This window comes from Staurois parvus, unplaced genomic scaffold (genome assembly GCF_062004578.1).
Source record: "Staurois parvus isolate SC_StPar_1 unplaced genomic scaffold, SC_StPar_1.0 ptg000892l, whole genome shotgun sequence".
Taxonomy (NCBI): domain Eukaryota; kingdom Metazoa; phylum Chordata; class Amphibia; order Anura; family Ranidae; genus Staurois; species Staurois parvus.
This window is the reverse complement of record NW_028318688.1, coordinates 242208-386386: the sequence shown is the minus strand read 5'-3', so window position 1 is coordinate 386386 and position 144179 is coordinate 242208. Positions and strand designations below refer to the sequence as shown.

General features: G+C 44.8%; 4 protein-coding genes across 6 annotated transcripts in view; 3 read left to right on the top strand and 1 right to left on the bottom strand.

Annotated features, from left to right (window-relative positions):
• VCP (valosin containing protein) overlaps nucleotides 1-7611 on the top strand; it is an 80723-nt gene extending 73112 nt beyond the window's left edge. Inside the window, exons 15-17 of the mRNA XM_089656159.1 lie at nucleotides 496-651; nucleotides 3224-3378; nucleotides 6931-7611. Coding sequence (XP_089512285.1) covers nucleotides 496-651; nucleotides 3224-3378; nucleotides 6931-7033 — 414 coding nt within the window. The 3' untranslated portion in view covers nucleotides 7034-7611. The remainder of the gene's footprint in view (nucleotides 1-495; nucleotides 652-3223; nucleotides 3379-6930) is intronic.
• A 33387-nt stretch (nucleotides 7612-40998) lies between these two features.
• PIGO (phosphatidylinositol glycan anchor biosynthesis class O) lies at nucleotides 40999-113614 on the top strand. 2 transcript variants are annotated; one of them, XM_089656157.1, is made up of 11 exons: nucleotides 40999-41079; nucleotides 53118-53611; nucleotides 65309-65452; nucleotides 69410-69533; nucleotides 78291-78450; nucleotides 79956-80135; nucleotides 94936-96514; nucleotides 99623-99826; nucleotides 100460-100665; nucleotides 107712-107782; nucleotides 112981-113614. In XM_089656157.1, the coding sequence occupies exons 2-11, from the start codon at nucleotides 53119-53121 to the stop codon at nucleotides 113108-113110; spliced, it is 3291 nt and encodes a 1096-aa protein (XP_089512283.1). In that variant the 5' UTR covers nucleotides 40999-41079; nucleotide 53118; the 3' UTR covers nucleotides 113111-113614. The 2 variants fall into 2 exon arrangements, with proteins under 2 accessions (XP_089512283.1, XP_089512284.1); XM_089656158.1 differs by lacking the exons at nucleotides 107712-107782; nucleotides 112981-113614 and having other exon boundaries at nucleotides 100456-100633.
• Nucleotides 53734-56400, bottom strand: LOC149442393 (uncharacterized). The gene is made up of 2 exons (XM_089656162.1): nucleotides 55507-56400; nucleotides 53734-53772 (listed from the first exon to the last, which is right to left on the bottom strand). Exons 1-2 carry the CDS (start codon nucleotides 56398-56400, stop codon nucleotides 53734-53736), a joined length of 933 nt encoding a protein of 310 aa, XP_089512288.1.
• Nucleotides 113615-122762: 9148 nt separating the features above from the next.
• Nucleotides 122763-141125, top strand: LOC149442391 (mitochondrial amidoxime-reducing component 1-like). Of its 2 annotated transcripts, none has more exons than XM_089656156.1 (2): nucleotides 122763-122821; nucleotides 135062-141125. In XM_089656156.1, exon 2 carries the CDS (start codon nucleotides 135110-135112, stop codon nucleotides 136127-136129), a length of 1020 nt encoding a protein of 339 aa, XP_089512282.1. In that variant the 5' UTR covers nucleotides 122763-122821; nucleotides 135062-135109; the 3' UTR covers nucleotides 136130-141125. The 2 variants fall into 2 exon arrangements, with proteins under 2 accessions (XP_089512282.1, XP_089512281.1); XM_089656155.1 differs by lacking the exon at nucleotides 122763-122821 and adding an exon at nucleotides 128835-129066.
• Nucleotides 141126-144179: the final 3054 nt, after the last annotated feature.

Sequence of the window (144179 nt, the reverse complement as noted above, 5' to 3'; positions counted from 1 at the left end):
AGAGCTTGAGCGATTCTGCAAAGAAGAATGGGCAGAAATGTCCCTCTCTAGATGTGCAAAGAGACATCCCCAAAAAGACTTGCAGCTGGAATTGCATGGAAAGGGGTCCTACAAAGTATTGACTCCGGGGGGCCGAATACAAATGCCGTCACACTTTTTTCAACATTTTTTTTTCAAATCTGTGAAAACCATTTCTCATTTTCCTTCCACTTCACAATTATGTGCCCCTTTGTGTTGGTCTATCACATCCAATCCCAATAAAATACATTGATGTTTTTGATTGTAACATGACAACATGTGGAAAATCTCAAGGGGTATGAATACTTTTTCAGGCACTGTATATTCTGAATTGTAAAGGGAGAGAAGTGAAATGAACAATAGCCGGTCAACATTGGCCCTTAAAAATGTAAAACTTATTTATGTTCGGAATGTTATTTTTGTTCTTGGTAACACTCAGTGATTGTAGAGATCATCATTTGTGTGTTTATTTTCCAGGATGTGGACCTGGACTTCCTGGCCAAGATGACCAATGGTTTCTCTGGTGCTGACTTGACTGAGATCTGTCAGCGGGCCTGCAAACTGGCAATTCGTGAATCCATCGAGAATGAGATCAGGAGAGAGCGGGAGAGACAGACAAACCCTTCAGCCATGGTATGTAGTAGTTGCCATGCTCGGCAGTGCAGAAGTACATGACTCCCCATTAGCTACAGTTGGGCCTCTATAGCAAGCTGACCATTTGTCTACAATCACCGAGAGGCTTCCACTACGAATACAGAATCAGTGGCATGGGGTGTACTTTCAAGTTTGAACACCCCAGTTGTTAGTGTACATGGCACCTGGTGAAAAGGCTTCGTAGGCCTTGGTTTTGTTTGTCCTACCAGGTCTGATTAGTCTTTCCCAAATGTGCACTGCTCCCTATCTATCTTGTTTTGGGCAGGGCGGTAATAGTGACTGATTGGGAGATTTAAAATCCCTGTTATCGGTTCCTCATGAGTTTTCAGAAGCCAAAATGTCTATAGATTTGTTTTCTTATCTTGACGCCAACGTAACACAAATATGCGGTCTCACAGAACTGGGCTTTTTTCCGTGGGGCCGCATATTTGCGTACCTGTCCTGCTGGGAGCGCGCCACACAGCGTGCTCCCAGTACAAAGACCACAGTGTCACTGAGAGCACCTGGTCCCGTTCTAACGATCGGGACCTGGGAATCCAGATTCCGGGTCACATGAACGCTGTGATAGCCTCTGATTGGCTGTCACAGTGATCAGTCACTGTGCAGCCCGGCCCTCTTTTTTTTTTTTTTTTTTTCTCTCTATGAATGGAGGAGAGCTGCATTGTATCTCTCTAACTCCTGGCATAGAGGGGGGAAAAAATGTTTGTAATAAAAAAAAAAAAGAAAAAATACCTAGATCAAGGTTTGATCTAGTTCAGTGCCGGGGTAAGTATTTGGGTCAAAGTCAAAAGGTCAGGGTCAAAGGTCAGGATTTAAAAAAAAAATTTGGTGCCAGTGTGTTTTAGGTAAAAAAAAAACAAAATGTGGACTCTTGTTTCTGGGCGGTACTACGGGTACAAACAACAAATAAAATACACATATATGGTATCGCTGCAATCGTCAAGAGCTGGAAAATGTATTTTGGGTTGTTTTTGGTGCTAGGATATGGTAATAACAAGAAACACACAGCTAAATGTAAAAAGATTATTTTTTTTTTTACTATTTTGGGACAGTTTTCCTTTAATAAAAAAAAAAATCAAGAGATAGAGAGAACCATTACCATTTACCACCAAATTTTGTCCTGAAAAAAACCGTATAATTCACCTGGATGTACAAAGTAGTTGTGATGATATGTACGGATTTACTAACACATGTCAACTCTGCAAAATTGTGCTTAGGCATTTAGATTTGTTTTACCCTTAGGCATGAAGGGGTTAAAGGAGAAATTCACCGTTGGTAAGACAGATGGAGAGCAGACCAAGACATGAGATTGCGCTCGATTTTGCTCTGCCAGCTGTAATGTACAAGTGATCTGTGTGGCCACCCTGTTACATTTATAGCAAGATCTGTGCTTGAAAAGCTGCTGTGAAGGTCAAGGGGGACATTGAGGATTTAATAGACCCCAATGTCTCCATGAAGTGTACCTGGCATACACCCAATAACATGGGGCTTGTTAACACACTTGTGATGGCAACAAAGTTAAATAAATATTTTAAAGTTTAAAAAAGAAAATTAGCCGTAACTCCTGTTGCCCTGCACCCCCCCCAATGCAGACGCAACCACAGGGTGCACACTTGTATGGAAACTGCGATTTCACCACACATGTAAGGCATCGCCAAGAATGACCGAGAGTAATTCAGAGTTAATTGATCAGCTGTAAAGGATTTTTCATTCTGTAGTCCCATGTTAGGGATTGGGAAGGCTAATTACTCAGCTCTGAATTTCTGACATGATGGGTATTTTTTTTTGCTCTTGGCAAACAGATGCAACACAACTCTTTTCAGTGGCGTATTTTACCATTCCAACAAAGAGCAAATAAAAGGGGAGTGAGATGGGGTATACATACAGGTTAACTGAGTAGGATGGTTAGCAATCTTGTGTAGAGCCATCTGTTTGCTATATATATATATATATATATATATATATATATATATATATATATATATATATATATATATATAAATTTATATATATTTAAAATAAATAAAAAGTGTGTATGTATGTGTGTGTATATATATATATATATATCTCACACACACTTTTTATTTATTTATTTTAAATATATAAAAAAAAAAATATATATATATTTATCAGTAGCACCACTGCAGTGATTATCTGGAGAAGACTTTTTCTACACAGAGGAACCCTTGAAGTAACTTTCCAGTCTCAGAGAAGCCCTTCTAACACTGATTATATAAATACAACTCATGATACATTTAGTGTGAAGGTTGGTGGGAAGAATGCTCCTCACACTTAAGTGGTTATTGGGGGATAATTACCCCCCTAGTGATGACTAAAAAGATTATTATTATACAGGATTTATATAGCGCCAACAGTTTGCTCAGCACTTTACAATATAAAAAGATCAGTGATGTCAGTGGAAATGTTTCTGGGAGGCAGAAATTGCTCAACCCTAGGAAACCATGGAATCTGGTATAGTCTGTAGTGTTTTTCTTTTTTTTTTTCCCCATTCTGGCAATTATTTATTTATTTTTTTGGTCCTCTAATACAGGAAGTGGAAGAGGATGATCCTGTACCTGAAATCCGCCGGGATCACTTTGAGGAAGCTATGCGCTTTGCTCGCCGTTCCGTCAGCGACAACGACATCAGAAAATACGAAATGTTTGCACAGACTTTGCAGCAGAGCCGCGGCTTTGGCAGTTTCAGGTATGTCAGTGAGTTGGAGCTGGAGTGATTTTGTCATTGCCACTCTGCAGACATGTGGAGGGTTAGTAGCGTACCGATTTAACATGCTCATTGGTGTATATAATTTGCCTAATGCTCTTCTAAAAGTGCTGTGCAGCAGCTACTCTCTAAATGCCATGGGCAGATCCTACATCGGATTGGACAGCAGAGACTTGAACTAGAAATCTTCAGCACTTTATTAGCAAGGATTAGCTTGTAAACATGCAGGAGGTAGTCATTAACTCCTTCCTGCTGACCACATGCATATATGTGGCCTTTTGGCGGGTGGCCTTAAGACTGAGAGGCTGTATATGTGTACCCTAAAAAAAAAAAAACAGAATTGTGCAGAGCATGCATTGTGCGTACTCCCAGCACAATTCCTGGCGGCTTATGGAAATCTCTTGATCTCTGCGTGTGATCCGGTGCTTTCCAATCACGTGACCCTCAGTCAACAGTGGTCACATGGTCACAAACCCTACCCCACTGCCCAGCATTTATAAACCCCTTAAAGGGCCAAGAGGTGCTGGCGCCAAGGGGGTTAAAACATTGAAGAGATATCCAGAGTGCTAAGGTCAGTTATCTTTTGATTCAGTTTGATTATCCACTTGCTGTCCACCCTGTAGCAGATTTACTGCTACAGGGCAGACGTTCTGTGTAAAATCACGTATATAAACTTAATTTCGCACTTCTTCAATGGGGGGGGGGCACGCATACTGCTGGAGCAACCAATGGAAGCGCACTGGAACCTGTTGATTGCTGTGGAGACTGACAGAACACAGCTCTGCCATGTAAACAAGGAAGAGCTCAGTTATGTCAATGGCAATCTGCTAGATTTTATTCAGGGAATAAAATCTAGCAGATTGTGTTTAGTAAAAACAGCACAGTATACACACAAAAACACTGGTTAGGCACACAACCCTTTGATCGCCCTGGATTTTTATCCCCTTCCCAGGCAGTGTCAGTAATAATTGTCCTTGTATAGTTTTAGCACTCATCACTGTATTAGTGTCACTGGTTCCCACAAAGTGCCAGTGTCAGACTGTCCACCGCAATATTGCAGTCCCGCTATAAGATATGATTGCCGCCATTACTAGTATACAAAAAATAAATAAGTGTGTATATATACACCGCCATTTGTAGACACTATAACTTGCGCAAACCAATCAATATACGCTTATTTGGATTTTTTACCAATAATGTCACAGAATATGATTTATCGATATGATTTTTTTTTAGTCAAACATTTTATTAGATAGATTTTCTAGCAGAAAATGTGTGTATATGTATATACATATATGTGTGTGTGTATATGTATATACATATATATATGTGTGTGTGTATATATATATATATATATATATATATATATATATATATATATATATATATTTATTTTTTTTTTTTTAAGAAAAATAAATATTTGTATATTTGAAAAAAAAAATGTGTATATTCTATACATCTCTATTAAAAAATTATATAGATACATTTTTTTTTATTTTAGATTTTTTTTTTTTTTTCCTAAATGTTTTTTTTATTTTATAGTGCAAAAAATTAAAAACCAGAGGTGATTAAATTCCACTAAAAGGGAGCTTTATTTTTAGGGGGGAAAAAAAATGACATTTCATTCATGTGCATGCATTGTATGACCACGCAATTGTCAGTTAAAGTAACACAGCGCCGTATGGCCTGGTCAGGAGGGGGGGGGGGGGAGGGGTAAGTCTTCGGAGGTCAAGTGGTTATACAAAGATTTGAATCCAACCTCCTACTGTAACCATAATAAGTAATGGCCGACAGAATGTCTAGTGAAGTCATGACACACCCAGATCTAATTTCACCTGATGATGGTTCCCTTCGTATTTGGTTTTCAATAGTGAAATCTCCCTTTCAGTATCTGGCCAGTCACATGATGTTGGTTCTAGTACTCCGATGGTTGGGAATGTTCTGAATGCTGCAGGGACCCACATCAAGTAGTGGAGAGCTGCCCTCTGCTGCATTTTCCTTTAGGTCCAGGGCAGCATTATGGTTTGTTTCCACAGGGGGGTGTCTTTGGCCTCGTTAGAAGAAGGTTGAATGGCACTGGGCATTTTTCATCCCAGAAGAGAACTGGCACTAGACTGCAGATCACTGAGTCTTCCTCCGAGGATCTGCTCTGGAGATGGTGTAGCAGCTGATATGTGTTTTTTGTTTTGGGTTTTATTTTTTTGTAAGCTGTAGTTGTACTTTAACAACTTCAAGTCCAGACACTTTCACCCCCTTCCTGTCCAGGCCAGTTTTCAGCGCTATCACACTTTGACAATTGCGCGGTCATGCAACACTGTACCCATATGAAATTTTTAGCATTTTTTTGAGACAGATAAAACTTTATTTTGGTGGTATTTATTCACCACTGGGATTTTTATTTTTTTGCTATGTAAATGAAAAAGTTCAAACATTTTGAAAAAAAAAGTGTTTTTCTTATAAAATTTTGCAAATATTCTTTCTGCATAAATCTTAACCAAAATGTATTCAGCTATCTTTAGTAAAAAAAAAAATTACCCAAATTAGTTTATAACCAAAAATTATAATTTTTCAAAAAAAGTTTTACATTTTTAATTTATTTTATTATACAGTTTTTTTTCTATTTTTTTTAACATACTGTCACCCTATCAGTACAGTGACACTATTAGTTTTTTGGGGGGGGGGGGGTGGTGATGGAAGATTTTTTTTTTTTTTTTTCACCCATTGCTTTTACACCCACAAAGGCTGTAAAAGCAATCATTTCTCCTTCTCTCTGGCTGCATTCTTGCAACCATTGAGAAATACTGTGTGAGCTGTGATTGGTCACAGCTTGTCACATGGTACAAGGCTGTTGTGAATAGCCCTGTACCATGTGATCTCTGGGATCATTCACAGATTTAGCAGGTAAGCTCCCAGGATCAGGCCCTCCTATCCCTCTTGTATTGCTGTATTGTCTTCTGTTATACTGTTAATTGTAAAGCGCTGAGCAGACTGTTGGCGCTATATAAATCCTGTTTAATAATAATAATTTCACAAGTAGTATTATTATACATGATTTATATGGTGCCAACAGTTTGCTCAGCACTTTACAATATAACGGGAGACAATACAGCAACAATACAGTTCAATACAAGAGAGATAGGAGGGCCCTGATCCTGGGAGCTTACAATCTAGGAGAAGTAAGCAATAATGTCAGGAAGTGACATCTTGCTTACTACTATTCATGTGATCTTTGATTGGCCAATCAGTGATCACATGATCGGAACCTCACACAGAGGCCCCGTACAGCGATTGGTGTTCGGACATAGCGGGCACCAGATTGTGGTGCCGCACGCTCCCAGTTACCACGCAGAGGCAGTGAATGCGGAGGCCGTTTATAAACGGTCACCCATTCCTGCACTGCTCCCATCCGGCCGTTTATGTACATGGGCCGGACGGGAAGTGGTTAATTCAGGTTTATTGGAAGTCAGCAGGTCTAGGTTTTCTTTCCTAGTACATTGATGTTTTGTAAATGCGGTGCAATGTTCTCTCTTCCAGATTCCCCTCTGGAGGGCAGGGAGGATCCGGTCCAAGTCAAGGAGCTGGAGGCGGTGCTGGGGGAAACCACTTTGCTGAAGAAGAAGACGATCTGTACGGCTAGATGGACCCCTTCCCCCCAATGCCGTCCCAACTGTACAGCAAAGAAATTCCTAGTTGAATGGACACTCTGTTTTCATTACTCAGAACGGAATAGCTGCGCACCCCACTCCTGCTTTTTTTGTTTTTGAGAAGAGGGGTGCCAGGTCTCTGGATACAGGCTCAACTTCTGTCACTGCTCAGAAAGGAACCTTTCATTAGAATCCACACAGTGAATTATTTGCTGTAACACATAAAACCTTAAATATCGGCAATGCAGGTGGCTTTCTGCCCCCAGAGCTGTGCATACACTAAGCTGTCTCCAGGTTTGCCTCCTTAATGCTCCGGCCTGTGAAGGAGTGGACAGGGCCGCAGGATAGGCTCCCAACCAGGATGCACAACACTGCAGGCAGAATGCTGCTTACTGGGCTGTCTGGGTTATAGAATTTCCTTTATATATACTGCATCACTGTGTTTTATAGCAAAGAATCCATGGTGTGAATCTGATGAAAGATTCACTTTAATTATTGATGTTATTGAATTTAAGAAAAAAAATAAAACGCAGGTTGACGTCTAACGTGAATAAACTGACTGTTCACTGATTCTGATGGTTCTCCTTTATTTCTGTATTCTGGCTTTAAAAGTGACAAATATGTTGTCTGGCAACTGTGCAGGTATCTGCTGTGTAAAATCTTTACATTCTTTTCATAGACGTTTAACATTAAAGGGACATGTTTTGTAAGGAACCTGAAATGAATTTGTGACTTTAGGGGTAGTCATTGCTATTGCCTATATCTTGGAGATTTCATTCACTTCATACAAGTTTATGGGGATACAAAACCTGCTTGAAGCAGGTCAGAAGGTGGTCATCTGCAAGTTAAATGTACCTGTCACTGAACTTTTGACTGCTCTCAGAAGCATCTCAAACTGATGATGTAAGAGGAACCGGGCTATGGGACCTTTACTGTATGGGAGTTGGGCTACGGGACTGTGACGGGCCATCTGGGTAGACACAGATGCAACATCTCCTGCACTCAGGGACCCAGATCAGTAGAGGACCGATGGACCAATAATACTAGTGTTCTGTCTCTCCAATCTGAGCATTGAAAGTGTGATCTCTGTAACTTAGTTGTGATGAGATAGCGATAACTCCAATCTTAGTTGAATATCACAGGCAGTGACTCGATCGGATGACACCTTGTAGATCTTGTGAAGTTTATTCCATAAACAGAGAATCTTACAACAATGAACATCTGATAGGTCAAAAGATCATAATGTGACCTGCTTCATGACATGAGGCTAGAAGCTGCAATGCATTTCTGGGTAAAGGGGTGGGCTATCTACACAGGAAGAACTAAACCAAAGGAAAGGGAGGAGCAGAGACAAAATACAGAGAATACTTAAATGCATATGACAGTCATATGAAACATGACAACTAGAGTGTATGGAAGTTTGTCCAAGACCGATCAAAGGCTGTGCAGCTCCAACACGAAGTTGGAGAAGCTCGATACAAACTGTAGTAGAGAACAAGAACAGAGCGCACCAAGCTTCCACATTACCTCTGTAAACAATTATTTGATTTAGGAGATATACTCACAAAAGTAGTAATAAAACAGACATATAATCTAAAAGCAAATCCTACAATAAGGAGACACGTGCGAATCCCATCAGAAGGGGAGACTCTGAGTGACACTGACATGTTTTGAAGGGGGGGTCCTTTCTTCATCAGAGCTCTGAGACTCTCCCCTTCTGATAGGATTCGCACGTGTCTTATCGTAGGATTCGCTTTTGGATTATACATGCCTGTTTTATTACTACTTTTGTGAGTTTATCTCCTAAATCGGGTGGGCAACTGTGGCCCTCCAGCTGTTGTTGAACTACAAGTCTCTTCATGCCTCTGCCTTTGGGAGTCATGCTTGTAACTGTCAGTTTTGCAGTACCTCATGGGACTTGTAGTTCTACAACAGCTGGAGGGCCACAGTTGCCCACTCCTGTCCTAAATCAATAAATCAGCTGTTTACTGAGGTAATGTGCAAGGTTGGTGTGTTCTTTTTTTTCTACTACACTCCGCCTGGGTGCTTCCATCAGACAATTGCTTCCTCGCCGCTGGGACACAGGACCAAGGTATTATAGTTGTGCATTGCATCCAAAAACTTGACTATATTAGCTTAGATGCAACTGGAACTCTTTATTGAACAAAAATTAAAAGGTTTTTATACACTTGGGGCAGTCCCCACATGAGCAATAATAACAAACATTACACATCGGGATAAACATCCCACATTGATAACAGCTTGATCACGTTATCCTAAACAGTGCAAACGGTAAACAGTAATATCATCAGTACATCTAATGAATAGCTAGCAGTGATCTAATTAAACAGTTGGCTTATCAACAGCCAAGAACCCAGGCCAGCCTGGAGCCCACCCCAGACAGCTGGGCACCTCCAACCCTGCATACAGAAAGTACATTACACTTGCTGTCTTCAAGTTGACTGGCCCCCACCTGTGCAATCTGTCCACCATCCGAAAAAACTCATACAATATTCTAACCATCTAAGAAAGTGGAATTAATTTATCTTCATAGATTTCTAGAGGAAGATTGTTGATAAAGATTTCTGTCCCAAGTGGAGGAGCTTCTCCAACCCAGTCTGCAGGGAGGTCCCATATTTCCTCTGACCATTCACCTGTACAAGATTAATATTACACCTTTCCATCCACTCCGGAAGGAAAGCTTTATTGTCTTTATGCAGAGAATGAATCCAGGCCTCGCTCTCAGCAGTCCACCACGTTATTGTCCATCATTCGAAAATGATCTCCCTACGACCATGGTTTCAGATGCTGAACGGAGCTCTTTTCCATGCTCTGACTGGGAGAAGATGACCAAATCCCTGGTCTTCTCCATGGGCTATAATCATTGGGGAGAAGGCTACCCCCTAGTCCTCTCCAAAAGCCCCTGTCCTAGTTGGGTCTGTCACAGGGACCTTTTCTGTGTGGGGAAGGGGGTCAAGCTTTGGGATCTTGGCTGTATACGGAGTGGGACCTTGGAACCTTTGCCGTATGGGGTGTTGGTTTGTGGGATCTTTGCTTTATGAGGTGTCGGACTTTGGGATGTTTGCTTTGAGATGTCGGGCAGTAAAATAACTGAGGGTTATACAGCTACCTACAGGAACAATGGACTCTAGGTACATGGGAAAAGTGAAGGTCATCCTTCTTGAAGCTATAGCCCCTCCCACCTTGCACAATTTTGCTTAGTATCCTTAGGAGAATGGATGTCTGTCCTTTTGTTCTTTATGGTAGATGAAGATCCATGATAAGTGGCTAATAGAGGTCTTTGGCTGTTTTGGGGAATGTTTATTTTTGGTTGTGTTTTTCTGTTTCATTACTGGGTCTGTACTGCTTTCTGGTGGCTGGGCACTGTTTCTAACCAAACCATCATTTGGATTTTCCATTGGATTCTCCTTCAGCCGGGACCTTGATGGTGCAGCACCAACAGGAGTGTAGGCTTTCTCTTTACCACAGCTTCTCCTATTGCCATGCAAGACTCAGCCAGTGCCTACAGCGGCTTAACTCCTTTGCAAAACTACATTTTGGACATCCTCTACTCTCAGAAGCATCTCAAACTGATGATGTAAGAGGAACTTGGCTATGGGACCTTTACTATATGGAATATGAGGCATACACTGTCAGGGCTACTGTGTTCTCCCTACAGTCACGGTGGTCACTCGGCTCTCTTCTATATTTCCTCTGGTGCATTTCAAGCTCAGATGATCATAAAAACACTGCTCAAAAAAATTAAAGGAAGACTTTGTAATCAGAGTCTAGCATCAAACCTCCTGGGATATTGATCTGGTCAGTTAAGTAGCAGAGGGGGGTGGTAATCAGTTTCAGCTGCTTTGGTGTTAATGAAACTGCACTAGATGTGCAACAATGAGATGACCCCCAAAACAGGAATGGTTTTACAGGTGGAGGCCACTGACATTTTTTCCTTGCTCATCGTTTCTGACTGTTTTAAATTAATTTTGCATTTGGATAGGGTCAGTGTCACTACTGGTAGCATGAGGCGATGCAGTGCCTTGAAAAAGTCTTCCTCCCCCTTGAAATCTTCCACATGTTGTCATGTTACAACCAAAAACGTCAATGTATTTTATTGGGATTTGTTGTGATAGACCAACACAAAGTGGCACATAATTGTGAAGTGGAAGGAAAAAGAGAAATGGGTTTCAAAATTTCTTTACAAATCTGTGAAAAGTGTGCCGGAATTTGTATTTCACCCCCCCCCCCCCCCCCGGAGTCAATACTTTGTAGGACCCCCTTTTCCTGCAATTCCAGCTACAAGTGTTTTTGGGGATGTCTCCCAGCTTTGCACATCTAGAGAGGGACATTTCTGCCCATTCTTCTTTGCAGAATCACTCAAGCTCTGTCAGATTGGATGGAGAGCGTCTGGGAACAGCAATTTTCAGGTCTGGCCACAGATTCTCCATTGGATTTCGGTCTGGACTGTGACCATTGTAGCTCTGGCTGGATGTTTCAGGTCGTTGTCCTGCTGGAAGCTGAACCTCCGCCCGGTCTGAAGTATTTTTCAGACACTAACAGGTTTTCTTCTAAGATTGCCCTGTATTTGGCTCCATCTATCTTCTCATCAACTCTTACCAGCTTCCCTGTCCCTGCTGAAGAAAAGCATTCCCACAACATGATGCTGCCACCATCATGTTTCACAGTGGGGATGGTGTGGTCAGGGTGATGTGCAGTGTTAGTTTTCCGCCACACATAGCGTTTTGCTTTTAGGTCAAAAAGTTCAATTTTGGTCTCATCTGACCAGAGCCCCTTCTTCCACATGCTTGCTGTGTCCCCCACAGGGCTTCTCACAAACTGCACTTCTTATGGGTTTCTTCCAACAATGGCTTTCTTCTTGCCACTCTTCCATAAAGGCCAGATTTGTGGAGTGCACGACTAATAGTTGTCCTGTGGACAGATTCTCCCACCTGGGCTGTGATCTCTGCAGCTCCTCCAGAGTTGCCATGGACCTCTTGGCTGCTTCTCTGATGAATGCTCTCCTTGCTGGCCTGTCAGTTTAGGTGGACGGCCATGTCTTGGTAGGTTTGCAGTTGTGCCGTACTTTCCATTTTCAGATTGTGGATTGAACAGTGCTCCCTGAGATATTCAAAGCTTGGGATATTTTTTTTTTTTTTTTTTTTTTTTTTTTTTTTTAAACCTAACCCTGCTTTAAACTTCTCCACAATTTTTATCCCTGACCTGTCTGGTGTGTTTCTTGGCCTTCATGATGCTATTTGTTCACTAATGTTCTCTAACAAACCTCTGAAGAACAGCTGGATTTATACTGAGATCCGGGGGTGGACTGACCAATCATGGGGATCATGGGGCCCCTGTGTCCTTGCCCAAACAAAAAAGCCTATGAAAAAGGTACCAGGGGCATCTCATGGGTCCCCCTACTGACCCCGGGCCCTCAGGCAGTGCCCGAGTTTCCAAATGGTCAGTCTGCCCCTGCTGAGATCACATGACTCACAGGTGGACTCTATTTACTAATTAGGTGACTTCTGAAGTCAATTGGTTCCAGTAGATTTTAGTTAGGGGAATTGGTGTAAAGGGGGCTGAATACAAATGCACGCCACACTTTTTAGATATTTATTTGTAAATGTTGAAAACCATTTATTTTCTTTCCATTTCACAATTGTGTGCCACTATGTGTTGGTCTATCACATAAAATCCCAATAAAATACATTTTGTTTTTGGTTGTAACAGCACAAAATGTGGAAAATTTCAAGGGGTATGAACACTTTTTCAAGGAACTGTACCTGGACCCTACAGAGGTTGCACAGGCAGTCCAACTCCTCCAGGATGGCACATAAATAGGTATCATTGCCAGAAGCTTTCTCGCAGTACAGTCTCAAGAGCATGGATGAGATTCCAGGAGACAGGCAGTTCCTCTAGGAGAGCTGGACAGGGCCGTAGAAGGTCCTTAACCCATCAGCAGGACCGGTATCTGCTCCTTGGTGCAAGGAGGAACAGGATGAGCACTGGAGATGAAATTCTTGGACCCATTGTCATCCCTACGCTGGTGCATTGTGTCCTGGGTTCCTCCTGGTGCACGACAATGCCTGGCCTCGTGGCAAGAGTATGCAGGCAGTTCCTGGAGGATGAAAGAATTGATACCATTGAATGGCCCCCATGCTTGCCTGACCTAAATCCAATAGAACACCTCTGGGATGTCATGTTTCGGTCCATCTGATGCTGCCAGGTTGTACCTCAGACTGTCCAGGAGTCCAGATCTGGAAGGAAATCCCCCAGAACACCATCTGTGGTCTCATTAGGAGCCTCCCCCAACGTTGTCAGGCATGCATACAAGCACGTGGGGGCCATACAAACCACTGAGGATCATTTTGAGTTTCTGCAATGACATTTCAACAAAATGGACTCGCCTGCTGCATCATTTTTTCACTTTGATTTTCGGGGTGTCTTTGAATTCAGTCCTCTGTAGGTCGATCATCTTCATTTCCCTCAAACGGTGGGACATCCTTACCTTCCTAACACAAAACCCCGTCCATATCAGTATAGATATCCAGCATGACATTTGTCCCCATTGAGATCTGATGGGTTTTCAAAGGGTTCCTTTTTTTTTTTTTTTGAGCAGCAAGTAGCTTTTGTTCCTTACAGGGGCATTAGCAATTCTAATTTAGCAACATGTCTGGCATTAAACAGAAGGGACATTATACCTAATGCAGATGATGTCCCACCAGCTAAGGGCTAAGATTCTACTGTGAGATACTAATCTTTCAGGTAAAGACTGTGCCTGCTGCATATCCCAGTCACCTCCACTTGTGACATCATCTACAGCTGACGTCTTTCAGCGCTCATTCCTTCTTCCTTCCTAACAGAGGCGTGACTGATAGCTCCCCCAGCAGCATCTTGACACTTAGGTGCCCAATATTTCTGAACTTATTTGGCAGGGCTTGACAAATCCAAGGCGCCAAGTTGCCATGGCAACTAGAAATTGCATCCCGGCACTTGGGCTTTTGTCCGCTGTCAGGCACCGGAATGCCGCTTTACCAATCCAGGGATTTGAAATCTCACGGCTTAATCTCTTATCTGTACCTCTCGGCGTACGGACAAGAGGCATTCCAATTAGTCAACACCATCACATCGATGATCAATCAGAATCCATCTAGCCCAACCTGTTGGTGCTGAGAGGATCGAAAGCCACGGGGATTCCAGATCCCCGGACTGGTGAAGCTTTGTCCCGGTGGGGATTTCGGGACACTGGCACAGCGGGAGTGGGGGAATGTGGAGTGGATCCATTGTAAGGTCACCTTACATTTTTCTGTGTCATCCTGGCCTGCCCACATATCCTTTCTTCCTTTCTTTCCTCGCAGTTCCAGGTGCTGGGCATCTGATTTAAAAAAAATGAAAACTGGCTCCTAACTTTTTTAGCTGGCTCCTAGATTCAAAGCAAATTTGTCAAGCCCTGCTTTAAGGATCCTCCAGAGGATTTCATGTTAGGCATGGGGTCCCTTTCTTCCCTAGAGGAGCAGATTCTTTCAAATGATATTTAGTCAGTTGTCTCACCTAAACAGAAGGAGATGTTTCCTTTCTATTAAAGGCTTCACATTCCACTTTATAATTCAGTTTCCATCATTCCTTCCTCTGTCTGTCTGGGCTCTGTTCTTGTATGTTCCACCAAGGTGTTTCCTCTCTATTTCCTACTCAACGTATGGGTGTCTCACATTAACAAAGCTTTGACCAATCCCTTTGAAGGCTTTCCTTGACTTACTGACAAATTGGAAGCCAATTCTCAATCCATCCTGTAAACCCATTTCCCAAACTTTGGCTGATTAGTCAAAATCCCTAAGTTGGGATCTGGCGGTTGCTAGTGTCACTCAACGTATTGCTTGCATTGACCAGATGACTGTTGCATTGAACCTGATGTGGAATGCGCTGCTTGATGTTAGCCGAGTTACGTCTGTTATGGGTAACTCTTCCGTTCTGATCTGCAGGGCGCTTTGGCTCAAGTGCTGGTTGGCAAGGCAACAGTGTAAGACGGTCTAGTTACGCTTACCCATTATTGGAGATCGTCTTTTCAGTTCAAGTTTTCTCAATCTCAGGGCTTCTAAGCGTCCATGGAAATTTAAGGCACCCAAGCCTGCTGACGAATCTACCACCCAAAGGTCCCCCCCCACCACCACCAGTTCCATCATAGCTGGGCAGAATCCTGATGGTATTTGTGGGGATCAGGGAAGCCTGCGATGGTGACGCTTGGCTGCAGATGGTATCAAAGGGTTACAAAATCTTTTCACCTTTGTCAACTGCCTTGATTCTTCTCTTTGCATCTTCCTGTGTCTCAGCAACATCAGCCAGTTCACCATGTGGGGGGGAGGAGATGTATTGGGGGCCCTAGAGCTGCAGGTGTTATAGCAGAGACTCAACAAATTGTGTATCTGTTTACTCAGCGCAGGCTATTCTTCTGTATTATGCAAAAACAATTGGGTAATATATTAAATTTGCGTGCTATAATTAATGTTGGTGTATTATATACTGATAGTTTACGCTTGATAAACCAGTGTGCAAACGTGACAAAAACATTGGAGCTACCACCATTTTTTTTATTCTCAAGAGTCTCTGCTTTCAAATATAATATTTTGTTTGGGGGGTTTTAATTAAGCTTCAGGCCTAAAATGATCGTAATACAATACAGGGACAGGACTGGTAGTCATAGACATGGGTTTTATGCCACTACCTTCACAAGCAGTGCTGAGAATGGCCCCAGTTTATAACCCCATTCACTCCTTGCGAGTTTCCTTAGCTGAAGACTTCTATTCCTAAGAACGTTTCTAAATCATCCTTTAATTTTTCATCACTACTTTCAATTGGCACTCCTATCCAACTGCTTATTGCCTGAGGGCTCAGTGGCAGTTTCTGGATCGGTCACCCTTGATGTGCATCTGGAGAACTGTACTTGGACCCTGCAGCAGTGGGGCGGCCTGTAATGTTTGCTTCAGGCAGTGGATCTAGCGTTCGGTACTCACCTTAGAATGTGATGCAACAAGTGTGGTGCTATCTACATCCAGGACCATGGTCCATTCCTATGGCATGCAGACCCTGAAGACTCCTTTTGGGACAATGCCCACTGTGATGGTTGAAGTCTGGTTCACTCCAGGAACCTGCAGCATGGAGAAAGTAAGACGGGGTTTCCCCTGTATTTATGACAGTCCTGTTTTTAAATGTGGCGCATCATTCACTTTAGTGTGTTATCCCCCTCTGTATCAGTCTCTAATACATTGGCGGGAAGTAATGTTTTTACAATGTGTACCTCTTAATATTTGGTGGGTTTTTATCACTCAGCATTGCTGCTTGGGTGGTGGCGTGCCTTTCGCCTGCTGAGAATGCAAGAAGCATGTCGACTGACCCCCTGACTTGTCTGCTTTTCCAGAGACACAGCTACAGGATATCGGTCAGCACCTGGGTTGTAGTGGTTGCTTTCTCAGGCAATCAACTATCCTCTCCGCTTCCTAGTCCGCATTCACTTCTTGAGTACTCTACGGGGGTCCCATCACTTAGCAATGGTGGAGATAAGGTGCAGAGGCCACTTGTGCTAGGCAGTATGATTTTCAGGCACTGTATGGGCACCCCGAGAACACTGATCCTCATACTGACATAATAACCCCCCTGGCGGTATTCCCGAGTGTAGCTCGGGGTAAAGTTTCAGCACCACAAGTGGTAACCCCAAGCTACACTCGGGAATACACTGCAGCATTGCTCCAGAATCTCTTCTTCTCTTACCTTGTCCTGCGCTCCCGCCATGTTCCCTCCTGCAGTGTCCCCAGCAATGTCCTCCGGCCGATGCCGGCATCTGTCTTCTGGGTTCCGTTCCCTGCGACGTCGGGACATATGGGGGATGGAACCGGCGGGAAATTTAAAAATGTCAAAAAGTGACATTCACTAAATACACTAAAATCACATAGTATAACATTCCTGTATCAACCCATTTCACATACATTTTGTCCCGAGTGCTTTGTCCGGCGCCCTGCCTGCATGTTTACTGTTCTTTCTGCCTGGAAACTGAGAAACGTCCATGGCGTCCAAAAAGCGTCCCTTTAGGTCAGACGCGGTTTTAGACCGGCTAGAGAACAGCGATAGTAAATCAGAACCACTTGCAGAATTGAGTGATAATGATTGGTGGGGGAAATTCCTCATCAGACACTGAAAACGATTCTGCGACTGAGCTCAGCGATGTGCGAACTTGGCGCTCTATTTCACATTTCAGTGTTTTTGGTTTGATTATATTATTTAATTAAATATATTTATTATATTATAATTTATGATTTCGTGTTTCAAGGTTTATCATCCCCGGGATGTTTACTAGACTCTTGTTCGGACAGATTTCAGTGAGTTATTCCTAAAAATTACAGGCCTACAATAAAAAAAAACCCAACATATTTCCATGCAAAAAAATGTACAGATTTGAGCACAGAAATACTGACATAATCAGACCGCTAGGGAGGCTACACCAGAATTTAGTGATCTTCAAAAAATTCCTACTAATATAAGCGAGCATATCTCACTATGTTTTTGGGACTTTCTAGTGACGTTGGACCCATCAACATGATCTTCAGCCTCGGTGATGCCAAAGAATGTCCCAAATATCAGTATATCATGCAAAGTGTCCTCATATGTCTGCAGGGCCTTTCTTTTCTCACCCATGTCAAGTCTAAGCAGAGAAACCTGTCTCTGAAGATTTTTTTTTTTTTTTTTTTATCTGGGGAATGGCATACCTAGTGGTAGTTGGTCACATTCAATTGGTTTGAATTGGATTTCTGTAATACTGAAGACAGGGCGGCACAATGGCTTAGTGGTCAGCACATCTGCCGTGCAGTAAATGGGTCATGGGTTCAATTCCCAACCATGGCATCTCCTGCATGGAGTTTGCATGTTCTCCCTGTGCTTGTGTGGGTTTCCTCTGGGTACTCTGGTTTCCTCCAACACTCCAAAGACATGCTGATAGGTTAATTGGCTCCTGTATAAATTGTCCTAGTTCATCCCTGGCCATGTGGGATCTCCTGCATGGTCGGGTTGGGGAAAGACCTGGCAACCTACCCTGTAAAATAATTGCTAAGAGAATTCATGGAAAAAGTCACTTACAAGTGATGGTCCATGCAATGGCCAAGGGTCGGATACCACTGAATGGATAGATAGAATGCTAAAGACATTTTGCTGCCGAACAGCTTCTTCAGGTCTTAATGACTGTCAGGAACACATCCCAGCATTTAGATCCACACGGATAACTCATCCACCTTCTGATTGACTTGGAATATTTCAAGGAAGCAGTTGATTGTCCAAGACCAGTATGGAAGGTGTGAAAGTTTGTGAAACCATCTCATTCGATTTCCATAATCCAATCCCACGGGCCGTGACGATTTGGCCGTGTGTTATTAGTTCAGGTTACATGGTTGAAGGTGGGAATTGTTAAAACAGTATTTGGGTGGAAATATGGTGTTGGAGTCCCCTGTCCAATCAACATCTGCCTTAACACATTTCCGGCTCATATACATCAGTGGTGTGCATTACCGCACTCATTTACAGGCTGCGGTTGTGTTGACCTCATCAAAATGAGAGCTGGCAGGCTCTAACGCTGATCCCGGTAGCTTTGATACTTTCCATCTCAGGCCGTGAACATAGCATAGGCTTCATACTGGCTCATATATTGCTGATGCCAGAAATAGTCCCGGCAGCTAACGTTTCCAGTAAGAGGTCATCAACTGTAGTTTTTGTATTTCTCATCATAGGCTTCAGCAAATCTGTCAGCCAATTCGAAAACTAAAAGCCTCGAGATCACGTTACTCACGGTGCCTTCCATTAACCCAGTGGTTCTCAACCTTCCTAATGCCGCAACCCTTTAATACAGTTCCTCATGTTGTGGTGACCCCCATCCATAATAATTCAGGAAGTGTCATTTTACCTCCAATACGGCTGCTTTCAACACAGTAGCTGCTCTTTTTACACGTGTGTGACTGGTCCACATAAGTACATTATTGCACCAACCCTGTTACATACACCTGTATTTGTATTTGGTGTATGTGATGGGGTTGGCGCGATGATATCATCACACCAGGTACTCGTATGTGGGCGTATCTGCATGTGGGTGGACCCGCCTGGAGACGAATAGAGGAGCGGAGGAGCTGAAAAAATATGTGTTTTCCGATGGTCTTAGGCAACCCCTGTGAAAGGGTCATTCGACCCCCAGGTTGAGAACCACTACATTAACCTACAGTGTGCCTCTCTGATTCAGGTTTACTTTACTGCAGGCTAAACCTTGAATCTATACTTTGCCCGACTGTCCTACGCATGTCTAGGTATTAGTGCTCATGCTCACGTTCTTACAGCAGCTGTTTTTGGCTTTTGACCTTTTTTTTCTACAGCCAGTAAACCCCCCAGCATGTTCTCCTATGTGTCCATCCCCGGCATGTTCTCCTATGTGTCCATCCCCGGCATGTTATCCTATGTGTCCATCCCCGGCATGTTCTCCTATGTGTCCATCCCCGGCATGTTCTCCTATGTGTCCATCCCCGGCATGTTCTCCTATGTGTCCATCCCCGGCATGTTCTCCTATGTGTCCATCCCCGGCATGTTCTCCTATGTGTCCATCCCCGGCATGTTCTCCTATGTGTCCATCCCCGGCATGTTCTCCTATGTGTCCATCCCCGGCATGTTCTCCTATGTGTCCATCCCCGGCATGTTATACTATGTGTCCATCCCCGGCATGTTCTCCTATGTGTCCATCCCCGGCATGTTCTCCTATGTGTCCATCCCCGGCATGTTATACTATGTGTCCATCCCCGGCATGTTCTCCTATGTGTCCATCCTCGGCATGTTCTCCTATGTGTCCATCCCCGGCATGTTCTCCTATGTGTCCATCCCCGGCATGTTCTCCTATGTGTCCATCCCCGGCATGTTCTCCTATGTGTCCATCCCCGGCATGTTCTCCTATGTGTCCATCCCCGGCATGTTATCCTATGTGTCCATCCCCGGTATGTTCTCCTATGTGTCCATCCCCGGCATGTTCTACTATGTATCCGTACACACAGAGACTGCAATCAACATATTTTTGGCTGGAAGAAAAACCCAGAACTAGTAGGTTTCTAGAGGAGTTTTTTATTTTCCAATGGTTAAAAACAAGACTTAATACTAATAACCACATGCAGGGGCGGACGGACAACTCATGGGGCCCACGGACAATAGGGGATCATGGGGCCCCTGTGTCCTCGCCCACACTCAAACCACACCCAAAAAAGCCTATGAAAGGTACCAGGGGCATCTCATGGGGCCCCCTACTGACCCCCGGCCCTCAGGCAGTGCCAGAGTACCTGAATGGTCAGTCCGCCCCTGACCACATGATAAGCCTGAAAGAAGCATTAACCACTTCCCATCCGGCCCATGTATATAAACGGCGGGGCGGTGGCAGTGCAGGGGCAGGTTGTCGTTCATAAACGGCGCTGACCATTTTGGACTGTGTGCACGTTGTACAGGACCTCTATGCGAGGTCCCGATCATATGATCACGGATTGGCCAATCAGTGATCACATGAATAGTAGTAAGCAAGATGTTACTTCCTGACATCATTGCTTAATACTAGTGAAATCTGTGAATGATCACTGAGATCACATGGTACAGGGCTATTCACAACAGCCTTGTACCATGTGACAAGCTGTGATCAATCACAGCTCTCACAGTAGTTCTCAATGGCTGCAAGAATGCAGCCAGAGAGGAGAAATTATTGCTTTTACAGCCTTTATGGGTGTAAAAGCAATCGGTGTAAAAAAAAAATCTTCATCACCCCCCACAAGTAGTACAGTATCACAATGGTGACCCTGTACTGCTAGGGTGACAGTATGTTAAACAAATAAATAATATAAAAAATAAATAAATAAAAATGTAAAAAATTTTTTTGAAAAAGTATAATTTTTGGTTATACACTAATTTAGGTTATTTCTTTTTACTAAAAAGATAACTGAATAAATTTTGGCCAAGATTTATGATGAAATATTATTTATTTGCAAAATTTTATAAGAAAAATACTTTTCAAATTTTTTGGACTTTTTCATTTATATAGCAAAAAAAATAAAATTCCCAGTGGTGAATAAATACCACCAAAATAAAGCTCTATCTGTCTCACAAAAATGCTAAAAAATTCATATGGGTGCGGTGTTGCATGACTGCGCAATTGTCATTCAAAGTGTGACAGCGCTGAAAGCTGAAAATTGGCCTGGGCAGGAAAATTGCTAATACAAAAATGCTAAAACCCACTGAAAAACTTGCGTTTTTAACGTGACTTTACACAGATGTGTGATGGTGGAAGCGGCTTATTAAAAAAGTCAAGTCCTGTGTAACAAAATGAAAGGTAATGGCAAGCAGGAACCTTGTAGATGATGAAGGGGTTCAGTACTTATAGATAGAATTGTGTGAGCTGCCATTGCAGACTTTTTTTTTTTTTTAGGTGCAGGCTCCTGGGCACTTGATCCTTGCAAGCACACAAACGTTCCTTTAAATATATTCCTCAATGGCCACAAACAACTGCATGCACCAAATGCCTCTGCAAACTCAGATATTACCTAATGAAAGTAACACATGTACTGTGCTGCACAGAACCTGAGCCATGGGTGGGATTCAACAAGTACTCCTATAACAGGAGGGGGCAGATACAAGACCAGTCACCCTACAAACTGAATGTATTCTCTCTTGAGAAGAGGAGATTAAGGGAGGATATGATCTCCATGTATAATACATAAGGGGGGGGGGATATGATCGCCATGTATAATACATAAGGGGGGGATATGATCTCCATGTATAATACAAAAGGGGGGATATGATCTCCATGTATAATACATAAGGGGGGGATATGATCTCCATGTATAATACATAAGGGGGGGATATGATCTCCATGTATAATACATAAGGGGGGGGATATGATCGCCATGTATAATACATAAGGGGGGGATATGATCTCCATGTATAATACATAAGGGGGGGATATGATCACCATGTATAATACATAAGGGGGGATATGATCTCCATGTATAATACATAAGGGGGGGATATGATCTCCATGTATAATACATAAGGGGGGATATGATCTCCATGTATAATACATAAGGGGGGATATGATCTCCATGTATAATACATAAGGGGGGATATGATCTCCATGTATAATACATAAGGGGGGGGGATATGATCTGCATGTATAATACATAAGGGGGATATGATCTCCATGTATAATACATAAAGGGGGAAATGATCTCCATGTATAATACATAAGGGGGGATATGATCACCATGTATAATACATAAGGGGGAATATGATCTCCATGTATAATACATAAGGGGGGGATATGATCTCCATGTATAATACATAAGGGGGGATATGATCTGCATGTATAATACATAAGGGGGATATGATCTCCATGTATAATACATAAAGGGGGATATGATCTCCATATATAATACATAAGGGGGGGATAAGACCTCCATGTATAATACATAAGGGGGGATATGATCTCCATGTATAATACATAAGGGGGGGAGATATGACCTCCATGTATAATACATAAGGGGGGTATGATCACCATGTATAATACATAAGGGGGGATATGATCTCCATGTATAATACATAAGGGGGATATGATCTCCATGTATAATACATAAGGGGGGATATGATCTCCACGTATAATACATAAGGGGGGGATATGATCTCCATGTATAATACATAAGGGGGGGATATGATCTGCATGTATAATACATAAGGGGGGATATGATCTGCATGTATAATACATAAGGGGGGATATGATCTCCATGTATGATACATAAGGGGGGATATGATCACCATGTATAATACATAAGGGGGGATATGATCTGCATGTATAATACATAAGGGGGGATATGATCTCCATGTATAATACATAAGGGGGGATATGATCACCATGTATAATACATAAGGGGGATATGATCTCCATGTATAATACATAAGGGGGGATATGATCTCCATGTATAATACATAGGGGGGGATATGATCTCCATGTATAATACATAAGGGGGGATATGATCTCCATGTATAATACATAAGGGGGATATGATCTCCATGTATAATACATAAGGGGGGATATGATCACCATGTATAATACATAAGGGGGGATATGATCTCCATGTATAATACATAAGGGGGGGATATGATCTCCATGTATAATATTTAAGAGGGATATGATCTCCATGTATAATACATAAGGGGGGATATGATCTCCATGTATAATACATAAGGGGGGATATGATCTCCATGTATAATACATAAGGGGGGGATATGATCTCCATGTATAATACATAAGGGGGGGATATGATCTCCATGTATAATACATAAGGGGGGATATGATCTCCATGTATAATACATAAGGGGGGATATGATCACCATGTATAATACATAAGGGGGGATATGATCACCATGTATAATACATAAGGGGAGATATGATCTCCATGTATAATACATAAGGGGGGGATATGATCTCCATGTATAATACATAAGGAGGGGATATGATCTCCATGCATAATACATAAGGGGGGGATATGATCACCATGTATAATATATAAGAGGGGATATGATCTCCATGTATTATACATAAGGGGGGATATGATCTCCATGTATGATACATAAGGGGGGATATGATCTCCATGTATAATACATAAGGGGGGGGGGATATGATCACCATGTATAATACATAAGGGGGGATATGATCACCATGTATAATACATAAGGGGGATATGATCTCCATGTATAATACATAAGGGGGGATATGATCTCCATGTATAATACATAAGGGGGGATATGATCTCCATGTATAATACATAAGGGGGATATGATCTCCATGTATAATACATAAGGGGGATATGATCTCCATGTATAATACATTAGGGGGGATATGATCACCAGGTATAATACATAAGGGGGATATGATCTCCATGCATAATACATAAGGGGGGATATGATCTCCATGTATAAAACATAAGGGGGATATGATCTCAATGCATAATACATAAGGGGGGGATATGATCTCCATGTATAATACATAAGAAGGATATGATCTCCATGTATAATACATAAGGGGGGATATGATCTCCGTGTATAATACATAAGGGGGGATATGATCTCCATGTATAATACATAAGAAGGATATGATCTCCATGTATAATACATAAGGGGGGATATGATCTCCGTGTATAATACATAAGGGGGGATATGATCTCCATGCATAATACATAAGGGGGGGATATGATCTCCATGTATAATACATAAGGGGGATATGATCTCCATGTATAATACATAAGGGGGGATATGATCTCCATGTATAATACATAAGGGGGGATATGATCTCCATGTATAATACATAAGGGGGATATGATCTCCATGTATAATACATAAGGGGGGATATGATCTCCATGTATAATACATAAGGGGGGATATGATCTCCATGCATAATACATAAGGGGGGATATGATGTCCATGTATAATACATAAGGGGGGGATATGATCACCATGTATAATATATAAGGGGGGATATGATCTCCATGTATTATACATAAGGGGGGATATGATCTCATGTATAATACATAAGGGGGGATATGATCTCATGTATAATACATAAGGGGGATATGATCTCCATGTATAATACATAAGGGGGGATATGATCTCCGTGTATAATACATAAGGGGGGGGATATGATCTCCATGTATAATACATAAGGGGGGGGTATGATCTCCATGTATAATACATAAGGGGGGATATGATCTCCATGTATAATACATAAGGGGGGGGGATATGATCTCCATGCATAATACATAAGGGGGGGGATATGATCACCATGTATAATATATAAGGGGGGATATGATCTCCATGTATTATACATAAGGGGGGATATGATCTCCATGTATAATACATAAGGGGGATATGATCTCCATGTATAATACATAAGGGGGGATATGATCACCATGTATAATACATAAGGGGGGATATAATCTCCATGTATAATATATAAGGGGGGGATATGATCTCCATGTATAATACATAAGGGGGGGATATGATCTCCATGTATAATACATAAGGGGGGATATGATATCCATGTATAATACATAAGAGGGATATGATCTCCATGTATAATACATAAGGGGGGAATATGATCACCATGTATAATACATAAGTAGGAGATATGATCACCATGTATAATACATAAGGGGGGATATGATCACCATGTATAATACATAAGGGGGGATATGATCACCATGTATAATACATAAGGGGGGATATGATCTCCATGTATAATACATAAGGGGGATATGATCTCCATGTATAATACATAAGGGGGGATATGATCTCCATGCATAATACATAAGGGGGGATATGATCTCCATGTATAATACATAAGGGGGGATATGATCTCCATGCATAATACATAAGGGGGGATATGATCTCCATGTATAATACATAAGGGGGGGATATGATCACCATGTATAATATATAAGGGGGGATATGATCTCCATGTATTATACATAAGGGGGGATATGATCTCATGTATAATACATAAGGGGGGATATGATCTCATGTATAATACATAAGGGGGATATGATCTCCATGTATAATACATAAGGGGGGATATGATCTCCGTGTATAATACATAAGGGGGGGGGATATGATCTCCATGTATAATACATAAGGGGGGGGTATGATCTCCATGTATAATACATAAGGGGGATATGATCTCCATGTATAATACATCAGGGGGATATGATCTTCATGTATAATACATAAGGGGGATATGATCTCCATGTATAATACATTAGGGGGGATATGATCACCAGGTATAATACATAAGGGGGATATGATCTCCATGCATAATACATAAGGGGGGATATGATCTCCATGTATAATACATAAGGGGGATATGATCTCAATGCATAATACATAAGGGGGGGATATGATCTCCATGTATAATACATAAGAAGGATATGATCTCCATGTATAATACATAAGGGGGGATATGATCTCCGTGTATAATACATAAGGGGGGATATGATCTCCATGCATAATACATAAGGGGGGGATATGATCTCCATGTATAATAAATAAGGGGGATATGATCTCCATGTATAATACATAAGGGGGGATATGATCTCCATGTATAATACATAAGGGGGGATATGATCTCCATGCATAATACATAAGGGGGGATATGATCTCCATGTATAATACATAAGGGGGGGGGATATGATCTCCATGCATAATACATAAGGGGGGGATATGATCTCCATGTATAATACATAAGGGGGGGATATGATCTCCATGTATAATACATAAGGGGGATATGATCTCCATGTATAATACATAAGGGGGGATATGATCTCCATGTATAATACATAAGGGGGGATATGATCTCCATGCATAATACATAAGGGGGGGATATGATCTCCATGTATAATACATAAGGGGGGGATATGATCACCATGTATAATATATAAGGGGGGATATGATCTCCATGTATTATACATAAGGGGGGATATGATCTCATGTATAATACATAAGGGGGGATATGATCTCATGTATAATACATAAGGGGGATATGATCTCCATGTATAATACATAAGGGGGGATATGATCTCCGTGTATAATACATAAGGGGGGGATATGATCTCCATGTATAATACATAAGGGGGGGGTATGATCTCCATGTATAATACATAAGGGGGGATATGATCTCCATGTATAATACATAAGGGGGGGGGATATGATCTCCATGCATAATACATAAGGGGGGGATATGATCACCATGTATAATATATAAGGGGGGATATGATCTCCATGTATTATACATAAGGGGGGATATGATCTCCATGTATAATACATAAGGGGGATATGATCTCCATGTATAATACATAAGGGGGATATGATCACCATGTATAATACATAAGGGGGGATATGATCTCCATGTATAATATATAAGGGGGGGATATGATCTCCATGTATAATACATAAGGGGGGGATATGATCTCCATGTATAATACATAAGGGGGGATATGATCACCATGTATAATACATAAGGGGGGATATGATCACCATGTATAATACATAAGGGGGGATATGATCTCCATGTATAATACATAAGGGGGATATGATCTCCATGTATAATACATAAGGGGGGATATGATCTCCATGTATAATACATAAGGGGGGATATGATCACCATGTATAATACATAAGGGGGGATATGATCTCCATGTATAATATATAAGGGGGGATATGATCTCCATGTATAATACGTAAGGGGGGGATATGATCTCCATGTATAATACATAAGGGGGGATATGATATCCATGTATAATACATAAGAGGGATATGATCTCCATGTATAATACATAAGGGGGGAATATGATCACCATGTATAATACATAAGTAGGAGATATGATCACCATGTATAATACATAAGGGGGGATATGATCACCATGTATAATACATAAGGGGGGATATGATCTCATGTATAATACATAAGGGGGGATATGATCTCATGTATAATACATAAGGAGGATATGATCTCCGTGTATAATACATAAGGGGGGATATGATCTCCGTGTATAATACATAAGGGGGGGGGATATGATCTCCATGTATAATACATAAGGGGGGGTATGATCTCCATGTATAATACATAAGGGGGGATATGATCTCCATGTATAATACATAAGGGGGGGGGATATGATCTCCATGCATAATACATAAGGGGGGGATATGATCACCATGTATAATATATAAGGGGGGATATGATCTCCATGTATTATACATAAGGGGGATATGATCTCCATGTATAATACATAAGGGGGATATGATCTCCATGTATAATACATAAGGGGGGATATGATCACCATGTATAATACATAAGGGGGGATATGATCTCCATGTATAATATATAAGGGGGGATATGATCTCCATGTATAATACGTAAGGGGGGGATATGATCTCCATGTATAATACATAAGGGGGGATATGATATCCATGTATAATACATAAGAGGGATATGATCTCCATGTATAATACATAAGGGGGGAATATGATCACCATGTATAATACATAAGTAGGAGATATGATCACCATGTATAATACATAAGGGGGGATATGATCACCATGTATAATACATAAGGGGGGATATGATCACCATGTATAATACATAAGGGGGGATATGATCTCTATGTATAATACATAAGGGGGGATATGATCTCCATGTATAATACATAAGGGGGGATATGATCACCATATATAATACATAAGGGGGGATATGATCTCCATGTATAATACATAAGGGGGATATGATCTCCATGTATAATACATAAGGGGGGGATATGATCACCATGTATAATACATAAGGGGGGATATGATCTCCATGTATAATACATAAGGGGGATATGATCTCCATGTATAATACTTAAGGGGGGATATGATCTCCATGTATAATACATAAGGGGGATATGATCTCCATGTATAATAAATAAGGGGGGATATGATCTCCATGTATAATACATAAGGGGGGATATGATCACCATGTATAATACATAAGGGGGGATATGATCTCCATATATAATATATAAGGGGGGATATGATCACCATGTATAATACATAAGGGGGATATGATCTCCATGTATAATACATAAGGGGGGGGATATGATCTCCATGTATAATACATAAGGGGGGGATATGATCTCCATGTATAATACATAAGGGGGGATATGATCTCCATGTATAATACATAAGGGGGGATATGATCTCCATGTATAATACATAGGGGGGATATGATCTCCATGTATAATACATAAGGGGGGATATGATCTCTATTTATAATACATATGAGGGGATATGATCTCCATGTATAATACATAAGGGGGGATATGATCTCCATGTATAATACATAAGGGAGATATGATCTCCATGTATAATACATAAGGGGGGATATGATCTCCATGTATAATACATAAGGGGAATATGATTTCCATGTATAATACATAAGGGGGGATATGATCTCCATGTATAATACATAAGGGGGGATATGATATCAATGTATAATACATAAGGGGGGATATGATCTCCATGTATAATACATAAGGGGGATATGATCTCCATGTATAATACATAGGGGGGATATGATCTCCATGTATAATACATAAGGGGGATATGATCTCTATGTATAATACATAAGAGGGGATATGATCTCCATGTATAATACATAAGGGGGGATATGATCTCCATGTATAATACATAAGGGGGATATGATCTCCATTTATAATACATAAGAAGGGATATGATTTCCTTGTATAATACATGAGGGGGGATATGATCTCCATGTATAATACATAGGGGGGATATTATCTCCATGTATAATACATAAGGGGGATATGATCTCTATTTATAATACATATGAGGGGATATGATCTCCATGTATAATACATAAGGGGGGATATGATCTCCATGTATAATATATAAGGGAGATATGATCTCCATGTATAATACATAAGGGGGGATATGATCTTCATGTATAATACATAAGGGGGGGATATGATCTTCATGTATAACACATAAGGGGAGGATATGATCTCCATGTATAATACATAAGGGGATATGATCTCCATGTATAATACATAAGGGGGGGGGGGATATGATCTCCATGTATAATACATAAGGGGGGGGGGGATATGATCTCCATGTATAATACATAAAGGGGGATATGATCTCCATGTATAATACATAAGGGGGATATGATCTCCATGTATAATACATAAGGGGGGGGGTATGATCTCCATGTATAATACATAAGGGGGGATATGATCTCCATGTATAATACATAAGGGGGAATATGATTTCCATGTATAATACATAAGGGGGGATATGATCTCCATGTATAATACATAGGGGGGATATGATCTCAATGTATAATACATAAGGGGGGATATGATCTCCATGTATAATACATAAGGGGGATATGATCTCCATGTATAATACATAAGGGGGATATGATCTCCATGTATAATACATAAGGGGGGGATATGATCTCCATGTATAATACATAAGGGGGATATGATCTCTATGTATAATACATAAGAGGGGATATGATCTCCATGTATAATACATAAGGGGGGATATGATCTCCATGTATAATACATAAGGGGGGATATGATCTCCATGTATAATACATAAGGGGGATATGATCTCTATGTATAATACATAAGAGGGGATATGATCTCCATGTATAATACATAAGGGGGGATATGATCTCCATGTATAATACATAAGGGGGATATGATCTCCATGTATAATACATAAGAAGGGATATGATTTCCTTGTATAATACATGAGGGGGGATATGATCTCCATGTATAATACATAGGGGGGATATGATCTCCATGTATAATACATAAGGGGGGATATGATCTCTATTTATAATACATATGAGGGGATATGATCTCCATGTATAATACATAAGGGGGGATATGATCTCCATGTATAATAAATAAGGGAGATATGATCTCCATGTATAATACATAAGGGGGGATATGATCTTCATGTATAATACATAAGGGGGGGATATGATCTTCATGTATAACACATAAGGGGAGGATATGATCTCCATGTATAATACATAAGGGGATATGATCTCCATGTATAAAACATAAGGGGGATATGATCTCCATGTATAATACATAAGAGGGGATATGATATCCATGTATAATACATAAGGGGGATATGATCTCCATGTATAATACATAAGGGGGGATATGATATCCATGTATAATACATAAGGGGGATATGATATCCATGTATAATACATAAGGGGGATATGATCTCCATGTATAATACATAAGGGGGGATATGATCTCCATGTATAATACATAAGGGGGGATATGATCTCCATGTATAATACATAAGGGGGATATGATCTCCATGTATAATACATAAGGGGGATATGATCTCCATGTATAATACATAAGGGGGGATATGATATCCATGTATAATACATAGGGGGATATGATCTCCATGTATTATACATAAGGGGGGGATATGATCCCCATGTATAATACATAAGGGGGGGTATGATCTCCATGTATAATACATAAGGGGGGATATGATCTCCATGTATAATACATAAGGGGGAATATGATTTCCATGTATAATACATAAGGGGGGATATGATCTCCATGTATAATACATAAGGGGGGATATGATCTCAATGTATAATACATAAGGGGGGATATGATCTCCATGTATAATACATAAGGGGGATATGATCTCCATGTATAATACATAGGGGGGATATGATCTCCATGTATAATACATAAGGGGGATATGATCTCCATGTATAATACATAAGAGGGGATATGATCTCCATGTATAATACATAAGAAGGGATATGATTTCCTTGTATAATACATGAGGGGGGATATGATCTCCATGTATAATACATAGGGGGGATATGATCTCCATGTATAATACATAAGGGGGGATATGATCTCTATTTATAATACATAAGAGGGGATATGATCTCCTTGTATAATACATAAGGGGGGATATGATCTCCATGTATAATATATAAGGGGGATATGATCTCCATGTATAATACATAAGGGGGGATATGATCTTCATGTATAATACATAAGGGGGGGATATGATCTTCATGTATAACACATAAGGGGGGATATGATCTCCATGTATAGCACATAAGGGGGATATGATATCCATGTATGATACATAAGGGGGGATATGATCTCCATGTATAATACATAAGGGGGGATATGATTTCCATGTATAATACATAAGGGAGGGATATGATCTCCATGTATGATACATAAGGGGGGATATGATCACCATGTATAATACATAAGGGGGGATATGATCTCCATGTATAATACATAAGGGGGGATATGATCTCCATGTATAATACATAAGGGGGATATGATCTCCATGTATAATACATAAGGGGGATATGATCTCCATGTATAATACATAAGGGGGATATGATCTCCATGTATTATACATAAGGGGGGGATATGATCTCCATGTATAATACATAAGGCGGGATATGATCTCCATGTATAATACATAAGGGGGGATATGATTTCCATGTATAATACATAAGGGAGGGATATGATCTCCATGTATGATACATAAGGGGGGATATGATCTCCATGTATAATACATAAGGGGGGATATGATTTCCATGTATAATACATAAGGGAGGGATATGATCTCCATGTATGATACATAAGGGGGGATATGATCACCATGTATAATACATAAGGGGGGATATGATCTCCATGTATAATACATAAGGGGGGATATGATCTCCATGTATAATACATAAGGGGGGATATGATCTCCATGTATAATACATAAAGGGGGATATGATCTCCATGTATAATTCATAAGGGGGGGTAATATGATTTCCATGTATAATACATAAGGTGGGATATGATATCCATATATAATACATAAGGGGGATATGATCTCCATGTCTAATACATAAGGGGGGGATATGATCTCCATGTATAATACATAAGGGGGGGATATGATCTCCATGTATAATACATAAGGGGGGATATGATCTACATGTATAATACATAAGGGGGGATATGATCTCCATGTATAATACATAAGGGGTGATATGATCTCCATGTATAATACATAAGGGGGATATGATCTCCATGTATAATACATAAAGGGGGATATGATCTCCATGTATAATACATAAGGGAGGGGGGGGGATATGATCTCCATGTATAAAACATAAGAGGGATATGATCTCCATGTATAATACATAAGGGGGGATATGTTCTCCATGTATAATACATAAGGGGGATATGATCTCCATGTATAATACATAAGGGGGGATATGATCTCCATGTATAATACATAAGGGGGGATATGATCTCCATGTATAATACATAAGGGGGGATATGATCACCATGTATAATACATAAGGGGGGGATATGATCTCCATGTATAATACATAAGGGGGGATATGATCTCCATGTATAATACATAAGGGGGGATATGATCTCCATGTATAATACATAAGGGGGGATATGATCTCCATGTATAATACATAAGGGGGATATGATCTCCATGTATAATACATAATGGGGGGATATGATCTCCATGTATAATACATAAGGGGGGGGTTATTATCTCTATGTATAATACATAAGGGGGGATATGATCTCCATGTATAATACATAAGGGGGATATGATCTCCATGTATAATACATAAGGGGGATATGATCTCCATGTATAAAACATAAGAGGGATATGATCTCCATGTATAATACATAAGGGGGATATGATCTCCATGTATAATACATAAGGGGGATATGATCTCCATGTATAAAACATAAGGGGGATATGATCTCCATGTATAATACATAAGGGGGATATGATCTCCATGTATAATACATAAGGGGGATATGATCTCCATGTATTATACATAAGGGGGGGATATGATCTCCATGTATAATACATAAGGGGGGATATGATCTCCATGTATAATACATAAGGGGGGATATGATTTCCATGTATAATACATAAGGGAGGGATATGATCTCCATGTATGATACATAAGGGGGGATATGATCTCCATGTATAATACATAAGGGGGGATATGATTTCCATGTATAATACATAAGGGAGGGATATGATCTCCATGTATGATACATAAGGGGGGATATGATCACCATGTATAATACATAAGGGGGGATATGATCTCCATGTATAATACATAAGAGGGGTATGATCTCCATGTATAATACATAAGGGGGGGATATGATCTCCATGTATAATACATAAGGGGGGATATGATCTCCATGTATAATACATAAGGGGGGATATGATCTCCATGTATAATACATAAGGGGGGATATGATCTCCATGTATAATTCATAAGGGGGGGTAATATGATTTCCATGTATAATACATAAGGGGGGATATGATATCCATATATAATACATAAGGGGGATATGATCTCCATGTATAATACATAAGGGGGGGATATGATCTCCATGTATAATACATAAGGGGGGGATATGATCTCCATGTATAATACATAAGGGGGGATATGATCTACATGTATAATACATAAGGGGGGATATGATCTCCATGTATAATACATAAGGGGTGATATGATCTCCATGTATAATACATAAGGGGGATATGATCTCCATGTATAATACATAAAGGGGGATATGATCTCCATGTATAATACATAAGGGAAGGGGGGGATATGATCTCCATGTATAAAACATAAGAGGGATATGATCTCCATGTATAATACATAAGGGGGGATATGTTCTCCATGTATAATACATAAGGGGGATATGATCTCCATGTATAATACATAAGGGGGGATATGATCTCCATGTATAATACATAAGGGGGGATATGATCTCCATGTATAATACATAAGGGGGGATATGATCACCATGTATAATACATAAGGGGGGGATATGATCTCCATGTATAATACATAAGGGGGGATATGATCTCCATGTATAATACATAAGGGGGGATATGATCTCCATGTATAATACATAAGGGGGGATATGATCTCCATGTATAATACATAAGGGGGATATGATCTCCATGTATAATACATAATGGGGGGATATGATCTCCATGTATAATACATAAGGGGGGGTTATTATCTCTATGTATAATACATAAGGAGGGATATGATCTCCATGTATAATACATAAGGGGGATATGATCTCCATGTATAAAACATAAGAGGGATATGATCTCCATGTATAATACATAAGGGGGGATATGATCACCATGTTTAATACATAAGGGGGGATATGATCTCCATGTATAATACATAAGGGGGGATATGATCTCCATGTATAATACATAAGGGGGGATATGATCTCCATGTATAATACATAAGGGGGATATGATCTCCATGTATAATACATAAAGGGGGATATGATCTCCATGTATAATACATAAGGGAGGGGGGGGATATGATCTCCATGTATAAAACATAAGAGGGATATGATCTCCATGTATAATACATAAGGGGGGGATATGATCTCCATGTATAATACATAAGGGGGGATATGATCTCCATGTATAATACATAAGGGGGGGATATGATCTCCATGTATAATACATAAGGGGGGATATGTTCTCCATGTATAATACATAAGGGGGATATGATCTCCATGTATAATACATAAGGGGGATATGATCTCCATGTATAATACATAAGGGGGGATATGATCTCCATGTATAATACATAAGGAGGGGATATGATCTCCATGTATAATACATAAGGGGGTATATGATCTCCATGTATAATACATAAGGGGGGGATATGATCTCCATGTATAATACATAAGGGGGGATATGATCTCCATGTATAATACATAAGGGGGGGATATGATCTCCATGTATAATACATAAGGGGGGGATATGATCTCCATGTATAATACATAAGGGGGGGTATGATCACCATCTATAATACATAAGGGGAGATATGATCTCCATGGGTAATACATAAGGGGGGATATGATCTCCATGTATAATACATAAGGGGGGGATATGATCTCCATGTATAATACATAAGGGGGGATATGATCTCCATGTATAATACATAAGGGGGGATATGATCTCCATGTATAATACATAAGGGAGGGATATGATCTCCATGTATAAAACATAAGAGGGATATGATCTCCATGTATAATACATAAGGGGGATATGATCTCCATGTATAATACATAAGGGGGATATGACCTCCATGTATAATACATAAGGGGGGATATGATCTCCATGTATAATACGTAAGGAGGGGATATGATCTCCACGTATAATACATAAGGGGGGATATGATCTCCATGTATAATACATAGGGGGTATGATCACCATGTATAATACATAAGGGAGGATATGATCTCCATGTATAATACATAAGGGGGGATATGATCTCCATGTATAATACATAAGGGGGGGATATGATCTCCATGTATAATACATAAGGGGGATATGATCTCCATGTATAATACATAAGGGGGGGTATGATCACCATGTATAATACATAAGGGGGGATATGATCTCCATGTATAAAACATAAGAGGGATATGATCTCCATGTATAATACATAAGGGGGATATGATCTCCATGTATAATACATAAGGGGGGATATGATCTCCATGTATAATACATAAGGGGGATATGATCTCCATGTATAATACATAAGGGGGATATGATCTCCATGTATAATACATGAGGGGGGATATGATCACCATGCATAATACATAAGGGGGGATACGATCTCCATGTATAATACATAAGGGGGATATGATCTCCATGTATAATACATAAGGGGGGGTATGATCTCCATGTATAATACATAAGGGGGGGTATGATCACCATGCATAATACATAAGGGGGGATACGATCTCCATGTATAATACATAAGGGGGGATATGATCTCCATGTATAATACATAAGGGGAATATGATTTCCATGTATAATACATAAGGGGGATGTGATCTCCATGTATAATACATGAGGGGGGATATGATCACCATGTATAATACATAAGGGAGGGGGGGGGGATATGATCTCCATGTATAAAACATAAGAGGGATATGATCTCCATGTATAATACATAAGGGGGATATGATCTCCATGTATAATACAAAAGGGGGGATATGATCTCCATGTATAATACATAAGGGGGGATATGATCTCCATGTATAATACATGAGGGGGGATATGATCACCATGCATAATACATAAGGGGGGATACGATCTCCATGCATAATACATAAGGGGGGATACGATCTCCATGCATAATACATAAGGGGGGATATGATCTCCATGTATAATACATAAGGGTGGGATATGATCTCCATGTATAATACATAAGGGGGGATATGATCTCCATGTATAATACATAAGGGGGATATGATCTCCATGTATAATACATGAGGGGGGATATGATCACCATGCATAATACATAAGGGGGGATACGATCTCCATGCATAATACATAAGGGGGGATACGATCTCCATGCATAATACATAAGGGGGGATATGATCTCCATGCATAATACATAAGGGGGGATATGATCTCCAAGTTAAATACATAAGGGGGGATATGATCTCCATGTATAATATTGGGGTGGGGGGTTGTTGATTGTTTGGTGTTATGTGGTTGCATCCCATTGTTCTATTGTGTGTCTTGCTTGGGAGCAAACTACTATGGGATATATGTGTTTATGTGTATTGGCTTGATGGGGGGGGGGGGTGTCTCCAGCAGCCCTCCCTCCTGATGGGACTGTCTGTTGGTGTCTCTTGTTACTAAATGTAGATTGCCCCACCCTGTGTCATTATGCAGGGAGGGGGTATTGCGCCTTGAGTGTATATATCTTGTACCTGTGTTAAAATAAACTAGTCTACCTTCCGGCTTACTTCAAGTCTGGTGTCATCTAGTCTTGTATGGTCAGTGGTGGTGTCTGTTGTCGGTGTCAAGCGTAGACCAGGGTCGGTTCTGTTACAGGGGGTATTTGTACTATCCTGGCACTTGAAGAAATTAGATCAGCCGTCAGTGCAGCAGGACTGATCTCTTTTCAGATATGTCCCATAGTTTGTGGACTCTATAACTTTCCTGCAGACTAAATAACAAACACTGATTTGGGATATTCTCACCAAACAAATGTAGCAGAACACATCTTGGCCTAAATTTATGAAGAAAGGTTGTTTATTTGCAAAATTTGCAAAAACAGAAACGAAGAAAAACATGTTTTTATTTTCTACATTTTTGGTCTTTTTTATTTATTTGTTTATTTAGGAAAAAAAATAAAAAACACAGCATTGGTTAAATGCTGCCAAAAGAAAGCTCTATTTGTGTGAAAAAATTTATTAAAGTTTAAAATGGGTACAGTGTTGCATGACCGTGCAATTTTCATTCAAAGAGTGACAGCGCTGAAAGCTGAAAATTGGCCTGGACAGGAAGGCAGTATAAGTGTCCGGTATTGAAGTGGTTAAACTATATTTTGAAAAGTGTTAAAACCGTCTCAGAATGTCTCTAAAAACGCAAACTCAACTATAACCCTCTAATTCTACCTGTCTGTGGTAACGGGGAGTAAAGACATTATTTTTCATAACTGTTTTTGCTAATGTTATGAAAGATTCCAACTTTTAGGTAAAAGTCTGCAGTGGCAGTTTAACCTCCCTAGCGGTCTGATTATGTCCATATTTCTGTGCTCAAAGCGGTACATTTTTTTGCATGGAAATATGTATTTGTTTTATTGTAGGCCTGTAATTCTTAGGAATAACTCACTGAAATCTGTCCGAACAAGAGTCTAGTAACCATCCCGGGGATGATAAAATTTGAAACACGAAATCATAAATTATAATTTAATAAATAATCATAAAAAATAATAATATAATAAATGTAATTCAATAATATAATCAAACCAAAAACACTGAATTGTGAAATAGAGCGCCAAGTTCGCACATCGCTGAGCTCAGTCGCAGAATCGTTTTCAGTGTCTGATGAGGAATTTCCCCCACCAATCATTATCACTCAATTCTGCAAGTGGTTCTGATTTACTATCGCTGTTCTCTAGCCGGTCTAAAACCGCGTCTGACCTAAAGGGACGCTTTTTGGACGCCATGGACGTTTCTCAGTTTCCAGGCAGAAAGAACAGTAAAAATGCAGGCAGGGCGCCGGACAAAGCACTCGGGACACAATGTATGTGAAATGGTTTGATACAGGAATGTTATACTATGTGATTTTAGTGTATTTAGTGAATGTCACTTTTTGTCATTTTCAAATTTCCCGCCAGTTCCGTCCCCCGTACGTCCCGACGTCGCAGGGAACGGAACCCGGAAAACAGATGCCGGCATCGGCCGGAGGACATTACAGGGGACACTGCAGGGGGGACATCGCGGGAGCGCAGGACAAGGTAAGTGTTGGAGGGATCCCGGAGCAACGCTGCAGTGTATTCCCGAGTGTAGCTGGGGGGGGGTTACCGCTTGTTGTGCTGAAACTTTACCCCGAGCTACACTCGGGAATACCGCCAGGGGGGTTAAAGGGTTAATTGCTTAGTTAACTAAACCCAGCGACAATCACTCTTAGTCTGTTGGCACCAAGACTGTAGTCCCGCAAGCCGGAACACCCTTGCATTGTGCGGCTGAGAATGGTATTGTTGAGTGACAGCGCGGGGTGAGGTTGGCCAGTCTTTAGCCACAGGTTGGTGAAAAGGGCGGTGGTCAGGCACCAGGCCACAGCTCCAACCATGGTAGACAAGGTATTCATTCACGTTTGTAGGCAAATATGAATAGGGAGAAGGAACTGGTGGGGTCCAACGAGGGCTTTCTAAATATATGGGTGACCAATGCATGTTTTATAGTATTTGTATTTCTGGTGGAACTCCATACTGAATATTTAATTCATAAATATACACTACATTGCCAAAAGTATTGGCCCCGCCCACTAAATCATGTGATCCGGGTGTTCCAATCCCCTCCATGGACACAGGTGTATACAATCAAGCCCCTAGGCATGCAGACGGCTTCTACAAACATTGGTGAAAGAATGGGTCGCTCTCAGGAGCTCAGTGATTCCAAGCGTGGTCCCGTGATAGGTGGCCACCTGGGCAATAAGTCCATCCGTGACATTTCCTGGCTACTAAATATTCCACGCTCAACTGTTCTTTTTAAGAACGTTCCAAACAGTTGTTTTGGCCACGCCTAATGTTTTTGCTATCTCTCTGATGGGTTTGTTTTGTTTTTTCAGCCTAATGATGGCTTGCTTCACTGATAGTGACGGCTCTTTGGATCTCGTCTTGAGAGTTGACAGCAACAGATTCCAAATGCAAATAGCACACTTGAAATGAACTCTGGACCTTTTATCTGCTCATTGTAATTGGGATAATGAGGGAATAACACACCCCTGGCCATGGAACAGCTGAGAAGCCAATTGTCCCATTACTTTGGTCCCTTAACAAGTGGGAGGCACATATGCAAAGTGTTGTAATTCCTACACCGTTCACCTGATTTGGATGTAAATACCCTCAAATTAAAGCTGCCAGTCTGCAGTTAAAGCACATCTTGTTTGTTTCATTTCAAATCCATTGTGGTGGTGTATAGAGCCAAAAATGTTAGAATTGTGTGGATGTCCCAATATTTATGGACCTGACTGTTGATAAAATAAACCCTTCAGGAGGGCTTCCCTCTCTCTTTACTGCAAGGGTTAAGTGCTAATTTTGTCTGGGGGTGTAGGAGGTAAAGTGTAATATTTACCTTATGCCTAGCACCAGCAGGCTTCCTCCACCTTGTTGCTAGGTAGGCAGGGGTGGGCAGGGGGCGGAGACAAGGGATGGCGCTCAGAGGTGGGTAGGGGGCGGAGACAAGGGATGGCGCTCAGAGGTGGGTAGGGGGCGGAGACAAGGGATGGCACTCAGAGGTGGGTAGGGGGCGGAGACAAGGGATGGCGCTCAGAGGTGGGTAGGGGGCTGAGACAAGGGATGGCACTCAGAGGTGGGTAGGGGGCGGAGACAAGGGATGGTGCTCACAGGTGGGTAGGGGGCAGAGACAAGGGGTGATGGGGGGCGGGGGGAGTTCCTGAATATCATACCTCTCACCAATATAATACTCATCCCTGTTTAAACAACAAAAACACTGTTGCCATATAACATTTTTTCCTTTGTACCAACCCCCCCCCCCCCCCCCATCCCACAACCAAAGTGTCACTGCTAGATTATGTACACATTGTGATCCTGATATGCAGTACCAGCAAAGACCCGTAGAGGCCACCCGTTCCCGCTGTCACCAGTCTAGTCCGTCAGCATGCTGTCTATGGTCTTCGGCGGTCTCTTCTCTATCCCAGCTCTCTCCTCTATTGTGATGTTGTCCTGGTGACCGAGCTCTGCTCTTCCGGGTCCGTCTGACCTCGGTGGAGTGAATGTGAGGAGAGGGAGCCGGCTCAGGTCAGTCCGACAGCCTTCATTTACATGAGGATTACTTATTATTACAATGTGTGTCCCGGATATCCCTGATTGTTAGTTTTATTATACGTGTATATGTATGTGTGTGTATATATATGTGTGTGTGTGTATATGTATATATATATGTGTGTGTATGTATGTGTGTGTATATATATGTGTGTGTGTGTATATGTATGTGTGTATATATATGTGTGTGTATGTATATGTATGTGTGTATATATATGTGTGTGTGTGTGTGTGTATGTATGTCAGCAGAGTCTTCTCAGAAGCCCGCCTCACTACCTGCCCCCTGGACCCTATCCCCTCTCAACTCCTCCGGTCACCCCCCTCTTCCCTCATCCGCTCCCTCACCCACATCTTTAATCTCTCCCTCTCTACTGGCGTCTTCCCCTCCCCCCTAAAACATGCGCACATCACCCCCATACTCAAAAAGCCCTCCCTGGACCCCACTGACCTCAACAACCTCAGACCCATCTCCCTGCTGCCACTCACTTCCAAGCTCCTTGAGCGCTTGGTCTTCGATCGCCTAAGCGCCCACCTGACTGACAGCAACCTCCTTGACCCACTACAGTCCGGCTTCCGTCCCCTACACTCCACCGAAACTGCCCTCCTCAAAATCACCAACAATCTACTAACCGCCAAAGCCAAAGGCGACTACTCTGTCCTCCTCCTCCTAGACCTCTCCGCGGCCTTTGACACAGTCGACCACCCCCTCCTCCTTAATAAACTACTCTCCCTTGGCATCAGAGACACCGCTATCTCCTGGTTCTCGTCCTATCTATCCCAACGCTCCTTCAGCGTTTCCTACAACGGTGCCACCTCCTCCTCACTCCCCCTCTCTGTTGGGGTCCCCCAGGGCTCTGTCCTTGGACCCCTTCTCTTCTCCATCTACACCTCCTCCCTTGGCAAACTCATACACTCCCACGGCTTCAATTACCACCTCTATGCCGATGATACTCAAATCTACCTATCCACCCCTCACCTCACCCCCACATTCTCCGCCCGCATCACTCACCTCCTAAACGACATCTCTGACTGGATGTCGCTCCATTTCCTCAAACTCAACCTCTCCAAAACCGAGCTTCTCATCTTCCCCCCAGCCCGCGCCCCCCCCCCCCCATCCTTTCCATCACTACCAACAACACCACCATCAATCCCGCCCCGCAAGCCAAAGTCCTTGGCGTCATTCTGGACTCAAACCTTTCCTTTCAACCTCATATCAAATCTCTCACAAATACATGCAGACTCCACCTTCGCAACATCGCCAAGATACGCTCCTTCCTTACCCCAGACACCACTAAACTACTAGTACACTCCCTGATTATCTCACGCCTGGACTACTGCAACTCCCTCCTCACCGGCCTACCCCAGTGCAGGCTCTCCCCGCTTCAGACCATCCTGAACTCAGCGGCCAGACTCATCCACCTCACCAGCCGCTCCACCTCTGCCACCCCCCTCTGCCTCTCCCTCCATTGGCTCCCCATTGCCCAACGCATTAAATTTAAATTGCTCACCCTGACCTATAAGGCCATTCACAACACTGCCCCTAACTACCTCACCGACCTGATTCCCAGGTACCACCCTACCCGTACCCTTCGCTCTTCACAGGACCTCCTTCTATCTTGCTCCCTGGTCTCCTCCTCCCACGCACGACTGCAAGACTTCTCCAGGTCCTCCCCCATCCTCTGGAACTCACTACCCCAATCCATCAGACTGTCACCTTCCCTCCTCACCTTCAGGCGCTCCCTGAAAACCCACCTCTTCAGGGAAGCCTACCCCACCCTCACCTAACAGCCGCTGCCCTTCCCTCCTCCTACCACTCCATCCCCCACAGCCGTTTCCTCCTGTGCCTCTACCCCCTCCCTCCTAGATTGTACGCTCGAAAGAGTAGGGCCTTCTAACCCCTCGTGTGCTGTTTGATGTTACTGTTCTGTTTCATGTATTGTCCCCCCTCTATTGTACAGCGCTGAGCAAACCCTTTGGCGCTATATAAACTCGATAAATATATAAATAAATAAATGTGTGTGTATATATATATGTGTGTGTGTGTATATGTATGTGTGTATATATATGTGTGTGTATGTATATGTATGTGTGTATATATATGTGTGTGTATGTATATGTATGTGTGTATATATATATATGTGTGTGTATGTATGTGTGTATATATATGTGTATATGTATGTATGTGTATATGTATGTATATATGTATGTGTGTGTATCTCTATCTATATATATATATCTTCCTTCTTATTGTATATGTCTTATTATATCTTTGTTTCTTATTCTGTGTTGGGTGTTGTATGTATGAAGGTATATATGTATGTATGAAGGTATATATGTATGTATGAAGGTATATATGTATGTATGAAGGTATATATGTATGTATGAAGGTATATATGTATGTATGAAGGTATATATGTATGTATGAAGGTATATATGTATGTATGAAGGTATGTATATGTATGTATGAAGGTATGTATATGTATGTATGAAGGTATGTATATGTATGTATGAAGGTAGTTATGTATGTATGTATGAAGGTAGTTATGTATGTATGAAGGTATATATATGTATGTATGAAGGTATATATATGTATGTATGAAGGTATATATATGTATGTATGAAGGTATATATGTATGTATGAAGGTATATATGTATGTATGAAGGTATGTATATGTATGTATGAAGGTATGTATATGTATGTATGAAGGTATGTATGTATGTATGAAGGTATGTATGTATGTATGAAGGTAGTTATGTATGTATGAAGGTAGTTATGTATGTATGAAGGTAGTTATGTATGTATGAAGGTATGTATATGTATGTATGAAGGTATATATATGTATGTATGAAGGTAGTTATGTATGTATGAAGGTATATATGTATGTATGAAGGTATGTATATGTATGTATGAAGGTATATATATGTATGTATGAAGGTAGTTATGTATGTATGTATGAAGGTAGTTATGTATGTATGAAGGTATATATATGTATGTATGAAGGTGTATATATATGTATGTATGAAGGTAGTTATATATGTATGTATGAAGGTATATATGTATGTATGAAGGTATATATATGTATGTATGAAGGTGTATATATATGTATGTATGAAGGTAGTTATGTATGTATGAAGGTATATATGTATGTATGAAGGTATATATGTATGTATATATGTATTCATCATTGTTATATATTTCGTATTACATTCTTGCCTGTTATTCTGTATTATATTATATATATATTTTCCTTATTCTTGTATCATATACACTGAACAGCCATTACTTTATGACCCCCTGACAGGTACAGTCAATGACCTTGATTATCGCATTGTAATGGCATCTGAAGGTCAGTGGTTGATATTAGGTAGCGAGTAAACATGTTGTCCCTGAAGAGGTGTTGAAAGCAGCAAAAATGTTCATCAGGTTTGTCGTGCATGGGGCTGTGTTGCCACAGAGCGGTCAGGGTGCCCATGCTGAGCCGTGTCCACAGACAAATGCGCCTACAATGGGCACGTGAACATCAGAAATTGACCACGGAGGGATGGAAGAATGTGTCTGGTCTGATGAATCACGTTTTTTTTTTTACATCATGTGGATGGCCGGGTGGGTGTGTGCGTCACTTACCTGGAGAAGATATGGTGCCAGGATGCATTATGGGAAGAAGGCAAGCCGGCAGAGGCAGTGTTATGCTTTGGGCAATGTTCTCCTGGGAAACCTTGGCTCCTGCCATTCATGTGGAGGTTACCTGACACGTACCACCTACCTAAACATTGTTGGTGACCAAGTCCACCCCTTCATGGAAACGGTATTCCCTGATGGCAGTGGCCTCTTTCAGTAGGATAACGCGCCCTGCAACACTGCAAGAATGGTTTGAGGAACACAAGAAAGATTTCACAGTGTTGACTTGGCCTCCAAATTCTCCAGATCTCAATCCAATCGAGTATTTGTGTTATGTGCTGGAAAAACACGTAATCCATGGAGGCCCCACCTCCCAACTTACAGGACTTAGGCTGCCCATACACTATCCAATTTTCTGCTCAATTTCCTTTAGATTTACCTTCAGCTATGTAGTACAAGGGCCGGCCTAACTGGATACAATTGAAAGTGTTGTTAGGTTTGCCCTCATATTATATGGTTTTTTGGTAAATCTAAAGCAAAATTCTCAAAAAAATTGTATAATGTATGGCCAGCCTTTGTCCTCATGCATGCAGGACCTTGTGGGCTATACCAGATATACTGCTACAGGGCGGCACGGGTGCGCAACATCACTTATATATACGTGATTCTGCATTTCCAGGTAGGGGGTGTACGCTCCCTACCCGCACTGCCGTGGCTGTCAATCACTGGGTCCCGGACGGTGATCAACCCCCAGCGCCCGGTGATTACCGAAGATCTCTGACGGGGAGGAGGGCTGCTTTGTTTAATAATAGTTCTCCTCCCGTAAATTTCAGGCACACTGCTCTGGACGGCTGTGCACCCCCCCCCCACTTCCTCCTCATTGGCTGTGATTGATAGCAGTGGGAGCCAATGGCTTCCGCAGCTGACTCTGAGCCTATGAGGAGGGAGAGAGTGGCTGCTTTTGTGTACAGCGCTGGAAGATGGTGCTCAGGTAAGTATGAGGGTGGCTGGAGGGAGAAGCTGCCTTCAGATGGTTCAAAGACACCCCAAAAATCAAAGTGAAGAAATAATGCAGCAGGCGAGTCCATGTTGCTGAAATGTCATTGCAGCAACTCAGAATGGTCCTCAGTAGTCTGTGTGGCCCCCACGTGCTTGTATGCATGCCTGACAACGTCGGGGGAGGCTCCTAATGAGACCACGGATGGTGTCCTGGGGGATTTCCTCCCAGATCTGGACCAAGGCATCAGTGAGCTCCTGGACAGTCTGAGGTGCAATCTGGCGGCATCGGATGGACCGAAACATAACATCCCAGAGGGGATCTATTGGATTTAGGTCAGGGGAGTGTGGGGGCCATTCAATGGTATCAATTCCTTCATCCTCCAGGAACTGCCTGCATACTCTCCCCACATGAGGCCGGGCATTGTAGTGCACCAGGAGGAACCCAGGACCCCCTGCACCAGGAGGAACCCAGGACCCCCTGCACCAGGAGGAACCCAGGACCCCCTGCACCAGGAGGAACCCAGGACCCACTGCACCAGGAGGAACCCAGGACCCCCTGCACCAGGAGGAACCCAGGACCCCCTGCACCAGGAGGAACCCAGGACCCCCTGCACCAGGAGGAACCCAGGACCCCCTGCACCAGGAGGAACCCAGGGCCCCCTGCACCAGGAGGAACCCAGGGCCCACTGCACCAGGAGGAACCCAGGGCCCACTGCACCAGGAGGAACCCAGGGCCCACTGCACCAGGAGGAACCCAGGGCCCACTGCACCAGGAGGAACCCAGAACCCACTGCACCAGCATAGGGTCTGACAATGGGTCCAAGGATTTAATCTCGATATCTAATGACAGTCAGGGTACCATTGTCTAGCCTGTAGAGGTCTGTGTGTCCCTCCATGGATATGCCCCCCAGACCATCACTAACCCACCACCAAAACGGTCATGTTGAACCATGTTACAGGCAGCAGAATGTTCTCCACGGCTTCTCCAGACCCTTTCATGTCTGTCACATGTGCTCAGGGTGAACCTGCTCTCATCTGTGAAAAGCACAGGGTGCCAGTGGTGGACCTGCCAGTTCTGGTGTTCAATAGCAAATGCCAATCCAGCTCTATGGTGCCGGACAGTGAGCACAGGGCCCACTAGAGGACGTCGGGCCCTCAGGCCACCCTCATGAAGTCTGTTTCTGATTGTTTGGTCAGAGACATTCACACCAGTGGCCTGCTGGAGGTCATTTTGTAGGGCTCTGGCAGGGCTCATCCTGTCCCTCCTTGCACAAAGGAGCAGATACCGGTCCTGCTGATGGGTTAAGGACCTTCTACGGCTCTGTCCAGCTCTCCTAGAGGAACTGCCTGTCTCCTGGAATCTCCTCCATGCTCTTGAGACTGTGCTGGGAGACACAGCAAACCTTCTGGCAATGACACGTATTGATGTGCCATCCTGGAGGAGTTGGACTCCTGTGCAACCTCTGTAGGGTCCAGGTATGGTCTCATGCTACCAGTAGTGACACTGATCCTAGCCAAATGCAAAACTAGTGAAAAACAGAAAAGATGAGTGGGGAAAAAAATGTCAGTGACCTCCACCTGTAAAACCATTCCTGTTTTGGGGGTCATCTCATTGTTGCCCATCTATTACACCTGTTGTTAATTTCATTACCACCAAAGCAGCTGAAACTGATGAACAACCCCCTCTGCTACTTACCTGACCAGATCCATATCCCAGGAGTGTCATGGACTTGATGCTATACTCGGATTAAAAAGTGTTTCTGTTAATTTTTTTTATCAGTGTATGTATATATTTATATTAACATGCTGACAAAAATCAAATTGGAAAATTGATTATCGGACAAAACAGCAACATAGCAGACTCTTCTCTTCTTTGCATGTATTCTCTATTATGTTTGTCTGCAAATTAGAAATCTGTTGTACAAAGGCAATACAATGTGTCCTATCTTCCAGGAATTCCTCTGTGTGTATGGCTGCCTGGATTTGTAAGCATCCCAGCATTACAATCCCTGGACCGCACAGACCCAAACAACCTCAGACCCATCTCCCTGCTGCCACTCATTTCCAAGCTCCTTGAGCGCTTAGTCTACGATCGCCTAAGCGCCCACCTAACTGACAACAACCTCCTCGATCCACTACAGTCCGGCTTCAGTCCCCTACACTCCACCGAAACCGCCCTTTTCAAAATCACCAACGACCTGCTAACCGCCAAAGCCAATGGCCACTACTCAGTCCTCCTCCTCCTGGACCTCTCCGTGGCCTTCGACACAGTTGACCACCCCCTCCTCCTTAATAAACTACCCTCCCTCGGCATCAGAGACACCACTCACTCCTGGCTCTCCTCCTACATATCCCGACAATCCTTCAGCGTTTCCTACAACGGTGTCACCTCCCCTTCCCTCCCCCTCTCTGTTGGGGTCCCCCAAGGCTCTGTCCTCGGGCCCCTTCTCTTTTCCATCTACACCTCCTCCCTTTGGCAAACTCATACACTCCCATGGCTTCAACTACCACCTCTACGCCGATGACACTCAAATCTACCTCTCCACCCCCCACCTCACCCCCACATTCTCCGCCCGCATCACTCACCTACTGAGCGACATATCAGACTGGATGTCTCTCCATTTCCTCAAGCTTAACTTCTCCAAAACTGAGCTCCTTGTCTTCCCCCCAGTCCCCCCCTATCCTATCCATCATCACCAACAACACCACCATCAATCCCGCCCAGCAAGCCAAAGTCCTAGGTGTCACTCTGGACTCAAACCTTTCCTTCCAACCTCATGTCAAATCACTTACAAACACATGCAGGCTCCACCTCCACAACATCGCCAAAATACGCTCCTTCCTTACCCCAGACACCACTAAACTACTCGTACACTCCCTGATTATCTCACGCCTTGACTACTGCAACTCCCACCTCACCAACTGCTCCACCTCTGCCACCCCCCTCTGCCTATCCCTCCACTGGCCTCCACTCAGTGCCCTCCACCCCTCTCTGCCAATCCCTCCACTGGCCTCAACTCGGTGTCCTCCACCCACCTCTGCCAATCCCTCCACTGGCCTCCACTCAGTGTCCTCCACCCCTCTCTGCCAATCCCTCCACTGGCCTCCACTCAGTGTCCTCCACCCCTCTCTGCCAATCCCTCCACTGACCTCCACTCAGTGTCCTCCACCCCTCTGCCAATCCCTCCACTGGCCTCCACTCAGTGTCCTCCACCCCTCTCTGCCAATCCCTCCACTGACCTCCACTCAGTGTCCTCCACCCCTCTGCCAATCCCTCCACTGGCCTCCACTCAGTGTCCTCCACCCCCCTCTGCCTATCCCTCCACTGGCCTCCACTCAGTGTCCTCCACCCCCCCTCTGCCGATCCCTCCACTGGCCTCCACTCAGTGTCCTCCACCCCCCTCTGCCTATCCCTCCACTGGCCTCCACTCAGTGTCCTCCAGACCTCCGGACATGTAAAATTTATTGTAATGGACATGTAAGATTTGAGTGGAAATATGGTATCATAGCCATGACAGGTTGAGTAGATTAGATTAGGCCACGCCCTTTCATTACGAAGGTGTGTGCAGTAACAGTCTGGTAATTAAGGATGTACATTGAGCCCCTGGGCAGTAGGGAAATGAATAGAAGGTACAAACAAATGGTCTGGGGTCAGATGTGTATGTATACACAATTCCTCAATAGGCCTTACTGACCCAATCATCATTTAGCATTAATTAGTCTAAAGCCAGGTTCCTGGAGGTGACACCTTTTGTGTGTCAATCAGGTTATCACCTTCTGGGAAAACCAGTGACAGCAGACAGACTGTCTGCTGTATGTGGAAAGCTCTATAGGTAATATTCACATAAAAGGAGTATGTTTAATCTCTTATAAAAGCCAAAATATTAGTTGCAGAGATATGAACATACTTCCTTCTTGTAGGCCATTCGGTACGCTGCATTTGCATATGAAAATCATATTTGTGGCTTGGAGAGGAAGCCAGGAAAATGCATGGAATGATTAGATGACGGGGGGGTGCGACAGTCTGATGGTGTTTGGTACTGTTGCGATCGGGCTGACGCGCTGGTGTCAGAAATCCAATCCCCGACTTGGTGTTCAGGCCAGTCTTGGCCCAATTGAACTTGGGCAGGTCCATACACAGTACCTCTTGTGGGCAGGTCAGGACCACCTCCCCCAGGGTCAATTGAATGGATTACTAAGTTTCTGGCTTGCTCCAGCCGCAGGGTAAACTGTTATTCTGTCTTTTTATTCCCTTTTTATTTTATAGTAATTGGTCATTTGTGTGTCTTCTTATATCTTTTGTATTTCTGTACCTTTTTATATTTTGTACATATTTTATGCACCGCCCACTTGGGAAATTAAATCTTAAAATTAATTAGTGAACTTCTGTGTATTTAAGCACGTGCTCATATCTTCGGAGAGACTAGATCGGAGAGATTAGATTGGGTTAGATTGTATTTTAGTGCCTTTAAAACGCTCGGATAAGCTCATTGCCAATCTGTATACAACTGCACTGTGAGTGGGCAGATTGCACAGGTAACAGATCAGCCAGACGGAGATCTGTGTGTGTGTGGTGTCTCAACAGACCGTTCTGCGGATAAACTGTTGGGTGGTGGCATCGTATCTGCCAGTGTGTGGTCGACCAGCTGGATTGGAGTGGAGTCTCCATCTGGTGGTGGCCAGAGGTAGTGCAGGCTGTGAAAAGGTATCACGGCTGATCTTATATACGGTTTGAGATATTTAAGTGTAAATCCCTTTATTATCCCCTCTTTACCACCCTGTCAGGCTGCACGCACGCGTCTTGGTTAGCTAGTCGCTGTGGGCGTGGCGTGTGGTGGACACGTGACAGGGTGATCGTTTAACGGATCTTTGACAACCCCCCTCTGCCTCTCCCTCCACTGGCTCCCGATTGCCCAACGCATCAAATTCAAACTACTCACTTTGACCTACAAAGCCATTCACAACACTGCCCCTAACTACCTCACCAACCTGATTCCCAGGTATCACCCTACCCGTACCCTTCGCTCTTCACAGGACCTCCTTCTGTCTTGCTCCCTGGTCTCCTCCTCCCACGCACGACTGCAAGACTTCTCCAGGTCCTCCCCCATCCTCTGGAACTCACTGCCCCAATCCATCAGTTTGTCGCCTTCCCTCCTCACCTTCAGGCGCTCCTGAAAACCCACCTCTTCAGGGAAGCCTACCTCACCTTCACCTAACTGCCGATCTCCTCCACTCCATCCCCCACAGCCATTTCCTCCTGTACCACTATCCCCTCCCTCCTAGATTGTAAGCTCCAAAGAGTAGGGCCCTCAAACCCCTCGTGTACTGTTGTTGCTGTACTGTGCAATGTATTGTCCCCCCCCCCCCCCCCCTATATTGTACAGCGCTGAGCAAACCCTTTGGCGCTATATAAACTCGATGTAATAATAATAATAATAATACAACAGATGTCATTGAGTTGTCTTTGTAGGTCATTCCTTGTCTTATCTTTAGCTATTAATCTGCCCAACTTTACTCTGTAATTGTAACCCTTCTGTATACAGAGCAGTTAAAGATAACATGAACACTGACAACCTTCACCGTAGCAGACCGGAGGTCTTGTAATGTAGTGTGGTCTTTAAAGGAGAAGTATGGTGTGTTTTTGTTTTTTTTTTCAAAATGATACTTACCTAGGTGGATGCAGCTTCAGCCCGGGTTCACACTGATGCAATGCAGAATTTGCAGAGTTTTCAGTGCAAATTCTGCACCGCATCACAATCGCACCCCATTCATACGAACCGATGCGGGTGTGTATGGTAAGTTAACAACACCCCGACATCAGTCCGCAAAACACTGTGCGATGTGAAGAATCGGATCTCATAGCTGTGAATACCCATGCGATCCGATTCTAGTGCGGGCCAAGAAAGGGTCCTGCATGTTTTTGGTGTGGGTGCAGTGCGAATAGAGCCATACAAAATGTATGGGTCCGATCGCACCGCACACGAATCGCATGTGATTTGTACAGGAATGTGGTGCAGTTCATGTGCAAATCGCATGCGATATACCGCACCGCATGTATGTGAACCTAGGCTGAGTCTGGAATGATCGCTGTCTGTGTCACCATTGGGAGTGATTTCTCCTCACTTCCTGGGCAAGTGACAGAAAATTCAGAATGTGGTGCGGTTCCTATGCAAATCACATGGGATGTACCACACCACAGTAGTGTGAACCCGGGCTCAATCTGATGCTACATCTGTTCCCCGCTAGCTCCTGCACACGGGACGTTTTTACAGCGGCTGTTTTTGGCTTTTGACGTCTTTTTCTACAGCCAGTAAACCCCCCAGCATGTTCTCCTAGGTGTCCATACACACATAGACTGGAATCAACATTTTTTGACTGGAAAACCCCCCCAAAAATAATGAGTTTCTAGAGGAGGTTTTTAGCTGTAAAAACGCTCTAACATTGAAAAGCGCTGTAAAATGCCGCAAACCAGCAGTTTTGGACCAGTTTTTTGTAAAAAAAAAACACCAAAAAATATAAATGCAGAAAAACACAGCTGAACGCTAATGCAAAAACACTGAAAAACAGCTGAAAAACTCCCGTTTTTAGCGTGACTTCACACAGCTAACATTACCAGCATGATCAGTGCCCAGCAGTGCAACCCAACTGTGCCCATGAGTACCCAGCAGTGCCACCCACCTGTGCCCAGCAGTGCCACATCAGTGCTGCCCAGCAGTGCCACCCAACTGTGCCCATGAGTACCCAGCAGTGCCACCCACCTGTGCCCAGCAGTGCCACATCAGTGCTGCCCAGCAGTGCCACCCAACTGTGCCCATGAGTACCCAGCAGTGCCACACATCAGTGCCCAGCAGTGTTGGCAGTCAGTGCCGCCTATCAGTGCCAATCATTGTTGCATATCAGTGCCCATCAGTGCTGCCTATCCATGCCACTTGTTTGCAAAATTTTATAATAGAAACAAAGAAAAACTTTTTTTTTCAAATGTTTTGCTTATTTTTTTGTTTATAGCACAAAAAATAAAGCACCCAGCAGGGATTAAATACCACCAAAAGAAAGATCTATTGGTGTGAAAAAAAAATGATAAAAATTTCATATAGGTAGTGTTGCATGACCGCACAATTGTCATTCAACTGCGACAATGTTGAATGCTGAAATTTGGCTTGGGCAGGAAGGGGGTGAAAGTGTCCTGGCAGGCGAGGGGTTAAATACTGTAGACCACTATGTGGGAGGTCCGACATAAAGTCTCTGTAAAGCTAGGAGTTTATCTGGGCCTCAGAAGTCAGAAATTTACATATAATAGTTAAAGGAAGCATCTTGTTTACCAGCATGCCACGCCCATTACATGTCTACCACCAGCTTCATAAATGTGCTTGAAAAGTGCTGCTTGTGTATTCCGCAGGATGAAGAGGGCTCCGGTGCTCCTTTTCCTGGCCTGGCTGTCCATCCTCTTTTACTCTGGGATCTGGCTTTTCATGAGTGGTTTTCTCCTCATGAGAATAGAACTCAACAATCAGAGTCTGTGTTCTCAGCCTCCTTATCCTGGACTTCTCAGCAGACCCCAACAAGAGGCCGTTCCCTGCTGGTTTCCACACAGGTTCAATAAGGCCGTCATTGTCATCATCGACGCCTTGAAGTATGACTTTGCCAAATACAACCCGAGGAACACCAACCCAAAGCCTTACGAGAACAAGCTGGAAGTGATCCACCATCTAATCCAGTCCCAGCCTCGGCACGCCAGACTCTACCCTTTCCGGGCTGACCCTCCCACTACTACCATGCAGAGGATTAAAGGAGTCACCACGGGATCACTGCCAACCTTCGTGGATGTGGGCAGCAACTTTGCCAGCTATGCCATCCAGGAGGACAATTTAATCCATCAGATGGTACAAAATGGTGAGTCAACTCAAAACTAACCAGACTTGTTTCTAACGAGTGTTTTGTCTTGAAAGTGTCTGAAGACCCTTTGCTTGTCATTTGCCATGCAGTGATTGGATGGTAAAGACCAGATTAGTTCTTCAGGGGTCCTTTTTCAGTTCCAAAGCTGATCTTGGGTTCTGTAACACTACATACGATAAGGTTTTTATGGTTTTGTTTATTCTTGGGCCGAGATCTCACACAAAGTAGCGCAATCACACTTTCCAGTGTCGATATCATACAGATGAACTTGTGCCCAGATCCTCAGTTTGTACTTGCCGCTCGTTCACTTCAGCGTTGTGACGTCAGAGCCCCTCCCCTACGCGTTACACCACAGGGTCACGTGGCTTCATCAGGGGAAATCAATTGGACGCCACTCTGCTATGCTCTTTTATATACTCGTACCCAGTGTTTCTGGGTATGGGGGAGCATATGACTTCCTCCCATGTGACAATGCTCGGGTCTAGAGACTGCATGCTAGACCCCCAAGCACTGTCACATGACAGAGGTAGTGATGATTTAGTTGTGGACCTAATCGTCCAGTGCTTATCTGTTCCTGTCCTAATTTATGGTGCTGGCCAGCTTTTGGAATGTGCGCACATGAAGAAACTCACACTGACACGTTTGGTCTGTGAAAACTTCTCTCTAATTTATTGAAATTAAACCGTGAGTTTATATATGAAAAATGATGCGAACATCACGTGATAACAGCATAAGCATTATATTAGTCTTTGATTGGTCACTTTACACGAAAACAATCTCCGTCATGGTATAGGTGTGATCTTCTTCAGTCTTATCTTAAAAAGAGAAAAACATTCTTTTGTCTTCCAAATCACACGATGGGAGGGGGTCTGTTCCTGTGAGCAAATATTTCTTAAGCAAGGATTTCTTAAAGTACCACAAAGCCCAGCAGGCAGAAAATATTCACACAACATATATATTCATGCTAAACATTTATAAATATGTGGAAAGAAATAGTATTAAAGTATAAAAGTAAATATGTAAAAAGATGTGTATAAAAAAAAGTGTATATATATATATATATATATATATATTCAATATGAAATGAAATAGACATTTTACCAAATTCATCACAGTCCCCCCTTAAAATGACTATTTTTACTCTGTCCCTATAAAGCCTAGCTCATCTGTCCTTATGTACCTTGGAACTCTTTTATGCTTTTCCTTTAGACAGGTGATGACTATTTCATCACCTCCCTTGCCACAGACTTTGTACATAAGGAAGTCAGATGCTATCCCTACAAAAATGTGAGATTACTATTGGCGGAGAGGGACCGTAATGGGGTGTAAGGTTTTTCTTCATCTATCATGTGGGGATCCTCTTGCTCATGGTTCAGGAAGATAGGTGTACTGTTGTCTACAGCTTTGCTCATCAATTTCCTCACACATGGTATAACACAGCATACAACCAGGGCCAGGAGAATCAGAATTATTAGTACAGTTACACCTATTTTGGCAAGTATCTTTTGCCACCCACTCATCCAACTGAAATATTGATCCCACGGGTCTGTGATACCTGAGTTCTTCTTCAACTCAGCTGACAGGTCTTCCAATTTCTTTATAGCCAGAGTAACCTTACCATTCGGGCCGGTATTGTCAGGAATATATGTACAACATGTTCCGGTTCCTTCTATCATTTTACAGACACCTCTTTTTTCTGCTAAAATCATGTCCAGAGCCATTCTATTCTGGAATGTCATATAGGATGTAGGGGCTAACTGGTCAACGATTCCTTGGAGGGCATCTCTGGTGTAATTCACAAACCTCTGTTGGTTGTAGTATATGTAATTTATCCAATCTACATTTTTATTAACAGTTATCATGGGAATCAGGGATTCGAAGCCTGCTTTTACTTGGTCTCTTGCTTTAAATTCATTAGGCACCCCCCTTGGGACTCCAATGGCATCTATATACACATGTGGGTCAAAACTGCCAGAAGGAGCTTTTCGCTTCCTCCTACGGCCAGGCATTGGGTCAGGGGTATTTTCTGCTAGGATGTGGAGAGGCATAATGGCCTTTGCAAGAGCACACTCACCAGTCCAAATCCCTTCCAATCTGGTTCTAATCTTTTGGTCCCCACAGATCCAGTATATGTCACCAAGAGACTGGGTCTGATTCTGTATTAACTTCCCCGAGACACTGCTGTAGGTAGAGCAGTATCCTTCTGTAAAATTACCCAGAAACCTCCCTTTGCCTTTGTAATTCGAGTAACAGGTGTAATTCCCTGGATAGATAGTGATGCCCTCTCCAGGCTTTGGGATTTTGGTAACTATGGGATATTCCTCTTTCCACATTTCGCACGCAGAATGATTGGTGGATGTATTCGTGAACAGGCTGAGGAAACATTCCTCACTGTCTTGTGGGATCTGGAGAGGGACTGTCCCTAAATGTGGTCTAGCACTACCACAGACATAGCAGTTACTTCTGTTATGTTGTTTGGCACTGAATCTCATCCACTCAAGCCACAGGTTAGTGTCAGAGAACCCGGTTTCAGCCGCCATTGTCTCTTCAAAAGTAGGGTTTGCTATTGCTATCATGTCTTTTATAGCAGGGATGACAGGTTTAAGGGGATTTGTTATTGGTTTTGATGAGTTATACATGTCTTTTAGGTAAAACTTTGCTAGAGGTGTACCTTTCTGTGGGTGCCTGCCTAACCAGTAAAGTCCTGCATCACCAGGGCTAGGATTCTCAATGTTTAGGACGAGTCTTTCTGCGCTATCACTGCACCCTGACTTCCAGATGGACATACGTTTAATGAGAGGCTTCCCCACCTTATCTTTCTTTTTTAAGGCACTCTGTGGTTGATACCCCAAACCTGCTCCAGTACTCCATCCCACTGATCCCCAATGGGCACAGTTCGGTCCCCAATAATCATCCGGTATACATATGTATATCTGATCCGAGTTGACCACCAGACAGGCCCGCTGTGCCCATCCCGGTCTACGACTATTGCAATATATGGGTATCATACTACAAAAATCAAAGGTGAACGCAGCCACATATGTGTTGGATGAATTGTACCAGAATATGAAGGTGTCATTCATCCTAGTGATGGCTACCTGTTGAGCACCTGTTTTGGTGATAGTCACCTGCTGAGCTTCTATCAAACTTATTAGAAAAAGGATATACAACACAATCATCATGGTGTAGATGACGCCTTTTCCTCAGGGGTTGGGACTTTCTTGCAGTGGGAGGCGTGTATCCAAGTATTCTTCCCGGCCACCTTGACAGAAGTGGCTGTAGTCAGCAGAACTTGGAATGGACCATCATATCTTGGCTCAAGGGAATGTTTCCTCACAAATTTCTTTACTAATACCCAATCTCCGGGTAATAGGCTGTGAGTTCCTGTATCTGACTCAGGATCTGGAATGGAAGAAAACACTTGGGCATGGATACGGGTTAATTCACGTGATAATACAGTCACATAATTAGTTAACACATCAGATTGTAATTGCAACTGTTGTGGAAAATAACAACCAAGTCTGGGGACTGAGCCAAACAAAATCTCATAAGGGGATAGGGAGTGTTCTCCCCTTGGTGTGTATCTGACACTAAATAGGGCAATAGGCAGACTGTCTGGCCAAATCATGCCAGTCTCTTGGGCCATTTTTAGCATTCTGGCTTTCAGAGTGCCATTCATTCTTTCTACTTTTCCACTACTTTGGGGGTGATAGGGGGTATGGAACGCCAGAGTGACTCCTAATGCTGCCCATATTTCTTTGGTTACTGAAGCTGTGAAAGCGGGGCCCTGGTCACTCTCTATCACCTCTGGAAGTCCATATCTACATACAACCTCAGTGAGGAGTTTCTTCGCAGTTGTTTTAGCAGTCATGTTGGTTACAGCAAAGGCCTCTGGCCAACTGGAAAACATGTCCACCACCACTAGGGCGTACTCAAACCGCCCACTCTTTGGCATCTGGATATGGTCGATTTGTATCCTTTGAAAAGGGTATAGGGGTTTGGCCAAGTGTTTCTGTGGTGTCTTCTCTGTGCGTCCCGAATTACATTTTGCACAGGTGGCACATGTTTTGCAAAAATTATTTGTCAATGTGGTAATTCCAGGCGCTATATAGTACTTGTTGATGAGAGAGTTCATGAGGCTCTTTGACAGATGGGCTGCTCCGTGTGCCCACTGGACTACAGCTGGAAACATATTCTTGGGTAAACAAAGCCTCTTGTTGCACTCAAACAGACCGTCTTTGAGAATAGCTCCTCTCCGTCTCCAGCTCTCTTTTTCTTCTGGACTTGCTGCTTCTTGGAGTTCCTTGAGGTAGTTTCTGTCCACAGGTAAGGTCTGTAAAGTGAATATTGGTTCCCACTCTCCGGTCACCTCTCCTTCCATTTCTGGTGGTCCCATGGCCGCTCGTTTTGCCGCCAAATCTGCCAGATTATTGCCTTTGGCTTCTGAGGAGTTTATTTTCCCATGAGCTTTTACCTTCAGAATAGCCACTTGAATGGGTAGAAGGAGTGCTTCCAGCAATCGTCCAATGGCTGCTCCATGTCTTATGGACGTACCTGCCGCAGTCATAAATCCTCTTGCCTTCCATATGGGTCCAAAGTCATGGGCCACCCCAAAGGCATATCTGGAGTCTGTGTAGATATTGGCCCTTTTTCCTTCCATCATCTGACATGCTGTTGTGAGTGCTTGAAGTTCAGCTCCCTGTGCAGATATTGCTGGTGATAGGGCTCTTGCCTGTAGGACTGTGTCTGCAGTAGTGACCGCAAATCCTGTATGATATTTGCCTCCATCGTCTGCATATCTGGAACCATCAACAAACAAGGTGAAGTCTGGGTCCTGCAGAGGTGTTTCACTCACTGTGAGAAGATGGAAGGTTTCTATTTTCATCACTTCAAGACAGTTATGAGGCTCAGTGGCTCCATTATCCTCTCCACTTTCTTCATTACCTTCATTACCCCCCTCAGCAATTGGGAGGAGAGTGGCCGGATTCAGGGTTTGGCAATGTAGGAGAGTGACGTTATCAGGAAGTTGGAGGGAACATTGTAGTCTAAGATGCCTCGCTGTGGACAAATGTTTAGGTTGGACTTGGTTTAAAATGGCAGCAATGTCATGCGGCGCCAGAAGAACAAGTTCATGTCCCAGTACGATATCAGAGGTCTTATCCAGCAGAGCTTGAGCAGCGAAAACTGCACGCAGACACGACGGTGCTCCTCTAGCCACTGGGTCTAAACGGCATGAGTAGTAGCCTACGGGTCGTAGGCGGTCGCCATGGGACTGGGCCAATACTCCTGTGGCATGGCCTTGGCGTTCAGACACGAACAGTTTGAAAGGTTTCTCGTAGTCTGGTAGACCTAGGGCTGGGGCTGAAGAAAGTAAGCGTTTTAGAGCCAAAAAGTTGGAGGCGGCCTCTTCGGACAGATGGAAGGGCTCAGACTTGAGGGCATCGTAGAGTGGTTGCATAAACCAAGAAGCATCAGGAATCCATGACCTACAGTAGGATATGAGGCCAAGAAAGGCATGGAGTGGCTTCTGGCCTAGCGGCAGTGGCAGATTTTGGATGGCCTTAACTCTTTCCTCCGTAAGATGCCTTGTTCCATGTGAGAGGCAGTGGCCCAAGAATACGACTGTTGTAGAGCACCATTGCAACTTCGGTTTGGAAGCCTTACAGCCTTAGTGTGCCAAATAACATAGTAAACTCTCCGAGGCTTCTTTAGCCGTGGGCAGGTCATCAGCACAGAGGAGAAGGTCATCCACATATTGAAGAAGGACCACTGCCGAATGTTCCTTTTGCCACGTGTCCAGTATGGTGGTCATCGCCTTGGCAAACTGGCTCGGAGAATTTTGCGCCCCTTGTGGCATATCTGCCCAGATGTATTGCTTCCCCTCATGGGTAAAAGCGAAGAGGTATCTGCAGGAAGGATGCAAGGGAACGCTGAAGAATGCATTTGCCAGGTCCACCACGGTGAAATACTTTGCTGTTGGCGGTACCCCTGTGAGTAAAGTGTGGGGATTTGGAACAATAGGTGTCTCTAAGATGGTGGCTTCATTCACTGCTCGGAGGTCCTGTACCATCCTGTACTTCTCTGGTTCCCCCTTAGGTGTCTTCTTTTTCACCGGGAACAAAGGTGTGTTGCATGGAGAGGTACAAGGTATGAGTGCACCATTTGCCACAAGGGACTTGACCTGCTTTGAAATGGCCTCGGATTGCGCTGGTTTCAGTGGGTACTGTGGTTTCCTGGGTAGGGGGGCTCCTGGCTTCAATTCCACCATAATTGGGGGTACCCTTAAATATCCAATATCTTCGGATCCTGTGGACCATAGGCAACTTGGGATTCTGCTCAGCACATCCTCTGGGATGGTGGTGGTAGAGATCTCTTGAAGTGCCATCAGAAGGGGAATGGAGCACAGTGCAGACATGTCCTCTACTTCTAGTGGTGATGAGATAACCACCTTGCCATCAGGAGTGAATGTGATAGAGGCCTGGAGCCTAGATAGCACATCAGCTCCCAGGAGATTCAGGAGACATGTTGAAGACACGACAAACCGGGCCAGCAAGTCTGGGAATAGACCAACCTGTAAAGGTCGGGTAAGAGGATTAGACCGTGGGGTTCCATCTACCCCCACGCAGGATATATCTATATCAGAAAGGTATGAGTGGTCTGGGAGGTCTTCTGATCTGATCACACTCCTGGCTGCACCTGTGTCAATTAGGAATGTCATTGGGTGCCCTTCAATAGGTAAGGTCACTTTTGCTAACGGGCCCCCTGAACCAGCTGAAGACACTGCCAAGATAGGGGATGACACAGGCTTGCCCACTTCCTAGCGCAGAAGATCCAGGTGATTCGCACTGGGCACAGGAGCTTGATGTTGCTGTTGTGACTGTTGCTGGTTGTATGCGTCCTGGTTCCACTGTGGCCGTCGACGTCTGGGAGGGGCTCTACAGTTCCTCTTGTAGTGTCCTGGGCGGCCACAATTGAAACAAATGGGCTTATTTTCTTCTGAGGCCGTTGGCCAGGTTTGTGTCCAGGGATCTGCTACCATAATAGGGGTGGACTTCTTGGTAGCTTGTGATGATTCAAGGCCTTTTGCCACCAACAGCAGAGTGTCTAGGGGCACCACACGATACTCAGGCCTAGCCATGATAAGACCCTTCCGTATTGGTTCCCTCAGCCCCGCAACAAAGGCTGATGACAGCATCTGATTATGGGCTTTGTTGTATGCGCTGAATCCCAGGTCTGAGAAGACCTGGGATAATCTGGTATAGAATTTTTCTACTGACTCCGCCTTATCTTGGGTAATATCTTGAAGGGTGGTGGCTTGATCGGCCAGTCTCTCTTTGGCCCAGTCATGCAATTGCGTACAAAATTCCAGTCCAGAGGAGAAGGCTTTGTCATCGACAAGCCAGGTGTTGTTAAGACTTCGTGCCATTATTGGCCAGTATGAGTCTCCTGCCTTTATCTCACATAGGCTGACTAGGTCTCTCCAGGCTGCCGAGTATGTCTTCTGGATCTGAGCTATCCTGCGATAAAAGGGCATGGGCTGCTTTTCGGGGTCTGGCAATGTGGTCACCAGGGAAGAGGCTTGGGACGGAGTAAAGATGACATACAGGACCGGTGCATCTGCCGGGGTGTGGAGTCTTCCTGCCTGAGGAGTCCTTCCTGTCACCTGTGGCCTAAGAGGGGCATCTGGAGAGGCATATGCGGATAGCGTAGGAAGTTCCGGACCTGTGGCCTCCTCATCCAAAGAAGATATGTCTGACCAGGTTGACCCTAAGTGCAAATGTTTACTTCCTTTTGGTCTATTGGAGACAAAACTGTCTCTTGCGGGACCAGCGGTCGTGTCAGGTTCAAGCACTGGCATAGTGGGGACACGTGGCACATCCGGCGGTACGTAGAATGTACCATCGGCTTGTAAAACCGGACACACTGGGTAGAGGCGGCTCACTTGAGGCATAGGCCCTCTGGAAATATGATTTGGTGTACCAAAATGGCCACCTCCAGGAAGTGTGCTGGGCAGGAAATGACAGTGCAGGTGCAGCAAGATGGCTGCCATCAGGAAGTGCACTGGGCTGGGCAGGAAATGACAGTGCAGGTGCAGCAAGATGGCTGCCATCAGGAAGTGCACTGGGCTGGGCAGGAAGGACAGAGGAGAGGGTGGTAGATGAAGGGTGGAGCCCAGTGTCTGCAGACCAAATATAGGGCGGTGGGTGTTCCTTCACAATGTCAACACATTGGTGGTATACATAAACAGTTTTCCCTCCCTGTTGCAATACCTCTTCTGTCCACTGCTCTTTATGTATAGCTTTAGCTACATTGTACCGAGCTTCCGCTGTCTTCAATAAATTATTATCAACTAATACACCTTTCTTTTCTTTTATCAATTTCCACCATTCTTCCGGCTGTAAACGACCCCCCTTATCTGTGATTCCACATACTTTCACTAACTTAACTAATCCCTTCACATACTGCTCCCCCTCCCTTTGTGCAACCAGGTCACATGCTAACATTCCTTTCTCCGATAGCGTCTGACCCATCTCCTCCTGTCTCTGGTCTTCCTAAAAGAAACCCAAGACTCTTCACGTGCTGCTGCTCACTCTGTTCACAATCTTCCAGCTGTTCTAATTGGCAGGGGCACCTTTCTATACTATGCCCCCCCCTCTCTCGCCTCTGCTTCTATCTGCTGAATTGATTTCCCAATACCCCCCCTTACAGGGTAATGCACATTAAGGCGGAAAACTAACACTTCAGGCAAATCAGAAAACAGAGGATGACGTCCTAACAATTCCTGACTATATCCTATCTCTTTAACCCTTAACAAACCCCAACCGTTTTCATGAATGGCAAACATTAAACCAGACACACATTTAGGACATGACATATCAGTCTATCTTGGTGGGCTAGAGTACAGATCACTGAGTAACTCTTTGTAACCCACACAAACACGGTTACGGCACCACGCTGTCACACTACAGTGACGCGTAACCCGACACCTCCTCTCTTGTGGTCAACACACAAGGTTACCACACACCCAAGAGAAATTATGTGTCAAAACCCTCAGTAGGTCCACTCCTCTTCCACCTCAAGACTGATACATAAAAACACACAACAGAGACCCAGGTAACAGATAAGCACATGCAGGTATATTATTATTATTATTATACAGTATTTATAAAGCGCCAATAGTTTGCTCAGCGCTGTATATTTAAATATACATATATATATTTAAATAAACTCCGGGCAAGCAAGGTTACCTGCTTTTAGTGACCTTTAGCAGCCGTACTAGGCACAGGTATGAATCAACAACAAAGACAGGATAAGCAATGGTAAGATAGCAAAATATATCTTACCATGCTCCAGAGGCGATCAATCTCCGTCCCGTCCAGTTTGACTGACACTTAATGCCTTTTGAGGTCGGCTGGCTGCAGGTTCATTACCCAGAATTCCCGGGTTTCGGCACCAGTTGATTTAGTTGTGGACCTAATCGTCCAGTGCTTATCTGTTCCTGTCCTAATTTATGGTGCTGGCCAGCTTTTGGAATGTGCGCACATGAAGAAACTCACACTGACACGTTTGGTCTGTGAAAACTTCTCTCTAATTTATTGAAATTAAACCGTGAGTTTATATATGAAAAATGATGGGAACATCACGTGATAACAGCATAAGCATTATATTAGTCTTTGATTGGTCACTTTACACGAAAACAATCTCCGTCATGGTATAGGTGTGATCTTCTTCAGTCTTATCTTAAAAAGAGAAAAACATTCTTTTGTCTTCCAAATCACACGATGGGAGGGGGTCTGTTCCTGTGAGCAAATATTTCTTAAGCAAGGATTTCTTAAAGTACCACAAAGCCCAGCAGGCAGAAAATATTCACACAACATATGTATTCATGCTAAACATTTATAAATGTGTGGAAAGAAATAGTATTAAAGTATAAAAGTAAATATGTAAAAAGATGTGTATAAAAAAAAGTGTATATATATATATTCAATATGAAATGAAATAGACATTTTACCAAATCCATCACAGTGACATCACTCCCTCCATTGGGGATTTTGGAGCCCACGGTAAAGAGGAGGAGCTGCTATAATTTTTTTTTAAGAGGGTAGGGGTGGTAAGTTTGTTCATTATATAATAGCTATTCTTTCTGTTTAGTTTAGCTGCATGTAATTCTTCTCAGGCTGAAAAGAGAATTGTATAAGTAAATTAGTGGTGCCGAAACTGATACCGAAAATTCAGAATGCACGTGGCCGAAAACTGAAATATCTGCGTATGTGCGGGTGGGGAGGCTAATTTTTTTTTTTTTTGTATTTTTTTTTTTTTTGCTTTAATGTGTTTTTGTTTTTTTTTTAACTTATAATTTTATTGCTATCACATAAGGGACCAGTAGTCCCCTTTGTGACAGTATATGAGTGATAGGTCCTCTTTCTAGGGGGGGCAGTGTGTGCAATGAGGGGGCAGGAGAGGAGCTGTATATACAGTGAGGGAGCAGTGTATACATTCAGTCTCCCTCACTGCCTGCCACTATGGGGTTTATTTACTAAAGCTGGAGAGTCCAAAATCAGACTCCCTTCTGCATAGAAACCAATCGGCTTCTAACCTCAGCTTGTTCAATGAAGCTTTGGCAATGAAACCTGGAAGCTGATTGGTTTCTATGCAGAAGGGAGTCTGATTTTGGACTCTCCAGCTTTAGTAAATAAACCCCTATATGTCAATGCTGGTTTTTTAAATGTGATTACCGGCTTTTTTTTTTTCCTTCACTGTAAGGGCTCGTTCACACTTGACTTTTTTTCCAACTCTTGCCAAACGCACCTATAGCGTTTGGCAAGCGTTGGTCCGGCATTTGTGAAACTTTTTTTAATGCTCCGCAGACGCTCCAAAAACTGCGCATGCGCGGTTTAGCGGCGGTTGCTAGGCGTTTGCCAAGCATTAAAAAAGCCCCACAAATGCCTATAATGAAGTTTGAATGGTCTTAACGCTCCGCAAACGCCTCGCAACCGCACCCCAAACGCCGGCCAGGCGTTTGCGGAGTGGCACCATAGACTTGAATAGGAGGCTTCAACTCCTCCTGACTCGACCAGAGGCGTCCGTTTTGCCGCGACGCTAACACTCCCGTGTGAACAGCACTATATGCTGCAATGTGCAGAATTTTTCAAGGCATTTGGAAAGCGGTAAAAACTCTTCCCAAACACCTTTCTGCCGCCTGCAGACAACGCTAGTGTTAACATAGCCTAGCTCCAAGAATAAGCTGTCATTCTTCCGGCCGCTAAAGGAAACAAAGGGGCGGGGTCACCCAGTCACATTACGCGGTGACCCTGCCCCTTTGTTTCCTTTACTAGTGGGGAGAATGACAGCTCATTCTTGGAGTTCTAGTGAAAGGAAAAAAAAAAAAGCCGGTAATAACATTTGAAAAACGGCAATGACATTTAGCAGTAGCTCACCAAACGGGCCTCTGGGACATCTGCAGTACACACAGCCCCCTGTATCTGCAACTGTATCGACTAAAATTTTCCTATCGGACAAATGCAGATAGGGCTAGTTTTGGCCAATGAAATTTCGGTGCATCCCTAAAGTAAATATTCTCTTTTTTTAGCCGTCATTTAGCTGGGTTGCTGACTGTACTGCTTGGCAAGCAATGTAAACCTGTTTATGAAGAGAGCGAGAATTGATGTGTTATTTTCCGTTGTCATTCTTTAGAGAAGAGAGTGGTGTTCATGGGAGACGATACCTGGGATGGACTGTTTCCGAAAAAGTTCTACAAGTCTTACTTCTTTTCTTCCTTCAATGTGAAAGACCTTCACACGGTGGATGATGGGATCTTGCAGCACCTCTATCCTACTGGTGAGTGAAAGGCTGACCCAGACACAATTCACTGACAGAATATCAATTAATGTACTTAACCTCCCGCCCAACCTATTGCAGATTGACAGCCGGGCGGGGGAGACTCCATTGTGACTGGGCGTCATATGACGTCCTGTGAAAACAAGCCGCTGTGTCCACGGGACACAGCCGATGACATATCACTACACCGGCCCGTTGCCAGTGTCATGTGACAGCTGTGACCAATCATAGCAGATCACATGTCGATTGTGTACAATGGATGGCTTCCTGTCATGCCATCCAATGTATACAATTATGTTGTTAGCTGTGATTGGTCAAGGCAGTCACATGATACAGACAGGGCCAATCACAACCTCTCCAAATCCGAGCTCCTAGTCTTCCCCCCAGCCCGGACCCCACCCCCCATTGACTTCTCCATCACATCCAACAACGCCACCATCAAACCCGCCCCGCAGGCCAGAGTACTTGGTGTCATTCTGGACTCCAACCTATCCTTCCAGCCCCAAGTCCAATCTTTAACAAACTCGTGCAGACTCCACCTCCGCAACATGCAGACTCCACCTCCGCAACATGCAGACTCCACCTCCGCAACATCGCCAAAATCCGCACGTTCCTAACCCCAGAAACCACTAAACAGCTCATCCACTCCCTCATCATATCACGACTCGACTACTGCAACTCCCTCCTCACTGGCCTGCCTTGCCGCTGGCTATCCCCACTTCAGTCCATCCTGAATACGGCTGCCAGACTCATTCACCTTTCCAACCGCTCCATCTCCGCCACCCCCCTCTGCCAATCCCTCCACTGGCTTCCGATTGCCCAACAGATCAAATTCAAAATCCTAACACTGACGTACAAAGCCGTCCACCATACTGCCCCGAACTACATCACCGACCTAATATCCAAGTACCACCCAACACGCACACTCCGCTCCTCACAAGACCTCCTTCTCTCTAGTTCCCTGGTCTCCTCCTCCCATGCCCAGCTCCAGGACTTCTCCAGGGTGTCACCCATCATCTGGAACTCCCTGCCCCAACCCATCAGATTATCACCTACTCTCCTCTCCTTTAGGCGCACCCTGAAAACCCACCTCTTCAGGGAAGCCTACCCCACCCCCTGCTAACCTGCTGACCTCCTCCACTCTTCCTACCACTCCCTCCCCCACAGCTATCTCCTCCTGCGCCACCATCCCCTCCCTCCTAGATTGTAAGCTCCAAAGAGCAAGGCCCTCGATCCCCTCATGTTTTGCACTGTATTGGTATTGTTCTGTCACATGTTCTGTCCCCCTTTTGTAATGTACAGCGCTGAGCGAACTATCGGCTCTTTATAAATACTGTATAATAATAATAATGTGATCAGCTTTGCCCAATCACAGCTATTCACAACAAAAGACTGAATGAATCAGTTTCATTCAGTTTCATTCAGTAACAATGATTGCAAATATCAATGAAATACATCGGTATTAGCAATCATAATGTGTTGAAAAAAAAAAAAAGTCCTGATCACTTGCCCAGAGTAGTTCAGTGTTACTATGGTAACATTGTATTGTTCTGGTCACAGTGTGCTGAAAAATAAAATAGTAAAAAAAAAGAAAAAATGTAATACAAATTAAAAAAAATAATAGAAACATTTGAAAAAAAAAAATACAAATTAAATTATTATTATTGTCACAAAAGAAATGTAGCAGAGTACATTTTGACCCTAAATTTAAGAAGAAATTTTATTTATGTGCAAAATTTTATAACAGAAACGAAGAAAAGTGTGTTTGTTTTTTTCAAAAGTTTCAGGTTGTTTTTTGTTTTATTTAACAAAAAATAAAAAAAATCAGTGGTGATTAAATACCACCAAAAGAAAGCTCTATTTGTGTGAAAAAAATGATAAAAATTTCATATGGGTACAGTGTTGCATGACCACTCAATTGTCATTCAAAGTGTGCTGAAAGCTGAAAATTGGCCTGGACAGGAAGGGGGTAGAAGTGCCCGGTATTGAAGTGGTTAATACAAAGTTGATATTTCATTGTATTTTTTATTGGTAAGATTTAACAAAGAAACTATGTACAGGTTTCCAGGTAGTCACAAAAAAAAAAAAAAAACATTCTAGAGATTCGTTATTGCACCTTGCAGAGTTTACTCCTCACATGCATGCTTATGCCCTAAGCTAAACCTTTCCTTCAGTCCTCCGCAGTTGTACCGTCTCCTCTCCTGCCACTGATATTGCTTAATCTGATGTCACTGCACACTGTGAGCTACAGAAACCCACCTCATTTCCTGGCGAGGGAACTTCCAGCATCATGTGACCATTTCTTCCTCAGCCTGACTTTTCCTGATCTGCCATTTTTATTGGATTTCAGTTCTTTTAACCACTTCCAAGGCCGGACACTTTCACCCCCCTTCCAGTCCGGACACTTTCACCCCCCTTCCAGTCCGGACACTTTCACCCCCCCTTCCAGTCCGGACACTTTCACCCCCTTCCTGTCCGGACACTTTCACCCCCCTTCCAGTCCGGACGCTTTCACCCCCTTCCAGTCCGGACGCTTTCCCCCCCTTCCTGTCCGGACACTTTCACCCCCTTCCTGTCCGGACACTTTCACCCCCCTTCCTGTCCGGACACTTTCACCCCCTTCCAGTCCGGACACTTTCACCCCCTTCCAGTCCGGACACTTTCACCCCCTTCCAGTCTGGACAATTTCACCCCCCTTCCTGTCCGGACACTTTCCCCCCCTTCCAGTCTGGACAATTTCACCCCCCTTCCTGTCCGGACACTTTCCCCCCCTTCCAGTCTGGACACTTTCCCCCCCCCCTTCCAGTCCGGACACTTTTCACCCCCCCTTCCAGTCCGGACACTTTCACCCCCCCTTCCAGTCCGGACACTTTCACCCCCCCTTCCAGTCCGGACACTTTCACCCCCCCTTTCAGTCCGGACACTTTCACCCCCCCTTCCCAGTCCGACATTTTCACCCCCCCTTCCAGTCCGGACACTTTCACCCCCCCTTTCAGTCCGGACACTTTCACCCCCCCTTCCAGTCCGGACACTTTCACCCCCCCTTCCAGTCCGGACACTTTCACCCCCCCTTTCAGTCCGGACACTTTCACCCCCCCTTTCAGTCCGGACACTTTCACCCCCCCTTTCAGTCCGGACACTTTCACCCCCCCTTTCCAGTCCGGACACTTTCACCCCCCCTTTCAGTCCGGACACTTTCACCCCCCCTTTCAGTCCGGACACTTTCACCCCCCCTTTCAGTCCGGACACTTTCACCCCCTCCTTTCAGTCCGGACACTTTCACCCCTCCTTCCAGTCCGGACACTTTCACCCCCCTTCCAGTCCGGACACTTTCAGTCCGAACACTTTCACCCCCTTCCAGTCCGGACACTTTCACCCCCCCTTCCTGTCCAGGCCAATTTTCAGCTTTCAGCGCTGTCACACTTTGAATGACAATTGCGCGGTCATGCAACGCTGTACCCGTATGAATTTTTTTTGCAGGCCATGGAACTTCTAGTAGAAGTGATCAGGATCACTGTAAAAAGCCATCTCTGAACAATGTTGGGTATTGTAGTTTGATGCCATTTCACAGATTGTACAGTTTTATGGCTTGGACATATTTGATATCCGTTTACATTTTTCTGCACAAAAAATTGGAAATGTTATTGTATTTGTGTGCAATAAATTACATTTAATATATTTTTTTTTTTTTGCTAAAAATATAGATTTGATAAACGTTTGCACAAATATCACATTGTATAAACATTTGTAGCTACCATTGTTTTATTCATCAGGTCCTTTGCTTTAATGTTTTGTCGGTTTTAATTCGTTTTCAAGCCAAACATGCACTTTTTAACGTGTAAAAAAAAAAAAAAAAAAAAAAATCAGTCCACCAAATGACTTGTGACTGAATAATTTGTAATGATCTGTAGTTTGTGACGTGTCATGTCTTATATCATGTTGCTTTTCTTCTCTCAGTGGACGGGGGAGATTGGGATGTTGTAATTGCTCATTTCCTGGGGGTCGATCACTGTGGACACAAGCATGGCCCCGACCACCCAGAGACTGCCAAGAAACTCACACAAATGAATCAGATGATAAGGTACAAGGACCTCTTCCTAAGCCTGTCTGCTGTGACTGTTGTGTAGATTATCTGTATACAGGGGAGGACTGATAACTCATGGGGCCCCCGGGCAATAGGGGATCATGGGGCCCCTGTGTCCTTGCCCAAACTCAAAAAAGCCTATGAAAAAGGTACCAGGGGTATCTCATAGGGCCCCCTACTGACCCCGGGCCCTCGGGCAGTGCCCGAGTTTCCAAATGGTCAGTCCGCCCCTGTCTGTATACATGTGTATGGCCAGACCTATTATTTTGGATATTGATTTGCTAGTGACTGATCACTGCTTTCCACATTTTCCACCCTAGTCTTGCCTGGTTCGGCTAAAGCAAATTGTCATTTACAGAGATCATAGCTCATGGGGAAATGTGCACACAAAAATAAGTCATTCTGCTTTCACACTGATCTGCTTTTTTTCTTCCGCTTTTGCATTAAAAAAAAAGCAGAAGAAAAATGTGTTACCGTGTAATCCTATGGAACTCTTCACACTGATTCGTTGCAGGTCCTCTGCGTTTTTTAAAATCCCACTTGCTGCATTTATGGGGCAGGTTTGGTGCGGTTAAAAAAAAAAACGCACCAAAAACACACCTCCCTATTAAAATGAATGGAAAATGCATCAAAAACACACCCGCATTGCAGTTTTGGTGCCGTTTTTGAGTCACATGTCCTGTAAAAACGTGGCAAAAACTAATATACCTAAAAAACTATACTTATAAAATATACCTAAAACATATATAAAACGTTGGGCACTGACTTCTTCTTCTTGCTTGCACAAGCTATCTACCTGTTCCTATAAAACACAAATTGAACAATGTAAACTTAAATAAAATAAAACTAACCCCAAACCTTTAAGGGCTAATTTACTCGCATGTCACATGTCACATGTCCTGTAAAAACGTGGCAAAAACTAATATACCTAAAAAACTATACTTATAAAATATACCTAAAACATATATAAAATATATACCTATAAAATATAGCTAAAACATATATAAAATATTTACCTATAAAATATAGCTAAAAAATATATAAAATATATACCTAGAAAATATAGCTAAAAAATATATAAAATATATACCTAGAAAATATACCTAAAACATATATAAAATATATACCTATAAAATATACCTAAAACATATATAAAATATATACCTATAAAATATAGCTAAAAAATATATAAAATATACCTAAAACATGTATAAAATATATACCTATAAAATATAGCTAAAATATATACCTAAAACATATATAAAATATATACCTATAAAATATAGCTAAAAAATATATAAAATATACCTAAAACATGTATAAAATATATACCTATAAAATATAGCTAAAATATATACCTATAAAATATAGCTAAAACATATATAAAATATATACCTATAAAATATAGCTAAATAATATATAAAATATATACCTATAAAATATACCTAAGTCATTTATAAAATATAGCTAAAAAATATATAAAATATATACCTATAAAATATAGCTAAATAATATATAAAATATATACCTATAAAATATACCTAAATCATTTATAAAATATATACCTATAAAATATAGCTAAAACATATATAAAATATATACCAATAAAATATACCCAAAACATATATAAAATATATACCTAGAAAATATAGCTAAAAAATATATAAAATATATACCTAGAAAATATAGCTAAAAAATATATAAAATATATACCTAGAAAATATAGCAATAAAATATATACCTATAAAATATATAGCTAAAAAATATATAAAATATATACCTATAAAATATAGCTAAAAAATATATAAAATATATACCTATAAAATATAGCTAAAAAAATATATAAAATATATACCTATAAAATATACCTAAAACATATATAAAATATATACCTAGAAAATATAGCTAAAAAATATATAAAATATATACCTATGAAAATATACCTAAAACATATATAAAATATATACCTAGAAAATATAGCTAAAAAATATATAAAATATATACCTAGAAAATATACCTAAAAAACGAATAAATATATTTATTTATTTAGTTTGCTGTGTTTTTACTACAGATATGTGTGAAAGTATAAAATATATACCTATAAAATATAGCAATAAAATATATACCTAGAAAATATATACCTATAAAATATAGCTAAAAAAATATATAAAATATATACCTATAAAATATACCTAAAACATATATAAAATATATACCTATAAAGTATACCTAACACATATATAAAATATATACCTAGAAAATATAGCTAAAAAATATATAAAATATATACCTATGAAAATATACCTAAAACATATATAAAATATATACCTAGAAAATATAGCTAAAAAATATATAAAATATATACCTAGAAAATATACCTAAAAAACGAATAAATATATTTATTTATTTAGTTTGCTGTGTTTTTACTACAGATATGTGTGAAAGTAACCTACGTTGGGCACTGACTTTTCTTCTTCTTGCTTGCACAAACTATCTACCTGTTCCTATAAAACACAAATTGAACAATGTAAACTTAAATAAAATAAAACTAACCCCAAACCTTTAAGGGCTAATTTTCTCTATGTGCGTTGACAGACTTTTTACTGCAGTATAAACCGTATGTCTCCACAGGGCACACTGGAAACAATTGTTTCCTATGTGTCCCACTCACAGCTGCTGTAAAATACAGACATGCTGTATTTTATCACAGTGCATGTCAATGTACAGCAACACAACGTGCTGCGGTATGTTGCTGCGACTGAAGTAAACGGTGTGTACACTTCTCATAAAGTTTGTAAAAAACGAAGGGAGCCGTGTGATGTGCTGAATCGTGCTGGCAACGGGCAGATGCTGGAGTAGTAAGGACCTTCAGCAGTTCTCCCTTATGGTGTGAATACAGCCTGAAGGTTCCTTATAATTATCAGAATTCTGCAGTAAATTAATAAAAAAATTAAACTGCGCTTAGTGCTTAACTGCTTTCCCAATCGTGCTATAGCCGAAAAAGACGGCTACAGTGAGGTTGTCCGGGCCCCTGCACGCCCCCCAGCGGCACACACACCGCGCTGTCGATGAGGACACAGCTGATCACGTGATGAGGTAAAAGGCCAATCACAGCTGCCTTTTACCACGTGTTCAGCCGTGTCCAATGACACATTAGATCACAATGTAAATACAGTTGCCGGTTATCGGCTGCACTTTCCTCACACTGTCACAGCTTGAGGAAAATACGGCTGATAACCAGCAAATGTGACAGGGGAGATCTGCACTAATAATCAGGGTACTTATCAGTGCCCTGATTATCAGTGTAGCCCATCAGTGCCCATCATTGCTGCATATCAGTGCATCATCAGTGCCTCCTCATGAATGCCCATCAGTGCTACCTATCAGTGCCCATCAGTGCTACCTATCAGTGCCCTTCAGTACCGCCTATCAGTGCCCGTCATTGCTGCATATCAGTGCATCATCAGTGCCACCCCATCAGCGCCCATCAGTGCTGCCTATCAGTGCAACCTCATCAACGCACATCAGTGAAGGAGAAAAATTACCTGTTTGCCAAATTTTATAATAGAAACAAAAGAAAACCTTTTTTTTTTTTTTTTTTTTTTGCTTTTTTTTTTTTTTGCTCTTTTTTTAGTTTACAGTGCAAAAAATAAAACCCCCAGCGGTGATTAAATACCACCAAAAGAAAGCTCTATTTGTGTGAAAAAAATGATAAAAATTTCATATGGGTACAGTGTTGCATGACCGTGCAATTGTCATTCAAAGTGCGACAGTGCTGAAAGCTGGAAATTGGCCTGGGCAGGAAGGGAGTGCAAGTACCCGGTAGGCGAGGGGTTAAACAAAGATCAGATTTTCCAGCATAAAAATCCAAATTGTTTCAAGCACCATAACCCGAACCTGTTGTGGGGAACATGTGCTAAGGACACCATCTCAGGTGTGTGTTAAAATCAAGCGTTAAAATAACATGCAGACGTGTGTAAAGGGACACCAAATCCAGGTAAATACGTGTACATCAACACCACGTGCAAAAGAACTATAAATGTCCATCAATGTATATCCGTCTGCACACCTGCGACACCCGTCACCTTGTCACACGCAGCCTCTCACCGATAATGAAGAAGAGGTCTAAATTGGAGATGTGTGGACTTGCTGCATCGCAGGATCGCAGATTAAACCCACCAAGGGCTCCACAGTCAACCTCCTCTCCACAGATGTTACCCAGCAAAGGAAATCAAATGACAGCCTTCCATAGCGTAACTCACTCAGATTTATCGACTTAAAAGCCGTATACCTACTTACATGAACGTCAGAAAAAAGCACGTTAAATCGATAAACACCACCGCTAGTACCGGCTCCGGCAGATGCGGGTGACGTCAGCACAGGATCCGACACAACGTACATTTCATCAGGATGTTCTCAAGGGGATTGGCTGAGTGCTCTTTACTACTGCAGGGTCAGTTACATTTTCTCCATTAGCGGCCCACACTTACCTTTCCTTCGCTTCTTCATTGCTCTGTTTGGTTGTTGGGATCCAGAGATTCTGCCTTGCTTAACCCCTTCATGCCTAAGGCTGGCCATACATTATACAATTTTCTTGAGATTTTTGGTTTAGATTTACCAAAAACCATATTTATTTATTTATTTCAGGTACTTATATAGTGCTGTCAATTTACGCAGCGATTTACATATATATTGTACATTCACATCAGTCCCTAACCCTCAAGGGGCGTACAATCTAAGGTCCCTAACTCACATTCATACATACACATACTAGGGACAATATAGACAGGAGCCAATTCACCTACCAGCATGTCTTTGGAGTGTGGGAGGAAACCGGAGCACCCGGAGGAAACCCACGCAAGCACAGGGAGAACATGCCAACTCCATGCAGGAGGCACCATGGTCGGGAATCAAACCCATGACCCATTTTACTGCAAGGCACTGTGCCGCCATATAATAGGAGGTCAAACCTAACAACACTTTCAGTTGTATCCAATTAGGCAGGTCCTTGCACTACATAGTTAAAGGTAAATCTAAAGGGAAGTGGGCAGAAATTGGACAGAAAATTGTATAGTGTATGGCCAGCCAAAGGGTCAAACAAATCTTAATGCCTAAGCACAATTTTGCAACGTTGACCTGTTGTAGTAAAACCGTCCGTATCATCACAACTACTTTGTACATCCAGGTGGATTATACCGCGTTTTTTTCAGGACAAATTGGGCTTTCATTTGGTGATAAATGGTCATGGATATCTCCTGATTTTTTTTTTTTTATTATCAAAGGAAAACTGGACCAAAAAAGTAAAAAAAAATGTTTTTTTTTTATTTAGCTGTGTGTTTCTTGTTACTACCATAACCTACCACCAAAGAACAACCCAAAATAAATTCTCCAGCTCTTGATGATCGCAGCGATACCATATATGTGAATGTTATTTGTTGTTTGTACCCGGAGTACAGCCCAGAAACAATAGTGCGCATTTTGTTTTTGTTTTTTACCTAAAACACATTGACATTAACACCAAATAATTTTTTTAAATCCTGACCTTTGACCCTGGCCTTTTGATTTTGACCTTTGACCCTGACCTTAGCCCAAACACTTACCCTGGCACTGAACCAGATCAAACCTTGATCTAGGTATTTTTTTCTTTATTTTTAATTTTATTTTTTAATATTTATTTATTTTATTTTTTTACAAAAAAATTTTTCCCCTCATGCCAGAAGTTAGAGAGATACAATGTATCTCTCCTCCATTCATAGAGAGAAAAAAAAAAAGGGGGCCGGGCTGTACAGTGACTGATCACTGTGATAGCTAATCAGAGGCTAACGCAGCGATTATGTGACCCGGAATCGGGAGTACCGGGTCCCGATCGTTAGAACGGGACCCGGTGTTCTCAGTGACACCGCGGTCTTTGTGCTGGGAGCGCGCCGTGTGGCGCGCTCCCAGCAGAAAGACAGGTATGCAAATATGCTGCCCCATGGAAAAAAGTCCAGTTCTGTGAGGCCGCATATTTGTGTTACGTCGGCGTCAAGGGGTTAAAGGATAAGTTTCCCTTTTGGACAAAAATAATAAATTCACATTTTTTTTCAGGTAAAAATGTGCATTTATTATTTTTGTCCAAAGGAGCCTGGAAAGCGTTACACCAATGATCATTAGATCGCTGATGCCATGCAGGTCTCCTGCAGACCTGTCAGAGTGTCTCCTTGTAATGGGATGTACGAGTGAGCAGATATACTGACAGGAAGCTTCAATGAACTACCACAGAGCTCCTCAGCACCATGATAGTTCATTGAAGCCGCTAAGGCTGCTGGGACTTGTAGGCACTCATTCACAGAACACTATGAATGAGTCACGCGGCTGTGTGGGCGGAGCTCCGCATGGCCACGCTTTTTTCAAATCTGACAGATAGTACGGGGAAACTTCCCCTCATACTATCTGTCAGAGAGAAGGGGGCCGATGGGCGTGGCTGCGGCTATGGGAATATGTTACATGTTGCACCCTAAAAACGTGGGGAACATGTAGCATGTTACAAAGGTGAACTTATCCTTTACTGCCGGTTCATACCATGACAACGCAGTCCAGAAGTGTTCCGCATGCGTTTCCACATGTACGTTTTTGATGCTTTCCAGTTCATTTTTTCCCCCTCTCCTTTTCTTCAATTGATATAGAGACATGTGCAGTCTAGCGCGTTCTGGTGCGTTTTTTATGCGTTTTTACCTCGTTCCAGTGCAGTTCTGTGCAGGAAAAATGCAGCCTGCTCTACTTTTTTTTTCTGCAACCGGAACGTACTGGAACTGCAAGCGCTGATGGGAACTCTGACATTGACAACCATATCACCTACTTTCTGTGCACTTTGGATGCAGAAAAAAAGCAACTGAAACACATGTAGCCCTTAACCACTTGCCATCCGGCCTCTGTATATAAACGGCCGGATGGTGGCAGTCCAGGGGTGGGGTGGCCGTTCATTAATGGCGCCTGCCATTTTGGACTGTGCGTGCTTCCGGGGAGCGCGCAGCACCGCAACCCGGTGCCCGCTGTGTCCTTCAGACACAGTGGAACACCGATCGTTGTACGGGACCTCTCTGCGAGGTCCCGATCACAAGAATAGTAGTAAGCAAGGTGTCATTTCTGACATCATTGCTTACTATGTGTGAGATCTGTGACTAATCACAGAGGTCACATGGTACAGGGCTATTCACAACAGCCTTGTACCATGTGACAAGCCGTGACCAATCACAGCTCACTCAGTAGTTCTCAATGGCTGCAAGAATGCAACCAGAGAGAAGGAGAAATGATTGCTTTTACAGCCTTTATGGCTGTAAAAGCAATCAGTGTATAAAAAAAAAAAAATATTCATCACCCCCTACAAGTAATACAGTGTCACCATACTGCTAGGGTGACAGTATGTAGAAAAAAAACCCAGAAATAATAATATAAAAAAATAAAATAAAAATGTTAAAATGTTTTAAAAAAATTATAATTTTTGGTTATAAACTAATTTGGGTTATTTTTTTTTTTACTAAAAAGATAACTGAATTAATTTTGGGCAAGATTTATGATGACATATTATTTATTTGCAAAATTTTATAACAAAAACACTTTTTTTTTCACAATTTTTTAACTTTTTCATTTATATAGCAAAAAAATAAAAATCCCAGTGATGAATAAATACCACCAAAATAAAGCTTTATCTGTCTCAAAAAAATGCTAAAAATTCATATGGATCCAGTGTTGCATGACCGCGCAATTGTCATTCAAAGTGTGATAGCGCTGAAAGCTGAAAATTGGCCGGGACTGGAAGGGGGTGAAAGTGTCCGGACTGGAAGGGGGGGAAAGTGTCCGGACTGGAAGGGGGGTGAAAGTGTCCGGACTGGAAGGGGGGTGAAAGTGTCCGGACTGGAAGGGGGTGAAAGTGTCCGGACTGGAAGGGGGGTGAAAGTGTCCGGACTGGAAGGGGGGTGAAAGTGTCCGGACTGGAAGGGGGGTGAAAGTGTCCGGACTGGAAGGGGGGTGAAAGTGTCCGGACTGGAAGGGGGGTGAAAGTGTCCGGACTGGAAGGGGGGTGAAAGTGTCCGGACTGGAAGGGGGGTGAAAGTGTCCGGACTGGAAGGGGGGTGAAAGTGTCCGGACTGGAAGGGGGGTGAAAGTGTCTGGACTGGAAGGGGGGGAAAGTGTCCGGACTGGAAGGGGGGGGAAAGTGTCCGGACTGGAAGGGGGGGAAAGTGTCCGGACTGGAAGGGGGGGAAAGTGTCCGGACTGGAAGGGGGGGAAAGTGTCCGGACTGGAAGGGGGGGAAAGTGTCCGGACTGGAAGGGGGGGAAAGTGTCCGGACTGGAAGGGGGTGAAAGTGTCCGGACTGAAAGTGGTATAGCTAAAATATTCATTCCAATGCCGGCTTTGACCTCCTATAGGGGGCTGTATCAACCAAAGAATGGAATCCTAGATATCGAATACGTCACACTTTAGACCTCATTACATCGTCTTTATATTGAAGCATGACAAAATCACAAACAACGCTTTAGAGTTGAGCAAGATCACTCCTTAGGGTACTGTGACATACGATTTAGTCTGATTGTTTTTTTTTTTTTTTTTTTTTTTTTTTTTTTAGTGCAAATGGTGTGAAACTGCATTTTAAAAATTGTATATCTTGCAGAGTCTGTTGATCAGCATTAGTGGGATGTAATGAAGGGGTGGTACCATTTGAGAGATCTATTTATTCCTTCACAGTAAGTAACTCTTCCATTCCATTTTGCACAGCTCCCTCATAGATCACCTGGATGACAAGACCTTGCTGGTGGTGGCTGGGGACCACGGGATGACAGACACCGGAGACCATGGAGGAGACAGCGAGAAGGAAGTGACCGCAGCCCTCTTCTTGTACAGCAAAGCCCCTCTTTTTTCTAAGCAGCCACTGGAGGTACTTTATCTGAAGATCATTGGTGGGATTCTGGGATTCTGTTGTGTTAAAAATTAAGTTCACCCCAAAGAATTTGTTGACTTTTTTCAACATAACTGATCAGGCGAACATTCAGTCTTTATTAACCCCCGGTTCACATCTGTGCGTGTGGTGCCGCTGTGGATCCGCACGAAAATCCGTGCAGCCGCACCACCCGCACAGAGAATTGCAGACCCGTGGGCGGGTGCCATTAGTTCTAATGACACGCCGCCCACACTGGGAAACGCAACCATTCTGGGAACCTCGGCTGCGTTTTCCAAAGAAGTGCAGGGACTTCTTTCCCTGCGTGTCACGGGGCACGGGAGTCTATTCAAATGAACTGACGGTCAGTCCTAAATTGCTGCTTATTGCTGCTTTTTCTACATGTTTTGATGCATCGATTTTACACTTATTTTATGCTCAATTTGGGAGACATTATCCCTTAATAAATTCTATATAATATACTACACTATGGGCACCCTCTTGTTTAACTTCCTGGTGGAGTAAATTAATGTGCAGAAGCCCATTCAAGGTCCATTCCAGTGCCCAGAGAGGGGATCTCCTGTGTATCCAGAAAGCTGCACCCACCAAACCCTGTAGGGGACCTCTGGCTGTCTTGGATCAACGTAAAGCCCTGGAATCACCCGGTGTGCCACTTACCCTTCAGAGGGAGGATTACTTACCATCTGTTGTACCCTGATCCCCTTGAGAGGACATCTTGACCTATATTTATATGCGCAGTTAAGTTGCGCATCTGGTGAGTGCGCAATTTTACTTTTACCATCTGCACAAGCACCGGAATACTTTTGAAGCAGGCACCATCAGAGCACTCTTGTCACTCTTGGAACATTTCTCTTTATATATATTTTATAATCATTTATCCATGAACTATATTTATCACAAAGGCACTTTATTAGATATATACTTCCTAGCGCTGCACTGCATTGTAATTTTGGTTATAAGGTTTTATTTGGTTACCTATTGTGCATAGCTGCTGTTTATAGTGCGCTCACATACCATTTACCTTTTCATTGTATACAATTGACATGTGATCTGCTGTGATTGGTCACATGACACTGGCAATGGGACGGTGTAGTGATATGTCATTGGCTGTGACCTGTGGACACAGCCGGTGACAGATCGCGCCGCTGCGCGCCCATGTGAGCGGCTCGTTTTGACAGGACATCATATGACGTCCAGTCACAACGAGGAGTGTCCCTCCCGGCCATCAATCTGCTATAGGCCAGGTGGGAAGGTGTTAATTTAGATCATGAAAAGTAATTGAATGTCAAAAATGTTATTTGTTCAAGTGTATTATCTTTAGACCCCATTTAAACAAAGGTCTAATGTTTACCTGTTCAAATATCTTGAGTCAACCATTTCCTTGGGGTACATTTACTTTTTTTTTTTTTACATAACTGTTCAAATAAACTTACTTACAGGAACATTAAATAGTTATTTCCCCTAACATTAACTCTTTGTTGTAGGAGCCGGAAGCCATCCCTCAGGTGAATTTGGTCCCAAGCCTGGCGCTTCTCCTTGGTGTCCCCATCCCATACAGCAACCTGGGAGCCTTGATCAGCGATCTCTTCTGGTGGTCAGAAGATGGGGATGATGTATCAGCACTCCTTACAAACACAAAGGCGTATCACATTAACACTCAGCAGGTCTGTATGTTTAAAGATCGTAAAGTTTAGAACATTTTACTTACCTGCTGTGTGCAATGGTATTGTAGAGAGCAATCCCGAACCTCCACTTTGGGGGTCCCCTGCCTGCGCTCTAGACTCTTCTCCTCTGGGCGCCCCTATAGAAAGCCAATACCTATAGGTAGGAGTGCACACACGGCATACCTCAGATCTGCCCCTGATCTCTGCGCACAGGATTTGATTGATGTCTAGCAGGAGCCAATGGCCACTGCCTTTTGTGAGCAGAGATAGAGGAGACAGCCACTGCAGATGGGCGCAACGCTGGATCAAGAAAGGAGTCAGGTAAGTATAAAGAGAGGTGAGGGGGCCATACAGATAAAGGGACATTTTGTACCTTACTGAAGGGAATGTATTAAGAGAAAAAAATGCCCTGCCTTTAGAACCACTTTAAGGGCTCATGTACACTGCAGCTGATAAACTTACATTCAGGAGCTGTTCAGCGTTTGTTTTTCAGCAGCCCCTGAACTCTCCCTAATGTTTTCCTTTGTGTCCATGTGCACATCTTCGTTTACAGTCGCTTACGGGCATTTAAGTTTACAGTCGTTTTTTTTGAATGCCGAAAACTTGCATTCAGTAGTTGATTTTATCAGCGTTTTAAATGCAAAATGCTTGTAAACGTGGCAAACTGCGTTTATAATCGTTTGCGTTTGAATTTTTTTTTTAACTCTTCCAGTTCCCGATGCTGTCCAGAGCCTTTTTTCATCATGAAAAATGCATGCAAAGCGGTTTCAAGGTGCACAGATGGACAAAACACTGAACACAGGATGTTCCTACCAAGTTTGTCACACTTTCTAATGACCAATTCATACCTCAGACCTCTCCCACCCTTGGAAACAAAAGATATGTTAATGACCATTCACACCTCAGACCTCTCCCACCCTTGGAAACAAAAAGATATGTTAATGACCATTCACACCTCAGACCTCTCCCACCCTTGGAAACAAAAAGATATGTTAATGACCATTCACACCTCAGACCTCTCCCACCCTTGGAAACAAAAGATATATTAATGACCTGCCAGGTGGGCTTAATGACTCCCTCCACCAGACACCTTCCCCACCCTTGGAAACAAAAGAAATGTTAATGAGCAACTCACACCTAAGCTAATCTCAACACATACTGCTGTCTCTGCTTCTACTCTCTGTATTTTTCTGAAACAGTCTGAAATAGTTAATAATTTACCACTTTTCAGTGCATTCTGGGCATTTGGGAGGTTCTCCTGTGCTTATCTTTAAAAAATGCTTCTAAACGCAAACACACATAAACGCGCATAAACAGACGATTTTTTAACCTACATTTTCCAGCAGTCAGTTTCCATCGTTCAGAACTGTTCCGTGTACATGGGGCCTTAGTTGTAATTATTATTGCTCTTTAGGCATAGTAAGGGGTGCAAATTCTGTACTCCAGACAAAGAGAAGCCTAGGAATGGCTGTATCATCTAAGAGTTGGGGAGCACTGGACACTATATTGGTACGGGAGGACATGGTGGTGCATTTGGTGGGAGTTCCTATCTTTGTTGTAAATGTTCAGAGTAGATAGATGGATGAGATATTTTTAAGATGGGGGTAGGTGTGGTAGGATGAGTAGTAGATGTCTTGGTTGTTTTGCACAGGATATGGGTAATGATTGAGGAGGACATAAACAAAAAGAGCAAATGCCATCATATAGGGTGTAACCACCCATCAAAGGGGTCTCTCTGACTTGCCCTATGTTGGGGTGTGGATTATAAACCGAATATAAGAATATTAGAAAAAGTTAGCAGCTGACGAGAAAGCTGCAAAAAAAAAACTGTATGTTAAATCCAATGCAGAGTAATCAAAGTACATCAATAGTAGATGCAAATAATTTCTTATGATCGCTAGGATCTTCTGAAAGGAAGGACGTATAACATGGTGAGCACACAGTCAATCAAAAAAATAAAAACAGTGAGTTAAATACAAAAACAAAAGAATGTCCTGCGTGTACACTTAGCTGCATCATGGTGATTACGTGCATGGCTGGGAAACCGATGTATATCAATAAGAAGAAATCTTCATAGAAGAGAGGTTGTAGTAATGTATGGAGAGTCCATTTTCAGGGTCTTCTGAGTGATTCTATCTTCACAATTAGAGTTCCTTACTGATTTCCAATAATGACATGACTTTAACCCCCCTGGAGGTATTCCCGAGTGTAGCTCGGGGTAAAGTTTCAGTACCAGAAGCGGTAACCCCCCCGAGCTACACTCGGGAATACACTGCAGCGTTGCTCCGGGATCCCTCCAGCACTTACCTTGTCCTGCGCTCCCGCGATGTCCCCCCTGCAGCATCCCCAGCCATCTCTTCCGGCCGATGCCGGCATCCGTATTCCCGGTTCCGTTCCCTGCGACGTCGGGACGTACGGGGGACAGAACCGGCAGGAAATGTAAAAATTTTAAAAAGTGACATTCACTCAATCCACTAAAATCACATCGTATAACATTCCTGTATCAAACCATTTCACATACATTTTGTCCCGAGTGCTTTGTCCGGCGCCCTGCCTGCATTTTTACTTTCTTTCTGCCTGGAAACTGAGAAACGTCCATGGCGTCCAAAAAGCGTCCCTTTAGGTCAGACGCGGTTTTAGACCGGCTAGAGAACAGCGATAGTAAATCAGAACCACTTGCAGAATTGAGTGATAATGATTCGTGGGGGAAATTCCTCATCAGACACTGAAAACGATTTTGCGACTGAGCTCAGCGATGTGTGAACTTGGCGCTCTATTTCACATTTCAGTGTTTTTGGTTTGATTATATTATTGAATTACATTTATTATATTATTTTTTATGATTATTTAGTAAATTATAATTTATGATGGTCATCAGTTCTGGATATAGAAGTAGCAAGTAAAGAAAATCCTAAGAAGTCAATATGAGTAATGAATATTTTGTATAAGAAGAATCATCATATTCAAGAGTATGATATCAAGATGGATCTGTTTCAGAATACATTTAGTAATTACTATACGGATGAAAATCTTTTTGAGTCTAAAATAGTATTACCTTCATTATATCTCATCCTCAGCATGAATGGTTTGCTGATATGAAAAATTGACAATATGTTTCCAGCCTCAATCGGCCGATATTATTTTAATGGAGTGACATCTATTAATGGCTAATTTCCATCAACACGAGTCCATGTTATCACATGATCAAGATTCCAGATATTTATACGCCATCTATTGTTTGAAGATTCATATAACATTTTTTTATACAAATGAGAAAATCTCCTTCATTGAAAATGAATCACTAGATATCCTTTCTCTATTTAACCCCTTCAAGTCCGAACACTTTCCCCCCCTTCCTGTCCAGGCCAATTTTCAGCTTTCAGTGCTATCTCACTTTGAATGACAATTGCACGGTCAGGCAACACTGTACCCATATTAATTTTTAGCATTTTTTTGAGACAGATAAAGCTTTATTTTGGTGGTATTTATTCACCACTGGGATTTTTTTTTTTTTTTGCTATATAAATGAAAAAGTCCAAAAATTTTGATTAAGTGTTTTTCTTATAAAATTTTGCAAATAAATAATATTTATCATAAATCTTGGCCAAAATTTATTCAGTTATCTTTTTAGTAAAAAAAAACCCAAATTAGTTTATAACCAAAAATTATAATTTTTAAACATTTTTTTTTTTTACATTTTTATTTTATTTTTTTATATTATTTGTTTTTCTTTTTTTACATATTGTCACCCTATTAGTACAGTGTCACCATGGTGATACTGTACTACTTGTGGGGGGTGATGAAGATTTTTTTTTTTTTACACTGATTGCTTTTACACCCATAAAGGCTGTAAAAGCAATCATTTCTCCTTCTCTCTGGCTGCATTCTTGCAGCCATTAAGAAATACTGTGTGAGCTGTGATTGGTCACAGCTTGCCACATGGTACAAGGCTGTTGTGAATAGCCTTGTACCATGTGACCTCTGTGATCATCCACAGATTTCACACGTAGTAAGCAATGATGTCAGAAGTGACATCTTGCTTACTACTCTTCATGTGATCACTGATTGGGACCACAGAGGTCCCGTACGACGATCGGTGTCGGAGGACACAGCGGGCATCAGATCACGGTGCTGCACGCTCCCAGGGAGCACGCACAAGCAGGGGCTGGAAGGCCATTTATAAATAGCCACCCGCCCCTGCACTGCCACCATATATTTACAACGGCCAGACGGGAAGTGGTTAAATCCAATTACGGACTTCATCGGGGTATTTACCTTACATTACATATTTAAATATTTATGAATTTTCTTCATCTGACTAATATGTTTAATTTATTTATTTCATTTATTTTAGATTTAGCTTTGTTTTGCCATTAATAGATGTCACTCCGTTAAAGTAATATCGGCCGATTGAGGCTGGAAACATATTGTCAATTTTTCATATCAGCAAACCATTCATGCTGAGGATGAGATATAATGAAGGTAATACTATTTTAGACTCAAAAAGATTTTCCTCCGTATAGTAATTACTAAATGTATTCTGAAACAGATCCATCTTGATATCATACTCTTGTATATGATGATTCTTCTTATACAAATTATTCATTCATATTGACTTCTTAGAATTGTTTCTACTTGCTACTTCTATATCCAGAACTGATGAGCACACATATGAAGTGAAAAGATGTATCCTCTTAATGTCATGTCATTATTGGAAATCGGTAAGGAACTCTAATTGTGAAGATAGAATCACTCAGAAGACACTGAAAATGGACTCTCCATACATTACTACAACCTCTCTTCTATGAAGATTTCTTCTTATTGATATACATCGGTTTCCCAGCCATGCACTTAATCACCATGATGCAGCTAAGTGTAGACTCAGGACGTTCTTTTGTTTTTGTTTTTAACTCGCTGTTTTTATTTTTTTGATTGACTGTGTGCTCACCATGTTATACGCCCATCCTTTCAGAAGATCCTAGTGATCATAAGATATGATCTGCATCTACTATTGATGTTTCTTGATTACTTTGCATTGGATTTAAAACATCGTTCTTTTTTGCAGTTTGCTCTAGTTAGCTGCTAACTTTTTCTAATGATTGAGGAGGACGTAAGAAAGTCAGTGGGAGAGCAGAGAGGACCACAGTGGGTAATATTTCAATAAGAGTTCAGAAATCTATGAGGGGGATGAGTTTTTAAGTGTTTGGAAAGCAGAGCTTAGTAACTTAAATGGAATTCTTAGACTGATGGGAAATTAGTAAAGAAACTGGCAGTGAAGGGCACAGATGATGAGCAGAGAAGGTGGAAGAGATAAGTCTCACAGCAACATTCGTGATAGGTTGTAGGTAGGGAGTGACACTACAATTTGCTGAATACTGGATACCGATACTATGGTAACTGCATTCAATACTTGTCTCTGGAATCTATTTTAGAAGCAGGAATTCTAAAAGCTAACAATGCTTACTAATAACACTGTTCAACAAATTTTTATTTTTTGCCAGTTTTGGAAACAAAAGGATCCATTTCTTAATGAATTTCACATTCTGAGTTCAAATATAACAATGAAATTTGTCAATTGGCTCTAGTTTTTCTGTAAACGGAAAGTTTTCTACTATAGGCGTAATGACTACATAATGCACAATAATTATATAGATAGATGTCTTTCCACAAATATAAAGCAAGTGATATTGACTACATAACAAAGCCTAAATGGCATAATATATTGCATAGGATTACCAAGAAAAATTATAGCCATAAGCTAAGTTGAATCATTTTAATACTTAGGATTCTCACTAGTTTTGTCTTCAGTTTGTGTCGGTTTTGCTTCTCTTGGCTTTTCTCTTGTATTCGAGGAAAGGGCTATCTCTTACAACTGCACGTGACTACACGCTTCAGGTTCTTCCTCACTTGACTCAACCACGAAGGATTCTGGTGCTTTAGGAATTGGTAGCCCCTCTCCATGAGGAACTGGACGTATTGCCGATGGAATATTTGGATAGTGCACAGATAACTTTTTCTTCTTATTTAGCCCTTTTACAATTGGAGGCACCATACAAAAGTAACAATTACTAACATGATCTGTTGGCTCTCTCCAAATCATTGGCACAGCAAAAGGCATAGATGCCTTTTTTCCATTCAACCATTGCTCCAGTGCCGTCCCACAAGAATTGCAGCATATATGTGGTGCCCAGCTCTTGTCCTGGTCTCCTATCTTGCAGCCAAAATACAAGTTGTAGGCTTTCTTAATCATTCCTGTTATCCTCCTTTTTTGTGAGATAAAAGTTATTTCACCGCAGATATAGCAGAAATTATCTGCTTTATTCACACAAGTTCGAGGCATTACTGAGTAGCCTATATAAGCATAAAACGAAATGTAAAGACGCTGTCCAACTCCAATCAGCTACAGATACTGCAGCTTTTATGCAGTGAAGTGATGCAATTAAAGGCTAATATTGCATCATCTCAGTATACATGCAATTTTCTGTTGGTCACCAGTATCAATTGCGCAATATGCAGCTGAAGTTGCATCATAATTTTGAATGGCTTACGTCATTAGATGGGTGAATATATCATGGAAACTAGAGCCAATCAACATTTTTTAGGGTCATTTTCGTTTTCAGCACCCCAAAATTATGTAAGATTAGCTAATTTTATGCCCAAAACTTTTTACCTGTTGAACAGTGTAATTAAAGTAGTCTTTAACCTCCCTAGCAGTCTGATTATGTCCATATTTCTGTGCTGAAAGCGGTACATTTGTTTGCATGGAAATATGTTGTTTTTTTATTGCAGGTCTGAAACAATTGAGTCCTGTCCGTGATACTTTTTTTATTTGCACTAACATACAATTTTGAGGACAAGCTTTCGGGGAATGTCCCCTTCTTCAGGTCCAAGCAGTACTGATCACAAAGTTTTAGCAGAATGTTAGAAGATATGTACGGGATGAAAAAAAAAAGGGAACAGAGATAAGACACAGCAAAAGCAAAGTCTGGGGGTGGGGACAACACACAAAGGCAGTCATGCTTGAGATAAAAGTCATAAAACTGGATAATGATTGAGGAATTCCATGTCCAAATTCAGGCCGTTATCTCTTGTGTCAAATAGAATTATCATTCTTGGTTCAAAAGTTTTCTCGTTCCTGAATAGATTTGAAATTTCCGTTAGGAACTAAAATATTGAGGTCTCCCAAAGTGTGGTCCGGTTGTGCAAAATGGTGTCCCACAGTCCTGTAATTGTAGGCCTGTAATTTTTAGGAATAACTCCCTGAAATCTGTCCGAACAAGAGTCTAGTAAACATCCCGGGGAGGATAAAACTTGAAACACAAAATCATAAATTATAATTTAATAAATAATCATAAAAAATAATATAATAATAATAAATTTAATTCAGTGATATAATCAAACCAAAAACACTGAAATGTGAAATAGAGCGCCAAGTTCGCACATCGCTGAGCTCAGTCGCAGAATTGTTTTCAGTGTCTGATGAGGAATTTCCCCCACGAATCATTATCACTCAATTCTGCAAGTGGTTCTGATTTACTATCACTGTTCTCTAGCCGGTCTAAAACCGCGTCTGACCTAAAGGGACGCCTTTTGGACGCCATGGACGTTTCTCAGTTTCCAGGCAGAAAGAAGAGTAAAAATGCAGGCAGGGCGCCGGACAAAGCACTCGGGACAAAATGTATGTGAAATGGTTTGATACAGGAATGTTTTACTATGTGATTTTAGTTTAGTAGAAAATGTTAGTTTAAAAATTTTCAAATTTCCCGCCGGTTCTGCCCCCCCGTACGTCCCGACGCTCACAGGGTTCGGGACACGGAAGGCGGATGCAGGCATCAGCCGGAAGAGATGGCCGGGGACGCTGCAGGGGACACATCGCGGTAGCGCAGGACAGGGTAAGTGCTGGAGGGAATCCCTGAGCAACACTGCAGTGTATTCCCGAGTGTAGCTCGGGGTTACCACTTTTGGTGCTGAAACTTTACCCCGAGCTACACTCGGGAATACCGCCAGGGGGTTAAAGGAGTACAGCCGAAGCATTTTTGGATGTACGTCTGTGGATCAAGCCTGCTGTCGGCCGACGTCACTCAGCCGGTCCAGGCTGGGGAAAGATCCCGACTTTAAAGTCGGGATCCACCCCAGAGTCTTGAGCGGCTCCTGGCTCTGCCTTTCAGCGAGCTGCCTAGAGCCTGAGCCAGCTGCACCCTCCCCCTCCACAACCCAGCGCTCCAGTGAGTGCTGCTGGGGCAGAGCAGACAGTGGTGACTGACAGTCGCCGCTCTATGCTCAGAGCAGCTGTGAGACCTCAGCGGTCATGTGATCGGTGAGCTCTCACACTTGGAGCCGGCATGGGACAGATGCATCATCGGACCTATGCTGCATCCACCTAGGTAAGTATAACGGGAAAACAACCCCAAAATCCCTACTTCTCTTTTAAGGCCTTGTTCACACAGGCATATGTAAAGCGAAACTAAACTTATCAATTTAACAGTTTAAACACAGTTCTATTCCCAGCATGTTGGGACGCTACGTATCACATTTGCTTGTGCTCTCAACTGTCAGTCCATCAGATGGCTGGTGACTGATCACATGTGCAGCACTATGGCAGTTGCAGATCAAACAGAGGCTAAGATGGGAGCTTTCTTGGCAGGAAAGGATAGGAGGGTTTAGTTCTGCTTTAACCTCTTCACGCCGGCCGAATGCAAATGTGCGGCCTCCCGGTGTCTGGGCCTAGACGCTGAGCGGCCGCATATTTGCGTTCTATTAAAAAAGGACATATGTGCCGAGAGCGCCGCGCCCTGCGCGATCCCACGCGCATGTCTAGTACTCACGGAAAGGTCCCGATCGCCTCTGTCGATCGGGACCTTTCCCGATCATGTGACGGCGTGTCACGGCGGTCACATGTCCCTAAACCCCGCCCCACCTCCTGGCTTCTGAAAATCTTAAAGTTCTGGGAGACGCTGGCGTGAAGGGGTTAAGCATATCCCTATGCAGGCAATCCTATTCATGTCACTTGGGACGCAGACATAGCCGCTGTTCCCAATTCGATAGCTGTGTGGGTGCAGGTCCCTGAACACAGACAGTGTGCATTCAGGGGCCTGCACAGATATCAAATTGAGAGCAGTGGCCGTCTCCGTTCAGCTGCTGTGTCCCAACTGACATGAATGTGACTAGCTGCATGGGGATGCATGTAACACCTGTGCATTCCCATGTGGGTAAACACGGCCCTCGCATGGGCATATGTTTAAGTATGCCTGTGTGAATGAGGCTTAAGGGAAAAATGCATATTTCGGCACCTGGTGGCCAGTCAGGTGACCAATGAGATTGGATTGGTCTTTGATGAAGGGGGGGGTCTCAACTTTTAAGAAGAGCTTCTGACTGGTTGACTCTCATGGTCTTGTTAGTCCATCACCACCTTCAACAAAGACCACATGACTAGTGTCACAGCATTACGTGACAGTTGCTAGTCTCAGTGCATGACTGTGTGGGCATTGACGGGTAATCTGTATTCATGGGGAGTCCTAACGACACACCAGAGCTGAGAGAGCATCTTCACTTCACGCAGCAGGAGACCAACAACACTATAATTTCTGGTACTAAATCCATCGTGATTTTGAGGGGATCAACTCTAAATCCATCATGATTATGAGGCGATCAACTCTAAATCCATTGTGATTGTGAGGGGATCAACTCTAAATCCATTGTGATTGTGAGGGGATCAACTCTAAATCCATTGTGATTGTGAGGGGATCAACTCTAAATCCATCGTGATTGTGAGGCGATCAACTCTAAATCCATTGTGATTGTGAGGGGATCAACTCTAAATCCATTATGTTTGAGAGGGGATCAACTTGGCTGATGCTTGAGAAGGGAGCGTGCTTTTGTCTTCTAGTTGCCTCGCGCATGCTCCGAAACGCGTCACATTGCATGCTGGTCACCCTCACGTCATCACACTGATGCCGACGTTGCGCTCCAGGGTGCACTCCAAACACCATCTTCCGAGACTTACCCATGCCGTCCGGCTTCTTTTTGTACTTTCAGAGTCTCTTTCAGCGCGGACTACGGCTATTACAACGGGGACTCAGCCATATCTGCTATTTTATATATTTAAAGTGGAGTTCCACTCACCCTGTCAAAAATAAAAGTCAGCAGCTACAAAAACTGTAGCTGCTGACTTTTAAAAAACGGCCACTTACCTGTGGCTTGGACCCGTGGTGTGTCCCCCGCAGCCCATTTCACCGGCCGTCCTGTATTCCAGGAGGTCGAGATCTTCAGTGTGGTCACCGGGCTGTGATAGCTTGCGGCTTCACAGCTGGGTACCCACTGCACATGTGCGAGAAGCGATGCACTTTGTGAATGGTCCTGTAGTCTTCTGGGACCTGTCACGTGTCCTAAAAGACTACAGGGAGGGGGGACACCTTCCACTTCCGATCGCCTAGGCAACCTGCGGCTCTCTAGCTGTTGTCGAACTACATTTCCCATGAGGCATTGCAACATTACAAAACTGGCAGTTACAGCTATGACTTGCAGAGAGGCATGATGGAACTTGTAGTCCTGCAACAGCTGGAGAGCTGCAGGTTGCCTATCCCTGGCCTAGGCGATCGGACTGGAAGTGGGAGCGGGTACCTGTCAAATTCAGGTACCCGCTTCCCAAAGGTGCCAATCCTTAATGGGGAGCAGGGGAACAGTCCTTAAAGCAGAACTTCCCCTTTTATCCCTTCACCATGTGAGTGTTTTTTACATTGTTCTTCAATAAATGTTTTACATACTGCACTTGGAGGCGCTTTTTTTCTTCTTTTGTATCTTCACCCAGAGCCTGCTACAGCCACAAGAGCTTGCCTAGTGCTATACGGACTCATTTGCATTGTATCATATGATATTGGACTTTATTATGAACATCTCCTGTGTCCCCTGGCATTAGGATTTGGGGAATCTGTATGCGCTGACTTTTTGTGTTGTTTTTTTTTTTGTTTCTCAGCAATCTGTATTCATTCCTGTTGAAATTAGAAAAGAACAAACTGAGCCTGAGTTTAAAAAAAAAGAAAAGAAATGAAAACTACTTGTTGGTCTGCCAGAAATGCACTCCGTTCCTAATTTCCTCTTGTAGGCTGAAAACACGCAGCATTTTGGTGGACTAAGTGGAGTCAGCTCTGCCCATTTTTCTTTTGCTAAACTACAAAATACATCCCACTGTTTTCATCTTTAAAGCATAGGCACTAATTGATTTGTAGTCTCAAGAACTGTGGGGGCAAAATAGACCATTTGAGATAACAGACATGTTATCTGAAACTCTGATAAGATGAGCATGTTTTTTTGCTCTTGAAAAAACAGATGTAGCATAAAAAAACTTTCAGTGGTTTAAGCAACAAACTAAAATGAGGCAAATCGCAATAGTGTTTTGTTAGGGTTTACCTAGATCTTAGGGTTTAACAAAGCCAATTGTTTCCCACACCCCTCCCCTCAGTTGGGAGAGAATCGATGAGCTGAGAAGACAACACATGGGAGGGAGATTTACTAAAACTGAAGCTGTGCATGGGAGCCAATCAGCTTCTAACTTCATCTTGTTCAATTAAGCTTTGGCAATAAAACCTGGAAGCTGGTTGGTTTCCATGCAGAAGTGCACAAGACTCCGAGTGAACCAGAATAGTAAATAAACCCTTGTGGTCTCCATCGGAAGCTCATGTGATATGGTGACAATGCAGGAGCACACTCAGGAGACAGGGACAGCATGTTGTCTCTTTATAACAGGAAGTACCTGTACAAGGACCTGTATGGCTGAATCACCAGGGATCATTTTAATGAAAGCTACAAATGCAAAAGATTAAAAATGAGTTGTTAAATGATGCTAACGTGTTAAAGTTATATTAAAGGCAGGTTTCTGACTACTCCTCCGCCTCTCCCCCTGTGGGTCTCGGTACTTAATGATATCATGCGTATGGAGGAAATGCTGGCATTTGCCAATGATACCTACGATAAACATAAGTTGTTGTGGTCGGTTTGGCTCCATTTCTCCTCCTCTTCGTTTCTCCGAGATTTGTGTTCCCCTGTCGTGCCTTAATGGAGTCGTGCCTTACTCCCCCTGGTATGTTCCTTGGTGCGGGCTGTAGTCCGTGCTGAGGTACACCCAGTGGGATCACCCTGCTGGGATACCGATGGATGGTCACCTTGTCTGCACTTGTCGCCATGCCTGTCTCCCGACCCTCTCCCTTTGCTTTCCTCTCTTCCTTCAATATCTTTACATCTGATGTCTTCCTTCTCCTCCCCCCCACTTTTTTTTTTCTTTTTCTTTTCTCTGTCTTTCTCTACCTTATCTCCTTTTCTCTCTGTTTGGGTATATTTTTTAGGCTTTATGGAATTATTTTATTATTGTTGAATATCACTTGTTTGGGGATGCTTCCTTTGTAGCTATGGTTGGATTCGTATTCCTCCATCCCCATGGATCATACTACTACCTATATTGTTGTTTACTCTCGCCCATTCCATTGATGAAATTCTTATCATTTTCCTGCTATGTAGTGTTTGATTTGATGCAAAATCTAATAAAGAAAAATTTGCCTTTTAAAGGCAGGTTTCTATACAGAGCTGCACCAGATTTTGCACTCTCCAGTTTTAGTAAATCTGTATGGTTTCATTCATCCTCCATCTGTAAAATGCCAAAATGGTGCATGCTTGTAGTGTATCTAAAAAGTTACTCACTGTCATTCTGATTTATGATGGAAACACAACTCAAGTGGTGCTATGTCACAAATTTAAGATTCACAGTGGGGTACTGTAACGGCAAATGCTGGGTGCAATAACTAAAAGCAAGTCATATACACGCACACAATCAACATGTAGTCATGCAGGTACCTTTAATCAGCATTTAAATCATTACATATTCTACACATGTGAAAGACCATCTACCAAATGAACTCCTGCCCTGGCACATCATAGCATTTACTCGGCACGCCAAGAAATAACAGAATATTCTTGTACTGTAAAAACCTCCACATTTATTATCACACGACACACAGGAGGATATAACTTATAGTCATCACAATCTGCATAATAACACACACCAATAATAATAATGTGAGCATTACAGCATGAAATAGACACATCATTTGACAGTGCCACAGCATAGAATTAATACATTACCAAAGCTATGTTAGAAGCTGGAAGGACTTAGCCCCACCGGAACCATACTGCCCCGGGGGTCACAAGGAAGCCGTAAGTGCAACCAATTTATGAGCCCATATAGCCTTGGCAAAAATACCATCGTCAGAGCTTCCTCTGGCAACAAGAGGGCTTCCATAATCGATCTCGCTTGGACTTCCAGCTTTTAAAACAATTTTCTGGAAGCTTTCCAGTAGCGGGCGCCACACCCACCACAGGAGGAACTAGCAGAAAGGTCCCGCGGGCATAACAGTCACGTTCAAACATCATATTGATCCTACATCGTTATCTGAAAAGTCACATTTTTGCTTCTCATCTACCACAAACTTCTCATCTACCCCAAACTTCTTCCCATCTACCCCAAACTTCTTCTCATCTACCCTAAACTTTTCTCATCTACCCCAAACTTTTCTCATCTACCCCAAACTTCTCATCTACCCCAAACTTCTCATCTACCCCAAACTTCTCATCTACCCCAAACTTCTCATCTACCCCAAACTTCTCATCTACCCCAAACTTCTCATCTACCCCAAATTTCTTCTCATCTACCCCAAACTTCCTTCCCATCTACCCCAAACTCTCTTCCCATCTACCCCAAACTCTCTTCCCATCTACCCCAAACTCTCTTCCCATCTACCCCAAACGTCTTCTCATCTACCCCAAACGTCTTCTCATCTACCCCAAACGTCTTCTCATCTACCCCAAACGTCTTCTCATCTACCCCAAACGTCTTCTCATCTACCCCAAACTTTTCTCATCTACCCCAAACTTTTCTCATCTACCCCAAACTTCTTCTCATCTACCCCAACTTCTTCTCATCTACCCTAAACTTCTTCTCATCTACCCTAAACTTCTTCTCATCTACCCTAAACTTCTTCTCATCTACCCTAAACTTCTTCTCATCTACCCTAAACTTCTTCTCATCTACCCTAAACTTCTTCTCATCTACCCCAAACTTCTTCTCATCTACCCCAAACTTCTTCTCATCTACCCCAAACTTCTTCTCATCTACCCCAAACGTCTTCTCATCTACCCCAAACGTCTTCTCATCTACCCCAAACGTCTTCTCATCTACCCCAAACGTCTTCTCATCTACCCCAAACGTCTTCTCATCTACCCCAAACGTCTTCTCATCTACCCCAAACGTCTTCTCATCTACCCCAAACGTCTTCTCATCTACCCTAAACTTCTTCTCATCTACCCCAAACGTCTTCTCATCTACCCCAAACTTCTTCTCATCTACCCTAAACTTCTCATCTACCCTAAACTTAAAGATTTCTACCTTCTCAAGCAAGTAGACTTCTTTAAACAGGTTTTTATCTTCTAATGTGAGGTTACTAGATGTCATAAACACGTTCCATTACATAAACAAGTTTTTATCTTGCTCTCAGCAGAATATCTCGTGACTGTTGCTTTGGCTTAGAGAAATGACATCAGTCACCTCTCATGCCCCTGGCTTTTGGGCAACAATGCTTTATTGTAAAAATTACCCAAGAAACAAAGGGTCCAAGGCCAACACATTTCATAGGCATTACAGTTACATACTGTGTTTGCTTTTTTTTTTTATACTGTGTTCTCATTGTATCTGTCTTAGTTGCAGCTACCTTTTGTGCTGAGGACTTTCACAATTGATATGTGTTCTCTTTCACAGGTAGCCCGTTATCTGTCCTCCTACTCCCAGGCTGCAGGGGACCTTCCTGCTCATAAGTTGAGGCTCCTTCATGATCTTTCCTCTTCCTCCGTGGCAGAATACAAGCAGCTGATGTCAGAGTGGGACCAGAATGCGGTGTCAGAGGCAGAGATGAAAGACCGACTGACCCAGCTGGTACAGAAAATGCAGCTCTACCTCAGCCAGGCCCGCCATGTGTGCATGGAGTCTTGGGCTCGTTTCCATCCTCTACGCATGATCTTCGGAAGCCTCATCCTCTTTATGTCATGCGTTGTCTGTTACATCGTTGCTGAAGCTGGATTGGCTATGAAAGTGTCTTACAAGCAGTTGCTGGGTTATCCAGTGTTTATCTCACTGTTGGTGACTGTCGTAATCAGTCTGGGCACATGGATGTCATTCGTAGATATGGATCTAGTTTCTCTTTGTGCTTTAGTCACTATCATCTCTCAGCTGAGTTTCCTGTACATTTTCAGATTGAGGAGGTATGCGCAAACGAGATGGTGGTGCCGGCCTACCTCTCTCTTATTTTCCGTGCCCTGCGTTGTGCTCTTTTTTCGGTGCTGCTCTCTGTTTTCGGACAGTTTTGTAGTGGCGGAGGGAAAGGCGGCTCCATTTTTTCTTACGTCATTGCTCTTACTGACAGTGGCCAAGCTACACTGGGATGGCAAACTGACCCTCCCAACCTTCACCCCACTAGGAAGTGAATCTCTGAAGCCCTCACTTATGCCGACCTATAGGAAGGATGGGTCCCGGCTGTTGTTGTTGCTTGCAGCCCTGGGTCTGTGCTTTCGCCTCTCCAGCTTTTTTCACAACTGCCGGGAAGAAACACCAGAATGTCAGCCATCTGCTTTTCTCACTCCGCTGTCCAGTGTGCAGGACCCGGAGCTGAAGAACTTCTCTTATATCTGCTGTGTCTTGTGCCTGGGGGTCATTATCTACCTCATCAGAAAGTGGCTGCAGCACTATGGAAACCTGAACAGCTCCTCCCCACTGGTTCTGTATGTCCGATGGGGGCTCCCGCTTATAGCACTAGGGATTTCCTGCTTCTGGGCCCTTAGCTCTGGTACAGAGGACAGCTTTGCCAAGCTGCGGGAGCTCACACACTTAGCCCTGGTGGCCTGCCCCAGGGCTATATATGCCTTTGCCGGAATGGGCATTCTGCTCATCCTGTGGAAGCCAATGACAGTTTATATGAAGCAGAGCCAGGACTCCAGTGCGGACAACACAGTGACCACGTTTGGTGGTGTGCCGGGATCTCAGGCGGAACTCCAACACGTCATCCCGCAGATCTACAGGAAGATGCAACGCACACTAAAGAACCGGCTCCAGCATAGCAGAGAGGGGGAGGAAGGGAAGAAAGGAGCAGCACTGGAGGCCTACGGACTAGGCAGCGTGTACTCCGCCGCAATGGTCATTACCCTTTCTCTGCTCACCCTTGTGCTCATAATGCTGCACAGTGAACGAATGACTCCAACCTTTCTCCTACTCATATTGGAGGCTCTGATCATTCTTCAGATCCATGGACATGTCTCCAACCTGTACTGGGCACCTGATGACAACGGTGAGTTAATGTGTCTCCTGTTTACTATAACACTGCAAGATCAAAGCGAGATTTTGTTTTCGAAGTCCTATACTTAGTCGTAAATTTTCTTTTTAGTTTTGGATGAATTGAGGAAGAATTAGAACCCTTATTAGGTTTTACTGCTATCTGGGGCTCTGCTAGAGACAACAAAGCCCCAGTGACAACCGTTTTACCAGACAAGAAGCGAGGAACAAACTCCAACATCAATAAATAAAAATTTTGCTTTAGTAGAGTTGGGAAAGCCAGAACTTCTGTCAAGTTTTTGTTTTACCCTATATTATTTTTTTGGCACCAAGTAAATATTTTGGATATCCCTGTCACTTTTTATTCCAGTGACCATGGTTACCAGGACAATTAAAACGGGTGATTTTCCACAGTGAGGACACAGCAGTAAAAACCTGTAACCGAACCGACTCCCAGACTGCGCTTGGGTACTTCCGTTAGTCTACCGCTTCCCCGTCCGAACACCGACAACAGACACCACAGCTGACCATACAAGACTAGACGACACCAGTCTTGAAGTAAACCAGAAGGCAGACTAGTTTATTTGACCACAGATACAAGATATATACACTCAGGGGACAGTCCCCCCTCCCTGCATAATGACACAGTGTGGGGCAATCTACATTTAGTAACGAGACACACAGGTATTCAAACTTCACACCAGCAGACAGTCCCGTCAGGAGGGAGGGCTGCTGGAGACACCCCCTCACCAAGCTAATACACATAAACACATACATCCCATAATAGTTTGCTCCCAAGCAAGACACACAATAGAACAATGGGATGCACCACATAACACCAAACAATCCACAACCCCCACCTATCTCCTAGACATGTCTACACAATATTAGGACAGATCACCCTGTACCCCTAACAGGCACAGGGCGACTTACTCATAATTAGGATATGGGGAGCTTATACAGGGGTCTCCCCACCTCTCCAAAGTGAGCTGTGTTCCATGGGCCCCCCACCCAAAGTGACTCACGTCACAAAACCCATTATGTGTTCTTATCCTCCCCCAATTATCCAGACCTGCCCATGCACACCACTGAAGACCTGCCCATGCACACCACTGAAGACCTGCCCATGCACACCACTGAAGACCTGCCCATGCACACCACTGAAGACCTGCCCATGCACACAGCTAAAGACCTGCCCCCATGTGACAGCTCAGTTGGTTGATTGGCTGTTGAGAGCTGATTCTGTGGGAGGGAGCAGATAGTCATGTTCCTGTATACCTGGAAGTACTATGTATGTCACCGCGCTCTAACTGGCATTGCAGAAGTAAGTAGCAGCTTGACTATCAAGTGTACCTGTTACTTTTTCCTGAATCTTCTAAGGACAGGTTCATTTTAAGAGATTGCATGGCATTGTCTCATAAAGCCACTTAAATCTCAATACTTTTTATTGTAATTATTTTTTCAACGCTGAAATCTAGTTGCATCATCCCTGTTGTTGTTCTGTTTTTTTGGTTTTTTTTGGTTTTGTTTGTTTCTTTGCTGTAGACAGTGTGTGCAATCTAGTTTTAGCCTTTCACAAACTGCAGCAGTTTCCAATACAATTCTTCCTGGGCAGCTGTGGCCATTTTTCTAACAGGAAAACAGAAGTTCTTTGCTGACCCATAAGGGTGGTGACATCAGCTTTCTGACAAGTAATCCAATATCATTCTTAATTTTTTAATTTGTTGATGACATTTATTGTGAAAAACTATCCAGCCTCTTTTTTTTTTTAACCTAATTTCAGAAAGGCATTCCAAAACTTAACCAATCTTATGCCCTGTTCCCTCTGTGTTGTGTGACCGGCATTTTTTACACTTGATCAACATCAGCCACCTCATTTTGTTTGTTCACACTGCAGTGCTGCCTTTAGGTTGAATTGCAGTGTGTTGGGGAAAAATTCAGTCATGCTGCATTTTTCCGCAATGCACTGGAGCTCACCTAAAGTCACCATCCATTTTTGTAACCCCTTCCCACTACCGGCACACAACTGACCCTAGTCTGCATGCAAAATGGATTGTTTTAGCGTGCGGCTGGTGTGAATGGGCCCATTTTGTTAAGCAGTGACATGGCCTTACTGCAGCCCAACTGCTGTTTCACAGAGGCACTGCATATTCATGAAGCACATCTCTGCTTGTTTGGCACTCTAAAATAAAGCGAGGTCAATAAAAATGAATGAGCATAGGAAAAAAAAAAAATCTGCTTTTCATTAACCACCTCCCGTCCGGCTGTTGTATATAAACGGCCGAATAGTGGCAGTGCAGGGGCGGGTGACTGTTTATAAATGGCCTCCGCGCACCCTACTTGTGCGCGCTCCCACGGAGCGCGCAGCACCGCGATCCGGTGCCTGCTGTGTCCTCCAGACACAGTGGAACACCGATCGTCGTACGGGACCTCTGTGCGAGGTCCCGATCATGTGATCACTGATTGGCCAATCAGTGATCACATGCAGAGTAGTAAGCAAGATGTCACTTCTGACATCATTGCTTACTACGTGTGAAATCTGTGAATGATCACAGAGGTCACATGGTACAGGGCTATTCACAACAGCCTTGTACCATGTGACAAGCTATGACCAATCACAGCTCACACAGTAGTTCTCAATGGCTGCAAGAATGCAGCCAGAGAGGAGAAATGATTGCTTTTACAGCCTTTATAGATGTAAAAGCAATCAGTGTAAAAAAAAAAAAAAAAAATCTTCATCACCCCCCACAATTAGTACAGTGTGACCATGGTGACACTGTACTGCTAGGGTTTTAGGGTATTAATAATGAAATAGTCCCATTCCAAAAATCGTATGAAATATATAAAGTGTCAAAAAAAATGGAAAAACAAAAAAACAAAGAGTCTTTGTTCAAAAGAAGTGTGCTTCTTTTGAACAAAGACTTTTTTTTGTTTTTTTGTTTTTCCAATTTTTTTAACACTTTATATATTTCACACGATTTTTGGAATGGGACTATTTGTACTCTTGTTTTTATGATTTGCGCAGTTTATGATGATCTTAAATAATGTATATGTTGTCAGGCTAGAGTAGACTGACCCTCATACGATGAGAGCGATATAAATACTATTGTTATTGTTACTTTAGACCTGTTCTGTGTCCCGTGGTATGCGGTCATAGCGTGGGCCCTCGCCGCCACCAAGAGCTTCTACTCCACTGGTCACCAGCCAGTCTTCCCTGCCATTCACTGGAATTCGGCCTTTGTGGGCTTTCAGGACGGGCACACAAACAACATCATCCCTGCACTGCTGGTTGCTGCCAACACCTTCTGCTCCAACATCCTCTTCTCAGGTAACAATGATGGCACATTTGTAATCTGCACAGATAATACAACAGAGCTAAGAAATCGGGAAAGAAAATGAATGGGAATTGAGGGGATGGTCAAGGCAATCAATAGAATATGGAGTGTGCAAAGAGATGACCTCGAAACCCGCCAATAACTGAAAGACACTAGTGCAGGCCATAGGCGGGTCGTTTATCGGCCGATATTCACGCCGTTAGTGGGGCCCGCCCGTCGGCCGTTTTTTGCAGATCGTCTCATTTACTTTTATCAGTCATGCTGGAAAATCCACGTAAAACGGCTGTTTTTTGTGGACGATGGTGGCAGCATCGGCAATGGCGCCAACCGATTTTTCGTTTATCGGCCGATAAACGGCCCGTCTATGGCCTGCATATTAGTGGACCAATCCAATCAAATTATGGCACGATTTCCAAGTCATGTGTTATGGAGTTCTTGTCCCAGAACAGTACTACAGTGGGGATAAAAAGAAGTGTGGTTGGGATATCTGTAGGAAAGCCACTTTTCCTAGATAAAAGGCTGATGATAATGGGTGTGGCTTATTCTGGGTGTGGTCTAAGCAGTGTGTAAAATGTATACTTGGAGATTTGTGTCTAATATAAATGATATCTTCTCCCCTGAGGAAGCCGGATCCTGCCTACTGCTGCTCTGGCCGTTCCTATGTGAATCCCCCACCGGGAGGAGGAAGAGAGGGAAGAGAGAGACCCGAGAAGGGGAGAGTGAGGACGAGGATATGCCTCTAATGGAGATGAGGCTGAGAGAGAATCCTGACTGCTTCTCTGTGGCTCTGCTCCAGCTGGGGACCAAATACCTCTTCATCCAAGGAGTACAGGTACTGAGCCAGCTAATACTGTGACTACACACACTCTTCATCCAGGGAGTACAGGTACAGTGCCAGCTAATACTGTGACTACACACACTCTTCATCCAGGGAGCGCAGGTACAGAGCCAGCCAATACTGTGACTACACACACTCTTCATCCAGGGAGCGCAGGTACAGAGCCAGCCAATACTGTGACTACACACACTCTTCATCCAGGGAGTGCAGGTACCGAGCCAGCCAATACTGTGACTACACACACTCTTCATCCAGGGAGTGCAGGTGTCAGGAATGGACTGGCCAGCAATGGTGGGACTCACCTGCCATTTGATCTGCAGTACCAGGGCTGGCCAGCGGATGCTCCCAGCAATCAGAGACTCAACTTTGCAGCCAGCTAACACCTGGAACTGATTATGCTGGGGTATTTAAGGGATGGCCAGACCCACAGACTCTGCCTTGGTGTTGTGTTTGTCCTGGGCCCTGTATCCTGTTTCTGTCCTGCATCCTGTTTCTGAACCGCTGCTAACTTCTCCTGCTCTGATCCCGGCTCGCTCCTGACCATCCCTCTGCCTGACCCTCTGTACCACGCTGCTTGCTACCTGTTCTGATCCCTGGCTTGTGACCCTGACCATCCCTCTGCCTGACCCTCTGTACTACGCTGCTTGCTACCTGCTGAACCTGGCCTGTGACCCCGACCAATCTCCGCTTGCTCCCCCTGTACCTACCTGCCCTATTGATATTGACCCTGCCTGCCTGACGGCGCTTGCTTGTATGTACTGTTATCTGTGGGTGGTTGGTTTGTTTGCACTGTATTATGTTTTAGTATTGCACTGCGTTTATGTTTGTATTGTTAGTGTTAATAAATTATATTGTTTATAACATATCTGAGGTCTGCGTTTCCCTGCGTCAGTCACACACCTCTGGTCACACCCGGGAGCCCTGACATTACACCAAGGCCAATCCTGACCAGAAGTGGCTGCACAGGGAAGCCATCTTGGCTTGTTGCTGGGAAGGATGGATCTTGATGAGGTTGAGTATTTATATCTGCTAGTGTTTGATGACAGGGAGTATGCTTATCAAACTCTGAAGGAGTATCCCCGGGATCAACTACTAGAATGTATACGGCTCGCTCATGTTCTAGTAGATCAGGGCACAGAATTCTCTGAGGTGCAGCCATTGATTGAGGTTTGTGCTGAGTTGGTTTCATCTGGTTCCCCCGAATGCAGGGATGAATTTTTGCCGCCATTTAGTGCAGACCAGGTAGAGTCCCTGGTGTGGTTATTAGAGGATGATGTGGGTTACTTTCTGGAGCGTTATTCCACATGTTCACCACAGGTACTAAGAGATTGTATAAACGCAGTGCAGTCATTGACCAGACAGACTTTGTGTAAGCTCAGCTTTGTTCAACCCCTACTGCAGACATGGACAGACTTGTTGCACCCAGCCTCAGTCAGCTTACAAAAGCCCAGTCCTGCTTCTAACTCTACTCCTGTATTCCCACCAGCTCCTCCAGTTACAGCCCAGTATACTTGGCTATCTACCGCATGTCAGTACCCTGTTCCCACTCGCTGCACCTATCCTGCCTTTAACCCTGTAAAAAAGCCCTCTGTAGCAACTGCTCCCTCTCCTGTTCCATCCTCCAGTTCTTCTCTGTCTCCAGCTGCTCCATTCGTTTGCAGACCTGCGTTTACTTGCAGTGCTCCAGTAGTTAAAACCAGAAAAAAGCGAAAATTCTTTCCAACCAATACCATCCTGCCAGTATCCAAACCGGTGAGCCTGCCTTCCGTGGTTCAGCCTGAAGCCTCTACTCAGCCGGATGCCTCTCTTCAGCCTGAAGCCTCTCTTCAGCCTGAAGCCTCTACTCAGCCTGAAGCCTCTACTCAGCCTGAAGCCTCTACTCAGCCTGAAGCCTCTACTCAGCCTGAAGCCTCTACTCAGCCTGAAGCCTCTACTCAGCCTGAAGCCTCTACTCAGCCTGAAGCCTCTACTCAGCCTGAAGCCTCTCCTCAGCCTGATGCCGCTACTCAGCATGATGAACTGATCCAGCCCGACGATCCTATTAGGCCAGTTGACTCGATGCCCGCTGTTGATCCAGATGACCCGATGCCCACTGCCTTGCCAGATGACGCGGTGCCCGCTGGCAAGCCAAATGACCTGATGCCTGGTGACCCAGTGCCCGCTGTCATACCTGGTGACCCGATGCCCGCTGTCGAGCCAGACAATCCGATACCTGATGACCCGGTGCCCACTGTCGTGCCTGTTGACTTGGAGCCCACTGTCTTGCCAGACGACTCGGTGCCCGCTGTTCCGCCAGTCGACTCGGTGCCCGCAGTCTTGCCAGACCACTCGGTGCCCGCAGTCTTGCCAGACCACTCGGTGCCCGCAGTCTTGCCAGACCACTCGGTGCCCGCAGTCTTGCCAGACGACTCGGTGCCCGCAGTCTTGCCAGACGACTCGGTGCCCGCTGTCTTGCCAGACGACTCGGTGCCCGCAGTCTTGCCAGACGACTCGGTGCCCGCAGTCTTGCCAGACGACTCGGTGCCCGCAGTCTTGCCAGACGACTCGGTGCCCGCAGTCTTGCCAGACGACTCGGTGCCCGCAGTCTTGCCAGACGACTCGGTGCCCGCAGTCTTGCCAGACGACTCGGTGCCCGCAGTCTTGCCAGACGACTCGGTGCCCGCAGTCTTGCCAGACGACTCGGTGCCCGCAGTCTTGCCAGACGGCTCGGTGCCCGCAGTCTTGCCAGACGGCTCGGTGCCCGCAGTCTTGCCAGACGACTCGGTGCCCGCAGTCCTGCCAGACGACTCGGTGCCCGCAGTCCTGCCAGACGACTCGGTGCCCGCTGTTCCGCCAGTTGACTCGGTGCCCGCAGTCTTGCCAGACGACACGGTGCCCACTGTCGTGCCTGGTGACTCGGTGCCCGCCGCTTCGTCTGGGGGCCCGAGACCTGTTGCTCCGCCTGAGGGCCCGAGACCTGTCGCTCCATCTGGGGGTCCGGCGCCCGCCGCTCCGCCTGAGGGCCCGAGACCTGTCGCTCCATCTGGGGGCCGGCGCCCGCCGCTCCGCCTGAGGGCCCGAGACCTGTAGCCCTGCCTGGGGGTCCGGCGCCCGCCGCTCCGCCTGAGGGCCCGAGACCTGTCGCTCCATCTGGGGGTCCGGCGCCCGCCTCTCCGCCTGGGGGCCCGAGACCTGTAGCCCCGCCTGGGGGTCCGGCGCCCGCCGCTCCGCCTGGGGGCCCGATGCCTGTCGCCCCGCCCGGGGGCCCGAGGCCTGTCACACCCGCCCGGGGGCCCGATGCCTGTCGCCCCGCCCCGGGGCCCGAGGCCTGTCGCCCCGCCCGGGGGCCCGAGGCCTGTCGCCCCGCCCGGGGGCCCGGTGCCTGTCGCCCCGCCCGGGGGCCCGGTGCCTGTCGCCCCGCCCGGGGGCCCGGTGCCTGTCGCCCCGCCCGGGGGCCCGGTGCCTGTCGCCCCGCCCGGGGGCCCGGTGCCTGTCGCCCCGCCCGGGGGCCCGGTGCCTGTCGCCCCACCCGGTGGCCCGCTGCCTGCCGCTTCTCCTGGTAGCCCGATGTGCCTCTGCCCGGAGTCCTGCCCGATGTGCCTCTGCCCGGAGTCCAGCCCGATGTGCCTCTGCCCGGAGTCCAGCCCGATGTGCCTCTGCCCGGAGTCCAGCCCGATGTGCCTCTGCCCGGAGTCCAGCCCGATGTGCCTCTGCCCGGAGTCCAGCCCGATGTGCCTCTGCCCGGAGTCCAGCCCGATGTGCCTCTGCCCGGAGTCCAGCCCGATGTGCCTCTGCCCGGAGTCCAGCCCGATGTGCCTCTGCCCGGAGTCCAGCCCGATGTGCCTCTGCCCGGAGTCCAGCCCGATGTGCCTCTGCCCGGAGTCCAGCCCGATGTGCCTCTGCCCGGAGTCCAGCCCGATGTGCCTCTGCCCGGAGTCCAGCCCGGTGTGCCTCTGCCCGGTGTGCCTCTGCCCGGTGTGCCTCTGCCCGGTGTGCCTCTGCCCGGTGTCCAGCCCGATGTGCCTCTGCCCGGTGTACCGCTGCCCGGAGTCCTGCCCGGTGTGCCAGTCTTTGATATCCCGCCAGTTACCAGACCCGGGCGGTGGAACATTTTTCCCAGCTAGGACTGTTTGGAGCGTCCTGAGGCCGCTCCTTGAGGGGGGGGTACTGTCAGGAATGGACTGGCCAGCAATGGTGGGACTCACCTGCCTTTTGATCTGCAGTACCAGGGCTGGCCAGCGGATGCTCCCAGCAATCAGAGACTCAACTTTGCAGCCAGCTAACACCTGGAACTGATTATGCTGGGGTATTTAAGGGATGGCCAGACCCACAGACTCTGCCTTGGTGTTGTGTTTGTCCTGGGCCCTGTATCCTGTTTCTGTCCTGCATCCTGTTTCTGAACCGCTGCTAACTTCTCCTGCTCTGATCCCGGCTCGCTCCTGACCATCCCTCTGCCTGACCCTCTGTACCACGCTGCTTGCTACCTGTTCTGATCCCTGGCTTGTGACCCTGACCATCCCTCTGCCTGACCCTCTGTACTACGCTGCTTGCTACCTGCTGAACCTGGCCTGTGACCCCGACCAATCTCCGCTTGCTCCCCCTGTACCTACCTGCCCTATTGATATTGACCCAGCCTGCCTAACGACGCTTGCTTGTATGTACTGTTATCTGTGGGTGGTTGGTTTGGTTTGTTTGCACTGTATTATGTTTTAGTATTGCACTGCGTTTATGTTTGTATTGTTAGTGTTAATAAATTATATTGTTTATAACATATCTGAGGTCTGCGTTTCCCTGCGTCAGCCACACACCTCTGGTCACACCTGGGAGCCCTGACAGCAGGTACCGAGCCAGCTAATACTGTGACTACACACTCTTCATCCAGGGAGTGCAGGTACCGAGCCAGCTAATACTGTGACTACACACTCTTCACCCAGGGAGCGCAGGTACCGAGCCAGCTAATACTGTGACTGCACACACTCTTCATCCAGGGAGCGCAGGTACAGAGCCAGCCAATACTGTGACTACACACACTCTTCATCCAGGGAGTGCAGGTACCGAGCCAGCCAATACTGTGACTACACACACTCTTCATCCAGGGAGTGCAGGTACCGAGCCAGCCAATACTGTGACTGCACACACTCTTCATCCAGGGAGTGCAGGTACCGAGCCAGCCAATACTGTGACTACACACACTCTTCATCCAGGAAGTGCAGGTACAGAGCCAGCCAATACTGTGACTACACACACTCTTCATCCAGGGAGCGAAGGTACCGAGCCAGCAAATACTGTGACTACACACACTCTTCATCCAGGGAGTGCAGGTACCGAGCCAGCCGATACTGTGACTACACACACTCTTCATCCAGGGAGTGCAGGTACCGAGCCAGCCGATACTGTGACTACACACACTCTTCATCCAGGGAGTGCAGGTACCGAGCCAGCCGATACTGTGACTACACACACTCTTCATCCAGGGAGTGCAGGTACCGAGCCAGCCAATACTGTGACTACACACACTCTTCATCCAGGGAGCGAAGGTACCGAGCCAGCAAATACTGTGACTACACACACTCTTCATCCAGGGAGTGCAGGTACCGAGCCAGCCGATACTGTGACTACACACACTCTTCATCCAGGGAGTGCAGGTACCGAGCCAGCCGATACTGTGACTACACACACTCTTCATCCAGGGAGTGCAGGTACCGAGCCAGCCGATACTGTGACTACACACACTCTTCATCCAGGGAGCGAAGGTACCGAGCCAGCCAATACTGTGACTACACACACTCTTCATCTGAACATCAACAGAAACTATTTTTTGTTAATCTTTGCTGGATTTTCACTAATCAGATATGGTCATTAATGGGAATTGTGGAAACTCGCTTAAAAGCTATTAAATACACAGGGATTCACTGCATAAAACAGGGCCCCACACTCAGGGATTCACTGCATAAAACAGGGCCCCACACTCAGGGATTCACTGCATAAAACAGGGCCCCACACTCAGGGATTCACTGCATAAAACAGGGCCCCACACTCAGGGATTCACTGCATAAAACAGGGCCCCACACTCAGGGATTCACTGCATAAAACAGGGCCCCACACTCAGGGATTCACTGCATAAAACAGGGCCCCACACTCAGGGATTCACTGCATAAAACAGGGCCCCACACTCAGGGATTCACTGCATGAAACAGGGCCCCACACACAGGGATTCACTGCATAAAACATGGCCCCACACACAGGGATTCACTGCATAAAACATGGCCCCACACACAGGGATTCACTGCATAAAACATGGCCCCACACTCAGGGATTCACTGCATAAAACAGGACCCCACACTCAGGGATTCACTGCATAAAACATGACCCCACACTCAGGGATTCACTGCACAAAACAGGGCCCCACACTCAGGGATTCACTGCATGAAGCAGGGCCCCACACACCGGGATTCACTGCATAAAACAGGACCTCACACTCAGGGATTCACTGCATGAAACAGTGTCCCACACTCAGGGATTCACTGCATAAAACAGGGCCCCACACTCAGGGATTCATTGCATGAAACAGGGCCCCACACTCAGGGATTCATTGCATGAAACAGGGCCCCACACTCAGGCATTCACTGCATGAAACAGGGACCCACACTCAGGGATTCACTGCATGAAACAGGGACCCACACTCAGGGATTCACTGCATGAAACAGGGCCCCACACTCAGGGATTCATTGCATGAAACAGGGCCCCACACTCAGGGATTCATTGCATGAAACAGGGCCCCACACTCAGGGATTCATTGCATGAAACAGGGACCCACACTCAGGGATTCACTGCATGAAACAGGGACCCACACTCAGGGATTCACTGCATGAAACAGGGCCCCACACTCAGGGATTCATTGCATGAAACAGGGTCCCACACTCAGGGATTCATTGCATGAAACAAGGCCCCACACTCAGGGATTCACTGCATGAAACAGGGCCCCACACTCAGGGATTCACTGCATGAAACCGCCCTGCAATCAGGGATTCAACTCACGTTTGCTTTTTGTTTCCTGACAGCTCCTGTCCTGTGTCTGTGCGGCCATGATTCTTCGGCGTCATCTTATGGTGTGGAAAGTGTTTGCTCCAAAGTAGGTTAAAGCTTCTTGCATCTGAACATACCACATATATACCCCTAATCACACACACAAAAAATCTTCCCTTTCTATGAATACAGGACAGAAAGATGGAGCTCAGTTTTAGCTTGGTGCCCCTGGAGGTAGGACGTCCTAAATTCTAGTTAGAATATTTTTACAATTAAAAGAGCTGGAGTATAGATTTGTGAATAGGATTCTTTTCATATGGCTCCTAGCAGAGTCACACAGGACCCCCTACACCCAGGGATTCGCTGCATTAAACAAGGTCCCAAACTCAAGAATTCACTGCATGAAACAGGGACCCACTGTAACGGAACCGTCCCAGTCTGCGCTTGTGTATTTCCATTATAATACCGCTTCCCCGTTCGAACACCGTCCATGGACCCCACCGCTGGCCATACACTAGACGAGACCAGTCTTGAAATAAATCAGGAGATAGACTTTATTTTAACATAGATACAAGATATATACACAGGGCGGGGCAATACACACCCAGTAACAAGAGACACATCAGCAGACAGTCCCATCAGGGGAAAGGGCTGCCGGAAACACCACCCACCAAGCCAATACACAAACCCATACATCCCATAATAGTTTGCTCCCAAGCAAGACACACAATAGAACAATGGGATACAACCACATGGCATTAAACAATTAACAACCCCCCACCCCAATATTAGGACAGATCAACCTGTACCCCTAACAGGCACAGGGTGACTTACACATAAGAGGGATATGGGGAGCTGACACAGGGGTCTCCCCACTTCTCCAGAGTGAGCTGTGTTCCATGGACCCCCCCACCCAAAGTGACTCCCATCACACTTCACTGCATGAAACCGAGTCACGCACTCAGGGATTCACTGCAGGAAACCATGCCCTACACCCAGGGACTCACTGCATGAAACAGGGACCTACTCTCCAGGATTTACTGCAACAATCAGTGCCCGCACTCAGGGATTCACTGCATGAAATAGGGACCCACTCTCAGGGATTCACTGCATGAAACCAGGACCTATTCCCAGGGATTCAATGCATGAAACAGGGCCCCACACTCAGGGAATCTCTGCATGAATAATGTAGATAAAGTGCAACGCAAAAGTCCAAATATTTTCACAATCCAGATATAAGAGTTCATAAGCAAAGTCCTTTGGTATAAGCAAAAGTACTAATCCGACAGTGAATGGGAGACTTGACATGCAAACCCATCCAGGTGCAGACAGTGCTCAATCCCCACCACCAAATGTAAATATGCCTCTCACCTTAAAGACATGACCCCTGAGCTAACAGGAAAGTCATATCTCACATTCCCCTGCATGGGTATCAGTTGAATGGAAACACCGCTGATCCGTGAGGGAGAATCCTCACATATACTATATTGCCAAAAGTATTGGGTTCAGGTGTTCCAATCCCCTCCATATCATGTGATTCAGGTGTTCCAATCCCCTCCCAATCATGTGATTCAGGAGTTCCAATCCCCTCCATGGACACAGGTGTATACAATCAAGCCCCTAGTCATGCAGACTGCTTCTACAAACATTGGTGAAAGAATGGGTCGCTCTCAGGAGCTCAGTGACTCCAAGCGTGGTCCCGTGATAGGTGGCCACCTGGGCAATAAGTCCATCCGTTACATTTCCTGGCTACTAAATATTCCACGCTCAACTGTTAGTGGGATTATAACAAAGTGGAAGCAACTGGGAACAACAGCAACTCAGCCACCAAGTGGTAGGCCACGTCACATGACCGGGTGGGGTCAGTGCATGCTGAAGCGCACAGTGCGCAGAAGTCACCAACTGTCTGCAGAGTCAATAGCTAAAGACCTCCAAACTTGGTGTGGCCTTCAGATGAGCCCAACAACAGTGTGTAGAGAGCTTCATGGAATGGGTTTCCATGGCCGAGCAGCTGCATCCAAGCCTTACATCACCAAGTGCAATGCAAAGCGTCGGATGCTGTGGTGTAAAGCACGCCACCACTGGACTCTAGAGCAGGGGAGGCGTGCTCTCTGGAGTGACCAATCACCCTTCTCTGTCTGGCAATCCAATGGACATGTCTGGGTTTGGCGGTGGCCAGGAGAACTGTACTTGCCTGACTGCATTGTGCCAAGTGTAAAGTTTGGTGGAGGGGGGATTATGGTGTGGGGTTTTTTCAGGGGTTGGGTTTGGCCCCCTAGTTCCAGTGAAGGGAACTCTTAAGGCATCAGCTTACCAAGACATTTTGGACAATTTCATGCTCCCAACTTTGTGCGAAACGTTTGGGGATGGCCCCTTCCTGTTCCAACATGACTGCGCACCAGTGCACAAAGCAAGGTCCATAAAGACATGGAGGAGCCAGTTTGGGGTGGAGGAACTTGACTGGCCTGCACAGAGTCCTGACCTCAACCCCATAGAACACCTTTGGGATGAATTAGAGCGGAGACTGCGAGCCAGGCCTCCTCCCCCGACATCAGTGCCTGACCTGACAAATGTGCTTCTGGAAGAATGGTCCAACCTTCCCATAGACACCCTCCTAAACCTTGTGGACAGCCTTCCCAGAAGAGTTGAAGCTGTTATAGCTGCAAAGGGCGGGGCCAACTCAATATTGAACCCTACGGACTAAGACTGGGGGGCCATTAAAGGTCATGTGTGTGGAAAGGGCGGGGCCAACTCAATATTGAACCCTACGGACTAAGACTGGGGGGCCATTAAAGGTCATGTGTGTGGAAAGGGCGGGGCCAACTCGATATTGAATCCTACGGACTAAGACTGGGAGGCCATTAAAGGTCATGTGCGTGGAAAGGGCGGGGCCAACTCAATATATTGAACCCTACGGACTAAGACTGGGAGGCCATTAAAGGTCATGTGTGTGGAAAAGGCGGGGCCAACTCAATATTGAACCCTACGGACTAAGACTGGGGGGCCATTAAAGGTCATGTGCATGGAAAGGGCGGGGCCAACTCAATATTGAACCCTACGGACTAAGACTGGGGGGCCATTAAAGGTCATGTGCGTGGAAAGGTCGGCGGCCCAATACTTTTGGCAATATAGTGCATGTCTAATGGATGTGCAAAATCAAAGAGGAGACTAATAGTGCTTTCTGCTTAAAAGCTTTATTATAAAAAATGTTAAAAACACACGGAGATATTCCAGCACTCGTAAGTGCATAAATGAGCACTTTGTATACAATAGGCAAGCCATTCAGAAGATAGCCGCGGTTGACGTCAAGCGAGGCTCCTCCCTCTTTACGCGTTACGTCCTTGTTGTCCTTGGGTGTTGGGAAATCTACCGAAGTGTTCATCTTGCAACATGGTTTATTTTCAGATCTAAGGGTTGTGGCTGCACTGGTTGATTTTGTTTTTTTAGACCTCATGCACACAGGGCGTGTTTGCAGTCACTTTTAAGGATTTTTTTTACTGCTTCCAAACGCTCTCCATATTATCCTATGTGTCCGTGCACACATAGACTTTTAGTAGCAGCAGCATTTACCAGCAGGAGAAAAATCCATGGCCAGTGCGACCAGGAGCAACACCGTTTTGGTGGAAAAAACGCTGGCAGCTCCTAAACTTTACCAAACTCTGCCGGTGCCCAGCCTTTAGCAGAGTTATTTTTCACTGGTTGTTCAGGAGAGGGCTGAGAAGCCCTCACAACTCAAGTCTATGACAAGTCCTTTATTAAAAGATAAAAAATGTTTAAAAATTTCCACCGGTGTAGATCAATCATCAATCACGACACCCACCGCCACCCCAAAAAAAGAAAAGAAAAAAACCTCAGGTTCAGCCCCACCCCCTTGTGATGTCACTGACATGAGGCATCATCACTGGGTGGCCCCACCTCTTAGCTATTTAAGAGCTGCCAGATGGCCGGAGCCTTCGTCAGGACCAGAGGTTTTTTTTCCCCTTTTCTTTATTTTTTCAGGTCAGTGGTGGCGGTGGGCGGCATGATTGATGTGGAATCTCCACGGGGGGATGGGTGGGTGGGGATGACATTTTTTTTATTTTTTAATAAAGGACCTGTCAAAAACTTGTGTTTTTATTTACTTTTTACACTTTTTTGGTGAATGAGTAGGGGTACAATGTACCTCTACTCATTCACATGGGGGTGGGACAGAATCTGGGGGCCCCTAGTTAAAGGGGGCTTCCAGATTCTGATAAGCCCCTCACCCACAGATCCCCACAATCACCGGTCAGTGTTGTGGGGAAGTGGCCCTTGTCCTCATCAACATAGGAACAAGGTGCTTTGGGGATGCCTCCACCCCAAAGCCCCCCTCATGTTGAGAATATGTGGCCTGTTATGGGGGGGGGGGGGGTATTCGCTTGTCCCCCCTCCTTCCTGACCTAATTCTTAAATTTTGGCGTGGGGTTTCCCTTTAAATCCATACCAGACCCAAAGAGCCTGGTATGGATTGGGGGGGGGGGGGCCCACGCTGGATTTTCCACATTTTTTTTTTTATTGCTGGCAAAGTTTCTTTTCTCTTTCATTCATTGACAGACACAGCCTTCATAATCTTGACTGTATTGTTATATCGCCACCTTCAGGAGTAGGACTAGGCAGAGATAAGAACAAGCACAGCACCGCCTATGGGTAGTCCTAACTGGTAGTAAACCCCCGCTCTGCGACAGGCTGCTCAGTATTTTCATTATAGGTGTTTGTGGTGCGCTTGGCAAATGCCTATCAACTGCCTCAAAACCGCGCATGCGGTGTTTGGGGAGTGTCAAAAACGCTTCCCAAACGCCTGTCAAATGCTATAGGGGCATTTGGCAAGAGTTAGAAATAAAGTCAAGTGTGAACGAGCCCTTAAATGTAATCGAAGTACCTGGTCTTGACCTAGTATTGGTCACTTGCAGTCCCTGTACAGCAGAGGTCAGAGAGGGGAGGGAGAAGCAGCACGAGGAGCCAGTCAAGTGTGCTGCAATACAAGAGGCAGAAGAAGGGGAGAGCAGTGTGCTGAAGGTTAGGTCATTGGTCTGTTGATTCTCCTTCACCAGTAATACTGCAGTGCAGAAAGACCAGGTCTCTTCCCCTGCTGGATGAGGCTGTGTTATGTGGCTGAGCTGTATAAATCTTAGGACTGGATGGACAGAGATGCAATTCATTTGGCAGGTAAAGCATTTCCCATATATATATTCTATCTGCGTATTTAGCTGTTTGTCTGGAGTATTACACCTATAATGTTTTGTTTTTTGTTTTTTTTTAACTTGCTGTCCTCTTCTTGCCTCTCAGGTTCCTGTTTGAAGCTCTGGGCTTCACAATCAGCAGCATCTTTATGGTGTGTGGGATTGCACTGGTTCTGCGGGTGGACTGCGTCGTTAGTGACTGGTTCCGGAGCCTCTTGGTCCAGCAGAGCAGGTAGCGGTGGAGGATGGACTGTGATGGATGGACTGTGATGCTGCTCAGACCTCACTCAGTGCCTTTCCCAGCCCAGGCTGTGGGCTGCTGCATTAATTACACTCCACCGGCCGGCAGATCCCCGACCTTCCCGCCATATTTGTTGGGATCTGTCTATATTCGGAGGATTTGCCACGGGACGGCAGTAGCTCAGACTCACCTGGTGTTATCAGGAGCCATTTTAAGACTGCTCTCCCATCTAGTATTTACCATGGACAGCAGACAGCCCCCCATCATTGCTGCAACAAGGAGAGCGGTGCGGGGGAACTGCATTTTACTTAAGAATAAATGTAGCTTTTGGGAGAGTAAAAAAAAAAACCGCACAATTCATAGAAGACCGCTTACCAACCACTGCCAAGAGTTTACCAAAGGCTTGCAGTACATCCGCGACGGCACAATAAAGAGTGCTTGAGTATACGTGTGCAAGTGGTGCCGGAGTCTTCTGAAATAAAGGGAATTTTGTGCTACATTATTATTGTTTTTTGGTTTTTATTTGCATGCATCACATCAGGGGAATTTATCAAAACAGCCACAAAGAGACAGTGCAGAAAAAACATGGATGTTTTTTATTCACCATGAAATCCTTTTCTGTTCATTCATTGAAGGACACAGTGGAGATCCTTTAGGTCTTGACCATTGGGTTATAACGCCATCTGTAAGAGTAATGCAGGCCATAGACGGGCCATTTATCGGCCGAATTGTCGGCCGATAAACAAAGAAATGGTTGGTGCCGATGCTGCCACCAATGCTCACGAAAGAATGGGACAAGAAACCAGTTTGACAGACGGGAGCGCACCATACAATGTGACAGCAATACAAATACATTATGTTTTTATTCGGATACAAATGGATACATTTGTTGCAACCGCAAGACTTTTTCATATAAAATGTAATAGCGGACTTCTGCTTCCTTCTTCTTCCTCTTCCTTCTTCTTCCTCCTTCTTCTTCCTCTTCCTCCTTCCTCTTCCTCCTACTTCTTCCTCTTCCTCCTACTTCCTCCTCTTCCTTCTTCTTCCTCCTCCTCCTCTTCCTTCTTCTTCCTTCTTCTTCCTCCTTCTTCCTCCTTCTTTTTCCTCCTCCTCCTCTTCCTTCTTCTTCCTCCTTCTTCTTCTTCCTCCTTCTCCTTCTTCCCCCTCCTTCTTCCTCCTGCTCCTTCTTCCTCCTGCTCCTCCTTCTCCTTCTTCTTTTTCCTCCTTTTTCCTTCTTCTTCCTCCTTCTTCCTCCTCCTCCTCCTTCTTGCTCCTTCTTTTTTCTTCTTCCTCTTCTTTCTTCTTCCTCTTCCTCCTCCTTCTTCCTCCTTCTTCCTTTTTCTTCTTCCTTTTTCTTCTTCCTTCTTCTTCCTTCTTCTTCCTCCTCCTCCTCCTCCTTCCTCCTCCTCCTCCTCCCTCCTCCTCCTCCTCCTCCTTCTTCCTCTTCCTTCTTCTTCTTCCTCTTCCTTCTTCTTCCTCTTCTGTCACGGCTAATGCACAGATATTTTATCGGTAAAACGATCGGCCAATTTGCCCATCATTGCCGGGAAAATCAGCCGATCGTCCAAATCAGCTGTGTATTTTCCAACATGACCGATAAAAAAACTGCCAAAAACCCGAAAAATGGCTGACCAATTAACCCACCAACAGTGTGAAAATTGGCCGATTTTCGACCCGTCTATGGCCGGCATAAGACGCTAGGAACAAATCACAAAAGCACAGCCCAGGGAAAGCCCCTGCCGGTGGCCACCCCCCCCCCCCCCCAATCTGCTAAAGGCAGACCAGTTACAAAGAAGTATAAAGAACAAACACCACTGGTCACAGACAGAACAACTGAAGGGTCAGGTGATGTGTCCTTCAAAAAACACAAAGAAAAGGATTTTACATTGAGAACAAAAAACATTTCTAGTCAATGAAGATCATGGAGGAGATTTTTAGATTTTTAACTCCTTGGATGTCCCAAAGCAGCGTCTGCCACGGGGTGGGGAAAAAAAAACAATGAAAACTCCTCTGTAAGGCTCCATGTACACTGCAGCTGATAAACTGACGTTCAGGAGCTTTTCTGCGTTTTTTTCAGCAGCCCCTGAACCCTCCCTAATGTTCCCCTCTGTGTCCGTGTACACATCATCGTTTCCAGGCAATTGAGTTTACAGTCGTTTTTTTGAATGCACCAAAATTGAGTTCAGGAGTAGATTTCTAACGCTTGTAAACGCTGTTAACCGCGTTTATAAGCGTTTGCGTTTAGACACGTTTTTTAACTGATCCATATCCAGATGCTGTCCGGAGCCTTTTTTCATCATCAGAAATGCATGCAAAGCGTTTTCCATGTATTCAAATGGACCCGGTACACCAGCGCAATCAGTTCCAGGTTTGGCGTGAAGGAATAAATGGTAGAACGCGCCGCATTATGCTCATGATGGGATCCATAGTGAATACAACCAGAAAAGACCGGTCATCTCAACACATACTGCTCTCTCTGCTTCTACTCTCTCTATTCCTCTCAAAATGTCTGAAATAGTTCATTTTTTACTGTGTCTCAGTGCATTCTGGGCATTTGGGAAGGTCTAATGATGTTATCTTTAAAAAAACGCTTCTAAACGCAAATGCTCATAAACGCGGTATGCAAATGCGGCTAAACTGACTTTTTTTAACCTACATTTTCCAGCGGTCAGTTTCCATCGTTCAGAAGTGTTTTCCAAACGTCCCGTATACATGGAGCCTTAGGCAAAGGTAACTGCCACCTGTGGGACCAAACCTGCATCTGCGGATGCAACAACATCACCTTTGGTGACAGGGAAAAAAGTAAAAGCTTTCTTGTAAAAAAGGTTCCCATCAGGAAGTTTTGTCCTCCTCCCTCATGCTAGGAAAATAACGGAGCTGCCTCTAGCATATAGGAATGGAGGGGCCCCCCCTAGGCCAGGGGTAGGCAACTATATCACTCCAGCTGTATGGAAACTACAAATCCCATCATGCCTCTGCCTCTAGGAATCATGCATGTGACTATCAGAGTTTTGCATTGCCTCATGGGATTTGTAGTTCCACAACAGCTGGAGTTCTGAGGTGGGCCTACCCCTGTCATAGGCTGTGCTTCTTGTACCTAATGTCCTACTCCTGCGGATGGCAGTATAACCTGGCTGTCAAGATCATCTAGGTCTCCACTGTGTCCTTCAATGAATGGACAACAAAGCGTGGCACGAACTTATACCCCAAAAAGTTTGTTATTATTAACAGTTTTCCTAAATCATCTGTAGTACATAGGCGCCCCTTAGTGGGCCAAGGTTTGTACAGAAAGGTTTAAAGGACAGATGGCATTTTGTATCCTGCATGGGTAGGCATGAACTCTTATGATGGCATGAAGGAAGGAGTTACAAAATGAAAACAAAAACTGACACCCCTGCAATATTGATGGGGGGGGGGGGGCCTTCTACGTGGCCATTTTTAATAATCCTGCGCATATGCAGATGTGCCACAGGTCCCTATCTGATATTTGGGACCTACAGCATTTCTGTGTGCATGCAGAAACATATCCATGCTAGAGCACAGATGCTGCTTGGCTGTGATATCTGGGACCTTGCAGAGACCCTCCCTGGTGAACACAGACATGCTACAGGTCTCCGCCACATCCCACATAATTGGCAGAGAGAGCCGTCATGTTTGCTCAAAAGCAGATCTCAGGACACATATACGCCCCCCACAGAAAAACCCTGGGATGTAGCCTCATTCAGCATGTTTCCTGTCTGGCTTCCTCTGGGGTAGGGTGACGAGAAAATAATATATTGCTGTTAAAGGATAAGGTCACCTTATTGCAGATTAAACCCCTTCCTGTCCGGCCCATGTAAATAAACGGGTGGATGGGAGCGCTGCCGTAGTGGGTGGAATTTTCTAAACGTCCCCCGCTTCCGTTGCCTGTGCATGCTCCCTGGGAGCGCGTGGCACCGCTATCGGTGCCCGCTGGGTTTGGTTGACACCGATCGCTGTATGGGACCTCTGTGTGAGGTCCCGATCATGTGATCACTGATTGGCATTGCAGGAGCGGGTGGCCGTTTATAAACATCCTCCCTGCTCCCCGCCTGTGCGCACTCCCTGGGAGTGCGTGGCACCGTGATCTGGTGCCTGCTGTGTCTGGAGGACACAGCGGAACACTGATCGCTGTACGGGACCTCTGTGTGAGGTTCCGATCATGTGATCACGGATTGGCCAATCAGTGATCACATGAATAGTAGTAAGCAAGATGTCACTTCTGACATCATTGCTTACTACGTGTGAAATCTGTGAATGATCACAGAGATCACATGGTACTATACATGGGCTATTCACAACAGCCTTGTACCATGTGACAAGCTGTGACCAATCACAGCTCTCACAGTATTTCTCAATGGCTGCAAGAATGCAGCCAGAGAGAAGGAGAAATGATTGTTTTTACAGCCTTTATAGGTGTAAAAGCAATCAGTGTAAAAAACAAAAAATCTTCATCACCCCCCACAAGTAGTACAGTGTCACTAAAAAAAAAACCCTAAATAATATAAAAAAATAAAAAATGTAAAAAAAAAATTTTTTTACATTTTAATTTTTGGTTATAAAATAATTTGGGTTTATTTTTTTTTTTTTTTTTTACTAAAAAGATAGGCGAATACATTTTGGCCAAGATTTCTGAAGAAAGATTAGTTATTTGCTAAATTTTATAAGAAAAACACTTTTTTTTCAAAATTGTTGGACTTTTTCATTTATATAGCAAAAAAAAAATAAAAATCCCAGCGGTGAATAAATACCATCAAAATAAAGTTTTATCTGTCTCAAAAAAATGCAAAAAAATTCATATGGGTACAGTGTTGCATGACTGCGCAATTGTCATTCAAAGTGTGTCCGGACTGGAAGGGGGTGAAAGCGCCCGGACTGGAAGGGGGTGAAAGCGCCCGGACTGGAAGGGGGTGAAAGCGCCCGGACTGGAAGGGGGGGAAAGCGCCCGGACTGGAAGGGGGTGAAAGTGTCCGGACTGGAAGGGGGGGGAAGCGCCCGGACTGGAAGGGGGGGAAAGCGCCCGGACTGGAAGGGGGGGAAAGCGCCCGGACTGGAAGGGGGGGAAAGCGTCCGGACTGGAAGGGGGGGGAAGCGTCCGGACTGGAAGGGGGGGGAAGCGTCCGGACTGGAAGGGGGGTGAAAGCGTCCGGACTGGAAGGGGGGTGAAAGCGTCCGGACTGGAAGGGGGGGGAAAGCGTCCGGACTGGAAGGGGGTGGAAGCGTCCGGACTGGAAGGGGGGTGAAAGCGTCCGGACTGGAAGGGGGGTGAAAGCGTCTGGACTGGAAGGGGGGGAAAGCGTCCGGACTGGAAGGGGGGGAAAGCGCCCGGACTGGAAGGGGGGGAAAGCGTCCGGACTGGAAGGAGGGGAAAGCGTCCGGACTGGAAGGGGGGGAAAGCGCCCGGACTGGAAGGGGGGGAAAGCGTCCGGACTGGAAGGGGGGTGAAAGCGTCCGGACTGGAAGGGGGGGAAAGCGTCCGGACTGGAAGGGGGGGGAAGCGTCCGGACTGGAAGGGGGTGAAAGCGTCCGGACTGGAAGGGGGGTGAAAGCGTCCGGACTGGAAGGGGGGGAAAGCGTCCGGACTGGAAGGGGGGGGAAGCGTCCGGACTGGAAGGGGGTGAAAGCGTCCGGACTGGAAGGGGGGGAAAGTGTCCGGACTGGAAGGGGGGGGGGAAGCGTCCGGACTGGAAGGGGGTGAAAGCGTCCGGACTGGAAGGGGGGAAAGCGTCCGGACTGGAAGGGGGTGAAAGCGTCCAGAGTGGAAGGGGGGGAAAGTGTCCGGACTGGAAGGGGGGGAAAGTGTCCGGACTGGAAGTGGTTCAAGTCTATTATTTTCAGTCAATCTGACCTGACTGGTCGGCTTGTAATGGACAGAGAGGATCCGTAAAGCACAGCCAATGTGCAGCACTACAACACAGGAAAATGAGGCTAGGCATGAAACGGGCAGTTTTTTGGAGTTTGTGGGGTTTTTTTGTTCACCCGCCTCTTGAGGATTGACCACAAGTTCTCAATGGGATTAAGGTCTGGGGAGTTTTCCTGGCAAAGGACCCAAAAATGTCGATGTTTGGTTCCCCAAGCCACTTGGCTATCACTTTTGGTTTATGGCAAGGTGCTCCACCATGCTGGAAAAGGCATTGTTCATCACCAAACTGTTCTTGGATTGGTTGGGAGAAGTTGCTCTTGGAGGATTTTTTTGGACCATTCTTTATTCATGGCTGTGTTCTCAGGCAAAATTGTGGGTGAGCCCTCTCCCTTGGTGAGCCCACTCCTTTGGCTGAGAAGCAGCCCCACACATGAATGGTCTCAGGATGCTTTACTGTTGGCATGACGCAGGACCGATGGTGGCGCTCACCTTTTCTTCTCCAGTCAGGGTTTTTTCCGGGTCCCCAAAACAATCGGAAAGGGGATTCATCAGAGAAAATGACTTTACCCCAGTCCTCAGCAGTCCAGTCCCTGTACCTTTTGCACAGTGGCGTCCCTAGGGTTAGTGTCACCCAGAGCGGTAGCACGTGGTGTCACCCCTCCAAAGAGGAAGGAGCAGTGCCTGTGTAGCAGTAAAATGAGTATCCCTTGAAGATATGTATCCCCTGAAGCAACTGCGCATGTGCCGGTTTAAGGCCGAAGAAGCCTATCTCCGACTTTAGCACAGAGCTGGCGATCGGCTTCTTCAGGCTAAAACATACGCAGTTGCTTCAGGGGATACTCATTTTACCGCTACAACGGGGCGTGGGGCAACTGCCACTGCGCTGGCATCCTGCACCCCCTGTGATGGTGTCACCCGGTGAGGCCCGCACCCCCCTAGGGATGCCACTGCTTTTGCAGAACATCAGTCAGTCCCTGATGGTTTTCCTGGAGAGAAGTGCCTTCTTTGCTGCCCTTCTTGACACCAGGCCACCCTCCAAAAGTCTTCTTCTCACTGTGCGTGCCGATGCACTCACGCCTGCCTGCTGCCATTCCTGAGCAAGCTCTACACTGGTGGTGCCCCAATCCCACAGCTGAATCAACTTTAGGAGACGGCCCTGGCACTTGCTGAACTTTCTTGGGCACCCTGAAGCCTTTTTCACAACAACTGAACCTCCTTACTTGAAGTTCCTGATGATCCCATAAATGATTGATTTAGGTGCAATCTTAGTAGCAGCAATATCCTCGCCTGTGAATCCCTTTTTGTGAAAAGCAATGTTGACACGGTAGCACAGTGGCTAAATGGTTAGCACTTCCACCTGGCAGTACTCAGGTCCCTGGTTCAAATCCCAACCACGGCAACACCTGCTTGGAGTTTGCATGTTCTCCCTGTGCCTGCGTGGGTTTCCTCCAGGTACTCCGGTTTCCTCCCACACTCCAAAGACATGCTGGTAGGTGAATTGGCTCCTGTCTAAACTGGCCCTAGTATGTGTATGTATGAATGTGAGTTAGGGACCTTAGATTGTACGCCCCTTGAGGGTCAGGGACTGATATGAATGTACTACATATATATATACACACACATGCAAGGCGCTGCATAAATTGATGGCACTATATAAGTACCTATAATAAAATGACTGCACGTGTTTCCTGGCAGGAAAATACATTTTTGTGTTCTGTTCTCAAAACCTTTTGGCCAGGGTTGTACATTTAAAACTGATTACTTCTGGCCAATATACAGATGTGTCTGGGGCCCTTTAACAGTAATACTACTGTAACAAAACATAAAAACAACTTTGATCACAAAATACATTTGTTTGCAAAACAACAAGAAAAAAAAGAATAGGAAATGGAACCTATCATTTTAAGAAAAACTGTGTGGGGATGGGAGGGAGGAACCTTTTGAGTGTTGTAGGGGACCAGGGGGTGGACACTCTCAGAAATGTTGATCTCTTATCAGAGTGGAGATCCCCAGTATGGATGTCAGGAGTGGTATTGGGTGTATTTACCACAAGGCAAACAAGGCACTTGCCTAAGGCGGCATTGTTTTAGGGGGCGGTACCCCCCCCCCCAGAAGAGGGGATGAAAGAAGGGATACGCACACCATGGGAGCCAGATGGGATCCGAGAGAAGCTGCGGGCTGCTTGATGGTGTATGTAGAGCCCGACTCCCGTTCCCGGGGATGTCCGGAGCTGTAAAGTGAGTGTCTTTCTCTCTATCGCTGGGGGGTAGTGGAAGGCCCTCCCAGGTGGAGGGGCAGGGGCGTTGTTGATCAATGTCAGGCTCTCTCCGTGGGAGGGGGAGGGGGGGGTGTTGGTTGGTGTCTGTGGGGGCAGATGATTTTGTGTTGCCTAGGGCAGCAGGAAACCCAAATAGACCACTGGTGGTAAGCATCCGCCATCTTGTATGCAAGGAGAGCATTTATTCCACAAATGAATTTAGTGGCACTTTAAAGTATAAGTGTATTATTTCTGAAAGTGACAGAAATATAAATCAAAATTACTCCACAACACAATCCGAGCATCTAACCTGTAAGAAAAGAAAAAAAAAAGGTTGATTCACTGCGGCCGGCCAGTTCTGGGTGGGCGTCATATGACGTCCTCCCAGAACGCGCTCTGGCGTGCATCCGGCGATCTCCATGATCGCTGTGTCCTACGGACACAGCTGATCACGTGATGTGGTAAAAGGCCAATCACAGCAGCCTTTTACCACGTGATCAGCCGTGTCCAATGACACACTGAACGCCGGGAAATGCAATTGCCGGTTCTCGGCTGCACTTTCCTCACGCTGTCAGATCATGAGGAAAGTACTGCCGGGAATCGGCAGTTGTCAGAGCGGGGATCGGCACCGATCATCAGGGCACTGATGATCAGTGCCCTGATGATCGGCGCCTAGCAATGCCACCCACACGTTCCGCCCACCTGTGCCCAGCAGTGCGCCCACTAACTCCGCCCACCTGTGCCCAGCAGTGCATCCACCTGTGCCACCCAGCAGTGTCACACAAGTGTGCCCAGAAGTGCCACCTACCTGTGCCCAGCAGTGCCACCCACCTGTGCCCACCAGTGCCACACACCTGTGCCCATCAGTGCAGCCCAGCAGTGCTGCCAGTCAGTGGCACCAGTCAGTGCCCAGCGGTTGTGCCAGTGAGTGCCCAGCAGTGCCGCCAGTCAGTGCCCAGCAGTGATGCCAGTCAGTGCCACCTATCAAAGCTGTCTATCAGTACCCATCATCAGTGTCGCCTATCAGTGCCGCCTATCCGTGCCACCTCATTAGTGCTGCCTATCAGTGCTGCCTATCAGTGCCCATCAGTGCTGCCTTATCAACGTACATCAGTGAAGGAGAAAAATGACCTGTTTGCAAAATTTTATAATAGAAACAAAGAAACTTTTTTTTTTCAAATTTTTTGCAATTTTTTTGCTTATAGCGCAAAAAGTAAAACACCCAGCGGGGATTCAATACCACCAAAGAAAGCTCTATTTGTGATAAAAAATTTCATATGGGTACAGTGTTGCATGACCGCGCAATTGTCAATCAAAGTGCGGCAGCGCTGAAAGCTGAGAATTGGCCTGGTAAAGAAGGGGGTATAAGTGCCCGGTAGGCGAGGGGTTAAATGACCACATCTGTTGTCCTGGTGAGAAAAGAGTTAAATTGTATTTGTAGTCGGTTTCAGCCACCGGTCACTAGATGGCGCCCCGTATGTGTCCCTCTATCAGAGGATATTCCCTGATTATTGTTCTCTGGCTGTTCTAGAACCTCACAGGCTGGGTGACCACCGAAGATTATTGCTGTGAGTATATGACTGTCCAGATGTCTGCTGGTGGATGGGCCACCAATGTCTGTCCTGTGATTGGGGGGAGATACTGCTAATGGCGTGGACTCTGTGTATCATCAATAAATGTCTGTCTTCCTCTGTTTCCTTCCTTCCTGTCTCTGCACTGCTTGATCTGTTCGGATGGCTGCTGTGAGAGGGGATGAGCACCCGGGGATGACGGGAAACCTGGCCCAAAAACTATTGTTCCCCCTGATATGGTGACCCTGGCAGTGCCCCCTCCTTCTTGTTTCGTCTCTTTGCTCCACTCTCCCCAATCATGTCTCTCCCCCTCACTCCCACCCTTCCCTCTTCTTTTTCACCTGCCCTCTTCCTCTGTTTCTCACTCCCCTAACCCTCCTCTATCACCTCTCCTCTCTCCCGTCCTCTCCCTCCCCACTCATCTCTCACCTCTCCCTCCCCACTCATCACTTTTCCCCCTTCTATCTCACCTGCTCTCTTTCTCCTTCTCTCACTCCTATCCCACTAACTGTTCTCTGTCACCTCTCCTCTCTTGTCCCGCTCTTCTCCCCTCTCTACACTCATCTCCCACCTCTTATCTCTCCCCCGTAACCCTCGTCTGTCACCCCCAAACTTCCCACCTTTCCTACTCCTCTCTCTTCCATTTCCCCACTTATCTCTCCTCTCTCCCCCCTCACTTTTCACCTATCCCTCTTCTTTCTCTCCTGCTTTCTTTCTCAATTTCTCTCTCTCTCCTACATTCTCCCCTGTCCTCCTCACCCCCCACTAACTGTCCTCTATCACCCCTTCCGTCTTGTCCTACGCCTCTCTCTTTTATTCTCTCCCCACTCATATCCCACCTCTCTTCTATCCCCCTTCCCTCTTCTTTCCCACCTTTCCTCTTCCTCTGTTTCTCCTCATCTCACCTTCACCTTTTCTCCCTCTCCTTTCTCCCCTTTGCCTCTTTCTCTCTCTCTCTCCCTCCTTCCTTATCCTTCTCTATCACCTCCCACTCCTTTCTCCCCTTCTTTCATCTCTCTCCTCCCTTCCTCTTTCCCCTCACCTATCCTCTCCCCTCCCCACTCATCTCTCACCTCTCCTCTTCTCACCTTCACCTCTTCTCTTCTCCCCTTTCTCTCTCCCTCCTTCCTTACCCTCCTTCTCTATCTCCTATCACCTCTCCCCTTCTCCTTTCATCTCTCCTTTCTTCCTCTTTCCCCTCACCTATCCACCTCTCCTCTCCACACACCTCTCCTCTTCTCACCTTCACCTCTTCTTTTCTCTTCTCTTTCTCTATCCCTCCTTCCTTACCCTCCTCTATCTCCTATCACTGCTCCCCTCCTCTCTCCCCTTCTCCTTTCATCTCTCCTTCCTTCCTCTTTCCCCTCACCTATCCACCTCTCCTCTCCACTCACCTCTCCTCCTCTCACCTTCACCTTCTTTTCTCCCTCTCCTTTCTCCCTTTGCCTTTCTCTCTCCCTCCGTCCTTATCCTCCTCTATCACCTCCCACTCCTCTCTCTCCCCTTATCTCTTCATCTCTCTTCTCCCTTTCTCTTCCCCCTCTCCTCTCTTCACTCATCTCTCACTTCTTCACTCTCCTCTCCTTTCCCACTTGCTCTCTTTCATTCCCCTCTTCCCTATCTCCCTCTATCTATTCTGCTTCTCTCCCACCTCCGCTCTCCCCCTCTCCTCTTAATGTCATTACCTCTACACTTATTTTGGGCTTAATGTTCAATTCAAAAGTAAGTTTGACTCAAACATCGGCCATTCGTGTGTTTGGCAAACACAAACAGTAAGCACGACATGGCACGCTGTTGGCCCGCCATGTCCCACAATGCACTGGGCTCTGACCGCGCATGATGGGACATGGCGGGCCAACAGCCCAGTGCACATTGCACGATGTCGTCACAAGGGGGCGGTGTCACGTAGTTGAGATCACTGGGTGGCCCCGCCCCCTAGATATTTAAGAGCTGTTAGGTCAACGCAGCTGTCAGACGGCCGGGAGCCAACGTTGAGAGCGGAGTGTTGGTTTTGGTTTTTCGGATTGGCGGCTAAAAACTGTCAACTGTCATTCTTTACACAACACTTTTTCTTTTGGGTGAATGAGTAGTGATACCATGTACCCCATACTGACATGGTGGGGCTGGGATCTGGGGGCCCCCTTATTAAAGAGGGCTTCCAGATTCCAATAAGCCCCCCACCTGCAGACCCCCACAACCACCGGCGACGTTTATGGGAAAGAGGACCTTGTCCCCATCAACATGGGGACATGGGCTGCCCCAGAGCACCCCCCCCCCCCATGTTGGGGGCATGTGGCCTGGTATGGTTTCCTGACCTGCCAGGCTGCATGCTCCGATAAGGGCCTGGTATGGATTTTGGGGGGACCCCCACGCCATTTTTTAAAAAAGCTATGGTGTGGGGGGGTTCCCCTCAAAATCTATACCAGACCCGAAGGGTTTGGTATGGATGGGGAACGCTGTTTTTTTGCTTATTTTTTTTAATTATTAGTAATTCTTTTGACATTCAGCTGTCAGCCGCGATCCCCACTGACAGCTGAAACAATACAGAATATTTTCACTACTAAAATACCGCGTGACTTCATAATATAATTCGTGGTATTTTAGTAGCTGACCGATATCTTACCACAAAGTGGATGCAGTAAGCTACCGCTTAGTGAACGGTTCGAAGTTCGCAGTCGACTCTCCTTAGAATGTTCGACCGCGAACCGGACAGGGGGGTGTTCAGACCATCACAACTCTACACCCTCCCCCCTACTTTTTCCCTTGCTTTCTCCCTCTGTCTATCTCTCCCCATCCCCTATCCCCCTCATTTCTATCCTCTTAAGCTGGCCATACACTGATCACCCTGCTGAATTCCGATAGGTGTGTGGCTGTCCCTGGTAGCCAGAAATTGAACATTTCATTGACTTCTGTTGAAGGGAAATGCTGGAAAACTTTTCTTGATCAGCAATTATTATTATTTATTAATTTACAGGATTTATATGGCGCCAACAGTTTGCTCAGCACTTTACAAAATGAAGGCGGACATTACAGTTACAATACAAGAGGACACAGTGGGCCCTGATCCTGGGAGCTTACAATCAAGGAGAAGGGTTGAGTGATACAATAACCTAAAAAAAGTAAAGCGTCAATATACAAATAATGATCAAATATGCAAAAAAAGAGGAAAAATTTCAGATTTGCCATGCTGTGGTGTTATTCATTGTGAATGTCACCCCAAGATACTAAGGCAACACGCATGTTGTAGCGTGACACAGTTCCCCATAGTGGATTGTGATACGTTGCATGACTAATTCTGTGACGTGTCCAATATTCGGGGGATTTACAGTTGTGTTCAAAATAATAGCAGTGTGTTGAAAAAAGTGAATAAAGCTGAAAATCCTTCTAATAGCTTTTATTTCCATCCACACAAATGCATTGGGAACACGACACATTCTATTCCAAATCACAACATGAAGAAAAATACATCAAATTTGTGTTGTTCCTCTAAAACAATGGAAGAAAAGTGAATATTAGACGGTTCAAAAAAATCGCAGCGTTTGTATTCTTCTTTACAAACTCAAACATTCACTATATAAACTGAGAAATGTTTGAAGATTTTGCTTTCCTTTGAATGACTTCATGAATATTTGGTTGTAGTCGCACTGTTTCTGAGAACTGCTGTACATCTGTGTTGCATGGAGTCCCCCAACTTCTGGCCCCTGTGATCAGGTATTCCAGCCCAGGATGATTGGACCACATTCCACAGTTCTTCTCTATTTCTTGGTTTTGCCTCAGAAACGGCATTTTTGATGTCACCCCACAAGTTTTCTTTTGGATGAAGATCCGGGGATTGGGCCGGCCACTCCATAACGTCCATCTTGTTGGTGTGGAACCAAGATGTTGCACGTTTACTGGTGTGTTTGGGGTCGTTGTCTTGTTGGAACACCCATTTCAAGGGCATTTCCTCTTCAGCATAAGGCAGCATGACCTCTTCAAGTATTCTGATGGATTCAAACTGATCCATGATCCCTGGTATGCGATAAATAGGCCCAACACCGTAGTATGAGAAACATCCCCATATCATGATGCTTGCACCACCATGCTTCACGGTCTTCACAGTGTACCATGGCTTGAATTCAGTGTTTGGGGGTCGTCTGGCAAACTGTCTCCGCCCACTAGACCCAAAAAGAACAATCTTACTTTCATCAGTCCACAAAATGTTGCGTCATTTCTCTTTAGGCCAGTCAATGTGCTCTTTGGCAGATTGTAACCTCTTCAGCACACGTCTTTTTCCCAACAGTGGGACTTTGCGGGGACTTCTTGCAGATAGCTTGGCTTCACATGTATTCAACGCGGGCACCGTTGAATATATGGGAGGCGGGCCTCCAGTCAAGCCATCATATTAGGTCCAGTATAAAGGGAGGAACTGCACTCGTAGTGTGATACCCAGATGAAGTCACGAGTAGACGGTGACGTAACGCGTAGGTACGCGAGTTCGTAGTTCCGGTGCGTGGTGACGCATTTCCGGCGTGAGACGCCATTTTGCTACACCCAAGAAGTCCTAGCCACATGCAGTACACCCACACATCAGTGAGGAGGGAAGACTGTCTGTAATGTGAGTGAAACCTACTTTTTACTCTCTGAAATAAATCAAGTTAATTGAATACTGCACTTAGAGGCTCTTTTTGTGGCTCACTGGATTGTGAGCTATTACTCTTCAGGACCGCCCTGATCGAATAGGGGCATTAGGAGCCCCTCTAAGGAGATCCAGGGAAGGAAGGAAGCTGCTGGTCATGGTCAATTAAGGATCCAGGGTGATCCTGCAAGCCTGTTGGCCCCTTGGGGTCAGTAGGAGGAGGTGAGGAGGCAATTTAGCCACTAACGAGGAAGAGCTTGGCACAGTCACAATTTGCATTCAATACCACTGTTGCACATCGCATGATTTATGTCATTTTGCACAGAAAAGGACATTGTTCTGATTACATGTATTTTATGTTTATTTTTTGTGGCACTGTGTGAGCACTGCTAAGATTTCCTTTCTTGGATGTTATTTGGAGTGTGATTAAGTATTATTAATTGTGTACACACCATTTACAAGGTTATGGTTTGGCACCATTTTTTATTTTTTGGCACTATTGTATGATATTTATTTTATTGATTTATTATCACCTAGCTGTAGATACAGTCTCTTAGAGCGCTGCACTGTTTGTTCATGATTTATTGACACTGTTGTTTGGTATCAGTTTTGAGTGCTGGCAGCTATAGAATAGGTTTAGTCTTTCCATTTTCATAGCGCAGGAGGATCTTGGATTATTTTCTAATTGTAACAGTCCTCACAGGGAACGTCACACCTTCTTTCATCTTCCTGGAGCTGATTGTTGGCTGAGTCCGCCCCATGTTGGCTATTCTTCTATCCATTCGAATGGTAGTTTTTCGCTTTCTTCCGCGTCTTTCAGGTTTTGGTTGCCATTTTAAAGCATTTGCCATCATTTTAGCTGAGCAGCCGATCATTTTCTGCACTTCTTTATATGTTTTCCCCTCTCCAATCAACTTTTTAACTAAGGCACGCTGTTCTTCTGAACAATGTCTGGAACGACCCATTTTCCTCAGAATTTCAGAGAGAAATGCACTGTAACCAGCATGTCCAACATTTGCTGCCTTCCTTCCTTAAATAAGGGCAATAATTGCCACCTGATTTTCAAAGAATGAATGACGTCACTAATAGAACTCCACACGGCTATTATGTTAAACACGCCCCTTTCAATGAGTGATTCAATGACACAGAATCAGCAGCATGCATGTCATGACTGTTGGGTCTGTTGGATTTCTATGACTCTACTACACCTGCTAGGAAATTATTTGCCATATAGAAATATCATTTCTACCAAAAACAGTGATTGATCCGGTTAGTGATGTCTGACTGCTATTATTTTCAACACAACTGTATATATATATTTTTTTTGGAATTGGGTTACATGTTTTTTGCCTTTAGATAGCAGGGAACCCGCCGTGATCACACAAGATAATACGGTGATATTGGCCTCGTTAGGCCGGCAGTAATGAAGACTTGGCACATGTGAGTCTCGTCACAAGGCCGGCTCTGTGAATGGAGGACTTTGCTCTCCCCCCCCCCTGCCTGTTGCTGGAGCTGTGAATAGTTCAGGACTCCTCCCGCCCCATCCTGGGAAGGAGAACGTTGTGGATTCCACGCAGGAGGATCAGCTCCGGCCTGCAGACACGCACAGCTTTGCAGAAGGACGGTGAGATCTCTTTTTATTCTCCGCTAATCCAAGAATCCTCACTCCGTCCAGAACTGAAATTAGCAAAACTCTTCTCTGGAGTTCCTGCATGCATTGTGCCCCTAATCCCACATTCTGCTGATGGATCCCAATGTTTACAGCAACTCAGGTTTTATATTTGTCATATATTCTCTGCTGTACACACACTATTCCCACCATGCACACCCACTGTGCCCGTTATGAGGGATTCCCACCATCCCTGTGCTGAGTTTCCAGGTCTGTACACCCGCTGTGCCCGTTATGAGGGATTCCCACCATCCCTGTGCTGAGTTCCCGAGTCTGTACACCCGCTGTGCCCGTTATGAGGGATTCCCACCATCCCTGTGCTGAGTTCCCAGGTCTGTACACCCGCTGTGCCCGTTATGAGGGATTCCCACCATCCCTGTGCTGAGTTTCCAGGTCTGTACACCCGCTGTGCCCGTTATGAGGGATTCCCACCATCCCTGTGCTGAGTTTCCAGGTCTGTACACCCGCTGTGCCCGTTATGAGGGGTTCCCACCATCCCTGTGCTGAGTTCCCAGGTCTGTACACCCGCTGTGCCCGTTATGAGGGGTTTCCACCATCCCTGTGCTGAGTTCCCAGGTCTGTACACCCGCTGTGCCCGTTATGAGGGATTCCCACCATCCCTGTGCTGAGTTTCCAGGTCTGTACACCCGCTGTGCCCGTTATGAGGGATTCCCACCATCCCTGTGCTGAGTTTCCAGGTCTGTACACCCGCTGTGCCCGTTATGAGGGGTTCCCACCATCCCTGTGCTGAGTTCCCAGGTCTGTACACCCGCTGTGCCCGTTATGAGGGGTTTCCACCATCCCTGTGCTGAGTTCCCAGGTCTGTACACCCGCTGTGCCCGTTATGAGGGATTCCCACCATCCCTGTGCTGAGTTCCCAGGTCTGTACACCCCCTGTGCCCGTTATGAGGGGTTCCCACCATCCCTGTGTTGAGATACTTCCCCCCCCCCTTTCTTTATAAATATTTTTTTTTTTTTTTTTTTTTTTTAATCAAATTTTTTATCGAATTTTTTTTTTTTTTTTTTTTTTTCAATTTTTAGTTTATTATTTATAACCTTTTGTTCATTATTTATATTTTATTCTATTTCACCTGACAGCAATGGTCAATCACTGGTTAATTGGTTAATTGATCAATTAGACTCACGTTCCCTATATATTTACCCCTGTTCATCCACTTCCCCCTGCTTGAAAAAGGAGTGCACTTCCGCCTTCCACGGCCAGTGCATGCTCCGAAACGCGTCGCAGTGCACCCTGGGATCTGACGTCATCACGGCCACGCCGCCGCTACGTTCCAGCGTGCGTTCCATCCGGCTTTGAGGGAGGACGTGCACGCCGGCCGGCCTCACCACTGTTCCCCCTCCAGCCACCACGCTGTTCCAGCCGAGAGCTGACCTCCCCACATCGCAGAGAGATGACGGCTCCTCACCCGGGTTACCACCCCACCGTTCACTATTGTTAATCACGGTATTTATGCTTATGATTACTTCACACATGTGAGTGTTTCTACTTTTAGACTTGAATTAAAAGACTTATTGCACTTAGAGGCGCTTCTCTCCTTTCTCATCTACAGAAGTTGCTACAGCTTATTTGGAAGCCTTGCCCTCAGTGCCACACGGAATCCTACGCTCTTCATACAGTAGCCACTAATACCACCATCACCCCATACTACCATTTCCCAGGACTTTGCAGTGTTTGCGCTGCTACAACCCTTCCTCATTTTTTCTGAATCATTGAGTTCCCGGGTCTGTACGCCTGCTGTGTCCATTATGAGGGGTTCCCACCATCCCTGTGCTGAGTTCCCGGGTTTGTACAGCTGCTGTGCCCAATATGAGGGGTTCCCACCATCCCTGTGCTGAGTTCCCGGGTCTGTACACCCGCTGTGCCCATTATGAGGGGTTCCCACCGTCCCTGTGCGGAATTCCTGGGTCTGTACACCCGCTGTGTCCATTATGAGGGGTTCCCACCGTCCCTGTACGGAATTCCTGGGTCTGTATGCCTGCTGTGCCCATTATGAGGGGTTCCCACCATCCCTGTGCTGAGTTCCTGAGTCTGTACCCCTGTTGTGCCCATTATGAGGGGTTCCCAACATCCCTGTGCTGAGTTCCTGGGTCTCTGCACCTGCTGTGCCCATTATGAGGGGTTCCCACCATCCATGTGCGGAGTTCCTGGGTCTGTACACCCACTGTGCCCATTATGAGGGGTTCCCACCATCCCTGTGCTGGGTTCCCAAGTCTGTATGCCTGCTGTACCCATTATGAGGGGTACCACCATCCCTGTGCTGAGTTCCCGGGTCTGTACGCCTGCTGTGCCCATTATGAGGGGTTCCCGCCGTCTCTGTGTTGAGTTCCCGGGTCTGTACGCCTGCTGTGCCCGTTATGAGGGGTTCCCGCCATCCCTGTGCTGAGTTCCTGGGTCTGTACGCCCGCTGTGCCCATTATGAGGGGTTCCCGCCATCCCTGTGCTGGGTTCCCGGGTCTGTACACCTGCTGTGTCCATTATGAGGGGTTCCCGACATCCCTATGCTGAGTTCCCGGGTCTGTACACCCGCTGTGCCCATTATGAGGGGTTCCCACCATCCCTGTGCTGAGTACCCGGGTCTGTACACCCGCTGTGCCCATTATGAGGGGTTCCCGCCATCCCTGTGCTGGATTCCCGGGTCTGTACACCCGCTGTGCCCATTATGAGGGGTTCCCACCATCCCTGTGCTGGGTTCCCGGGTCTGTACACCTGCTGTGTCCATTATGAGGGGTTCCCGACATCCCTGTGCTGGGTTCCCGGGTCTGTACACCTGCTGTGTCCATTATGAGGGGTTCCCGACATCCCTGTGCTGAGTTCCCGGGTCTGTACATCCGCTGTGCCCATTATGAGGGGTTCCCACCATCCCTGTGCTGAGTTCCTGAGTCTGTACCCCTGCTGTGCCCATTATGAGGGGTTCCCACCATCCCTGTGCTGAGTTCCTGAGTCTGTACCCCTGCTGTGCCCATTATGAGGGGTTCCCACCATCCCTGTGCTGAGTTCCTGAGTCTGTACACCCGCTGTGCCCATTATGAGGGGTTCCCACCATCCATGTGCTGAGTTCCCAGGTCTGTACACCCGCTGTGCCCATTATGAGGGGTTCCCACCATCCCTGTGCTGAGTTCTCGGGTCTGTACACCTGTTCTACTCTGCAATAATGTTTATTTGCACTTTGTTCATTATTCTGGATACAATTTAGTGAATCCAGTCCACGTTTAGCAGAATGGCAGGAGGAAAGGGGAGACATGGCTGAAATGTTTTGCAATGGAACCGGACCCCGACTGCACTTGGGTATTTCCGTTAGACTCCCGCTTCCCCATCCGAACACAGATCACAGACACCGGTCTTGAAGGAAAACCAGGAAATAGACTACTTTATTTTAACACTGATACAAGATATATACATTCAAGGGAACAACCCCCCCCCCCCTGCATAATGACACAGGGAGGGGCAATCTACATTTAGTAACAAGAGAGACTCCAGCAGACAGTCCCATCAGGAGGGAGGGCTGCTGCAGACACCCCCCCCCACCAAGCCAATACACATAAGCACATACATCCCATAATAGTTTGCTCCCAAGCCAGACACACAACAGAACAATGGGATACAACCACATGGCAGTAAACCATCCATAACCCCCCACCCCAATATTAGGACAGATCACCCTGTACCCCTAACAGGCACAGGGTGACTTACACATAAGAGGGATATGGGGAGCTGAGACAGGGGTGAGCTGGGTTCCATGGGCCCCCCACCCAAAGTGACTCCCGTCACACCTTTATATACATCAAGGGGGTGAATAAGGGTCAGGGGGGCCGGATTTTCAACTTGAAACCAAAATCAAGAAAATGAGGACAGGACCCTAAACTAAGTGGTGGAAAGTTCAAAACTAATCGCAGAAAGTATTATTTTACTGAAGGAGTAGTTGATGTTTGGAATGAACTTCCAGCCGAGGTTTATTCCTAGAAAAAAAAAAACCACACAAACAAAAAATCTATCCGCCTGGATGGAGCGCTGCGTGTTTCTGCCGCCACTCTCCTATGGGAAGAATGTGGGATTGGCTCCGGCCGGTTCAGTTGTTGAAAACACGAATGGTAACTATTAACATTTACAGGTGATAACAGCGGAGATTGCTGAGTCCAGGCGCACCGGATTGCCTCCTCGGGATCAGGAAGGACATCTCTCCCCTGGTGGAGTAAAATCAAACATTCTTGATTAGGGGTTCTGCCTTCCTGTGGATTCTCTGTGGATCTAACGTCGGGGTCTTTCAGTACAGAAGCCACATCATACGTTTTACAAATAATCGCGGGCAAAAAAAATGTTCATAAATCAATTAATACATTTTGGAATCCGTATAGTATGTTCAGGGGCAGACTGACAACTCATGGGGCCCCCGGGCAATAGGAAATCAAGGGGCCCCTGTACCCTCGTCCACACTCAAACCACACCCAAAAAAGCCTATGAAAGGTACCAGGGGCATCTCATGGGGCCCCCTACTGACCCCAGGCCCTCGGGCAGTGCCAGAGTGCCTAAATGGTCAGTCCGCCCCTGAGTATGTTTCATAACAAAATAGAGAGAACTTCAGTAAAATACCCCCCTATCATCAGTCCCCCCCATACAGGAGTCTCCCCTTACATCGGGGTCCCCATCAGAGTTCCCTTCACCTTACTTTGGAATCCCCTTCCTTCAGGGTCCCCATCAGGGTCCCTTCCCCCCCCCTTACATCAGGGTCCCCTCCCCTCCTTACATCAGGGTCCCCATCAGAGTCCCCTCCTCCCCCTTACATTGGGGTCCCCTCCTCCCCCTTACATCAGGGTCCCCTCCTCCCCCTTACATCAGGGTCCCTTTCCCCCCTTACATAGGGGTCCCCTCCCCTCCTTAAATCAGGGTCCCCATCGGGATCCCCTCCCCCTTACATCAGGGTCTCCTCTCCCTTACATCAGGGTCCCCATAAGAGTCCCCTCCCCCACCCCTTACATTGGGGTCCCCATCAGAGCCCCCTTTATATTGGCGTCTCCATCAGGGTACCCTAATTCAATCCATCCTGGTACCCGTCAGAGTCCTCTCCTCCCTTACATCGGGGTTCCCCCCCTTAAATCCGGGTCCCCATCAGAGTCCTCTACTTTATTACATCAGGGTCCCCAAAAGAGTCCCCCCCCCCCCTTAAATCAGGGTCCCCATCAGAGTCCCCTCCTTTATTACATCGGGGTCCCTATCAGAGTTCCCCCCCCTTTACATCAGGGTCCCCATCAGAGTCCTCACCCCCTTACATCAGAGTCCCCATCAGAGCCCCCCATTAAAGATGTATGTTGTAATGAAGATTGCAAATAGGCAGTATCAATATATGTTCTAGCATTCACATCCCATATTTTACAGTGATGGAGGTGCAGTGATGATGGCCAATCAGGCATCCACAGCATTGCTCAGTGCTGTCAATCTAACACTGGGAGCTTCCTGACAGTAGGATGGAGCAGAGTGATGACTCAGTTGGTGTAATGAGGCTACTTTACTGCCCAATCAGCAGCCTGGAAGGTGGGCCAGTGACCAGGCTGTAATGCTGAACTGCAGTGGAGACCATTCAGCTTACAACTGTGGCTATCCGGTGTTGGGTGCTGAAACGCCAGTCTAGCTGAGAGATGACTTTATATTTCCTTTTATATTTATTGACAGGGGTGGATTGACCATTCGAGCACTCGGGCACTGCCCGAGGGCCCGGGGTCAGTAGGGGGCCCCATGAAATGCCCCTGATACCTTTTATAGGCTTTTTTGGGTGTGCTTTGAGTGTGGACAAGGACACAGGGGCCCCATGATCTCCTATTGCCCAGGGGCCCCATGAGTTGTCAGTCTGCCCCTGTTTAGTGGTTTTCCTTTTGTTCAGCATTAAGTAAATATTTTTTGTTACGTCAGTCCATGACCCGATTTCTATCATTCTAGGGTTTGACCGGCACCAGTGACCTCCGTCCACAGAAGACATCTGCGACAATGTCAAGATTTCTTCACTCCTTTGTCTCAAGCGTCTCTGGAGCTGTGCAGGACGTTCCGCGTCATCGTTTACCGCTGCTCTGCGCAGCTGGGCTGGGCATCACCGCCATCGCCTCCTGGGTGTGGTGGAGGAGAACACATTGGCAGCTGTCTCAGGTGGGCACAGTGTCGCAGCTCCTCATATACCCCATTAAGTCATGCCGTCCTGTCTCGGTTCAAGAGGCTGAATGCTTGGATCTTGGTTTGAGAAATGGGGAGCTCGAAGATCGGCACTGGCTGGTGGTGGCAGAGGACGGTCACATGGTGACCGGCAGGCAGGAGCCTCGAATTGTCCTGATCAATGTTAACAGGCTTGGAGACTCTCTTTGTCTTGATGCTCCTGGAATGGAGAAGATAATGGTGCCCTTTTCTCAGCCGAAGACCAACAAGGTGTTGGACTGCCGGGTCTTCGGAACTGACATCCAAGGCCGAGATTGCGGAGACGATGTGTCTCGGTGGCTGACCGCATATTTTCAAAGCAGCCAGCCATACCGCTTGGTGCACTATGAGCCTGGTGTCATGAAACCACGAAAGGCAAGGGAGCAGGAAAAACCATTTCGGGACAAAGACATCATTGCTTATTCAGATGCTGGCCCTGTCATGCTCCTTTCTGAAACGTCCCTGGAGGAGCTGAACAAGCGATTAGAGAATCCGGTCACTCTGGGAAATTTCAGGCCCTGCATTGTGGTGTCTGGATGTGAGGCTTTTGCTGAGGATGGCTGGAATGATGTGAAAGTGGGCACCACAGAGCTTAAGAGGGTCATGGCCTGTGGCCGTTGTCTCCTGACCACAGTGGATCCGAATACCGGAGTCATGAGCCGGAAGGAGCCTCTGGAAACGTTGAGGACCTTCCGAAAGAGCGATTCTTCTTTGAGCCATCTATACAAGAACTCTCCACTTTTTGGGCAATACTACGGAGTGGAGCAAACCGGGAAACTGAGAGTGGGAGATCCAGTCTATGTCAAGGTCCGCAAAGATTAAAGTCCGTTCCTTACACTGAAAAATCTATAAATTAGCAACTAAATCAATTGAAATCTAATACATTTATGGATGAAAACTAACTTTTGCTTAACTAACTTTTGTTTATGAAATATATTAATGGGGTCAATACTCCACCAAGGCCACAAGTTCATTTCAAATTTAAGAGAATATGGCCATAAGTATGTGGACACCTCCCTAAATATTTGAGTTCAGATGTTTCCATTAAAGGTTACTGCGAATACTACAGAATTCAAAGACATGTTAAGACAATTGTGTGCCTTCAACGTTTGGCAACAGTTTGGGGAAGGCCCTCATTAAAGACATGGTTTGATGAGTTTGGCGAAATTCAAGTGGCCTTCACACAGCCCTGACCTCAACACTATTGAGCACCTTTGGGATGAATTTGAATGCTGTGAGCTAGATCCAATATCAGTACCTGGCCTCGCAAAAGCTCTTGTGGCTGAATGGGCACAAATTGCCACATATGCATTCTAAAATCTTGTGGAAAGCCATTCCGGAAGAGTGGAGGATCGTAAATCTGCAAAGGGGATGGGGTGGGACTTTATAATAACACACATGGTTTTGGAATAGGATGGCCAACAAACTTCTATAGATTAGATGGTAAGGTGTCTACAAACCTATAGCCACATGGTAGATCACATACAGCTCTCATTTTCTACCATAATGTCGAATCTGAATGGTGCATCGTGCTTACCCCTGGAGGGGTTGCTGGAAATAACCCAAGTCTCCTTACCTCTTCAATGGCTGCAAGGCCCAAGGTACCAGTTCCAGAGCATACCGAAAAACTTCAGGCTCGGTCTAGGGGTGTCTGTCTGAAGACTTATTGCAGTACTTGAACACAGGTGCATAGAGGGATGAGGGTGCAGGATACTCCAAAACCGAGAACAAATTCTCAAGCAATGTCCTTCAGAAGCAGCCTTAAGTATTGCTAGAGGTAGAGTATGAGACTCTATAAAAGCAATACTTGTAGCTACCTCTATCATCTAACCCTCAAAGCACAAGCACCCCTGGTGTTCTAGGCAAGGTCCTACTCACAACTTTTCAAGAGACCGCTCCCAACCAGCTTCTCCATGACACTCTTCACTGAAAGGGTTCCCCACTCTAGCCCAGCTTTGACAAGCAGTGTCTACCAGCAAGCTTCTTTAAGTCCAGGTTCCTCTAAGGCCCTCAACCAAGCACATGCTAAGACCTGACAACAGCTCTTCAGTAACAATGGCTGCCTCCCAGTGGGATAGGCTCTAAGAGAAATACCTCTGATAAGACCCTCCCAAACATTTACCTACTCCCCAACCACACCTTCTGGTCCAGCCTTCCAAGGATAGGCTAATGTCAGATAAATATTCATAACCCAGTGGCTAACCCTCCTACTCCATTTTTGGAAGCTTCTTCCAGAGGCAGACAGGATCAATCAACCACCAGACTTGGAGAGACCAGACCTAGAAAATAAATTGATGCTCAGCTGGGTGCAGCACAGCCAAAAATGAAATGTAGCCAGCCTAGGGCAGGGCGGTACATGTGGTTAAAAAGTGACTTATGTGAATGCTTTATTCTCCTCTCTGCACAGAAAAAGGAACCATTGCACAGTTGTAGGAAAATCCGCAACCAATAATGAGCTCTTCCAACCGCCAGTAAAAGCCCCTGTGTCCTTGCCCAAACTCAAAAAAGCCTATGAAAAAGGTACCAGGGGCATCTCATGGGGCCACCTACTGACCCAGGGCCCTCGGGCAGTGCCCTAGTTTTCAAATGGTCAGTCTGCCCCTGACCTGAAGCATTGTCTTCCCATATTGGGTCAAGTTGACCCAAAGCTCAATGAGGAAGATTTCATGCTAATTCTATGTTCTCTGCTTAACTTCTGTGGCAAATAAATTCCCAGATTTGTACCTTTTTCCCCATATTACAAAAGCAAAAATTGTCAAGATTTTGTGTGAATGGCACCAACGTAGGTCTTTTTGTTTTTTTCCATTTAAATCCTTGCCCATTGATGAATATTTGCTCCTTGTTTTTAGAATATTCCTGTTTAAATTCTTATCTCAAATGATGAATCAAAAATAATCTCTAAATGCCGGTTGCACTTGGGTAATGTCTAGTGATGCTGTTGGTTGGCCATTTTAAGATTTTACAATTTAAAGCCCTGGCTATGAGAAGCCACCACAAGATGCCTGCTGGTCAAAAAAAAAAAAGACCCTGTTACTTATTTAAAAAAACTTCATGTAAGGGCAAAAAAATCAAGTTTGTAAAAGTACTTGTATAAATATTTATTCACTTGTAATGTGTCTTTGAACTTGCTGGCAGATTTGACTTCTTCAGGAAGAGCTCATTCCTTAGCCCAGCCCTATAAAAAGCCCTGTAGAGATTTCTAAAGGCCAAATGGAAGAGATGAGGAGAAATGTTGGAAGTCTCCGAAAAAGTGCTTTTCAGTGTCAGAAGTGACCCTTGCTACCGATCAGGAGATTTGAAAAGGAAAAGTTGCTTTATCCATAGTACAGAGATCAATGTCCTTTTGCTGGAGTGAGAAGAGCCAGGCCAGCACTTGTTGGTTTTGCAGCAGAGCCTGTGAGGAACTGTTCACCTGGAGTTAGTTTGAAATTCCTAAGGCTTGGTTTAAAGTTGACCTGTACCGAGGGAACTATTGAGGACCCCATTGCTGACCTTCTGGGAAAAAAAGTTTTGTAAGCAAGTGAAGTGAACAAATGATCGCTTTATATGTTTCAATCATTTATCAACTTTTTGGTTATATTTTCTGACCCCCGGTTCACATCTCCGCGTTCCTGCAGGACGCGTTTTGAGCGGGCAAGAGAGCCCATTCATTTGAATGGACTCCCGTGCCCCAGGACACTCAGGGAAGAAGTCCCTCAACTTCTGAAAATGCAGCCCGCAAGGAAACCTCGGTTCCCAGTACGGCTGCGATTTCCAGTGCAGGCGGCGTGCCATTAGAATTAATGGCACCCGCCCGCGGGTCCGCATTCCTCTGTTCGGGTGGGTTTTGTGTGGATCCGCAGCGGCCCCACCCGCACATATGTGAACCTACCCTGATTGCATTATTACCAATAACACTTTCTCGGTGAATTATCTTCTAATGACTTGCCTGTGATTCTGTCTAAAATGCCACCATTGCTGTTGGGTTCAACCTTCAGAAAAATGCCACCGTTGATGTTGGGTTCAACCTTCAGAAAAATGCCACCGTTGATGTTGGGTTCAACCTTCAGAAAAATGCCACCATTGATGTTGGGTTGAACCTTCAGAAAAATGCCACCATTGCTGTTGGGTTGAACCTTCAGAAAAATGCCACCATTGCTGTTGGGTTGAACCTTCAGAAAAATGCCACCATTACTGTTGGGTTGAACCTTCAGAAGAATGCCACCATTGCTGTTGGGTAGAACCTTCAGAAGAATGCCACCATTGCTGTTGGGTAGAACCTTCAGAAGAATGCCACCATTGCTGTTGGGTAGAACCTTCAGAAAAATGCTACCATTGTTGTTGGGTTGAACCTTCAGAAAAATGCCACCATTGCTGTTGGGTTGAACCTTCAGAAAAATGCCACCATTGCTGTTGGGTTGAACCTTCAGAAAAATGCCACCATTGCTGTTGGGTAGAACCTTCAGAAAAATTTGCTTAGTCTTGATAATCTCCTGAAATTTTTTTGCATACATACTTATTATAATTGTTCTTTTCTATGCCGGCATATCCTTTGCATCTTCTGTCCTACTTTATGGATATGTTTACATCTCAGATATATTAGTTTTGGACAGATACTGATGTACTCTATGTAATCACGAGTTGGTTTCCTGTATCCCTCTTTAACTAGATAATATATATACTGAACCTTTTTGTTGGAGTATACACTCACCGGCCACTTTATTAGGACCACCTTGCTAGTAATGGGTTGGACCACCTTTTGCTTTCAGAACTGCCTTCATTCTTCATGACATAGATTACACAAGGAGTTGTAAACATTCCTCAGAGATTTTGGTTCATATTGACATGATAGCATCACCCAGTTGCTGCAGATTTGTCGGCTGCACATCCATGATGCCAATCTCCCGTTCCACCACATCCCAAAGGTGATCTACTGGATGGAGATCTGGTGACTGTGGAGGCCATTGGAGTACAGGGAGCTCACTGTCATGTTCAAGAAACAAGTTGGAGATGATCTGAGCTTTGTGACATGGTGCATTGTCCTGCTGGAAGGAGCCATCAGAAGATGGGGACACTTGCACCCGGTGTGTTCTTATTCTGCTGTAGCCCATCAGCTTCACGGTTTGACACGTTGTGTGTTCAAAGATGGTATTCTGCATACATTGGTTGTAACGAGTGGTTATTTGAGTTACTGTTGCCTTTTTATCATCTTGAACCAGTCTGCTCATTCTCCTCTGACATCAACAAGGCATTTTCCTCCACACAACTCTTTTTCGGACCATTCTCTGTAATTCCTAGAGATGGTTGTGCATGAAAATCCAGTAGATCAGCAGTTTTCGAAACACTCAGACCAGCCCATCTGGCTCCAATAACCATGCCACGTTCCAAGCCACTTAAATCCCCTTTCTTCCCCATTCTGATGCTCAGTTTGAACTTCAGCAAGTTGTCTTCACTACGTCTAGATGCCTAAATGCATTGAGTTGCTGCCATGTGATTGGCTGATTAGTAATTTGTGTTACCAAGCCATTGAACAGGTGGGCCTAATAAAGAGGCCGGTGAGTGTAGATCTGTTTGTAACAAGAATCTCACTAATGAAGAAGTGGAAGAGATAAAGGAAACCTATAGCTAAATCAGCCATAAAAATTCTTAGATTTTTTTTTTTTTAATACAAAATACACCTTTTCTGTAAAATATCTGTGATTAGATGTTATAAACAATCTAGTCTGATCCTACTAACCGACATAAATGAGCTGCAATCACGTAATTTTATTACTGTTGTGATTACATTCGTAGGGTCTGATGGTGTCATTAGCGGCTAATAAAACACTACAATTGGAAATGATTTTGTGTTTTTTACTTCTTTAAAATCCTTTTCTGTTACTAGAAAAAAGATACTAAAGCAGGCCATACATGGTTTGAATTCCAATTTTCGAAAATCATAAACGTTGTTCGCTCTGTAATCCGATGGTGCCATCAATGATTTAAAAAAATCGGTCATTTTTCATGGATTTTTCAACATGCCCGATTAAACAAACTGGGGAGGAACTACGTAAATCGGCCAGTGCCATTGCCCCACTAACCGAGCGAAAATTGGTCATTTATTCTTGGGTCTGATTTTCGAACGAAAAATCATTCAGAAATCGACCCATGTATGGCCGGCTTAAAAGCATGTAGACACTCCATAGGTATTGTTAAACTGGACCTTTAACCCCTTGGCGCCGGCACCTCTCGGCCTTTTAAGGGTTTCAGAAGCCGGGAGGCAGGACGGGGTTTAGCGTCATGTGACCACCGGGACGCGCCGTCACGGTGGTCACATGATCAGGAAAGGTCCCAATCGAAAGAGGAGATCGGGACCTTTCTGTGAGTACTGGACATGTGTGCTGGGAGCGTGCAGGGCGCGTGCTCTCAGCACATATGTTCTTTTTTAATAGAACGCAAATGTGCGGCCGCTTGGCGTCTAGGCCCAGACGTCGGGAGGCCGCACATTTGCGTTCAGCCGGCGCCAAGAGGTTAAAGTGGAATTCTGCCACCCCCCCCATCATCTCCCCAAAAAAAGTTAAGTCAGCAACTACAAATACTCTGACTGCTGACTTTTACTAGTAGGGCACTCGCCTGTCCAGGCATCCTGCGGTGTTCTCACCCCACACCAATTCCTCAGTTGTCGGGTGCTGGTGCTGCCATCTTTACTAAGGGAAGCCGGCGGTGAAGCCTTGTGGCTTCACTGCCAGTCTTCTACTGTGCATGCGCAAAGCACCCTGCACTTTGTGAATGGGCTGCAGTCCTCTGAGACCTTTGGATGTGTCCCAGAGGGCTGTGGGGGGTGATGAACTTCCAGCTCAGTTCTCCACGGCCGGTCAAAACCAGATACCCACTCCCCACAAAAGGTGCCAAATGTGGCAGGGGAGGGAGAGGGGGGGGGAGGCAGAAAAGCAGAGCTTCCAGTTTTGGGTGTAACTCTGCTTTAACTCAAGGATTGAAGACTTGCTATGTAATGGGAAACATTCAGAAGTGGCTAAATGGTTCGCGCTTCCGCCTGGCAGTACTCAGGCCGCTGGTTCGAATCCCAACCCCGTCACCACCTGCCTGGAGTTTGCATGTTCTCCCTGTGCCTGCATGGTTTTCCTCGGGAATTCCAGTTTCCTCTCACACTCCAAAGACATTCTGGTAGGTGAATTGGCTCCTGTCTAAATTGTCCCTAGTATGTGTATGTACAGTGGGGATCGAAAGTTTGGGCACCCCAGCTAAAAATTTGTATTAATGTGCATAAAGAAGCCAAGAAAAGATGGAAAAATCTCCAAAAGGCATCAAATTACAGATTAGACATTCTTATAATATGTCAACAAAAGTTAGATTTTATTTACATCATTTACACTTTCAAAATAACATAAAACATAAAAATGGCGTCTGAAAAGTTTGGGCACCCTGCAGAGTTAATATCTTGTACTGCCCCCTTTGCAAAGCTGAGACCTGCCAGTGTCATGTATTGTTCTCAATCATTGTCTGGGAAGACCAGGTTATGTCAAGCTCAAAGGTTTTAAATGCCCAGACTCATCTGACCTTGCCCCAACAATCAGCACCATGGGTTCTTCTAAGCAGTTGTCTAGAAAACTGAAACTGAAAATAGTTGACGCTCACAAAGCTGGAGAAGGCTATAAGAAGATAGCAAAGCGTTTTCAGATGTCAATATCCTCTGTTCGGAATGTAATTAAGAAATGGCAGTCATCAGGAACAGTGGAAGTTAAAGCAAGATCTGGAAGACCAAGAAAAATATCAGACAGAACAGCTCGCAGGATTGTGAGAAAAACAATTCAAAACCCACGTTTGACTGCAATATCCCTCCAGAAAGATCTGGCAGACACTGGAGTTGTGGTACACTATTCCACTATAAAGAGATACTTGTACAAATATGGTCTTCATGGAAGAGTCATCAGAAGAAAACCTCTTCTATGTCCTCACCACAAAAATCATCGTTTGAACTTTGCAAATGAACATATAGACAAGCCTGATGCATTTTGGAAACAAGTTCTGTGGACCGATGAGGTTAAAATTGAACTTTTTGGCCGGAATGAGCAAAGGTACGTTTGGAGAAGAAGGGGCACGGAATTTAATGAAAAGAACCTCTGTCCAATTGTTAAGCATGGGGTTGGATCAATCATGCTTTGGGGTTGTGTTGCAGCCAGTGGCACAGGGAACATCTCACGAGTAGAAGGAAAAATGGATTCAATAAAATTTCAGCAAATTTTGGATGGTAACTTGATGCCATCTGTGAAAAAGCTGAAGTTAAAGAGAGGATGGCTTCTACAAATGGATAATGATCCTAAACACACCTCGAAATCCACGGGGATTACATCAAGAGGCGTAAACTGAAGGTTTTGCCATGGCCTTCACAATCTCCTGACCAACATAATTGAAAATCTATGGATAGACCTTAAAAGAGCCGTGCGTGACAGACAGCCCAGAAATCTCAAAGAACTGGAAGACTTTTGTAAGGAAGAATGGGCAAAGATACCTCAAACAAGAATTGAAAGACTCTTGGCTGGCTACAAAAAGCGTTTACAAGCTGTGATACTTGCCAAAGGGGGCAGTACAAGATATTAACTCTGCAGGGTGCCCAAACTTTTGCAGACGCCATTTTTTTGTTTTCTGTTATTTTGAAAGTGTAAATGATGGAAATAAAATCTAACTTTTGTTGACATATTATAAGAATGTCTAATCTGTAATTTGATGCCTTTTGGAGATTTTTCCATCTTTCCTTGGCTTCTTTATGCACATTAATACACATTTTTAGCTGGGGTGCCCAAACTTTTGATCCCCACTGTATGAATGTGAGTTAGGGACCTCAGATTGTACACCCCTTGAGGGTTAGGGACTGATGTTAATGCACAATACATTT

Bases quoted from the DNA above. Each gene is read 5' to 3' on its own strand.
- PIGO (XM_089656157.1), top strand. From the start codon at position 53,119: ATGAAGAGGGCTCCGGTGCTCCTTTTCCTGGCCTGGCTGTCCATCCTC. The intron at 78,451-79,955 runs GTACTTTATCTG...TCTTTGTTGTAG, and splicing joins TTTCTAAGCAGCCACTGGAG to GAGCCGGAAGCCATCCCTCA. The intron at 107,783-112,980 runs GTAGGTTAAAGC...CTTGCCTCTCAG, and splicing joins TGGAAAGTGTTTGCTCCAAA to GTTCCTGTTTGAAGCTCTGG.
- LOC149442393 (XM_089656162.1), bottom strand. From the start codon at position 56,400: ATGTCCATCTGGAAGTCAGGGTGCAGTGATAGCGCAGAAAGACTCGTC. The intron at 53,773-55,506 runs GTAAAAGCAGGC...GTAGTGTTACAG, and splicing joins AATTTAAAGCAAGAGACCAA to AACCCAAGATCAGCTTTGGA.
- LOC149442391 (XM_089656156.1), top strand. From the start codon at position 135,110: ATGTCAAGATTTCTTCACTCCTTTGTCTCAAGCGTCTCTGGAGCTGTG.